This window comes from Barbus barbus (genome assembly GCF_936440315.1).
Source record: "Barbus barbus genome assembly, chromosome: 16".
Classification (NCBI taxonomy): Eukaryota; Metazoa; Chordata; class Actinopteri; order Cypriniformes; family Cyprinidae; genus Barbus; species Barbus barbus.
In genome coordinates this window covers 6,934,082-7,066,473 of record NC_136744.1, presented here as the reverse complement: position 1 = coordinate 7,066,473, position 132,392 = coordinate 6,934,082, and the positions used below count along the sequence as shown (strand labels likewise).

At 37.1% G+C, this 132,392-nt stretch overlaps 1 protein-coding gene across 5 annotated transcripts; it reads right to left on the bottom strand.

Moving 5' to 3' along the window:
• Positions 1 to 12,403: 12,403 nt before the first annotated feature.
• LOC306882824 (E3 ubiquitin-protein ligase parkin-like) lies at positions 12,404 to 131,775 on the bottom strand. Of its 5 annotated transcripts, XM_079437748.1 has the most exons (13): positions 131,671 to 131,775; positions 121,774 to 121,843; positions 97,673 to 97,836; positions 87,006 to 87,225; positions 82,077 to 82,195; positions 71,405 to 71,488; positions 70,629 to 70,744; positions 67,515 to 67,651; positions 30,791 to 30,852; positions 28,494 to 28,643; positions 18,150 to 18,236; positions 17,702 to 17,819; positions 12,412 to 12,732 (listed from the first exon to the last, which is right to left on the bottom strand). In XM_079437748.1, the coding sequence occupies exons 3-13, from the start codon at positions 97,757 to 97,759 to the stop codon at positions 12,623 to 12,625; spliced, it is 1,290 nt and encodes a 429-aa protein (XP_079293874.1). In that variant the 5' UTR covers positions 97,760 to 97,836; positions 121,774 to 121,843; positions 131,671 to 131,775; the 3' UTR covers positions 12,412 to 12,622. The 5 variants fall into 5 exon arrangements, 4 of the variants coding, with proteins under 4 accessions (XP_079293873.1, XP_079293874.1, XP_079293872.1 ...); XM_079437747.1 differs by lacking the exon at positions 121,774 to 121,843 and having other exon boundaries at positions 12,404 to 12,732; positions 131,671 to 131,772; XR_013785298.1 differs by lacking the exon at positions 121,774 to 121,843 and having other exon boundaries at positions 17,702 to 17,806; positions 131,671 to 131,772.
• Positions 131,776 to 132,392: the final 617 nt, after the last annotated feature.

Genomic DNA, 132,392 nt, shown 5'->3' with positions numbered 1-132,392 from the left:
TTGAAACTGTGATACTTTTTTTCAGAATCCTTCAATTAATAGAAAGTAAAAAAAACAGCATTTATTTTAAATAAAATAATTTTGTCCTTTGTTTTTAATCATTATAGCACATCCTTGCTGAATAAAGGTATTCATTTCTTTTAAATAATAAATTGTAAATCAAACTTTTTAATGGTAGTGTACATTAGTAAATTGTTCCTTTAAATCGAAGTTTGCAATGTTGTGATTCATGTTAGAGCAGGAAGAAGTAGCCAAATTGTTGTTGGCTCTGCTTAATGAGTGAAATGATATCCCTGCATATATTGAAATACTGTAGCATCATCCAGAAGTGACTGAGCAGAGGGTGTGCAAACCCCCGCGTCCTTATGTTTCTATGATTACCGTAACACTGACCATATGTTCCCATGGTTACCTAGCCCACAAAGAAGAGGCCACCTGTGGAGTCTCAGTGAAACCTGAGATATAGAAGAAGTGTTATTTGGGCCACTGGCCAGGTGGCAGCATTCGGCTGCAGGCGCTCTGTGTGTCACAGCAGTCAGACCTAAAAGGCGTTGACATTATATCTGAGTATCTATGGTAACTGCCACTGACCAGGTGTTCCTAGAGCCAAGCTTCCGACATTTTACCAAAAGTCATAAGCTTTATGACCTCTATTAAAAAACTGGTTATTTTACACACACATCCACAATTTTCAAGCAAAACGTATAATTCTAGAACAGGTGATCAGAATTTATGATTTTTGAAAATGAAATCTCAAGCATACACATACACCTGCTTTCGTGGACGTTATTATGAACATTTCAAATTGCATGCATTCATCTTAATTATCAGTTTTTCTTTTTGTAAGGTTACTTACAAAAAGATGCATTACCTAAAGGCTCGGACATGCTTCATCAGCCTTAACCACAGGAAAATAATGGACACTGCAAAGAGGCGAAGACTGTTCTGTCGAAGTGAGTCAGACACTAGGAATATATCTGCCAAGTGGATGCCCAGAACTGCCAGCAGCAGCGAATAGACCAGCCAATCAAAGATATTCCTGCAGCAGACATATCAGCATGGTTAGTCATACAGATACAAACTCATTATACACACTCTTTCACATTCTACTGTATATTAGCTTGTTATGAATATATTACCAGGGGTCTTGAGAGTAGGTTCCTTTCAGGTTTCGAATATACTTTATTTGGCCTTCCAAGTAATTGCGTTCCTGTTTTATTAAAATAAATAAATTGTGAGTTGTGTCCTTACAACTGTGTATTTTATTCCTGTTTATTTACACTACAGGTCAAAAGTTTAGAATAATAACAATTTGTTAATGTTTTTGAAAAAGTCTCTTATGCTCACCAATTTCCATTTATTTAATCAAGAATACAGTAATATTGTGAAGTTTAAAATAACATTTTCTATTTGAATCTTTAATGTAATTTATTTCTGTGATGCAAAGCTGAAATTTTAGCATCATTATTTCAGTCTTCAGTGTCACATTATGATTTTGACTCATCGCTCAGTTTGTAAAAGCAAATATAAAATATGCATTAAATTATGCATTTAAAAATCAATAGATTGTAAGTGCAGTCTATAAGCCTACTATCCTCCATCTTTCCTTTCATGAATAAGACCTAGTGTAAGTGAGTGTGAACGGGTTTGGTGTGTTACCTCAGGCCACATAGGGTGAGAGCAGATCAAGTCCTCATTGATTTTCTGCACAGTCCAGCTCTGCCAGCGCTTCAGTTTCCTCCTAGATCGCACAATCTCCATCACTTCCCTGTACACCTCGGTCACGGTCAGAACTAGAGCCAAAACCACCAACAACACACGCCACCAGTCCTACCAAGAGAAGTGCATGTACTGTAAACATATGTATGTTTATAAGCAAAAAAACAACAATTCTAGATTTGTTTGCATTGTGGATTCTCAATAATGTTAGAAAAAATAAGGGAGAGCCCTTCAATATGTCCAGGATTGTCAACATGGGAAAGAAAACTGGGTCCCACTTTATATCAGGTAGCCTTAACTAGTTACATCAAAAAAATAAGTACAATGCACTTATTGTGGTCATATTGTATTCTAAAACACTTCTGCTGTAATTGAGGTGGGATACAGGTAAGATTAGTGACAGGTTTGGTGGTATGGGTAGGTTTAAGGGTGGGTTAAGGTGTAAGGGATGGGTCAACAGTGTAATTATAAATGTAGGCCTAAATACAGAAATTAATTACTACGGAAGAGGATTAGGGCCAAGCAATACTAAAAAAATAAAACCATCTCAAGATTAAAGTCATTATATTACGAGATTAAACTCACTACATTTCGAGAATAAAGTCGTTATGTTTCGAGATAAAAAGCAAATAGTGTCTGTCACTATTTATGAGTATAGCGCATCACACGCTATACGGTCCTGTGCATTACTCTCAAACCTACGCCACTGGACATCAAATAAAGTGTGAGCATCCATAATACAACATACCTCACACAGCTACGAGGCATGAATAAAGTTCGTTTTTGTAAGAAACATATCCATATTTGAAACGTAATAAACACTTCTCTCTCACTTCATCTAACTGTCATAAGTGGAAGCCGTTCCGGCGGATGACGTAGGATGTCGGCGTAGCGTTATTAGTAACCGTGTTCGTCACTAATCACACAACGCCGACGTCCTACGTCATATTTTTCTTACAAAAATGCATGGATTCAGGAAGCCTTTATTCTCGCCCCGGAGCCGTGTGAGGCACGTTTTATTATGGATGCGCGTACTTTATTTGACGTGTTTTGGACTGTTGAACAGAAACACCCACCCACTGCAATGATAGAGCTTAGGGAAGAGCCAGGACAATTTTTAATATAACTCCGATTGGATTCTCTGAAAGAAGAAAGTCATATACACCTAGGATGCCTCGAAGGTGAGTAAAACACAGGCTAATTTTCATTTTTGGGTAAACTAACCCTTAGGCCACCTAATAAAAAGTGGGACCGAAAACTGTAAGTATCAAAAATTCTTATCTATTAAGACTATAGACTATAGTTAGTCCTACCTGGGGAAGATTGTACCGATCTCCATCTGGACGTACCGACACAGATATGGCTACTGTTGTCCAGGACACGATAAATAGGAAGTTGAGAAGCAGAAGTATCCAGGCGCCCGATCTGTAGGGAAACATTTAATATGATGTTAATCTCTACTGATGATTCTCCATGAATCAGTTTTGGACTTTGATGTTGGTTTACCTGCCATATAAGTGCCATTTGACAGTGATGAGTTTGAGCACTACAGGGTGCATGATGAGATCCAGTTTACCCTGACTGACAATAAACTCCAGCTGTGGACAGAGACAGATCTCATTATCTAATGCAGCAACACTGCACAGAAACGTATGGGAAATATGCTTAAAGATGTGTACCGGTGATGATGGATCAGAACCTTTTGGGTTTGTCCTGTCAGCAAGTTTTGGCTCCATGAGATGAAGGTAGTAGAACTGCTGTCGGGACATTCGGTCTTTCATATGAAACTGATTCATTGCCAGATCAGCCTGTCAACACAAAGATGAGGATAATTAAAAAATCCACTGTATGTACACTAATAACCGATAATTTTGACCCATACAATGTATTGTTGGCTATTGCTACAAATATACCTGTGCAACGTTTGACTGGTTTTATGGTCACAAATCATTCTAATATGCTGATTTTGCTGCTCAGAAACATGTCTTATTATTATCAACGTTGAAAAGAGTTGTGCTGCTTTCATATTTTTGTGGATTTTTTTTATTTTAGGATTCCTTGATGAATAGAAAGCTCTAAAGAACGGTATTTATTTTAAATATTTTGTAACAAAGTAAAAGCCTTTACTATCACTTTTGATCAATTTAAAGCATATTTGCTGAATAAAAGTATTCATTTCTTTATTACAACAAGCTTAACAATATCTGTGGCCTGATGATATCTACCACAGGTGAATTGCCGATATAATAGTTTAGAATTCAAAAGCAAAAAAATAAAGCTTTTTAAGCACTCACATGAGGTATATAAAATAAAATAACACAAATTCAGTTATGTAAATGTCTATCAGTTATAAAAAATAAAATACAAAATATGTGTTTATTTATTTATTCTTACATGATTTACTAATTATTTTTACTAGTCTACGTAATGTAACATAACTGCAAACTCCAGATAAACCATGCAAAGACAGAAAAAAAAAAACTTTTTGCATTTGCAAGTCTAGAATTGCTTTGATATTCCAAAAATTAAGTAGCAATACTTGTATTGTGGTTGTCTTTGATTAATGGGATTTGCTACTAGGCATATTTTAAAGTCATGTTGGAAGCATCTGCTCAATGAATACATGTTTTGCCATAAATGCTGCTGATTAACTTGTACTGAATCTATTACAATCCTTGAATCCTCACCACAGGGGTCATTTTAGTAATCATGGCAGTAATGCAGAGCTGTCCATCAGAGTCCTGGACCCCAGCATCTGCTCCAAACCCCAGCAGCAAACGCGCTGTCTCACTCCGATCTGTACATAAGTCAAAACAGTAGAGATGACTTTGACAGCAGTCAAGTTGTCCACTGTTAGAGCTGGAGGACATGCACAGATCAGGGGCCGGTTGCATAAACTGTTTAGTCTTAAAAAGTTAGTAATAATTATTTTTCTTCAAACCTGGTCATAACTTTTTAAATTTGGTTATGAAAAGGTAGATTGGTCTTATTTGTATGGGAAAAGTAAGACTGACTACCCCTTGGCAACTGCTAGTGGGTCAAACTAGTTCTTAAGACACAGTCTTAACATGCTAGCTAGGTTTATGCACCTGGCCCTAGGTCTGACTTTACAGAGTTATAAAAGCCTTACCGAAGTTAGCAGCCAGCTGTAGAGGCGTTCTCTCTTTATAGTCTCGTACAGCGATGTCCGCCCCATTCTGCAGTAACATCCTCACTGCCCAGACAGCGTCATTCTTAGCAGCAAAGTGCAGCGGGGTCTGCTTGTCTTTATACGTGCGAGCTTCAATGTCAGCTGCCATTACAATAAAATATCAGAGACAAAATATACAAACGGCTGATTTCAGGAAAAAAATAACTACAAAACAAAACAAAACAAAACAAAACAAAATAAAATAAAATAAAATAAAATAAAATAAAATAAAATAAAATAAAATAAAATAAAATAAAATAAAATAAAATAAAATAAAATAAAATAAAATAAAATAAAATAAAATAAAATAAAATAAAAAATAAAACAAATTAAAATAATATAAAAATAAATAAAATAATCTTCCTTTCTGTCTTCCAGGAAACTACACCATTCAACAGTTTGGAACCATTTATATATTTCTTTTAATGTCTTAAAATATATATTTTTGAAGTCTCTTAGAAGTCACATTTACTTTGATCACAAATACAGTAAAAACAGTCATATTGTGAAATATTATTACTATATAACTATATATTATAACTCTTTAGAATTGTAATACATTTTGAAATTAACTAGCATGCTGACTTGCTGCTCAAGAGATATTTTTTGCTATTATCAATGATGAAAAAAGTTGTGCTGCTGAATATTTTTGTGAAAACCCTTATACATTTTTTAGGTTTCTTTGATGAATAGAAAGTTCAAAAGCACAGCATTTATTGAAATTTATTTGACTCATTTGAATGTAAAAGTTTACTGTCACGTTTGATCAGTTGAATGCAGCCTTGCTGAATAAAGATATTCACTTCTTTAAAAAAAAAAAACAGACTTGTGAATGGAATATATTGATTATATTTTTTTCTGTGATATAGTTTGAATTGCAACTCATTGAATTATATTTCCTTTCAACATTCTGTGTGTTATGGCCAATTAAATTCAAAATCACACTCATGAATGTACAGTACTCTCAGAAAAACATACAAAAGCTGTCACTGGGGGTGGTACCTTTTCAAAAGGTATACTTTAGTACCTTATTTAGCCCTATAAGGTACATATTAGTACCTAAAGAGTACATTAGTACCTTTTGAAAAGGTACTGCCTCAGTGACAGCTTTTGTACTCTTTATTTCTGAGATTGTACAGACAGTTCTGAATTTTTCTGAACACTGATAAACACACACAAACGCACCTCCTCTTTCTAACAGGAACTGCAGCATCTCCTCATAATCCAGAGCTGCGGCTACATGAAGAGGCGTCACTCCAAAAGCATCGGCCCTCTGAAAATCTCCCCCTCTTTCCAGGAAAAAACGCATCACGTCCACGTTCCATACCCGAGATATCTACCAATAAACACAAACATCTGTGAATGGTTTACAAAGTCACCTATATTGTCAATATTTGAATGTAAGCATCAGCTGAACGTTTAAATCCCGGAATGGCATTTTATGGCATATGTGTTTTACATAAGTAGTCAAACATTAACCTCATGCAGGGCCGTTTGCCCATATTTATCTGCTGAGTTTGGGTCAGCTCCATTCGTGAGGACATCATTCAGAAACTGCAGGTCCACCTGAAAGTAGAAAAATCAATATCATTGTGTGACACTGACAAATACAACATCATGTTCTCCCAAAGTTGACCAAAGTGGAGCCACATTATGTTACCTCATCTGTGTCTTTATTGCTGGCCGCCAGGGCTCGAAAGTGATCCAGAAGCCTTTTATTGAGCTGGATCTTCTTCCTCTTCTGTCCATCTACAGTGTCTTCATCCGTTGCAAGACCCTTGTATTTGCTGCCTACATATTCCTCTACAAAGACAATGGTTTAGAGTTAGGATTGATATTACACTCACAACAAGTATAGTACATAATAACTTCAGTTCAGTCAGGACCACTCTGTTCGAGTCAGAATATTGTAGAGGTCCTGAACAGTACATTTGGCGGCAGGCTTCACTCTGAAGGGTTCAGTTCTGAGCTATCCACAAGCAAACCTCACTGACAGACTAAGGCAAGTGTGAGTACGGATGAACTTATGCAGTGCCCTCCATAAGTATTGGAACAATAAAGACAAAATTGCTCTGTTGGCTGTGGAGTCAAGACATTTACAAATATGATTAAAAGATGAATATGAGACAAAACTACAGAATGTCACATTTTATTATTAGCCGTTTCAACACAAACATGTTTTACCAAATAAAAAGTACAGCACTTTTAGAGTTCATCCCACTCATTGATGTGAACATAAGTATTGGGACAGTTGAAGATAAGGCAGATATAAAAGATTAAAAGCTATTATTTAGTTGCAGATCCCTTGCACACAATCACAGCAGTGAGTCTGTGACACATAGACATCACCAGACTCTTGGTCTCATCCTTGAAATGCTTTTCCCAGCCTTTAATGCAGCCAATTCCAATTGTTGCTTGTTTTGGGGAGTTTCTGCCTTTACTCTCCTCTCCAGCTGGTGAAATTCATGTTCAATCAGATTTAAATCTGGAGATTGACTTGGGCAATCCAAAAAAAATTCCATTTCTTTGCCCTTATAAATTCCTTGACTGAACTGGCAGGGTGTTTTGGGTCATTGTCCTGATGCAATATGAAGCACTTCCCAATGAATCTGGTGGGATTTTCTTGAATATTGGTAGGCAAGATGGTTTTGTACCCTTCCAAATTCATTCTGCTACTGTCATCATACATTAAGTCATCAGTAAAGTTGAGAGGGCCTGTTCCAGAGACAGCCATGCATGCCCATGCCATGACACCACCTCCACCATGCTTTACAGATGAGGCTGTCTGCTTGGGATCATTGCAGTTCCCTTTTTTTCTCCACATTTTTGTTTCCCCATCACTTAGATAAAGGTTCATAGAGGTCCATAAACACAGTTCCAAAACTCTTCTGGCTCACCTTTGTGCTTTTTTGCAAACTCTAATCTTGCCTTTCTGTTTTTGGTGCTGGTCAGAGGTTTGCATCTTGCTGTGTAGCATCTGTAATTCTGTGTCAAAGTCTCCTGAGGACAGTAGATTGTCAGAGCATCACCCCAGCTTTCTGGAAGTTGTTGGTGATTTTACAGACATGTCTTTTAGGATTCATTTTCACAGCTTTTATGATTTGTCTGTCATCAACTACTGTTGTTTTCTCAGCCGATCAGGTCGTTGTTGGTTGCTGGTGTCGCTGGTGGTTTCCAAACTCTTGCTTTCTCCATGCCCTTTGTTTTTGCTATAGCTCTAATTGACTTCCTCTTTTCTTTTAGCATCCAAATTGCTTGCTTTTCTCTCAAAGTCAGCTCCCTCATCTTCATCCTGGTTTGTGTGTGTCATCATCGAATGCAAGATTCAGAATACAGAAGTAATGGATATAACATACAACACATTCCCTGCATTTACTATCTGAAGAATTAATGCAACAGGACACAGCTGATCACTTAGAAAGACCTGTGAGGCAACTGCTCCAATACTTATGCTCACATCAGATAGAGAGATGAAACTCTAAAAATGCTGAACTTCTTAGCTGGTAAAACATCTATGTGTTGAATTACCCAATAATAAAATGTGACATTCTGTAGTTTTGTCTCATATTCATCTTTTAAACATATTTGTAAATGTCTTGACTCCACAGCCAACAGAGCAAGTTTGTCTTTATTGTTCCAATACTTTTGAAGGGCACTGTATATCTTATGAATTGTAGTGGGTGGAGTTACAATCAGCTGAGCATCAGCTGATGCAGCAGCCACGCCGTGGTCTCCCTGAACTACGCTTGAGCTCCATCCGTTGCTCAAACTAGATTTATTGTACCATCTATCTATCTTGTGATAAATCAATGATGAAACTCTCAATGCTGCAGACTGATAGGCCATCTACACGCAAATCTGCTAGCAATCACATTATTTACTAGATGGCACAAGCTGATTGTCCTCTGCTAATTCTGCAGCCACTGGGATTGCTTGCTCGCATTTAAATAGTCTGGTGGAGTAAATACTACCCACCTTATTTTTAACGTAAGAACATGCACGGCCATTAATTGTAACTAGAATGTGTGCGGTGTCATTCACTTCAGTTTATTTTAGCTGTACAAAAAACTCTGTTATGTTGCTTAATAATGCAAACTGGTGTTTGTTATCATGTTATTTTAATTTATTATTGTACTCATGAACACGCCGGTTAGTAGTGCAAATAGTTTTACCATTTACCGTGCTTTGTTATTCTTATAATTATTTACCTATCGTGGCAAATTAATGAGTTTTGCACATGCACAGGGAAATACCTTGCATCTGTGTTGCAAAATACCTCTGAAAATTCCTCTGAAACCCTCCACCTCCAACAGCTCCACCTGGTCTAGATCTGCGACTGTTATGTATGCCTATTCAAACAGCAGCAGTGTGTTTTTTTCTCTTCTTTTTTTCTTAATGCACTACTTTCTGTGTATGTATGTAAATAATCGGAGAAATGACAATAAAGTGAACCTGTGAATTGTATCAGCGTGTCTGTGTATTGGAATATATATTGGATATTGGAAGTAGAAAGTCCATACTTTCTCTGGTACATGACTTTCAGTAAATGGTATATTATTTCAAATTAGGCTTACTGAAGTATTGCCCTCTGATACCATCAGTGTTCTGGTATCGCTACAATAACTTTTTCTAACGTAACCACTCAAAATACTCAATCATTTTTAAAGAGTAGGCTATTTTATCAAAACCATCTTCAAAATCATATTTTACAAAGCAGGTAAAGAGTTTGTAGCCATGGCATTTTGAAGGGCACATAACATACATTTATTTTAAATACCTGTGGGTTTCTGCCTGACATTCTTGCGGGCAGCATGTTTCCAGCGGCCTCTTGCATAAGAAGCCAGGTAGGCGACTGACCGCCCCACATCTTTAACTGATGCCACAGACACTGGAGAAGCAAAGACTGGCTGCACTGACTACAGCCATGCATACAAAAGAGTAAAAACATCACCAAATGACACAATAGTTTAAAATGTCAGTTATGTAAAAGAAAAAAAACATTTCTGTAATTTTTAAGGCAAAAGACTGTTTTTTTTTTAAAAAAAAAAAAAGGTAATTGATTAACAGTAAGTGGTTAATAGTTTTTGCAAGTAAAAAAAAAATCTCATCTTGTAAGTTAGTTAAAAACCATTAACTGACATTTCCAGAATTCCCTGTGTGCCAGCTCACATTGATGTTTTTTTTGTTGTTGTTGTTGATGCAATAATTGTTTAATATTTATTTATTGGTATCAGTAACTTTAGGGTTTTATATTACATCTTAATTTGTTAAATTAATGTTCATTATTTTTGTGTCAGTTACCAATATATCAGTATTTACGTTAGCTTTGATTCCACATGTGGCTCTCTCCTCCTTACCACCAGTGTTATTTTATTTTTATTATTAAAGTGTTATTTTTATATTTATTAACTTTATTACAATAATTATTGTTATATGAACATTATATAAATTAATGAAATATATGAACAATCAATAAAGAACTGTCAGGCACAGTTGTTGTTGGTGTTTTACCATAAAGTTTACAGATTTGTTTTTTCCAACACCGAACAGCTCAGGAAAAAAATATAGCAGACTCACGCAAAGACAGAAAGCTGTTTCCTCACCTGACTAGAGACTCCATCAGTCAGTTCAAGCTCAAGGTTATCGGGCCTGTCAGGTCCAACTCCACCGAATCTCTTCATTCTTCTGCTGTATTCAGCTGAGAGCACTTGAAGATCTCCTCTTCCTTCTTTAAGATGCTAGAAGAGTGAACTTACAGCCCAAAACATAAACTAAGCAGAAGTGCAATGGAGCCAGTAGAGCAGAAAATCAGCAGCTTCTCATCAGTATAGCTTGCATATCGACTCTTGACGTCTTCTTGTTTGTCTTCAGATGATTTGTTTCTGAGTTACTGTGAGTCACTAAGCACATGTGTGTTAGACATCCAGTTACACCCTCCCTGTAATAAATCATAATGAACTAACATTTATCTCATAATGTTTAACTAGAGGTCACAGGGCAACAGCAGAGGATAATGTTTAGGGTCCGTTTATGGCACCAGTGCTGAGTGTCCTGTTTTAACAGATAATGACCATCAAGGGCCATCTAATCATCACATAAACCAGAAAAGTCACAGACAGGCTTGTCCTCAAAGGCAGCATCATAACGAGAATCACCAGGGACAGATTTATAATGCTCTACATTACCTACATGTTGCTAAGCTAACAACACAAACTCTGATAAGCATAAAAACACAGATGAATATTGGGTAAACAGTCTATTTAAGTAGTTTAAACTAGTTATTATCGATTCTTTTAGCCTTGGACTGGATTTGAGGGCCTTGGTGCTCATTTTCTTGGGACATTGGTCCGGTTCATAATCGTGCCCTGGTGATACTGATGAGCAGACAACAGTGAGAGACTGCAGCAGTAAATGATTGACATGAGAGGAATGCAATGGCGTCATGCATTGACAGATGTCAAATTACATCAGCTATGGAAAACACCACAATCAGACAACCTGACATTTATGGAAAATAAAATCATAACAAACATAGACCGAGAACAGGTGGATGCCTTATGTTCATTTTTTTTTCTACATACAGTTCTTAAGCCTGAGAATGTAAAATATCCCATTAAGTGAAAGTGACATATGGCCAAGTATGGTGACCCATACTCGGAACTCATGCTCTGCATTTAACCCATCCAACGTGCACACACACACAGCAGTGAACACACACACACCGTGAACATACACCCGGAGCAGTGGGCAGCCAATGCTGCGGCGCCCGGGGAGCAGTTGGGGGTTCGGTGCCTTGCTCAAGGGCACCTCAGTCGTGGTACTGAGGGTGGAGAGAGCGCTGGACATTCACTCCCCCCACCTACAATTCCTGCCGGCCCGAGACTCGAACTCACAACCTTTGGATTACGAGTCCAACTATTTAACCATTAGGCCACGACTTCCCCTTAATTCAAAATAATTGGCCGTAGAGAAATTTTTAAAATTTTGATTACAAATCATAATGTAACTGAGTCTTTGTCAGAGCTCATTTTTACATGCTGTTAAATTAGTGATCCTGTAGCATCTTGGAGAACATAAATGCGAGTTACACTACTGATGAAAACCCATTTTAAACGATTTCCATTTCAAATAAATGCTGTTAATTTTGGACTTTCTATCTCAGTTTCCACAAAAATAGAGATGGTTCTCACTGCAGAACACAAGATCCAGGAGGCGAGGTTGGATCCAGATCCAACTCCTCCTACCTTGCATGTACCTAAACCTACCCCATCTCACCCCCCTGATCCCTAAACCCACCCATCTCTACCCCCTAGATGTGGATCCAAAAATTCAGCTTTACCATCACAGAAATAAATGACATTTTCAAAATAAAATAGCTAGATTAGTGTGAGAAAAACCTAAAACACTTTCATTTTGATTATTAAGTGCAGTCAGTAATACTCCCATTAGCAAATAGATATGTTGGAATTCGATGACTTAAAGGAGAACATGACTCAGTATTTCATTAAAATATTTTAATATCACTAGAGTTTTATTCCATCACACCTAAATATTTGTGGTTACCACAGATACTTTTGAATGTCAACATCATTTCATGATTTGTACCTCACAACAGTGCTAATGATTCGACTTGCTCATGATTGGCTAGCGTCCTGCGAGGTTTCCATTTGGCTTCATTTCCTGAGTTTAGCTCATAGTGAGAGCGTATCTGGCTCATCCGAACCAGTGGTTGCCCATGCATTCTCTGTTCCACTCCACACGACAGAGCCAGCACCATTCAAACTTACACTGCGGACGTGGACACACCATGTGCATACAGCCACCTGAGCAAGACAACAGAGACAAGACAAGACACGGGATCTTTAAAGTGCACTTTTCAAGGTAAAAGATAAAAATAAAGATAACTTATCAATGACTGAGCGGTCTGTGAGATATTGTAAATATTCACACATTCAGTGTACACACACAGTATAATATCAACATTTTTAAAATAGTATACTCTTAAAAATAAAAAGATACAAAAGCGGTTTTCACAGTGATGCCCTGAAAACCTTTTTGGGTTCCCAAAACACTCTTAAAAATAAAGGTTCTTAATTGGAATTGATGGTTCCATTTAACATCTATGCAACCTTTTTATTGTATAAAAGGTTCTTTATTGTGGCAAAGATTTTTTTATTTTTTATTTTTTTTTTTTTAAGATTAGTATTTCCTTCACATTAATATATATATTTTAGATATAGATACACATAATTACATATATTAATATATATGTGTGTCCCTGGACCACAAAACCAGTCTTAAATTACTGGGGTATATTTGTATGGGTCAAAATGATTGATTTTTCTTTTATGCCAAAAATCATTAGGATATTAACTAAAGATCATGTTCCATGAAGATATTTTGTGTATTTCCTACTGTAAATATATCAAAACTTAATTTTTGATTAGTAATATGCATTGCTAAGAACATCATTTGGACAACTTTACAGGCGACTTTCTCAATATTTAGATTTTTTTTGCACCCTCAGATTCCAGATTTTCTAATAGTTGTATCTCGGCCAAATATTGTCCTATATCCTAACAAACCATACATCAATGGAAAGATTATTCTTTTTTTAATTCAGCTTTCAGGTGATGTATACATCTCAATTTTGAAAAATTGACACTTATGACTGGTTTTGTGGTCCAAGGTCACATATGTATGTATTATTATTATTTTATTTTTTTAAGAACTGTTAACTGAAAGAGTTTTTTGGAAACCAAAAATGGTTCTTCTATGACATTGTTGAGAAAAACAACTTTTTTGGAATCTTTATTTTAAAGACCGAATAACCTTTTCTCATTATGCATGATTATGAAAATGACAAATGAAAGATATTTTGAAGACAGCCATTGACGGTAGCCATTGACTTCCATAGCATGGTGGGAAAAAAATAAATAATATAGAAGTCAATGAATACAGTCAACTGTTTGGTTGATATCTTCTTTTGTGTTTAACTGTCACTTTAAATCACCAAAATCTAAGATTAAAAAAAAAAATTTTTTTTAAATCAATATAGAACAGATGAAATATTTTCTGCATGTCATGTGACCATTAACTGACCATGAACATGCAAATGCTTTTTTAAATTCCATAAATCAGGAAGACTTTTCAAACACATACAGTCACGGCCAAAAATATCGGCACCCTTGGAAAATATGATCAAAGAAAGCTGTGAAAATTAATCTGCATTGTTAATCCTTTTGATCTTTTATTAAAAAAATACACAAAAATCTAACCTTTCATTGGATAATAAGAATTTAAAATGGGGGGAAATATCATTATGAAAGAAATGTTTTTCTCTAATACACATTGGCCACAATTAACGGCACCCTTTATTCAACACTTTTTGAAACCTCCATTTGCCAGTTTAACAGCTCTAAATTTTCTCCTATAATGCCTGATGAGGTTTGAGGACACCTGACAAGAGATCAGAGACCATTCCTTCATCCAGAATCTCTCCAGATCCTTCAGATTCCCAGCTCCATGTTGGTGCTTCTTCTCTTCAGTTCACCTCACTCATTTTCTACAGGGTTCAGGTCAGAGGACTGGAATGGCCATAGCAGAAGCTTGGTTTTGTGCTCAGTGACCTATATTTGTGTTGTTTTTGAGGTTTGTGTTTGGATTATTGTACGGTTGGAAGATCCAAACATGGCCCATTATAAGATTTCTAACAGAGTCAGTTTTATCTGTTGGTATTTGATAGAATCCATGATGTCATGTGTCTGAACAAGATGTCCAGGACCTCCAGCAGAAATATAGGCCCACAACATTTTTTTATTTCATCTGACCATAGAAGCCAGTCCCATTTGAAGTTCCAGTCGTGTCTGATAATTTAATATCCTGGAGTTTGTTTTTGGATGAGCTAGGATCATTTTTCTTGAAACCCTCCCAAACAACATGTGGTGATGTAGGTGCTGTTTGACAATATTTTTAAAAGGTTTTCGGACCCCGAGACTCAACTATTTTTTTGCAATTCTCCAGCTGTGGTCCTTGGAGAGTCTTTAGCCACTCAAACTCTCCTTCTCACCGTGCATTAGGACGATATAGATACATGTCCTCTTCCAGGCAGTTTCGTAACATTTTCTGTTAATTAGAAATTCTTAATTATTGCCCTGATGGTGGAAATGGGAATTTTCACTGCTCTAGCTCTTTTCTTAAAGCCACTTCACTAATTTGTGAAGCTCAATTATCTTTTGCTGCACATCAGAAATATATTCTTTGTTTTTTCTCATTGTGATGGATGATTAAGGGAATTTGGGCTTTGTTTTCCCTCCTGTTTATATTTCTGTGAAACAGGAAGCCATGGCTGGATAATTGCATGTTCATAATCACCCTGGAGTGCTCAAAATTGTAAATATGAATGGGAATATATTTAAGACATATTTTACGCATAAGAATTTCTAGGGGTGCCAATAATTGTGTCCAACGTGTATTTGAAAAAAAAATTTTATTTCATAATGATATTTCCCCCCCATTTTAAATTCATATTATCCAATGAAAGGTTAGATTTTTGTACATTTTTTTAAATAAAATTTTAATTAACAATGCAGATTAATTTTCACAGCCTTCTTTGCAGGGCTCACAAAATTTCAAAATCCCTGGTAGCCCTTCGGGCAGGTACTCTTCAGATTTTGGTAGCCCGGAAATTATTTAACTAGCCCAAATAAAATAAAGACCATAAATGTCAATCAAAAACATTTTCAATACACAAATATCAACGAATATCAAGGAAAGAGTTTTATTTTACTATTTACAAGGTATCTGCAGAATTCTTACAAATCTATTTAAGGCAATTTGAAAAATTATTTCTTATACCATTTAACATATTTAAAACAGTCTAAGGCCTTAAAAACTCTTCAGTTTAGTTGTATCCAATTTAAGGACCCGTGGGAGCAATGTTCCCTCTAATGTTTTTTCTTGCTGAGCAAAACTTTTCTCTATTGGGCGGACATTTCGGGCACCTGAGCAAAAGCATTCTTTATTACATTTACATTTACATTTATTCATTTAGCTGACGCTTTTATCCAAAGCGACTTACAATTGCTATATATGTCAGAGGTCGCACGCCTCTGGAGCAACTAGGGGGTTAAGTGTCTTGCTCAGGGACACATTGGTGTCTCACAGTGGATTCGAACCCGGGTCTCTCACACCAAAGGCATGTGTCTTATCCACTGCGCCGTCACCACCCCAACGTTATACCAGACCTGTACAGCATGCACACAAATAAAGTGTGTAACTTTTAACTTTAATGTGATATTTATATTTGATTTGACCCTTGATGTAACTAAAGGATGTACATTTGAGGTTACCTGAGAAAACATTTTTACTGCAGTTCAAAAGTGCTCATCAAGGCTGTACCTATTTGATAAGAAATACAGAATAGTATTTCACAAAATAATGTTGTGAAATATTATTGCAATTTAAAATAAATGTTTTCTATTTTAATATACTTTAAAATGTAATTAATTCCTGTGAAGCAAAGCAGTATTTTCAGAGTCACATGGTCCTTTAGAAATCATTCTAATATGCTGATTTTTAATCAATGTTGGAAACAGTTGTACTGATTTTTTATTTTATTTTTTATACTGTCGTGATATCCGCTCTATAGCGGTTTGACCGAGCATTGCTATTATTTCCCTTTTACTGCGGCATTAAATCAAATGGCTTCCCAACTCATTTTTGTGCACGCGAGGCACGTTATTTCTTCTGCGCAGCCGTGGTGGAAGAAGAGCGCGGTCGCGCTCAGTTTAGAGGGTACACTGCGTGGGAGCCCTGTATTTAAGGTAGCCCGTCGGGCAGGGCAGTGATACATTTTGGTAGCCCGACTGGAAAACACAATAGCCCCGGGACGTCGGGCTAGCGATTTTGCGAGCCCTGCTTTGATCATATTTACCAAGGGTGCCAATACATCCACAACATGCTGCTGTGAGCATGTAAGAAATACTGCTACTGCACATATAACATACATTAAATAACCCCCATATAGCATACATGATCACCCCGTAGCAGATCTATACAGTTGGAGATGGGGAAGGTGCACGGTTTCTGAAGAACACTGTAAACTGCTACATCAAGCACTAGTCATATATTTGAATGTTGAGCAGCGAACTCATTGGCTACCGATTCAGGAGAGAACCAATCAGCTGTGCCATGTAATAATAATGTCATTATAGAATTTCATGCCAGAACTCTGTATTTATGAGTAATTTACTGCCATTGTGAAGTGAAGTGAAGTGACATACGGCCAAGTATGGTGACCCATACTCGGAATTCGTGCTCTGCATTTAACCCATCCATCGTGCACACACACAGCAGTGAACACACACACACCGTGAACACACACACACCGTGAACACACACCCGGAGCAGTGGGCAGCCATTTATGCTGCGGCACCCGGGGAGCAGTTGGGGGTTCGGTGCCTTGCTCAAGGGCACCTCAGTCGTGGTATTGAGGGTGGAGAGAGCGCTGGACATTCACTCCCCCCACCTACAATCCCTGCCGGCCCGAGACTCGAACCCGCAACCTTTGGATTACGCGTCCGACTCTCTAACCATTAGGCCACGACGTCCCCTGTGTCAATATTATGCAATCTTCTAATAAAAAAAGTGACTATTTTAAAATATAATATAATCTAATTACAAGCCCTTTCGAAATCCGATTATGTAATCCAGATTACATGTAATCAGTTACTAATAGTACTAATAGTCCTTGACAAACTAGATAAAGGTAAAAAAAAAAACTATTCATACCATTTTTTTCCACAGGAACTTGGCATTTGGGGCAGGGGTGAGTGGTTTCGTCTATAGTCTCCTGTGAGGCCTGTTCCCAGCGAGCACGAAGAGCTGCCTCTTCATCTACAATATAACCCTGAAACACACACACGCACACACGCACACACACACACACACACGCACGCACACACACACACAGCAGGGATCAAAGGCAGCACAGTGAGAAAGACAGATTTGATCTTAAAGAGCTTTAAATTCCTCTCTTATATGATTCTTTTATGAATCAGGTGATTTGTGAATGGCTTGTAGGCATTGTCCTGCACTGACACAATTACGACTAGAATCTTTGGGCCGCTCGAGAATATTTAAGCAGATTTTCACCTTGTGGGATGACTGATGATATCTAGCCAACATAAATTGAACTGTGTCCATGCATATGTGATGAACTAATATTAAAAGTCCTCACCTGTAGGGCACTTCCTGTTGTTGTGTGTGTCCTCTGTCTGCAGGGGCCCTCGTGATACTCTGCCTTACAGTCCCTGCAAAACACAAACTGACACAAACAGAAAACCACTTACTACTGGCCGCTACGAGCCACAGCTTGTTAATAGTAAAGTGTATGTTATTTAGCATTTTATAATTATGGTAACACTTAAACGTGAAAACGTGCGTTTTCATGCATTACAAAGGTGTAATACTGAATATATAAGTATTATAATTAGTGCTGTCAAACGATTAATCGCATCCAAAATAAAGGTTTTTGTTTACATAATATATGTGTGTGCACTGTGTATATTTATTATGTATGTATAAATACACACACATGCATGTTTATATTTAAGATAAATATGTTATATTTGTATATTAACTATATTTATATATAATATAAATTATCTAAATATATATATATATATGCATGTAAATACATGTAAATATTTTCAAAGTATATACTGTATGTGTGTGTATTTATATATGCATAATAAATATACACAGTACACACATATATATTATGTAAACCTTTATTTTGGATGCGATTAATCGCGATTTGACAGCACTAATTATAATGTATAATAACTAAGCTCATGCTAATACAACATATAATTAATGCATTCAAATTCTTTTATCTTGTTTCATATATATATAGGCTTTAAGTCAAGTGTTATCTTAATGGCTACTTTTCATTAATTCTGTGCATTTTTACCTTTAGCAGTCTGGTCAAATATTAAAAGATTGATGCTAGAGAGATGCAATATGTGACCCTGGACCACAAAACCAGTCTTAAGTGTCAGTTTTTCTAAATTGAGATTTCTACATCATCTGAAAGCTGAATAAATAAGCTTTCCATTGATTTATGGTTTGTTAAGATAGAACAATATTTGGCTGAGATACAACTATTTGAAAATCTGGAATCTGAGGGTGCAAAAAAATCTAAATATTGATAAAATCGCCTTTAAAGTTGTCTAAATGAAGTTCTTAGCAATGCATATTACTAATCAAAAATTACGTTTTGATATATTTACAGTAAGACATTTTACAAAATATCAGCATGGAACATGATCTTTACTTAATATACTAATGATTTTTGGCATAAAAGAAAAATCAATAATTTTGACCTATACAATGTATTTTTGCCTATTGCTACAAATATACTCCAGCGACTTAAAACTGCTTTTGTGGGTCACATTATACTGTATATATATATTTATATACATACACACACATACACGCTCAATATTGTGTTTTACTGAAATATGTAATTTTATGGATGGAAAATATGTTGCTATGGGATGTCATTGTGTTGCTATGTGATTTTAAAAATGTGATGTCATTTTATTTTGCCTTTACAGGTGAAAAAAACAAAAACAAACGGAGGACATTTACAATAAAATACTCTCACTATTCCAGCTTAATGTGCAGATACAACTAGAAGTGTTATTTTAGTATTATTCAAACTATTATAGTATTTGTTAGTGCTTTTGAAAAACGTTTTTTTTTTTATTTATATTAAAAGTTTTAGTAATTTTATTATGTGCTTTTGTCATTTTTCTTCTTTTTTTTATATTTCTATATATCTTCATTTTCATTTTAGTACTTAAACTTGTATTTATAATTTTCATTGAAGTTTGTCATCTAATATTAATATTAATATATATATTTTTTAATGGTTTAATAGTTGTAGTTTTAGTTAACACTGACTATAAGTATGTCATTTATCACAGGTTGAATTTACTAAAAAAAACACACTTCACACTTTGGCTCTGTGGTGTTTTCTAAACGGGTGGTCTGACACTGCTTGATCTGTTTGAATTATCATACATTTTATGATGCAAGTAGCACAAATGCATATTCTTGCAGCACCCAAAACACACACAAGGAGGCAGCCTGTCTCCATTCCTGTCAGCGAGCGTTTTGAATGAGGAAGTATTACTCAGGGATTTAGCATACTCTTCCTCTACAGCTCTTTTGAAGCTCCACTGATTTAGTATTTCTTCAGAGATCCAGACTGTGAAGTAGGGAAGCATCACATCATCTTTTTGCTTTATTATTTCTGCTGCTCATGACAGATCCTCCTCTCAAGGTCTAGAGACAGATGCTTCTTTGTGTTCCCCTTCCTCAGTAATGATGAGAAAACAGAGTTCTTTTGACAGCCACTTCTTTCTTTTTTTTCAGCCCTGTTCTCATTTGTTCTCTCTCAGATGTGCCACCATTCATGCTTATTACCCACATGGTTGGTGTCCTTCTCCAGTGCAGTCATTTTCTGCGGCGTGAGAGACAGGAAGGATGTGTTTGATGCAGAGCGTGGAACAGTGTGAAACCCTTCTTAGTGTGAAATTAATGCCCCTTTGCAGTCCTGAACAAAGTGTTGCGCTGTCTTTACTTTTTGAGCAATGTGATATTTGAATTGTTAAGTCAGGTCTCATCTCTAATATGCATTTCAACATGGGAATATGTGAATGCAGAACTGCACAGAGCGCATGCCATTCAGAAAGCTCAGCGTCAATCACTCCTCCAGCATGTGTTTGCTTCATGGGCTAAATAAATGTAGGACCCTAAACCTTTTGTCTTATGAATTTCCATAACTTTTTCAACCATTCGTCATTAACTGAATAGGGATTTAAAACAAACAAACAAATAAACAAAAGTGATTTTTAGGTGATTAAATATTTAGGGAAATGCACTATTTAATTTTAGACATTTTTAAGAACTTTAACATATTTTCTTAGGATTTATTATTTTTATTAATTTATTATTAATTAATTAAATAAAGCTAGATTACCAGCGGAAAACACTGACATCTGCACATTTGCACTGATAGTGTTGTTCATTTTAGTTGTATTTAATTTAGTTGAGTTTACATCAGAAGTAATTGCTACACATTATTAGTATATTGTGAAATATTATTATATTTTATTTTAAAATAACTGTTTTCTATTTTAATGCTTTAAAATATAATTTACTCCTTTGATGTCAAAGCTAAATTTTCAGCATCATTACTCCAGAGTCACGTGATATAAAATGCTGATTTGTTGCATTAAAGAAATATATATGTATTTTTTTTTATTAATGTTGAATTGCTTTTTGAATTGCTTTTTTTGTGGAATAAATGAAATATATATTTTAATACATTTTAAAATATATTATACTAGAATATAATTATTGTAAATTGCAATAATATTTCATAATTTTACTGTATTTATCAACAACTGGATTATTTTATTTTAATAATATTTTTATTTTCCTTAAAATCAGCAGATTTAATTTTATTTTGTCATTTTTCATTATTCTCATTTTATTTTTATTGTGTGTGTCGTTGTTGTCTCTGTGAACTGGAAGCTTATGACACTCTTTCAGCTCTTTCTGATTCTGATTCTATTTTCCTTAAAATCAGCAGAAAGTGCTAGAATTCGGAGCATGCAGCTGACTATCGTTATCTGACATATTTGTTTTATTTATACACTGAACTGCAGTTGATTAGTGTACAGAAATACCTAGTGCAAAAGTTGTAATTACAACATAACTCATTTATAGAGAACATTTTGTGATAGATGTTGTCACTTTTACATTCTGCACAGGAACAAAGCATTGTGGGGACTGTGCTATAGGATGCTTTGATCTCTATGCTACAGCATTTATAAATGCAGTCAACTCTGTTGGCGGGTGCGCGCGTGTGTGTAGACTTATAAAGGATCTGACAGAGGCAGTCTGATGCGTGTTAAATAAGAACGTCAGAGTGAAACGCTGAAAGAGCTCTTAGAGAGAGAGACTTCTCTGATCATCTGCCAGACTGAGCTCTCTCTCACAAACACACGCTCACAGCCCTGACCCAAATGTACGGCTTCAAGGCAATAATAGCATCTTTCTGACACCTGGCTCACTGTCCCCAGCGCTCAGAGCAGCTCTAAACACAGCGCGAGAGAAAGAACAGAGCCAGAGACACAATGAGAGAGCAGACAGATTGTACAGAACAGCTTCTCACTCCGTAACCACCCCAAAACATGCCATTTTTAAAAACATGCTTCATCTAGTTACCTAACATTTCCCACAATTAGGGCACAAAACAGGAACTTTGAAACATGAAGTCAAGGTTTTCTTATTTTTCGAAGAAAAAAAAAAGTTGAAAGGAAGATGCTTAACCTCCAGATGATATTGTCCATCTTAGATTTTGGTCAAATTAAATTAAATTAATTATTTTTTATTAAAAAAATTTGTCTACTACAACACATGGTGTGTAGTAAAATAAATAAATTAAATTAAATATAAAAGAAAATGTTTCAAACAAAATATCAGCAAAAGTTAGTGTTACTACAGCATTTTTTTCAGTGTATTTCAGGAAAATGGGGTTGCAAATATTCAGAAGAGGATTAGCAAATTACCAAAAAGACATAATTACTATTGCAAAGAGTACGAATTTAGCAGACACCTATTCACATCGTTTTATAACAGGTTTAGAGGGACCTAAGCCAGACAATAACACAATCCATAACAAAAATTAACCATTGTTTAACTAAAAATAAAACCAAAAACCATGGTAACCACAAATTAACAATGGTTTTGCTGCACTATATAGTTTCACCATGGTGTGATGATGATGGCCATACAAAAAATATTGTTGTCCGCGGTTTCAAAATTTGTTGTGGGTGTATGGGATGGCCTAGATGAGTGTGAGATTTCCCGGCCTGTAATTTTGTCCCAGTCCGCCCCTGCTCAGAACAAATGCGTTTACTCGCAGGTCTAGATCAGACGACCATTAAACAGCGCTGTGAGAAGCGCTCGAGTTTGGAGCAGAGCTCTCCGATACAAACCACAGATACCGTGGTGATACTAGTTTAAAGGTACATGAAACAGTGCTGCGCTTGATTTCCACTTTTCCGATGTGATGAGAAAAGGAAGAAAAGTGAGTTTGGCAAAAGACGGATTTGATCCATGGTCGATTGCATCACATGCTACACCCATGTTCATTACCATAGACTGTAAAAAAAGATGGACGACATGTCTCCACTTCCTTCCACTATAGAAAAGTGAAGCCAAAGGATCTCAGTATAGCCGCCGCCATCGTGAGTAAATAATGTCATTTGGAGCCCGAGTCTGCGGAGTAGTGTCATGAGGTGGAGCCGCGGAATCAAACTCGGACAAATTCCCACAGACCCAATCAACCAACGACACGCCCCGTTGTTATAGCATCAAATTACTAGATAAAATCAAACTTATCACAAAACTGAAAAATTTCACATATATCAGCATGATAAATGTTACATTTTTAAAATCTTAAATGACCAAAACCATATTTCGGAAAATTGTATTGGAAGGAAGTGTAATTAATTTTTCTATTTTGACTCAAGTCCCATTCGTTTACATGGAGAGGGCGGGGTTTATGACCTGTACTGCAGCCAGCCACCAGGGGGCGATCAAAGAGCCCACAGCTTCACTTTTCAGGACATGTGAGGCACACCCATTCATTACTCTCCAGCCTACACCGCTACAGACGCGGTTTGACACTCTTCTTTTATTCGTTTATTCTCCGCATTTTTATCCGACTTTTTCTTTTTTTTATTTGAGTTTTTTTTAGTTTATTGTCAACATTTTATTTAAACTTTTCTCTCTAAATTTTATGACTTTTTCCTTGAAATTGAACGACTTTTCTCGTAATTTAACAAGTTTATTCTCAACATTTTATTTTGATATTTTTCTCGAAATGTAACTACTTTTTTTCTAATTTAATGAGTTTATTCTCATTTCTCTAAATTTAACAACTTTAATCTCGAGATGGTTTTATTTGTATTTTTTATTATTGCTTGGCCCTACTATTCTTCTGTACAAATAACAGGGTTGATTTAGCCTGAATTAAGGTATAAAGATGAATGGGTAATCAAAATGAGTAATTAACCTTTGGAACTAATGTTACGCTTCAAATATTATGTTACATTATGCCATTAAGTGGCGACCAGAGATTGTTCAAATGTATTTGATGTCTGAATCATTCATTCAAGAGGTTCATTGCAAAACTTTGTACGAAACAAGTCTTAATTCGTTTATTTCAAATAATTTTTTACATAATGATTTCATTTAAATTAATATTTTTTAAATAGACTCATTTATAACATTAGGTAAGTAAATTAGCCTACATATTTTGTTTGGTTATACAATGTTTTGCTTTCAGAATTGAACCCCCCCCCCCCCCCCCCTTTTTGGGTTCGTTCTGCAATCCATGTAAAGACGCGATATAAAGAAACATATTTATCATGTTATCATTTGTACAGCATAAAAAGGAAAAAAAAAAACATTTTAAATGCATTTTTAATAATGCAGTGAATTATTCTATTGTAGAATTTACTTTGAAATAATTTTTACTCAAACAAAAACACACACAAAAGACAAAGAAAAAGCAAGTAACACACTGAATTAAATGTGAAATTTTAAAGTAGAAAAACTGAAATTGTATTTTAATGTAAAACATACTCCCATCGGTTTTATTTCCATGTTTTTTTTTTGTTGTTTAGCTCAATTAGTACAGCATGGCACTTCCATCGCCAAGGTTGCCAGATTTTTCTCTATCACTAGAGACCGGTGAGCTAATCTTGCTTCTCATGATGCTGAAAGCAGATAGTTCACACTTATTGTACACACAAACCACAGCAAAAAACCCTCCTGAAGTCATACACACTAAAACCAGAAATTGCTCTATTGCCAGCGGCTTACAGCGAGATCAACTCTAGTATTCAACACACAGTGCTGATACAGGGCCCCTAAACCCCCAAACAAAAGAGACGAAGGCTGTATAAAATGGCAGAGGAGATATAGAGAGGGTATATATTGATTTTTCTGTAAGCGAAGTAGGACAGGTAGGTTGTGAGGTGTCCCTCAGGGCCAGAGCGTGTAAAAACTGCCCTCTTTTTGTGTCTGTGTTTTTATGTGCCAGCGTTGGTATATATATGTGTGTGTGCTGGTGCCAACGGTTCATTAACGCCAACTCCAATAAAGCCTTTATCTGCGGCTCACAGACGCGGTGCTGACCACGCCGTTACTGTCAGAAACCGGACACACACTTTCCCTCTCACACTGATACTGTAAAAGCAGGTATGGTTAGAAGATAAGGGACGAGCTCTCCAAATTCCCAACTTATGAACAAACACAAACATACACTCCAATCCACCAACAAGAGTAAAGGATTACGAAATCAAAGCTGAAAGTACACCAGTGCATAACCATTCGGCAATGGGATCTAATTATCAAAAATGCATTAGAAGAAATTATATTATATACACTACTGCGCAAAAGTCTTAGGCCATTAGTATTTTCACCAGCAAAAAATGTCAGTCTTTTGCTGTAGTGTGTCAGTAGGAAGAATCAGTATACATTTCCAAACATTCATTTTGCCATTATTTGTAATAATCCAGTGAAATTTTAGTTTGCACAAGGAGTCTGACAACAGCCAGTGCTCCACACAGAGATCTGCTCTGATCATGATCCAGTCTGTCTGGAATCACATGAATAAACAGAACAAACTGAGACAGACTAAATCCAGAAGAACTGTGGCGACATCTCCAAGATGCTTCAAGAAACCTGCAAAGCTACCTGACACTACAGCAAAAGATAGAAATAACTGGCTTAAAACTGGCTGGCTTTTGTTGGTGTAAAATAATAATGACCTAAGTCTTTTGCACAGTAGTGTAGCTTGTGAGTGAGTGAGTGAGTGAAGTGACATTCAGCCAAGTATGGTGACCCATACTCGGAATTCGTGCTCTGCATTTAACCCATCCAACGTGCACACACAGCAGTGAACACACACACACACACCGTGAACATACACCCGGAGCAGTGTGCCACCATGTTGTCCACCATAGATATGTATAGGTAGATCCCACATTCACAGACTGGATTTGACCGATCCAATATGGTCAATGGCTATGTATAGCAGAACATAGAAACAGCCGCTAATGAGGCATCTATGTATATATATCTATGAATGACACCACATGTTTGGTGCTGAGATCCTGTTATCAAATGTATCAAAGTCCTTGTTTAACCGGGAAAACAGGAGTTAGTCCGTTTTATTGGGTAGAGAGCGGAGATTCGCCAGATGGATGCTAGGCAACGGCATTCGAAATCCACGCTGTCTGAGCTTCATGAGCGCGCCGGCTCTCTTCCCCCGTCTGCACGTCCTAAAGCGTCTAAAGAGCGTTGCAGCTCCGCCGAATACCATGTTCAGCAAAACATCCAAATAATCAAAAACCGGTTGGAGATTTTGTGGTGTTCTGCCGAATGTTCAGCAGTTCTTCCCTGATGAAACTGATCATGTTGGACAAACAAAAAACAGGAAAAACTAACAAAAACACACAAACAATTGGAGAGGAAAAAAAGGAAAATATTTTTTGGCCACACACTTTGTTTTGGAATCCTGTAACCAAATTTATTTTATTTTGACAAGTCTCAAAAAGTATTTTGCAAAATGTATCAGAACAAAACAAAACAACAAAAAAGAAACAAAGAAAATACAGTTTGGCCACCATGTTTTGCTTTGAGATCCAGTTACCTAATTTATTTTATTTTGAAAAATGTATCAAACAAAATTACTAAATTCTGTTTGCCCACCTCATTTTTGTTACCAAATGCATTTTATTTTGAAAATAATAATAATAAAAACTCTTTAAAATGTTTTTGCAAAACCATGTTAGGAAAAAAAAAACAGCAGCAGCAACAACAAAACAGTTTGCCCACTACAATATGATTTGTTTTGTTTTGCTATCCGGTTACCAAAACGGTTTTTCATTTTTATTTCTTTAGATCAATACCTACAATAGCAACAAAATTAACTGAATTAATGCTCAGGCAAATACACCTGGTAACACTTTAGAATAGGGAACACTTTAACCTAATTTGCTGCTTATTAATAGTTAGTAAGGTAATTGTTAAGTTTAGGCGTTGGGTAGGATTAGGGATATAGAATAAGGAATTAATAATGTGCTTCATTGCTACTAATAAATGGCTAATATTCTAGTAATATGCATGCTAATAAGCAACAAGTTAAGAGACCCTAAAATAAAGTGTTACTATATTCCTTTGTCTAATGATCATCTACAGCTCAAAAGGTCACACTTTATTTTAAGGTCCAATTCTCACTATTAACAAACCATTAACTTTAACATTTGCCTCAATAAACAACTAATTTCTGCTTATTAATAGTTAGTAAGGTAGTTGTTAAGTTTAGATATTGAGTAGGATTAGGGATGTAGAATAAGGTCATGCAGAATATGTGCTTTATAAGTACTAGTAAACAGCCAGTGTGTTAATTATAGGCATGCTAATAAGCACATAGTTAATAGTGAGAATTGGTCCCTATACTAATACAATATGGTCCCTATACTATGTTACTGCTTAAAACTATACCGATGTGGTTACATGAGCTCTCATTAGCATTCATAGGTATTTGCACATAAAGTGTAGTTTTGTTCATTTTTATATTTTATTTTGAAAGTCTTAAAAGTCTGCAAATGCAGTTCAATTTTTCTGCTTTGCAAAATCGTATGAGTGTGAAGGTGCTTTTGTTTTGTTTTGTTTGAAATACAGTTTCCAAAATTGTGTCCCAAAACCCTGCTTTGTGTGAAACACACAAAAACCAGTGTAATTAATGAAATACATATAGGTCTAATGCCCGTCTACAGCTCAAAACCACTGTCCATGACAACAAAAGGCTTTCAGGCAGCACTCTGTGATGCAGGCTGCACCTTTGACAGAGACAGACAGAAGCACAGATATGGGGTTTCGTCCCACTGGAATGATGATGTTTGTGTTTGCAAACATGCAATCAGTCAGCGCTAATGGCAGCTGAACTGCACCCTAATCTTTAATCGACTGGCTAATTAGAAAACATCATGCAAATTGTGTGGTAATTACATCTTAATCGTGCCGTGATTGGATGAGTGGAGTATGAAAGTGATAGAGGGCAGGGAAGAAAAAAACATAGTCCTCTCACACATGAATGCTATCCCAAACTGGGATATACTCGGTCAAAGGTTTGTAAAAATGCAGAATGTTACAAAACTCTCTATACAAAACTCAATCCAACACATCTTAAAGGTGAAGTGTGTCATTTCTGCACCACTAGTGTCATAGAATGGAACAATAAGAGAAATAATGACTTGGGGCTGGTACACAAACAAACAGAGTTTTCAGTTTCAGTGTTTTAATAGTGCCACAGAGCATAACAGTGTTTATGCTGTTTGGGGAAATTTATCTACGAATGGCTTACTGATAGCAGTCTCAGCTATCATTACAGTGAAAGCTGTTGTGAGGTGAGTGGAGAAGGTCTTACCCCACAGCCGAGTCCATTCCCCAACTCACAGCAGACTCTCCTGCCATCATCCACAGGAAGCAGCCCGGCACCACATCCTGGAGCAGGACACAGAACTCCTCCCATCTGAAGAACACACTCCTCCGCTGCGTATCGCTGGTAGCGCTCATACTGGAAAACAGAGATGGACTGAGTCTAAAAACAGCCTGGTAATATTAAAACAGGATAGCTGACCCAACAATCGCTCACCTTCATGTCGTTCCAAGCCTGTATGACTTTCTTTCTATTGTGGAAATATAGAAATATACTAGAATGAATGAAGAAAACCAAACAACTTCCACTGCATGGATAAAAAAACAAAAAAAAACACTGGAGACATTTGTCAAAATATCTTCTTTTACGATCCACAGAAGAAAGAAAGTCATACCATTTTGGAATGCATGAGGATGAGCAAATTAATTTTCGGTGTAACTATCCATTTAAGTGTGTTAAAGATTCTCACAAAAAAGTCAAACCCAAGTTCAAACACTGGATAACGATAGACTTTTAAATAAAGTAAGTAGGGATGCACCAATGCATCGGCCAATGAATTTAGGACTGTCCAGGTTAAAGCAATAATAGCGTATGGACTCACCACCGTTAATACGGGTTCAAAAGGTATGTTGAAAAATACAGAACATCTTACTGAAATATATCACGTCTCACGTAATCTTTAAAACCAAAAGGAAAACATCAAATAAAACAACTTGAGAACAATGTCACTGACAAAACTGACATTCTTGCATAGTATAGAAAGCAGTCTGTCAACAAAAAGGTAGAAACTAATTGCATACAACAAATAAGGAATTGCTAATAACAAAATTTAATTTTCATTAAACACAAAATGAAATAAATTTGCATAAATACTTCCAAGGTGAAAAAAATTAAAATAACATCCAAACATTTTAACCAGTGTGGCTCACGATGACAAAAACACTCTTTATTTTGGTGGCATTGGCCAAGTCACTGACACAATTACTAGGTTTTGAAGCATGAATTGGTGAGTTACTACATTTTGCAGACATGCGATTGAGTTGTGATGTTTCAGAAAACAGTTTTGACAATTGCACTTACAGTTTAGAGAATATTAAGGCTGATTCGAAAAATGTGCCAAAGCAATTGAGGAACACTGTAAATGTAACAGCTTAGAGCACAAAAAAAAAAAGTGTTTAGTTGAGTATTATATTTGAAACATCAGCCTTTTAGGACTCATATAGCAGAGCTCATACTTTGAGGTGGAAAAACACCTCAGTTTATTCAGAGGCCCAAAATATGCAATTTGGTGTGGTTGCCGATATTTACATGGCCAAAAAGTAAGATGAAATTCTGAATGTACTGTAAACCAGTGAGATCTTTGTAACTGTATAACAGACTACTTACAGTAAATATCAGCTGTCACTCTATAACTTCCAATAATATGTCCTTGTAAAATGATATTTAAGTGCTTTTATAATCGATATGTATAATCAAATCTCTGTAGCTTTTACTGTGGGGCAAACATATAATGCAATGCAATACAATAATGATGATTGAGAGATGAACAAATAAACGTTGCTCAAAAACCCGATCATATTTGATATTCACAATTTAACACGATTTTTCTAAAAAATTATTTTATGAATAATCAAGTAATGTAACTGCAGTCCCCTAAGTGTTCATCTTGAAATATTACTAACGATATAAAAGGTATTTTAAGTTTACTTTATTAAAATTACTAAAGATTTCTCACACACACACACACAAAAAAATCTAAGTATAACCCAGTATGCACCCAACGTAAATTTAGTTTTGACATCTGGCCCTCAAGCCCACTATGCCAACAGGACAGGAGATAGTGAGATGAACAAGATGCACACAGATGTCAGGAGAGGCCACTTGACATAACAACGTGTTTGGAAGCATATCGGCAGAAACATCCCTAATGGTGCTTTCTAAAGATGTCTCATAACAGCTTCAATTGGTGTGAAAAGTTCAAAGACAAAAACCTGGTGAAGATGGTAGGAAGGATGTAGAAACATGCCGAAAGGAACCCGTTCCTCACTGCAAGGATGGCTGCTGTGATGGTACAGAGCTGAGGTTGTGTTGCGAGTGGAGGGTTTAGTTAATGGCAAGGGGGAACAGCAGATAGGCCAATTAAGAGCCTCTCGCATGTGACAATCTGACAATCGGGATGAACTTGGATTTCTCATGAGCCGTGATCAGGACAGGGAAGGTTGCTTAGAAGGTGTGTGTGTACATATGTGTAAGTGAGACCTGCGGATCTCAGAGTCCAAACCTACCTGCTCATCTCCCAGGACTCGGAAATGATGAACCTCTTTAATGAGCGAATCAGGACAGCCGGCTGGAGACAGAGAAAGAACAAATAATAAGTACAGTCAGAAGTACAGAGTTAGCATGGGAAAAGACTTTCTTTCTTCCATGGAACATAAAAGAAAATATTCGGAAGAATTGTGGGGTTCACGTAGGACCCCATTGACTTTCGTTGCATGGACAAAGAGTTGAGTGCGAAACAAAGTCATGCAGGTTTGGAGCAGCATTCAAATCACTTTGATGTTCATGTTGGAGTTCAAAGAAAATCTGGTAACACTTTATTTCAGGGTCTCTTAACTTGTTGCTTATTAGCATGCATATTAATAGAATATTAGCCATTTATTAGTACTAATTAAGCACATATTAATGTCTTATTCTACATGACCTTATTCTACATCCCTAATCCTACCCAATACCTAAACCTAACAACTACCTTACTGACTATTAATAAGCAGCAAATTGGGAATTTATTGAGGGAAAAGTCATAGTTAATAGTGAATAGGTGTTCCCTATCCCAATGCAACATATCATTTAAAAATCAACATGAAATCAAAATGAAACAGAATGCTGGTCATAAAGCTCAAATCTCATATCATATGGCTTGTAAGGTTATTTTTGTCACCTGATGATGTAAAATCCAGAAAAACTAGATTATGTTCCCGATTAAATATATATATATATATATATATATATATATATATATATATATATATATATATATGTGAATGCAATGTTTGCATTTAGAATCATGTTTGCAAGGAATCTTTACTTTTGGTGTGAAACCAATGTGAAATCTCATCCTGCTCAATGTTAAATTGTAAATTAGTGTTGGTTTTGTCTAACTAGTGAAAACAACCAGAGCCGATCCGCCTATACGCAGATTATGCAAGCTGCGTAGGGCCCCCGAAACACCAAAAGACCCCTTGCTCTCAAAGATGTTTTAATTTTAGTTTAGTTTTTGAGTTTGGCAAGCGGTTATGAACACATGAAAGATCATTTATTTTAATGCGGTGCGCTGTCACCCTTTCTATGTAAAAACTGTCAAATCATGTAACGTGAATGTCGTACAGTCTCTTGACAAAGGCTCGAGAGTCGAGACAATTTATTTATTTTTTAATTTTAACTAAAAACCAAGTTGAAAGCGCACCGAGCTGCGGAAGAGACGCTGTTTCTCGAACGCCTTCTGCGAGCGCGATTCGAGACGGAGTGAAACACGGACAAATGCCACCTACTAATATGTGAGCATTACATTAGTAATGCAATCCCCTCCCCCCCCATAGGGCCCCCAGAGGTCTAGGATCGGCACTGAATCCAACGAATACAGCTTTGTTATTCAGGTCAATGACATGACACTCGTCTTTTTTTTTGGTCTAAATCTATAAAGTTCTTCAAAATACATCAAAATTGACAACTGACAATGACATAAACACACATTGAAATTCATTTATTAATTGTTGTGGGCATGAAGTCAAAAATGTCATTTTTGTAAATGGGTTATGTAAATGTCATTATATCATAATGGAGAATAAATCCTCTTAAGCCATTAACATTCCCAAAATAAAATCTTATTAGGTAGTTTGGCATAATCTTTTATTATTATTATTAACTAGAAAAAAAAGTCAAATGTGCAACCAAAGTCAGAAACATGCGGGGACGAAAATAAAAAGGAAATGATACCCGCATGACTATGTATCTAGGTCTATTAGTTTGATAGTGATATTTTTTATCACAAAGTGGGTTATTTCAGGTTGCAAATTATAGTCATATAGTTTCAAATTATTATTTATGAATGACTAATTATCGTTTTTTTAACCCTACTAAAAATAATAATTTAGATGTGTACACTCACATGCATTCAAGGTGCAAATATGTTATTACATTTTATTTGTTGGTTAAACCACATGATATTTGTATAATCATTAAATTGAAATTGTTCCTTTTTGCTGACCCAGAGTACCACAGCAAAACATAGCTGGTGAAATTGGCTGACCTGACCTTTCTAGTCTCGCTAGCGGACCAAAGGAAATATTGGTCATCTTATTTCGATGGAGGGGAAAACCATGGAAAAATTGTGATTTGGCTAGTTTTGAATCGCAATTGGGCTGGATTTGTTTTGCAGACCTGGCAACCCTGCGCCAGCATCCAAACAACATAACATACGCTGGTCAGCTGGGCGTTCCTCATCAAAATGCTACAGGAAACGACAAGTGAATATATTATCATACATTACGCCCCATGTCCCATTCTCGGGCGTACACAAACGCTAATGAGCGCTGCTCTTACGGGGAGGCCCACCACTTACGATGCCGATACACAGCCAACAGCCACCTCAAGGTCACACTCTGAGAAGAGAGGCCTTTCATTTGAGCCACCTAATCTCCAGGAGGAGAGGAGAAGCACCTTAATGGGGAACAGAGCCAAAGAGGTCCCTCGTATTCCCACTCCACAGAAACAACTCGCTGTTAAATCCACACAGGATAATTATGGACGGCAAATGAGTGAAGATAAATGTGTGTGAGCTTAGGCAGGGGCCCGACCCCGAAGTGGCAGACCAATCCTTTCCTCTAACAAGCGTGGTGTAATGATGTGGTCCCTTTTGTGGGGAAACGTTTTGCTTTGGACCAAAGATTCCTGCAACACACCAATTATCCCTTAGGAGACTAATGACTCCTTAAATCTGCATGTGAAGGCACGCACACACACAAACACATCCTTGGAAGTCTTCGTACACCTAAATCACAAAGTGAAATGGAGTGATCTCTAAAGATGATTGTAGATATAAAGGCTGATAGCGGCTGAGTGCATGCAGTACAAAACAATCTTATCAAATCGGAGAGAAGAAATTTCACATCACAGACGTTCTGCTCCCTGCCGATTTGCTTTTGTGCGAATAGATAGAGGGAATATGCCAGCTGTTGGGGTTCATTTGAGACCATTAAGTAACATCTTTACAGCCACAAAAGACAGTAAATTTAACCCTGAACATCCATTATAATCTTAATATCAGTTTATCTTATAATATAACCATTTCTATTCTATATATGTTAATTATATTACTATATGTAAAAGCTTTAAACCCTAAAGGGCCAGTTTACTTCAAATTTTTTTTTCACAGTTAAGTCATTCCAAACTAATCTTCCATAAAGGTCCAAATATTTTCAAAAAATGCATAATGACATTGTAAATGTAATCCATATGAATGAAGTGATTTATCCCAAGTCTCCAGAAGAGACACAATCACTTTGGACAGATTTAATTTAGGCTAATTTTCACGTATAAAAAATGTATCAATGCACATAAATCGAGCACATCAAATACGGTAATTGGAAGCACAAACATGCTTACTTGATGTGCAAGAATTAAAGGAATAGTTGTAAAATGAACATTTGCAGAAAATGTACTCATCCTCAGGTCATTCAAGATGTAGATTGTTTTTTCATTAGAACAGACTTGGAGAAATTTTGCATTACATTGCTTGCTTTCTAATGGATCCTCTGCAGTGAATGGGTGCCATCAGAACAGCTCATAAAAACATCACAGTCCACAAATAATCCACATGACTCCAATTCATCTTGTCTTGTGAAGTGAAAAACTGCATGCTTGTAAGAAACAAATCCATCATTAAGACAATTTAGCTTGATGGAGTCCTCTAATATCACTTTAAAAAGTACTCTTGTCTGAATGAGGAGAAAAATATGCACAGATCAAACTCCGTACAGTTCTAAACAAATAAGTTGGTGGATAGTGATATGAGAGGACAACAGGAGATGGACTTTTTCTTTGGAGGAAGCGATTTTACGAATCATGGACACTGGATTTGTTTATTGTTATGTTATTCTGATGGCACCCATTCACTGCAAAGGATCCATTGGTGAGCAAGTGATGTAATGCTAAATTTCTCCAGATGAAGAAACAAACTCATCTACAGTATATCTTGGATGGTGTGAGAGTGAATGTGTTAGACTGAAAATATTTCAACATTGAAAAACTGCACAGAAGGTTGTAAAGGTCACACAGTAGCAACCTGTAGCAGCTGAAGTCTCCAGCACACACACCGTCCTGCAGACTGCTAATGTTGCTAATCCTCCTCCAGGGCTGCTAGCGCAAACGCCGCCTCACTTTTCTTATGCAAATGGCGGCGAATGCACTAATCGCAACTGGACCTGCCTGGGGACTCGCAGGCTGCCAGCAAATATTAGAATTATAGAGGCTCACATTTGTCTAAAAATAATTAAAGATAAAGACTACAGAGGGATGACATGTTGTTACTATGGCAATGAAGGAGTGTAGCATGCTGAGCGGTGAACGTTTCAGGACACACACACACACACAGACGTATGGAAAGAGACTAGTTATAGCTCCTGTGGAGTTACCGGGTCAGAGCTGTGGCATAGCTGTTAGCATGCTGGAGATACACTGATCACACAGGTGATACAAGCTTCAGTTCAGCCTACAATGTGTACTATTTCCATCCCATACCCACTTTATCTATACAAAAAATTGCAATTTTGCAACTTTTTTACCATAAGGATGCATTAAAATGTTCAAAAGTGACTTTTATAATGTTACTATAAATTTCACATACATTTTTCTTTTGAATTTTCTATTCTGCCTAGAATCCTTAAAAAAGGATCACAAAAATACTGAGCAGCATAACCGTTCTCAACATTGATAAGAAATATTTCTCGACCTGCAAATTAGAAATTATCATCACAGAATGATTTCTGAAGTATCATTTGACATTGGAGTAGTGATACTGAATTTTTTTTTATTTATTTTTTTATCAGCACTTGAATATATATTAGAATACTGAAAGAACACTTATTTTAAATAGTCATATTTCATAATATTACTGTTATTACTGTATGTAATACATACTTGTACACTTTTTTGCCATTACAGGATGGATGGATAGATAAATAAACAAACGAATGAATATATATATATATATATATATATATATATATATATATATATATATATATATATATATATATATATATATATATATATATATATATTCATTCATTTGTATATATATTACACATTTTTCCCATTAAACAAATAAATAAATGAATGAGTGAGTGAATATATATACATGTACACACACACACACACACACACAAATAAATGCGTCCTTGGTGAGCATAAAACACTCCTTTCTAAAGCAAACACACCAAATCTTAATTACCCCAAATTTGCATGATAATCACTAGACTTAAAGTTTAGTAGCAATTTTGCTTGGTTTATTAAAAAAGAGAGGGGCCTATAAAGGGAAAAAAATAAATAACAACAGCAACAGTAATAAATACATGCATACATCCATGCATAAATAATCACTAATTGGAAACCAAGAAATTAATACCTACCCCTCAAGGTTAAAAAGCATTATCATATTTTTCTAACATTGTTTGCAAAACATCCACAAATATTTAATTCTATCGACAAATAATATACCAAAAAAAAACAAGCAAAATAAACATACAGCGTTAATAGCAAGTCAATATTTTTCAGGTAATCTTTTTCATACGTCTTTATAAATTAAAATGAGCTGGATTTAAATTTTAATGGGAGGGTTCCTTGCAAGAGGATTATTATATTTGAGGATTCACGGCATCAAAAAATCTGCCAGTCAGCCAGAACTGCCACTGCATACAAAGGTCTCTGATAGTCCTGCAAGAAAAGTTAGCGTATAGGAAAAAGAGATGCTCTGGGATGTAGCGAAGTACTGATGCAATGCTGCAAGCACCTGGCAAAAGCAGTTATGTTAATGTTATACAGTACATTCATTTGACACGGTCAGATATACCGTAATGAGGGGAAAAGTCACACAGGGAGACAAATAAACTTATTTTGTCATGCTGGAGGATCCACCATCTGCCAGGAACAACTATGATAAACCATCTGTCAGAAAAAAAAGCCTGTACATCTCATGCTTGGCTGGTCAATATCTGTTAAGCCTCCTGTGCAATTAAATTGATCAGTTGTGCTGTGTTGTACAATTCAATTTTACTTACAAAAGCAAATGTATTACAACATAATGAAATCAATACAGGCACCCGCTAATGACTGCCTTTGCCTCAAAAAAGACATCTTTTGTTCGGCGTGTAAACATGTGGTGTCATGACAATTGACGAAGTCGAAGTATAGAGCACTTCAAATCCTCAGAGCTCAAAGAGTTTCTCCGGTGTTGGGGAGGGATCAAAAGATGCAAGGAAGAAGAGGACGATCAAAGTTTAACTCCCACCTTTCTTTTTGATCTGTACCAAAAGACCTCTGCGTGCCAACAGCTCGCTCACACAGAGTTACAAAGACGCCATCATATGCCTAGCACGATTGTTAAAGCCTCATTTAGCTACTTCCATAGCTTAATTACTATTCGCAGTTTGCCGGCAGGGAGGCGGCTTAATGTATAGTGCCTCCTGCTGACTGACGCAGCTGTTTGAGTCACGCTCGAGAAATGTTTTAGGAAATGAAACCAGCGGGTCCAAGGCAACTCTAAATTTAATCCAACCGCAGGGGTTAGTTAGCTACTTAATGTGGATCTTATGGTTCCAGCACACTGCAATCCAGATAAAAAAGCTTGTGTTACAAATACAATAGCAGTTCCCTCCACAGGAGATAATGAGCAAATGAATGTTTCAAACTTGACCATGGGTGAGGCCAAAAAATGAAGGGTTGCAAGAAGTTTTGACCTGCTTGTGACTCCTAGTTGAGGGTTCCAAGTTTCCTAAAGCAAACTGTTTATTCAATATACAATTAGAAATTATGGAAAACTATTTACAACAGTCATTAAAAAAAAAAAATATGACATAAATATATGCTCAATTTCCTTATACTGGTATGAGTGATTAGGGAACACTGTAATAATTCATATGAATTTGTCATTTAGTCATTTAAAATAACAGTTTATCCGATATTTCTTAACATTCCTTAAAAATCAAATGATGGATGGAACAAGTCTACCACAAAAAGCTATCATATGGATTCAGAAGAATTGTAATGTAGCACACAAGCAGCTTTTTTTTGGAGCACTTGGTCAATGCATGCTTTCATTGTATGTAAAAGAGCAGCATGAATATTCCTCAAAACATTTCCTTTTGTGTTAAAAGAGAGAAAGTCATTAGGGATGGAAACGACATATAGGTGAATTCAATTATTATGTGAGATTTTATGAATGCATGATAATTTGTCTTGACTCTAAAGAGGTTGTGGCAACATCATAATGTGCCATGTGTGAGACGGACTGAAGACCCTGAAGAAGTCTTGACCCATATGTCTGGATCTGCAATGATCCACCTCTTAATCGTGACCCTCGAGTCGGTCTAGGAGTGAAATTTTCTAGAGCTGAGCATAAATGACCAGAGCTCACAGGCACACAGATATTTTCATTTCAGGGACGTAGAGAGATGGACAAATTCTGGGTTGTATTATTCCCCCGTGTGATCTTGATCTTAAATGCAATCTACTGTTTCTCTTTAAGCTGTAAGAAGATTTTCTTGGTTGTGCTTGCCTTGGGGAATTCAGTCAAAAATAATATTACCTTAGATGATGAAACTGGCTTTGTTCTATTTGTTTTGACTGTTCAAATAACAGCTGTGGGGTTTTTTTACAGAGCCATAAGAAGTGTTTTTCATGTCTGGTTTGCGAAAATACACATTTACAGATATGCTAGCAAACAGATGTGAATGTACAGTGGAGATCAAAATTAGAGAACTATTTATGAGCTCTTGAGTTTTTCCCAGAAATAATGTAATATTCATCATTCAAAATGTGAAGGAATTTAATTGTGGCTATACCACAAAGTGATCAAAATTAGAGAACAGCAATGACTGTAGCACAAAGAAAGATTACAACGTTACTTACAGCAGTCAGAAATTGGTAGGAAGTGTAGAGGCCCTTGCTTTGAATGGCTTCAGCACATCTGCAGCCGCAGGACATCACTAGTTTCTCACACTGCGCTGGTGTGATCTTGGTCCACTCTTCTTCCAGTCTCTTCCACAGTTCGATGACTGTAGTGGGTTTCTTAGTCATAACTTTGTCACCAAGGATTTTCCAGAGATTTTCAATTGGGTTTAGATCAGGACTCTGGCTCAGCCATTTTATTAGCTTCAAGGATCTGCTTTACCTGTCTTGCTGTGTGACAGGAGTATTGTCCTGCATGGAAATTGCAAGCTGATTGGGAGATGCTTGCAGAGAAGGAACAGCATTTTGCTGAAGGAGGTTCTGATAAACATTTGCATTCACCCTGCCATGTAGCTGTATAAGAGGCCCAACTCCTGCTGCAGAAAACATTCATCAAACCATGACACGTCCTCTTCCACCTTTCACTGACTTCTTTACACACTCGGGGTTCAGTCTTTCCTCAGTTTGACGCCGAATAAAATGTTTTCCATCTGATCCAAATAAATTAAACTTGCTCTCATCACTAAAGTGAATTTTGGACCACAAAACATGCTTCTCCACAAAAGCGAGCAATTTAACATTAGAACATTAAGACATTATCTGGATCATTTTTGCATAAATATATGCTTAATTTACTTAAACTGGCATGAGTGATTAGTGAAGGTTGTAATTATTGTTAAGGGAATAATAATTACTATTTGGTAGCAAAAATTATAATTAAAGGAAGGTTTCTTTACTATTTAATAATTCCACAAATAAAATTGCATTTAAAAAGAAAATCGATATTATTTAAATTTATAAGAAAAATAATATTTTTTAGTACCACAACCATATCACCCTGCAGCCCAAGACCAGTTGCCCACTGAAGCAAATCGGGGTTGAGCCTGGTCAGTACCTGGATGGGAGACCTCCGGTGAAAACTAGGTTGCTGTTGGATGAGGTGTTAGTGAGGCCAGCAGGGGGTGCTCACCCTGTGGTCTGTGTGGGTCCTAACGCCCCGGTATAGTGACGGGGACACTATGCTGTCAAAAAAAGCGCCGTCTTTCGGATGAGACGTTAAACCGAGGTCCTGATTATCTGTGGTCATAGAAAATACCATGGCACTTCTCGTAAAGAGTAGGGGTGTAACCCCGGTGTCCTGGCCAAATTCCCTCTACTGGCCCTTGTCAATCATGGCCTCCTAATAATATACCTGATTGGCTCTATGACTCTCTCCTCTCCACATGTGTGTGGTGAGCACACTGGCGCCGTTGTACTATGGCTGCCGTCGCATCATCCAGGTGGATGAGGAGAGACCCCCCCACATGGTTGAGGAGAGACCCCCCCCCCACACACATGATTGTAAAGTGCTTTGGGTGTACAGCAATACACAATAAAGCGCTATATAAATGCATCATTCATTCAATATTTTTTTGTATTCTACATTAATGAACCTTTAAGAGTACAAATTATATCAAATGTTTTTTGCACATTCTACAAAAATCCAATGACAAATGCAGGACAAGTAAATATATACTATAGCGAATTATAATACTTTTAACGGCAGTAAACAGAAACACATATTTGAATACCTCCCCAGGTATTTGCAACCCTTCTCTTCACCTATCAAAATGTGGGCTGTTGAGCTCTTTCTCAGATTTTACACTCAGGAGAGAAAGCTGGGACCCCTGACAAAGGCTCATGAAATAGTCTCTATCATCTCTGGCCTAAAGCCTCATAACCTTTGATAGCCTGGCACAGGGGCCAAGGTCATTGATGTAGCATGGTCCGTATCTGACACCTCACATCTGACAGGCCTTTGTTGCATTACCCTCCTTTCTCTCTCTAATTTTTGGAAACTGGCTGAAATGCAAGAGGTCACCCCTGCAATTCTGCCATACTCCGTTAACATCAACTTTATCCCAACAAATCAAGCTCCAATTGTGCCGTGCTCTGAGACAAGCGGTCAGAATTAGCATTTGAAAGCCCAATCAAAGGCCAAGTACTTAACTAATGCTTAATTATGTAGATAATCAATACCCCCCAAACCTCCCCCACCACCATGTGAACCCATGACATTTACAATAAAGAGCATGCATAAGAAATGACAGACATACCATCCTACTTCTCCTGCTCTCCAATCAAACTGCCACACAGTCACCGCTTATTGATGGCCAAAAAATTTTTAAAAATCAGGCAGACATTGCTAACAAATTCAGTGTGCAGGTACCCAGGGCTATCGGCTCATCTGAAAATACTCAGTCCATGTAAACACTGCAGCTAAACATACGGTCACTCCAAAAAATAAAGAAATTATTAATAAATAAAAATATTAAAATACAGATATTTTAGTCTTTTAGATATATTTGATAGATATTTAAATGTTTTTGAAAGAAGTCTTTAATGCTCACAAAGGCTGCATTTATTTGATCAAAAATGCAGCAAAAACTAATATTGTGAAATATTATTAAAAGTTTTTCTATTTGAATATATTTGAAAATATAATTTATTCTTGTGATGCAAAATCGAATTTTCAGCATCGTTACTCCAGTCTTCAGTGTCACATGATCCTTCAGAAATCATTCTAATACGCTGATTTGCTGCTCAAGAAACATTTTTTATTATTATCAGTGTTGAAAACAGTTGTGCTGCCTCTTGTGGGAGCTGTGATATTTTTCTGCAGGATTCTTTGATGAATAGAAAGTTCAAAAGAACAGCACTTATTTAAAATAGAAATAGTCTTTACTGTCACATTTGATCAATTTAATGCATCCTTTCTGAATAAAAGCATTTATGTTATAGTGTGCATATAGTGCATAGTGTAGACAAATACCGAAATAAGTTTTTCTTTATACTCTTTGGTTGATTTATCATATTCGTAAGATTAGATTGAAAGTCTAGGCCTGCATGGGACCAGGGTGAAATAATCAATTCTATCCAAAGAATATTTTTTCAATCTGAGTTTAAAGATGTGACTAAATCAATCAGAGATATAAAGCTTCTATGAGGTGATGTTACCCTTCAAATGACTCTTTAAGGTTTCTTTAGGCATAAGACGTCTGTTTAGCTGTCGATACCCACACTTGATGTGTATCTGATCACTGGGACGCTGCCCTGCATGCTGTTCTTTTGTGATAGCAAAGAAAGACACCACAGAGAACTTTAAGAGGAAGGGTATAGTCGCCTCAAGCTAACAGTGTCTCTCACACTCAGGTAAACCTGATGATACAGCTGCAGTACTGCAGAGCTCTGCCGGTGGCTTAAAAAGAATTATGAAAAGGGAACATGAGCGAGATAAAGAGAAAGCATGAGATTACAGGAAGAGAGCGATGTTCCAGCGGATCAGTAATGACCCAACAGACCCGTTAATACGCATTCAGGCAGAGAAGACTCGTGTAAACCGGACTGCATGAGCTGAAACAAAGAGACAAGACTAATCAGTTCCCACAGATAACACATGGCTCATTCATGTTCTGCAGAACCGCTTGAACTTGGTAAATGTTTTAAAATAAATATACTTCTGTGTGTTTTAAGGCAGGTTTTCTATAAAAAGGCTACAGCCGACTTTCAGAGTTATGCTCTGGTCAAGCTTGGGTAATTTTAACAACTTGATAATTTATACAAAATAAGCAAATGGACAAGATGTAAATAAAAAAATATAATGTGAACTCTTTACTTGTTTTGATATTGTCAGAAAGTAGGAAATAATGTAAACTGAAATGCAAATAAAAATAAATAAATGAAATGTTAAAATATAGGCAAATAGAAAACAGTTATTTTAAACTGCAATAACATTTCACAATATTACGGTTTATTTTATTGACTGTATTTTTAAGCAAATAAAGGATTGGGGAATATATAAAAAAAAAAAATCTGACGGCCACAAACTTTTGAACGATAGTGTATATTTCATGATTTATCCGGCACATTAGAACTTTTTTGACAAGGACATGAAAAGTACTATATACTGTATGTACTGTATATAAGACAATGGACTGAAATCTATATACTCATACATAAAGACACACAAAAGACTCTAGAGACTAGAGGATGTTTAGTCTCAAGGACATTTCCACCTGGAGGAACCTGAGTTTAAGTGTCTTGCTCAAGGGCACAACTGTGATCACTATCAATTGAAAGATTGTCCCATGTGTCCCATTTATGGACCCCATAAAAATCAATACGTTTTGTGGCTTTCAGTCCATGTCTACTAGCTTTGACCCCATCTATTCTAGTGTATTACTACTAAAAGTTGACCATAACCACTCATCTATCACCAATAAAATGCTATCTAAAATGAAAATGTCCCCACCCACTAAATTATAAGTTTGACATAGTAAATCATGGGTGTGATGTGCCTCTTTTTGGCCACTAAAATATGCTATTTAAAAACAGTAAACCCTTCAATATATCTGCTCCAACTTCCCGCTTCAATAGGGAATGCAATTTTACTGGTAAAACTATTTCATATGGTCTTTAACATCTAAGCTGTACCAGTTTTGAGTTTTTTTCAGGAGTTCGAAATGGCTAGTCAAATCAAACTTTCTCAAAAGTATTTTCTCCGGCTGGTAAACAGTAAAACTACCATTGATCCATGGTGATTATGTAATAGGTAGGTGTGCTCTGAAACTATGTCTTCTTTGAGGTGGAAATCTCTGGTTCATTTCTTCTGTTCAGTCCATTAAAGACAAATGAGAGTAAAAACATGAACTGTCGAGATGCTTCACAGTAGAATCTGAAGTTGTAATTCCAATCAAAAGTAACACTGACACTGTCTAAAGCTGCTTGCTTTACATTTATACTACTTTTACATTTAGTCATTTAGCAGACACTTTTATCCAAAGCTTTTTATAAAATTTGACATTTTAAACGTTAGATCAGTCTATTGTATAAATAAACTTGAGTTGATGTTACTCGACTGGAGTGCCAAATTGCAGAGCTGGTGCAAACATATCCACATTGCTATGATCAGATGCTTTCTTAACTGCTGTTTTCTCACTGTTTATTTTGTTAATGAAAGCGAAGAACAAAAAAGAACTTGCTGTGAGTATACCGGAGCCTTTATGGGAAGCATCTAACTTCAATAATTCAGAAGGAGCTTTGTATGTTCTGAAAGTTGCATTATAGGAACTCTATGTGAGAGGTTGATATAAAAAACTCTGGCCTGGTAAACATCAATTCCACCTTTTCTATATATAAAAACCAACATTATGTTTTGTTCAACAGACAGCGGCCAGTTTAGACAAGGTCAAGACTTTGACAAACAACCTCAATTACACCCACATCTCCCTCCTGACTCAAACTAAGACCAGCGAAGCTTCAGAAAGCCCATCCACGGCCATCAGTTAATCTCTAACACACACAAACAGCGGCGAACAGAAACACTGACAGGACGAGATCACACACGCTCACACTAGTTCCCCAGATCCCATTGTTGTCTACACCGGCTTTGAAGCAGCGACCGAGTCAGTGGAGGTAAACAAGTGAGCACGGAGAATGTTTCTTCGGTGGTTTTATCAAATCAAACCCTTCTGCTGCCGAAAGACAGCGAAGAGTGGGAGGCTCCTGGGATGAGAGAGTAGAGACTGCCAAACACCAGCCAGCTATAAAATGATATTATTTCTGGAGTAAATAGGTGCAGAACAAACGCAAGCACTTTGGCGCACGTGCCTGGCTGAGTGGAAAATCTACTTATTAGACCAGAGATACACAGAAAAAAAAAGTCAGAAGTACCTTTGAGAGGGAATAATATGATGTTATGAGTTGATTTGAGCTTGTTGGAAAACATCCTCAGATTTTTGAGGGATGTATTTATGACAAAAAACAAACAGCAATGAAACAGAGATGGATGGCTTTCAGTCTTCCATGAAACACAAAGACTTGTACGACAGGTAAGGAGACTCGCACACCTCTCAAACCTACAGGACGGACCCCGACTGGCTTCCAAAGATGCTCTCATATTACAGGGGGCTCTTTGTGGATGGCAGAGTCAAATCGTTTCCATGGCAATACATGCAGCAAGAACCAATTGCCTCCACTTCAAAGGCTGAACCACTTAAAAGCGCTGCAGCCCGAGAGAGAGAGCGAGAAAGAGAGAGAACACCTTATCTCCTCTCCTGATGGCAAAACCCTTTACCAAGCATTACTTTCACGGCCGCTTCCTGTGCAGAAAACGCCCAGCTCATCAGGCCAAACACAAAGCCAGCGCAGACTTTACCTTGTGCTGACAGGATACACTCTCTCTCCTTCATACCTTTGTAGGTGAGTTAAACTCTGCTCATCATGATACTATCCACAACTATAACAAGAACCGTGTCTTACGAAAACTCTGTTAAGGCTTGAGGTAACATAAGGCCAGAAAAACAAACAAATGCTCGGTCAGCACATTGTAAGCACACAGTCCTGTTGTACATACTTGTTCGCTTGTGGAGGTTTGGGGCAAAAATGCCACCAAAATGAATACAAATGCCCCCTAAATTCAAGATATGGGGGCAAAAAATGCTAATTTTTGTTCACTGCGAGTCTGAACTGACTGAATTCTGCATTCAATCTGAAATTGTCTAAGCATGAATAACAAAGTGCAGATATGATGCAAGTAAGAGATTCATTTGGTGGTGTTGACAGCTGCAGTGTTTCTAACATTGCAGAATTTGGTGAACTTGACAGCTCCAGTCTGTCATTGACAGTTTCAGTGATGGGGAATGTTCTTTGCTTGCTTTTGTATATATAATTTATTCCCAGTTTGAATAGCTATTTTCTTCTTTTACTAAAATACACAAAGTAAAATATTGGTTTTCTGATGCATAATAAGCAATAAACCATTATAATTACAATCAACAGCAATAATCAACATCAATTATTTGTCATTAAATTGCAGTTCTGCCCTGTATTGAACTGCTGGTTTGTTAATGCTGCTACAATTTCATTGGTATCAGTATGTAGTATTCTGACTGATTGATTGAATTAACTGGTTAAATGTAATATTTGTCCCTGCATGGAAATCAGCTGTCTCAACGGGAGATTGTTGGATTTTGAGTGTGTGTGCGACTCATGGAAAAGTTACTATTTTAGTGTTGATTATTGAAAATAATACCATGGTCTGTCTCGATTCTGATTGGCTGGCATGTGTGCATTAAAATGTTTGCACAAGTAGTCTCAAGTCAGTTTAATCACTGTTCTATATTAATGCACTGCTTTCTCTGCTCTGTGTCGGGTGGTTCTTTGCCTCCATGTCATGCATTAAAATCATTTAATGCACAGCTAGCCACGAATTATGCCTTACTTATATTTAGGTCATGACTGACTATGATTTGTGAACTAAATGTAAAAGTGCAAGCTGTTTAAGTCCAATTGAATTGCTTGAAAGTGGATATGCCCACAACGGAGTAAGCTACAAAAACCTACCTGCAAAGCTACAGTACTGTTAAAAGTTTTAGGCACTTGTGTAAAAATGCTGTAAAATGAGGATGCTGTCAAAAATAATGTCATAAATAGATTTTCTTATCAATTAACTTCTATTATCTAAATTAAATCAACATTTGGTGTGACCATCCTTTGCGTTTAAAGCAGCTTTTGCCCTCGGTGCACTTGCGCTTTGCAGGTAGGTCTCTTCAAGCATCTTGGAGACGTTACCATAGTCTCAGTTTGTTCTGTTTCTTCATGTCATTCCAGACAGACTGGATCACGATGAGGCCATTTTTTTAGTTGGTGAAAATACTAGTGTTCTAATAATTTTGGACACCACTGTATAGAGTAATGCATTTGTTAGGGTATTTTACCTGTATATTGTCTATCAAATTTAAAATGTGAATTGAGATGTTAAAATGGCCTATTAATTAAAACGCAAGCATTACTTAACCACATGACATGTGCAGAATAACTGTGAATAAAGACATGCAAAGGAATGGATGAGATGAGACGGAGAGAAAGAGAGACAGAAATGAGGAAAAAAGTGCAAAATGGGCCCAAACATGCTACAAAAATCCATCAGAATTATGACTCAATTTCTTCTTTAATAACTCGCTGAAACAGATAACAAAAAAGCGGCTTTTTCATAAAGAGAGGGGCCAGTGAATCAATACCCATATAAAAGCATGGTTAGTGTCTCCTCAGCAGATAGACGCGCTATATTTCACCGGGCCTCCTCGCTGGCCATGCCTCCGGCGTGCCGTCCAGCAGTGATAAAGGGCCCTCCAAATCTCATTTTTAATGTCCTTCTCCAGCATGAAGGGCAACTGACCAGACAAAAAGGCCGAGTGGTTGCATTCAGCATGAGAATAATGAGAAATGGAAATGTCGTCCGATACGAGAGAGTGCGTGGCTTTAAAGAACATAAAAGTCTGAATTAAAATTCAAGCCTTACACTCTCCATTAGAGATAACAACTATCTAATGTGAGCTACTCCTTCTTCAAATGGACTAAATTATGATTTAATATACTAAATTTTGCACTAATGGACTAAATTATGATTCAATAGACTGCATTTATGAATCCTCCTCCACTGTTACTGACAATTATATCTCGCTGTCGCTACACTTGTGATAGTTAGCATGAGTTCAGTTTAGTATAACCAGATTTTGATCAATTTGCTTTTTCTAGTCGAGAACTACCCACTTAGAGAAAAGCAACATGTTTGACTGACATGTAAAGTGACCAATCACAGTTGAAGTTACTTTAACACATTGTGTATGATCTTTTCTTTTTCCGCATCCATTCATTGTGATGAGAGACGGGTTGTTTTCCCAGTCGTGTGGAGGTGAACACACACATATACCTCCACACCTTCCTAATTCCCCTGACGTGTGGAGACTGACTCCCAGACAGATTGTGCCTCAATCTGGCCTCTGATGAAGGAAGTAAAACTGTTGTCTTTTTTCTATTCCTTGCCCAAATTTCCAACCCACTAATTATCTTCTAATTATCTCTTTGATTAAGGAGAGAGAGAGAGAGAGTGTGTAAATGTGACAGTCACTGTGATGAGGATTAATGGAGCTGTTGTTCCACTGACTGATGTAACAATGATGCCACTGTGAATTACATTTGTACACATTCAGATTTAAGATGATTAAAAGCATACAATTACAAAATCAAACTAATTTATCTTTGCAAATATGGGAAACATATAATCTTGCTTGTATCTTTTTGCTTATATCTTACCAAATTAATTATATTATAGCACTATTTTGAATAATGCATTTGGCCAAGTAAAGGCCGATTCACACCGCACAGACAAACGCCAAGAAACACCAACAAACAAATTGGCTCCAGTTGGCTGTTGGATTTAGAATTTAATTAAAAATAACTGTCATGTTCACACTGCCCCAACAAACTTCAAGTCACAGAGTCAAGTAACACCGTGTCTACACCGGACGCGACAGTTGTCGCATCGTGCCGCATCCAGTGTAGACAGCGTCAATGATTAAATAGAACCTCTAGTGTCGCTCACGTCTGGTGTAGATGGTGTAAGTCTGATTGGGGATGAAACTGATGATCCTGTAACCACAATCAAAATTGTACTGTTATTAATGTCTTTGCGTGTCATTCTTCGCCTGAAAAGATGGCGAATAAAACGAAAGAGGCCGTGGGTGAAGCACGCTTTAAGTGAAATATGCGCATCGTCATGGAAACGGTTTGTGGCCACATCAGAGTTTGTTGGAAAACCGGTCACACTGCTCAGACATTCCACGACCCAACAAACGCTGATTAAGCATGTTCAGTCTGGCGAAACACTCCAACCAACGCCAACAAACACCAACAGGGGTAACACACTGATCCAACAAACACCAACAGGGGTAACACACTGATCCAACAAACTCCAACAGACTAGTTTGTTGGTATTTGTTGAGTTTATCTGTGCAGTGTGAATTGGCCTTAAGATAAATTTTAAGATCTTGTATTACTGTTGTAATATAATTTGTGATTTAAACGTCAGTAACAACTGATCATGTGACACTGAAGACTGGAATAATGGCTGCCCAAAAAGGAACAAATTACATTTTAAAATATATAAAAAAATAATAATAATAAAAAAAAAAGAGTTATTTTAAATTGTAATATAGTGAGTAAATTCAAATAATTTCAGTGAGTCAGCTCAAACTATCAATTTCAGTTTAATTTGTTAGTATCTTCAATCAAAAATTATCATGAAAGTATCTAGTCATGTTCTTAATGAATTAATACTATTACTCAGCAAGGATGCAATAAACTTATCAAGCTACAGTAAAGACATTGAACGATTTTTATTTAATGCAAGATTTTTATTTCAAATAAATGCTGTTCTTTTGAGCATTCTATTCATCAAAAAAAATATATATAACAGTTTCCACAAAAATGTTGTTTTCTACACTGATACTAATAATAAGAAATGCTTCTTGAGCAGCAACTCAGTATATTAGAATGATTTCTGAAGGATCATGTGACACTAAATACTGGAGTAATAATGCTGAAAATTCAGCTTTGCCATCACAGGAATAAATTACATTTTTAAATTGTAGTAATATTTCACAAAATTACTGTTTTTACTGTATTTGTGCTCAAATAAATGCAGACTTGGTGAGCTTAAGAGACTTAAAACATTAAAAACCCTAATCTTTTAAATTGTAGTCTATGTTTAAGTAAATATGGCATTTTTGTATCTTAGATTGTTATATTGGTCCATATACAGTTGGGCAAAAAAGTATTTAGTCAGCCACCGCTATGGCCAAGACCAAAAAGCTGTCGAAGGACACCAGAAACAAAATTGTAGACCTGCACCAGGCTGGGAAGACTGAATCTGCAATAGGCAAGCAGCTTGGTGTGAAGAAATCAACTGTGGGAGCAATTATTAGAAAATGGAAGACAAATAAGACCACTGATAATCTCCCTCGATCTGGGGCTCCACGCAAGATCTCACCCTGTGGGGTCAAAATCATCACAAGAACAGTGAGCAAAAATCCCAGAACCACACGGGGGGACCTAGTGAATGACCTGCAGAGAGCTGGGACCAAAGTAACAAAGGCTACCATCAGTAACACACTACGCCGCCAGGGACTCAAATCCTGCAATGCCAGACATGTCCCCCTGCTTAAGCCAGTACATGTCCAGGCCCGTCTGAAGTTTGCTAGAGAGCATTTGGATGATCCAGAAGAGGATTGGGAGAATGTCATATGGTCAGATGAAACCAAAATAGAACTTTTTGGTAAAAACTCAACTCGTCGTGTTTGGAGGAGAAAGATTGCTGAGTTGCATCCAAAGAACAACATACCTCTGTGAAGCATGGGGCTGGAAACATCATGCTTTGGGGCTGTTTTTCTGCAAAGGGACCAGGACGACTGATCCGTGTAAAGGAAAGAATGAATGGGGCCATGTATCGTGAGATTTTGAGTGAAAACCTCCTTCCATCAGCAAGGGCATTGAAGATGAAACGTGGTCTTTCAGCATGACAATGATCCCAAACACACCGCCCGGGCAACGAAGGAGTGGCTTCGTAAGAAGCATTCCAAGGTCCTGGAGTGGCCTAGCCAGTCTCCAGATCTCAACCCCATAGAAAATCTTTGGAGGGAGTTGAAAGTCCGTGTTGCCCAGCGACAGCCCCAAAACATCACTGCTCTAGAGGAGATCTGCATGGAGGAATGGGCCAAAATACCAGCAACCGTGTGTGAAAACCTTGTGAAGACTTCCAGAAAACGTTTGACCTCTGTCATTGCCAACAAAGGGTATATAACAAAGTATTGAGATTAACTTTTGTTATTGACCAAATACTTATTTTCCACCATAATTTGCAAATAAATTCTTTAAAAATCAGACAATATGTTTTCCTGGATTCTTTCCCCCCGTTCTGTCTCTCATAGTTGAAGTGTACCTATGATGAAAATTACAGGCCTCTCTCATCTTTTGAAGTGGGAGAACTTGCACAATTGGTGGCTGACTAAATACTGTTTTGCCCAACTGTAAGTGAACATCAATCATATTTTATTGTCTTCATTTAGTGAAAAACAACATGAAAACAAGTATTATAAATAGATTTGTGCTGTGTATTGCTTCCTGCAAAAAACATTTTGAATAAACAATGGTTGCTTGGTTGAAATGATGTTCCTCTGACTGAAACAAATACACAATTAAAAAATGATATTAAATAAACCATTTCAGACCCAATACATAAGATATACACTGACTAGTATCAAAAGGTTGAAAACCGATTATTGCCCAGGATACAAATAATCAAAGCTCCTGGACATATTCCAAAGGTATCAGAGTTTATAAAAAAAAAAAGGCTTTGTTTCAGTTCAGTCCTGCCTTTTAACAAAACTATTCAACATTATTCTTGAAATTAGGCTTTCAAAATCCCTCGTGTCACAAGAAGCACATTAGCAGCAGCGTTTCTGCATAATGCGGTGGGTTTCAGCAAGTGCTACACATTAGAGTATCATGTTTTCAGTGTCAGCCGCAAGCTCCACGTCAACAGTTCTAGTATTAGCTGGCCCATAATGCCCTGCTGTCAGTGAGTCAGCTTCGTTTTTGTCAGTAATTGGGCCCTGAGTTGGTGTTTAAGAGACTGTACTGAAAACCCTATTGTCACTTCGCTCATATTAATGTTGAAACAGTTTCCATTGTGTAATAAGGTGCTTCGAAGTTCAGCAATCTCAACATCTCCTCTATAGAGAAAGAGTAACAGAACTGATTGGGATGAATCCATTTCCAAACGAATTGTCTTTCTGATGTCTCTATTTTAACCTTACCAGCCTTGCATAACTGAAATGTCATACTGTACTGTTAGGAGCCCGACGTACACTTTAACATTAATGTCATGTTCCTCGGAAGCCTGCTGTCAGGATGCTGGTGGAAAGGTTCTGGACTGGTTCCTTCCCTGAAATGTTTGTGTGTGTGTGTGTGTGTCAGTGCAGAGTGGCCCCAAAATACATCCAAAAATGAAAATTTTCTGAAAATTTACTCATCCTCAGGCCATCCAAGATACAGTTTGCTTCTTCACTGTAACAGATTTGGAGAAATTTAGCATTGCATCACTTGCTCACAAATGGATCCTCTGCAGTGAATGGGTGCCGTCAGAATGAGAGTCCAAACAGCAGATAAAAACATCACAATAATCCACAAGTAATCCACACCACTCCAGTCTATCAATTAATGTTTTGTGAAGTGAAAAGCTGCGTGTTTGTAAGAAACTAATTAATTAAGATGTTTTTAACTTCAAAACGAGTCCTGTATATAGCTTTCTCCAGTGAAAAAGCTGTCACTCCTAAATCAGGTGAGAAATATTCACAGATCAAGCACCACCATTTACAAGCGAAAACAGTCCAAAACAGTTCTAAACAAATGAGTTGGTGGATTTTGACACTGGAGGAAGAGAAACAATGGTTGATAGATTTGTTTCTGACAAGCTTTTTGATTTGCAAGACATTAACTGATGGACTGGAGTGGTGTGAATTATTGTAATGTTTTTATCAGCTGTTTGGACTCTCAGTCTGACGGCAGCCATTCACTGTAAAGGATCCACTGGTGAGCAAGTGATGTGATGCAAAATTTTCGATTCGAAAAATTTTGCATCACATCACATCAAAATTTCTATGCCATTTTGTAGCTAGTTGTGAACGTCTTTCAACATCCCTCCATGTGGAGACGAGATGGGTTACAATGGGACCAAACCAAGATTTACACTGCCTAAGCAGAACTCCCGAAAAAACAAGATGCTTCAATTTATACGGATAAACGATAGATTCCTCAATTGCTCTCCAAGACACAGAAGCCTCAGGATCAAACCAAACACATGCATCTAGTTTATTCCAGTAGCCAACCGGTGGAGCGAGAGGAATCATGGAAGAAAAGAAATTGATACGTGGGAGAACATTAATTTTAATCAACGATATACGGGCCTGAAAAGAAGTAGGAAGACGAGACCAATTTTCCAAATCTGAGGATACTTTGGCTAGAATACCATTATAGTTTTTTAAGACGATTTCCTGTAGGGAAGGAAAAACATCTATCCCCAAGTACTTAAAGTTTTGAACCAATGGAATAGATATAGAAAGAGACATGGAATCAATTTTAGAATTGAGGACAAACTATTATTTGAATTAATAATATGATATAACCTGCATAAGGTATCCGAAGCGGAGCAAGATTTAATGAATCCTGTTTGGTCATGATAAACTAGCCTATTCATAAATTTCTCTAGATGACGAGATAGTACTTTAGCATATAATTTAACATCAGTCCCTATCAAAGAAAGTGGCCGGTAACCAGAACAGGAAGTCGGATCTTTATCTTTTTTTAACAAGAGAGACATATCAGCTATATTAATAGATGGGTGAAATGAGTCTTGAGTAACTGAAAAATGTTTCATATCTAGCATGAGGGGGCCTAAATCAGACCAAAAAGTAGTATACAATTCGATTGGAATGCCATCTATGCCTGGGGATTTCCCCTTGTTCATAGATCGAATTGCTGACTCCAGCTCCTGAAGAGTGATCGGTTCAGCCAGGTATTCCGAATCTGAATCTGACAAAGGTAAATCAAGGATGGACAGAAAAGATGCAAAACAGTCAGGGTCACCATCAGCAGAAGAAGTATAGAGGTTAGAGTAAAAAGAGTGAAAGGCTATATTAATGTCTTTTGGGTCTGTCATAATGAGCTCAGCTTGGGATTTCACTGCTGAAATATTAGCAAACTTTCACTGTTGTGTAATCTTAGGGCTAGAAGGTGGCTTAGTCTACTCCCTTGAAAACAATAATTCTGCCTGGATCTTTGGATCAGGAATTCTGTCCTGGATCTCAGTAATGAATCGAGTTCGGACCAAACCACCATGATTTTACTGAGTGTATTGTCTGAGAAACAACGCTGATTATCTCTAGTCAGATTCTGGAGCTGTGATTCCAGTTCAACTCTCTTTTTGTGTTGGTTTTTCTGAAGGAAAAAGGCATATGAAATTGAGTTATTCCTTACAAATCCTTTAACTGCATTCCAAAGTGTGAGGATCATCCACTGAGCCTTGGTTAATTTCAATAAACTCACCAAATTTATTTCTGAATTGACTGCAAAAGTTTTCATCCTGTAACAATTTAGGGTTAAATCGCCATCTAGTGGCACGAGATGGCAGAGGGATCAGAGATAATCTGCACAAATTTCCATCATGATCTGACAAAGATAAGGAACAGATATCGACATCACGAACAGCTGAAGATAAAGAAGTAGAAATGAAAATATAGTCAATTCGCGAATAGGATTTATGAGTATCAGAAAAGAAAGTGAAAGACTTTGCAGAAGGGTTTAATAAACGCCAACTGTCCACCAACGAGGATGAGGATACACATTGCTGAAGTTTGTCAGAACATAAAGCTTGAGAGTGTGATTCCTTTGGTCCAGATCTATCTAGGATATGCGACATTACAGAATTCATATCTGCACCCGATACAATTTCAAAATCTGAAAACCTCAAAGTGTGTAACAGTGTTCGCCATCTTGTCCATCATATCGCTTGAGTTCGGTGACTTGGATTTCTTCTTAATCTGAGAAGCCGACGGAGACAACTCCTGATGTTTACGACTGCATCCCATCAGGTAAAGCACCACCAATGAATAAAACAAAACAAAATGAAAAAATCAGCAAAAAGAGGCCAAACGTACGGAGCTCTACTCAAGTGCGACTAGGTTCATGAGCACGTCACGTGACTCCCCAAACTCATGTACATCTTGAATGGCCTGAGGGTGAGTACATTTTAAGCAAATTTGAATTTTTGGGTGAACTATTTCCTCAAGCCACACTTTCAAATCTCCTACTGTCATTGCATCTGAAAACAAATGAAGCTAGTTTGTCTCAAAACTCACTTCAAGGTGTTAAGGTGGTGTTGATTTTATAAATATGTTATGCTAATGCTGGAATGTTGAAATTTATTACGTCTGTTTTATGAAAAAGCAAGTAAACGCAAATTGAAGTCAGATGTCTAGCTGTGGAAGTGGAACCTCTAAACTCCATGATGCGGATGTATGACGCCAAGCAAACATGTGTGCACCCAGGGAGATCTAGATAGATAACGATAATTAAGAAGCAAATAAAAACCATCAAATCACTCAAAGTTGCAACTTTAGATTGACAATAACCCTATTTAGACCTAGAAGACATTTGAAGCTGTAGGCATGTGTAAAAAGATAAATTATTATCTCTGTTGATAAACATACACCTGAAGACCAAATGATAGCTTCGCATAGCATCATTTTCCGCAATTTGTTTGGAGTTTGTTGACACCTGGAAAGCTAACAGTGATTTAGTCTAATTATAAGACCCCTACTATGAGGCAGTCAATGGAATATTGTTATAGTTGGAAATTGAAAAGATCAAGCAGGAATAGCCTGAATTCATCTTTGGTGTATTTAACAACCAGTTGATGTTTTGTAATTAAAAATGAATGTCTACATACCTAAATGTATTTAGTTGCTGCCCTGTGATTGGCTCATTAGATATTTGTGTTAACAAGCAGTTAAACAGGTGGTCAGTGAGTATATGAGGATGCCTTGCTGCCTTTGACCTGTCATCAAAGCAAGTGTGAATTCAGTGATATGCCAATCATATCAAACTCTAGTTGCAGTTATTGCTGCTACAGTAAATGTTGTCCAATCAGGTATAAAGGGCATTTACTTATTTACAGGTGCGATACAGGTCTATGTTGGATATTATCATTGTCACTCTTTGCACAATTACATTACATTCTGTTCAAAAATCTGCAACCATTTTTACTTCTTTAAATAGGCCATATTGGAGAATATCATGATAATATCACAGCCCTGTATGAGCAAGTGTTTCACTTATGTTAGTGTGTCACATTGTCGCCTCGATCTCTGTGTAAACCCAGCATGAGCTGGATGACTGGCTGCTAGACAGTGAGCCAAGGTATCATATAAAAGAGCTGCTTTTCGTTCATTCATCTTTCGCTGGCATGGATTTCGGGGAAGTCTAAGAATTTTTTGTATTCTATTATTCAGCGGTTGGGTTTGCCCCTCAAAACCCTGCTCGCTTTATCACATTATACATAAAATACAAAGAACATGCACCCACTGCCACAGAGGCCAGGCTTTGAGCTTCACAAGTTCAAAGCCAGTCGACCTACAGAGCCATGTGGGTGTGTGTATAACTGAGAGAAAGACAGCTGAAAAGCCTCGCCGGAGCACCGTTACTCATTCGTCTGAAGGGAGAAAGTTTTATTCAATGCTGAACTGTAACCTTTTGCCTTCAGCCAACAGGGGCGTACCTGAACACTGCTGCAATGGTTTGTTTATATCAAAGCCCATACTGTGCACTGCAGAAACATACATATACAGTGAATGTTCAAATCAAGAAGATCGTTCTTTTGACAGCTAGCCCTACTGAGAAACAGAGTGAGAGCAAGAGAATCATTGTAGAAGAAAGATATGACTAATTTAAGTCAGCAATTTTCCACTCCATCTACTCTCATAATATTTCCAGGATGAAATCAGTTCTTTGCTGTCTTGTGCTACTCAGCTGTCTGAATACTAAACTGTACACAAAACTGGAACATAAAAGTGTTGAAAGTTACTGAAATTATTCAGTCCTTACTTTGTTTTGTCAAGTATTTTATGCTATTGCACACATAAATGATAACAATTTTGGTGGATCAAATAATATTATATAAAAAAGGAATCAAACCCATGACCTTGGTGTCAGTGTTCGGATTTTGGGCCCTCTTGTTAACTTAAAGTAAGAATGATTGACTGACTAACTGACTGATATTATTATTATTATTACTTTAATACTTATTTATGCATATCCATAGAAAATATCAACTTTATATTACTATCCATTAGCATTCCCATTCATCTAATCACTAATCACTCTGGAACTGCAGGGAAATGGTACCATGATGTGGATTCGCTGAAGGCACCACAATAATACAAAGTTCCAATTCAACTGACAAATACAACAAAAAACAAAACGAAAATATCTGGCACTGGTAAAACATCTACAAAACAAACCAATAACAAAACACAACTAAACTAAACCTGGCACAGCTAAAACAAAAAACAGTCACAAACTCTTCACTAATGACATCAAATACAGCAGACGGGAAAACAAAACAAGCAAAGCAAAACAAGAATTCATAAAACAAAACTACACTGAACCTGGCACTGCTAAAACAAAAGACAAAACAATAACAGTCCTACACTCTTCACTAGTGACATCAAATACAGCAGACAGGGGAAAACAAAACAAAACAAATCAAAGCAAAGCAAATCAAAAGTAAAGTAAAAATAAAGCCAAGCAAAGCAAAAAAAACAAAAAACAATACAGTCCCAAACTTTTCACTAGTGACATCAAATACAGCAAACAAACAGGCACCACTAAAACATGTACTAATAAAATATTTATATGTGATCTAAACACTGTATATTCTTCACAAAAAAGACACTGCTAAAACTACTATAAAGAAATATTTGTGAAATAATAAATTTCCTCGTATAAAGAATACACAGACTCTTGTGAATGCTCGTCAAATGCCCTGAAAAGAGCCAAGCAGCCCACGCTAACCAGCCGAACCTTGACCCCCTTGAGTTTCTTCCTTGCCTTATCCTCCCGATTCTCTTCTAATGCCACCCTCCTTCATCTAAGAAGGGACGCTTTTATTGTTTATTTTACTTTCACGACATTATTCCCTTTATAAGAAGGGAAATGAATCTTCGCAGAAAATCTTCCAGAACACCTGGAGCAGCACAGGCCTTTACAGAGACATACAGACTTACAGATAGAGCAAAGAGCTGATAAAAATCCCAACAGGCCTATAAATTTACACCAGATCATGCCATCCGTACAGGAATACTGATGTACCGTGCACAAAGTTCTAGGATTATTCATCTAAAGCGGATAGCAGTCTACCATGGATTATTTATTATTACTACTATTATTTAGTCATTTAGCAGACACTTTTATCCAAAGCGACTTACAAATGAGGACAACAGAGGCAATCAATTGTAGTATTAAAACAACTAAAACAGATCCAAAACTAAAAGCTAAAACTTTATAAATACTGCCTATACACATTTTTTAAATAAAGAAATTAAATAAAAATACAACAAAATTTAAAACTTAACATTTAAATGACAAAAATAAATAAAGCTACAAACAATTCTAAATATTAAAGAACAAAAGGTATAAGAGTATAATAATGATTCTAACATAACACTAAGCCAAACACCAAAAAAACAACAACTATATATATGTGTATGTACAACCACACACATATGTGGGGCCGTACAAGCCATAATTCATTCTGGTGCTCTCACACACTTACATTCTCCTTTCACATACATACATTTCTATTCTCACACACACTTATATTCTCTTTTCACATACATATATTTCTACTTTCACACACTTACAGTACATTCTCCTTTCACATTCATACATTTTTGCTCTCATAGTCACATATTTTAATGCTCACATTCATATATTTACCTCTTCTATTCATATATTTTACGCAGACATTTTGGAAACGGAAGGAGTATGATGGAAACGGAAGGTGTATGATGAAAACGGAAGGCGTATGATGGAAACGGAAGGCGTATGATGGAAACGGAAGGTGTATGACGGAAACGGAAGGTGTATGACGAAAACGGAAGGCGTATGATGGAAACGGAAGGTGTATGATGGAAACGGAAGGCGTATGATGGAAACGGAAGGAGTATGATGGAAACGGAAGGAGTATGATGGAAACGGAAGGAGTATAGTGGAAACGGAAGGAGTATGATGGCAACGGAAGGAGTATAGTGGAAACGGAAGGCGTATGATGGAAACGGAAGGCGTATGATGGAAACGGAAGGCGTATGATGGAAACGGAAGGAGTATAGTGGAAACTGAAGGAGTTTGATGGAAACGGAAGGAGTATGATGGAAACGGAAGGAGTATAGTGGAAACGGAAGGAGTTTGATGGAAACGGAAGGAGTATGATGGAAACGGAAGGAGTATGATGGAAACGGAAGGCGTATGATGGAAACGGAAGGAGTATAGTGGAAACGGAAGGAGTATGATGGAAACGGAAGGCGTATGATGGAAACGGAAGGAGTATGATGGAAACGGAAGGCGTATGATGGAAACGGAAGGAGTATGATGGAAACGGAAGGAGTATAGTGGAAACGGAAGGAGTTTGATGGAAACGGAAGGAGTATAGTGGAAACGGAAGGCGTATGATGGAAACGGAAGGAGTATAGTGGAAACGGAAGGAGTATGATGGAAACGGAAGGAGTATGATGGAAACGGAAGGCGTATGATGGAAACGGAAGGAGTATAGTGGAAACGGAAGGAGTATAGTGGAAACGGAAGGAGTATAGTGGAAACGGAAGGAGTATGATGGAAACGGAAGGCGTATGATGGAAACGGAAGGAGTTTGATGGAAACGGAAGGAGTATGATGGAAACGGAAGGAGTATGATGGAAACGGAAGGCGTGTGATGGAAACGGAAGGCGTATGATGGAAACGGAAGGCGTATGATGGAAACGGAAGGCGTATGATGGAAACGGAAGGAGTAAGATGGAAACGGAAGGAGTAAGATGGAAACGGAAGGCGTGTGATGGAAACGGAAGGCGTATGATGGAAACGGAAGGAGTAAGATGAAACGGAAGGCAGGTAGGCGCAGCCTCAACCGAGTTGCCAGAGACACTTACTATAAGCGTCTATGGATTTTTTCCACTATATGACAATTTAGGAAGTGAATAAAGTGGGAGGAGGCAGAATCAGGTTAGGGTCAGCGATATTTTTATATTATTATATATAATACCCTCCATGAGTATTGGAACAGTAAAGACAAAATTGCTCTGTTGGCTGTGGAGTCAAGACATTTGAAAATATGATTAAAAGATGAATACGAGACAAAACTACAGAATGTCACATTTTATTATTTGCCGTTTCAACACACATATGTTTTACCAAATAAAAAGAACAGCACTTTTAGAGTTCATCCCACTCATTGATGTGAGCATAAGTATTGGGAAAGTTGAACATAAGGCAGATATAAAAGATTAAAAGCTATTATTTAGTTGCAGATCCCTTGCGCACAATCACAGCAGTGAGTCTGTGACCCATAGACATCACCAGACTCTTGCTCTCATCCTTTGAAATGCTTTCCCAGCCTTTAATGCAGCCAATTCCAATTGTTGCTTGTTTTGTGGAGTTTCTGCCTTTACTCTCCTCTTCAGCTGGTGAAATTCATGTTCAATCGGATTTAAATCTGGAGATTGACTTGGGCAATCAAAGACTTTCCATTTCTTTGCCCTTATAAATTCCTTGACTGAACTGGCAGGGTGTTTTGGGTCATTGTCCTGATGCAATATGAAGCACTTCCCAATGAATCTGGTGGCATTTTCTTGAATATTGGTAGCCAAGATGGTTTTGTACCCTTCCAAATTCATTCTGCTACTGTCATCATACATTAAGTCATCAGTAAAATAGAGAGGGCCTGTTCCAGAGGCAGCCATGCATGCCCATGCCATGACACCACCTCCACCATGCTTTACAGATGAGGCTGTCTGCTTGGGATCATTGCATTTCCCTTTTTTCTCCACATTTTTGCTTTCCCATCACTTAGATAAAGGTTCATCTTTGTCTCATCGGTCCATAAACACAGTTCCAAAACTCTTCTGGCTCACCTTTGTGCTTTTTTGCAAACTCTAATCTTGCCTTTCTATTTTTGGTGCTGGTCAGAGGTTTGCATCTTGCTGTGTAGCATCTGTAATTCTGTGGCAAAGTCTCCTGAGGACAGTAGATTGTCAGAGCATCACCCCAGCTTTCTGGAAGTTGTTGGTGATTTTACAGACATGTCTTTTAGGATTCATTTTCACAGCTTTTATGATTTGTCTGTCATCAACTACTGTTGTTTTCTCAGCTGATCAGGTCGTTGTTGGTTGCTGGTGTCACTGGTGGCTTCCAAACTCTTGATTTATCCGTGCCCTTTATTTTTGCTAGAGCTCTAATGGACTTCCTCTTTTCTTTTAGCATCCAAATTGCTTGCTTTTCTCTCAAAGTCAGCTCCCTCATCTTCATCCTGGTTTGTGTGTGTCATCATCGAATGCAAGATTCAGAATACAGAAGTAATGGATATACCTGATACGACACATTCCCTGCTTTTAATATCTGAAGAATGAATGCAACAGGACACAGCTGATCACTTAGAAAGATCTGTGAGGCAACTGCTCCAATACTTATGCTCACATCAGATAGAGGGATGAAACTCTAAAAGTGCTGAACGTCTTAGCTGGTAAAACATCTATGTGTTGAATCATCCAATAATAAAATGTGACATTCTGTAGTTTTGTCTCATATTCATCTTTTAATCATATTTGTAAATGTCTTGACTCCACAGCCAACAGAGCAATTGTGTCTTTACTGTTCCAATACTTTTGGAGGGCACTGTATATATATATAATTTCATTTCCATTTAGTTTGTTGAAGTATTAAAATAACTCAAATTAAATAAAACTAAAACTTAATAAAAGACCTATACAGACATAATAAATTCAGACATTATTTAACTAAAATTAAAATAGATAGCAAATACAAATCACGACAGTATAGTTTATACCGTAATCCTAAGAAATAACACTACCAAACACACATGCTAAAAACAACAACTTACATAGTAAGAAATGGTTTTAAAAACTGAAACAGAAGTGAAACAAGTAGTAAAAAAGAGGAGAAATAAAAATATATCCTTTACATCCTTTGCCAGTGTCCCTGCCCGGTGGAGTCGCACGGTACACTCTTCGGTCATCACATGAGGAGGCCTTAACACGGTAAACTAAGCTTTTTTTATACCATCTAACAAAATACTAATTGAATTTAGCGGGACACACTTCCTTATTTTTCCACAACAAATGGCCAAGCAACCGCAGACACTGACAAGATACACGAGACAGAATGAGACCAAACGCGTTAATCAGTTACACAACATATAATATATATATATATATATATATATGCCTAAAGGACCATCAGTCGTCCCCAGATCCGCACTAGCATGAGCTAAAGTGATCCAAGCGAAGCAGCAAAGAAGTTTCAGTTGGATTTTTTCCCCAAGTTGACTCTCTGACTGGTGTTAGGAGTGGCTGCAGGCAGTCTGTGGTATTTAAGGATATTTTTCTGAGCTGATAAAATGTCAAGGTTGCCTCCAACAGGTGTTGCAGCAATTCCACCTTATCTGGCGTCGCACCAGCCATCGGCGGCTGAGCCCAGTATCACTGTCTGATAAGTGTGCCCACACAGAAACATGCATATGTATGTGTGTGTGTGTGTGTGTGTGTGTGTGAGTGTGTGAGTGTGTGAGAGTGTGAGAGAGAGAGAGAGAGAGAGAGAGAGAGAGAGAGAGAGAGAGAGAGAGAGATTCTTTAGAAGTGGGATGATCTGATTTTTTTAACTCTCAAATCTGTACCCGCAGGTGGTAGAGGGCATCCCAGTGAATTTTTTCATACCTGAAATAATGACAGGAATAATAATGTATGTAGATGTGAAATATATATAAAAAAACTGTAATTTCATCTAAAATGAGAGAAACTTTCATACAGTGTAGCGGGCACATATCTTCAGTTTAAAGTTGTGACGGAATTAGCTAAATGTAAGTATACATCGATGAATAACTTTCAGAAAATAGACACATTTTAAATTGCCAAGAACAGTTCATCCAAAAGTTAATATCATGTTGTTCCAAAGGCATTTGGCATTTTTCCTTTCCATACAATACAGTGGAAGTGAACTTGAGAACTGGATCCATCTGATTTGTGAACGAATCATTAGGAAGATGCATCTCATGTAAATGAATTGTTCACAAATAGAAACTTATTGGAACTTATATTTCAGCCTTTTCCTCACACAAAATGATTGTATGACTTCAGAAGACTTAAAATAAGTACTATGAACTACTTTTATAATTATTTGATACTTTTTTACTTTATACTATTTTATACAGATCTTTTGGTTTTGTAATTTTTGAGTTTGAGGGCCAATTTGTGGACTACTTTTATGATACTTTTTTTTTTTTATAGCTTTTTTTTGGCAATTTCTCAGTTTAAAAGCCAATTTGTTAACTACTTTTATAATACTATTTTGTCATTTTATACAGATGTTTTTTTTGTTGTTGTTGTCATTTTTAAGCTTAAGAGCCAATTTGTGGATTACTTTTATACTACTACTTTGTCATTTTATAGCATTTTTTGTCATGTTTGAGTTTGAAAGCCAATTTGTAGGCTACATTTATGATTTTTGAGATTGAGAGCCAAGTGTGCAACATAAATACATACATTTGTACAAACAAAACCAATTTTAAGGGTTACATCTCATATATGATAATTCATGCTTTTGATGTAAACAGGTTCAAAACCCACACACATATATATATAACTTTTAATTAACAGAGCAAAATAGCAGTGGATGTATATCAGAAATGGGGGCGTTTGGTTGCAATTTATTTAGTGTTTTCGCTGGAATGGAGAACGGGCGACAGAGTGAGGTGGAAGCCTTGTTTATACACTTTCAATCAACCTGTAATGGCCAAGAAAAAGCTTATCTTCTTCAATGTCATCCTGTTGAGAGTCAACTGATTCTGAAAATGGGAGCTAGAATGCCACTGACAATTTATTAATTTAAGTCAGTGAGTATAATTAGCCAAATAAGCAACTTTACTAAAAAATTATGACAGAATAAAGCTGACAGACTGTTTCTAAAACCTAAATCTGATAGCACACGAAAGTGAAAAATGTGGTTCTATTATTTTATATTAATTGATTATTTATTTTAATTTTTTTACAGTGGTACTGAAAATACATCAGTTTTTAATGTATTTAAACTCTTTGCAAAACCTGTATGACATTGTGACAGGTTTATAAAACAATCTGCGGAAATGATCCACTTAAATAGTTAAGATCAGGCTGAAATGACTGGGGGACCTTTTGAAAACTAAAACTGAGAAAGTTTGAACATTTTTGCTTTTCTTTTTTTTTTGGACTGTGGAGGAGGTTATGAGTTCTGTATATTTCAGTAGAGCATGTTTACATAGTACAACTAACTCTTGTTTCAAAAGATCACAGAAAATTAGTTGTCATGCTACAGTGTGACCCGTTCAAAATAATGGCATGATTCAGTGTAGCAGCAAGCGCAGGTACATTACTGCCCAAATTACTGCTGTAATTTTCAGCACATTTGCATCAGTAAAATTCAACTTGTTCTTAATGCTAATGATTCACACAGACCAACAGAAAAGGATGAGATCTCGCACCCTGCACAGGATGCCGTGCGCTCTCCTCCATCGAAGGTGTGTGACTAAATGTTAAGTGGAGATTGTGTGCCTTTGAGGTCAGCTTGTAATATGGTGTTATGTTAAAGCTCATTTCAAAAGAAGGTTAAGGGTGCGCTGGCTTCCGCTGGATTTTCAGAGAAAAAGCTTCTTGAGCTCACACAATTGTGTTTATCGGAGGCAGACGATCATTCCTTCACATTTCGTGGATGTGACTGGCCTCTTTCATCTGTGCCTTTTTGACAAGTGTGTTTTGGCTGAACTGTTGAAAGTTGTTTAAAAGTGGAAATGGCATTTGAGGCTGATGTCTGACCTTTCTACACAATCTCCAGTCTGCAGCCACACACGCAGTGATAGATGGCCACAAAAACATGCCATCACAACAATAACACAAATACACACACACACACACACTCAAACACTCACTAAAGACAAACACTCACATCTATCTATCTATCTATCTATCTATCTATCTATCTATCTATCTATCTATCTATCTATCTATCTATCTATCTATCTATCTATCTATCTATCTATCTGTCTGTCTGTCTATCTATCTATCTGTCTATATATCTATCTGTCTATATATCTATCTGTCTGTCTGTCTGTCTATTGTATCTAGGCTGCATTTATTTGATACAGTAAAAAAAAATTAAATACTAATTGAAATATTATTACAATTTAACATATTTCTACTTTAATACATTTCAAAATGTAATTTATTCCTGTAATGCAAAACTGCAGCATTATTACTCCAGTCTTCAGTGTCAAATTATCCTTAATTGTGCGGTCTTCGGTCATTTCGGACTGGAGAATTTTACATTTTGAATTTTTAAAACTCGTAGCTTCACCAGAATGGTACGAAACTCTGTGACTTGTATGGCACTTGGTATGTGAACACACAAAAAAATTGAGGGCTTGATTCGAAAAAAGCTAAGTGGTCAAAAAAAATAATAATAAATAAATAAAAAAAAAATTCACACTCATGGCCTTCGGTCAAAAATTACCGACCACAGGAAATGAATGAGAAAGGGGAATATTTTTTTTTTTAAATACAGACAACTTGTGTGTACAATCTACAAATCTCCAACAATGCAGAAAAAATGAAGGGGTGAAACTCTAAAACATCTAGAGTGCAAAATCAACACATCCACTTACACACTTACACACACACACACACACACACCTATGAACTGGTGTGCCTGTAACACAGCAACTATGTACAATAAAATCAATAATTCAACTACAATGCAGCAAAAAAGTGGACAGCAAGGAATGGGTTAAACTCTAAAACATCAAGAGTGTAAAACAGATACATCTGCTCACACAGACTCACACACACTCATAGACACACACACAATTCTACACACTCAAATGAATTGATATGGCTATAACCATATAGTCAAAATGAGTTAGAAGACTTAAATAAGAGGTTGAAATCAGATCAGACCCAGAAGGATTAGGCTCTGATAAAGCATTACAGTTCATTTTTGTTACATTTTTAGAGTTTTAATGTTTTGTGAAACAAAATGCTTTCTGTGTTCAGAGTTGAGTGTAGTAATAATAATGCAAACACCAGACCTATATAATAATAATGCAATAAAAATAGAAACCATGACAAAAAGTAGTCTTTGAGAATGCCTAAATATACATTTAAATCCACAACCTAATAAAAGTAAACAATGTCTAAAAACAACTAGGGACTTCACAAGCCTCTCTATAGAGTCCTATACAGGCAACTAGTGGTTACACCATGAAATTACAGGTTTTCTTTCTTTGCTCACACCAGTAGGTGCTAATCTGCATTCAAAAATTGGATTTTAAAGGCCTAGTGTCTATTTTCATCTGAAATACTGCATAAATTGAAACAATTAGAGAAAAAAAATTGTTGTACTATTTTCAATGGGACAAATTGATCATAATTATTGCATAAATATGAATTAGTACCATACAATTATCTCAAAATACAAAAGAAAAAATATTATTGAACAAAAATATTTTAGATTGATTTTACTGAAGAAAAAAAGTTACATTCCAGGTGTCCAGAAGACCATGAGTGTGACTCCCAAATGAGGAGCGCACAAGAAATCATTCTAATATGCTGATTTGATGCTCAAGAAACATTATCAATATTATTATTATTGTTGTTGTTGTTATTATTATCATCATCATCATCATCAATACAGTTCTGCTGCTTATGTATTTATTTGAGAATTTATCTATTCATTATTTCTTCCATTAGTCATTTAACCAACGGATATTTGTTTATTTATTTATTTCTGAATGAATGGATGATTAAGCAACTATTCCCTGATCAGTTAATTAATCATTTGGTTAAATTACCAATAAATAAAAAGGAACTTCTGCCATTATTCTTTCAATATATTACAAAAACATTTTCTCATAAAAATACTTGATTTACAAATAAAAACATTCCAACATAAAATAAAGTGCCAAGAATGAAAAGGTAATAAAAATATCAGTAATAACATGTTCATGATGGCTGCATTCATAGTCACTGTTTGGGGAACGTTCAAAGATGAATGTAGTTGCTTGAATACAAATCTCTATGAATAAAGAGCTGAGGTCACAACCTTATTCTAATTCACGTAATCATACTGATCCCGATAAGCTCAAAGATGGCGGCGTCCATAACACCGGGAAGTTTGATCACAGTTGCCAGCATTGAATGAATTCAACCGAGGCATAAGTTCATCCATCAGATATTTTAAATAACCTACAATGGCATTAAATGCTTAGTAATCCAAAGCATAGAGTATGTTTGAGCTCCAGTAGATCTTTGTATGAATGCAACTCATTTCTCCATTTCCAAAACTTAAAAAATAAAAAGCACTAAAATATGTTACCAAAAGTACGTGTAGTATTTTAGTATAATACCAGAATTATAATACCGGAATTAATTATTCTAAAAAAATAAAAAAATAAAAATAAAACACAAGTAACTGGAATTATTAGGTGGATTTGGAATCAGAATTATTAAATTCTCTATGACTCCCATTTCTACCCAGAGTGAGCTGAGCACATTCGGTTTTGTATGACTGTCTTTACCGGCTGCAGCCAAGGCAAAACTGTATTGAGAGCACAAAATGAGACAAAAAATATGAGTGAAACAGAAAATTAAAGGAGGAGAATGGCAGCAAAATAAATGAAGGAGTGCAAGGGCAAGACAGCGGTAGATACAGAGAGATACAGCGCGTGAGAGATTGGTGGGGTGTTCTGGCTGATAGGGGGTCAATGCTTCTCCCCGGAGCCCCATTACCGGGTGGCATTAACGGATGTGGTGGGCCAACGGGGGCACAGTGAGGGCCCGGAGAGAGTATGTGTGTGAGAGCGACTGTGTATGTAAGAGACTGAAGGAGAACAATTTGATAGTATCTCCTCTTCACTGCAGCCACCAACACACCACCATCAATCACTGCCAAACACAGCAGCAGCACAAACACACCAAATACAGAAGCACACACACACACACACTAATAGCCATTCACATCGGTGAACACTTAAGGTATGTTTACCTGCGCAGGGCAGAGAGTAGCCCACCAGCGGCTCCTGGATAAACTGTCGCTCATTGAGTCTGGTCACACAGTACAGGTGGAAGCACTCCAGGCAGATCACATGACGCTCGGCACACTGAAACACCAGCACTGGAGTCCTGGAAGACATGGTGAGGCCATGTGAGTCACACTTACAGTCTACAGTTACACAACTCCTCATCGTATTATAAAAGTGTTTACAGGAAAAGTACTACTAGTTTCCAGTAATAATTTCTGTCCACACTGAAAGCAACAATCCTGTGATGTTATACAATCACAGCCACTTAAAATAACATATCTGTTGAGCACAAAATTAAATATCAAAGGCAACACTTGTTATATTGAAATATATCACATAGAAAATTTGTCAAGAAATTTGTCAGAAAATTTTTTTCAGTTCACATTTTATCACAAAATCAAATGAAAAAAAAAAAAAAAAAAAAAAGAGAGAATATGGGCACATGACATGGAATACTCGTACTAAAAAAAAACTTTAATCACACCACAAGACCATTTAAAATGACCTGGTGATAGCAAAAAAGCAAAAATGGTGAATACACTTCTTAAACATTCATAACATCTTAACTAAAAATCTACCAATAAAAAAAGTGAACTACAAAAAAAAAAAAAAACTACCACAATTCACAATGTAATTATTTAACCATTTATTTATTGATTTCTTAATTTTATTTTATTTTTTTGCCTTACGGCAATGCTAATTTTTGAAGGGAACATGCTAAACAGTGATGAAAATGTAATGGTCCAAAATAAGAGTTTTATATTCTTTCTGATTTTGGGGTGAAATATGATCTGGAGAGTTATCATGACATTGATAAGGAGAGGGCTTCAGGGAAAACGAAGGCAGATAGAGAGCTTGTTTAGATATGTCGCTTGTTCAATACCTTCAGAAAACTTCAAATGATCTCAAAGACCCTTGATACTTTAGTGTAGTAAGCAAAGAAACAGCCGTCTGAAAACTCATGACAATTTTCTTTCTATTTCTCCAGAAGTCCCCCTTCACTCTCAAACGCAGACTCACTTGACTGGAAGTCAACTTGCTAACACAGTGTTCCACCTCTCTGACCCCTCTCTCCTGCTTGCACTGCAAGAGACTGGCCGTGTCCTTGTCAGTGCCCTTTTAAACAAATGGAGGAGATCTCTGAGGAGGAAGAAGAGTGGAGTGGAGGACGGTGGAAAAACAAAGCTCTACTCAGGAAGGTAATTGCAGCGCTACTTCAATCAGTCCTTGATTTGAATGGTGGTTGTTGGTGATTGGGCTCCATTGTCTGGTTTCTCCAGGCGCTTGACGGCCGCCCGCCCGACCCTTCGTGCGAGAGCAGCAGGTAGGAGCGTTTCTGCAGGACCGCCCCGCTAATAGCTGACCTTCATTGGCAGGACACACTTAGTGCCCGCTTTTTCAGCAAAAATGGCCACTGTTGATTGAAGGGCCACACAGCAGGAGGCGTATGTAGGTTCAGGAGTACGAGCAGCCTGTCTTTCAGAATGTTTGTCTCAATCTTCAGTTTACTTGTGCAATGTGTTGCAGGTGTTTCATTTTTCTTTCTGATGGATCAATCAGAAGGTCTACAAACTGCTCTGTCAAACTTGTTTTAAACTTGTTTAGAAAGTTATTTTTCCCATGTAGTCGTTGTCTGCTATGTTTCCATCCAAAGATGCAAATTTAATTTATGCGCAAAACTGGAATATCGTCTAAAACATTCGCAAATAAAGCACCGTTTCCATCCAACTAGTCAAAAAGAACAAAATCGTCACTTCCTGATAAGCTGGCACTAAACATCACTAAGAAAAGGAGAAGTCAATGAATATAATACTTTTAATATATGATGAATCACTTGCGCCTCAGAGCGAGCAGACGAAACACAATAAATGCTGTCATTGCATTCGGAGGTGGATGCCTGCTGTTTGGGAACGCAGTCGTGTAAGACAATTATACAGAAATACTTGGTGACAGACTTTGCTCAGGCATTTCAGAACAATCAAAACAACATTTCAGATGCTGTGCAACGAGATAGGTCCACTGGTTAGTCGAGTAAGTTATCCAGTCCCATTGTCACATGAATTTTTTGATGCGCATGGTAGAATTTATTCAGTAAATGTGTTTCCATTGTAGTTTATGCAAAAGGTTTATCCTCAAGTTTTTTTATGCACATTTTTAGAATTTATGCACACCTTGGTGTTTCCATCCAGATTTTTTCATGCGATATTCCAAAATGCACATAAAAATGATTGCTTTTAAAGTTAATATATGTCAAATGTACTGAATTGCAACTGAATTGCAATCCCATTGAGTCATAGTAAAAGTGTTATTAAAAATATACTTAAATACATCATATGCAAGTTTTAGTATTAATGACATTAAAGTATACTTTGCTTTACCATACACTTAAACTATAGATCAAAAATAATAGAAGTACTTATGAAATGACCTACTGTATAAAAATGTACTTAAGTCAGTCAAAATGGCACTTTAAAATTCAGCTAATATAAATTTTAAATATAATGCATTTCATTTAATTGGAATTAACATTGAAGTTTCCAAAAACATCACATTCAGTTTGCAAATAAGTATATTATTTTTGATCCCAATAAATAAATGATTATTGAAATAATTTTAAAATGTAATATATAGATATATATTTTAAATATTAAAAAATATGTTACTTGTCGTTTATTTGTAATTGTTTGTTAAATTCACAATGTAGAAAGACTGAAATACTATTTTCTTGTATTCTAATAATCTTTAATTTATTTTAATTTTTTTCTCCAGTGTTCAAATTTTTTCCAGTGCTCGTTAATTTGAGGATTTAATGTTTGTAGCTGTGGGTTTTTATTTATAGGTTTTAATCAATTCACAGCCCTAATAGAAACCAAGCAACCAATAGCATTGTTTGTAATCCTGGCTGGTTAGGACAAAAGCTTTTATCTTTTGTTGATTTATAGCATCAGGCTTGTTTAGGACGTGGTGAGATTAATGTTGTAATGAACTGTCTGATTTGTTCTTTGCTGTGTAGACTCATTCCGACCTCTATAATGGGTTTAGCTATAGACACATGGGAAAAACCAAGAGCCACTCACATGATGTCAGTGCAGGCGATGCAGGGCACTCTGCGTGTGTTGGGCATTATCAAGTCCAGTGCTGCTGAAGTGTCATTATCACAGGTGGGGTGGGCAGCACATTTCAGGTAGAACTCCTGCAAAAAGCACAAATGAGATGTAATCATGCACTGCAAACCCCCACGAACAGCCTCAAACAACCCAGCTGCAGTGGTTTTTTATGGATTTGCAGCATGAGGGTAGTAATATTGGACCCAGCTGGGATAAAGCTACCAATTTAGTCCAACCAGTGGACGGTCCTTTTTGTCTGCCCAGCAATACAGCGCAAGATGGACAAAAAGGCACAATAAAAATGGTGTCTGAACTGAAAATGTGGCTTTGTAAAATGAATAAATTCTGGCTGAATGTAGTATGTTGACAGCTTTGGTAAAATGTAAGTGACTTTGTAATGATAAAAAGTGTGACCTCAAAATTGAGGTTTGAACCCAGTGTCATGTTGCAGGTCTATTTCCAATGTCTTTTACCACAGTTTCCTGTCCTCTTCTGATATCTATCGTTAAAAACAGCTTCTCCCAGCCAGCCAACCTGATGTTCAGCTGGGTTAGCTGTTCAGTCAGCTCGTCTCCCAGCCTGACCAACTTATAAGTGCCCAAATGTCCTTTAAAACCTCCAAAACAATCCAGCCTAACAAGCTTGTCCAGTGTCAACTAACCATCTTTTGTTGGTTTAAGGTGCTTTTTCATTTAGGAAAGTGGCACAATAATAATTAACATACGATAAAATTGTTGCAGACTCACCGCCACTGTGCCATCACAGTCTTGTGACTGACATACTCCATGAATCCTGTTAGGGAGAAGGACATCATCCCAGCAGCACGGCCCCTACAGATAGCACACAGAACATCACAGAGATGATGGACGTCAGTCACAGGGAGATGAAGAGAATTATGGTAACTGGACGACAAGTAAAGAGCAGGAATGTGATGAGAGAAGGGTCAAAAGAAATTTAACTCGAAAGTTTAAAGCGAAATAGATCAAAACCCCACAGCACTAGTAAAAAATGCCTTTAAATCCAAATGAAAAACGTACCTATACATACAATTCACTGCTGTTTCCAGCAGAATTCAAAATTAGTGGAAGTTAAACACCAACAACTTTTATTCCCTATTTGTATTACTTATTTTTGCATGGTTCCTTGCACAATATTATGTTATGACCTCAAAACACTTTTTACTTTAGTGCACAATTTGTTAAAGGGGTCATATGATGCGATTTCAAATTTTCCTTTCTCTTTGGAGTGTTACGATCTGTTTGTGCATAGATAAGATCCCTGAAGTTGCAAAGACTAAAGTCTCAAATCCAAAGAGATATTCTTTATGAAAGTTAAGACTCGACCACGCCCACCTAAAATGGCTCATTTAAACATGCCCCCACATGTCTACGTCACGATGTGGGGAGATTTTCATAACACCACCCAAATGTATACGCAATGAAAGAAGGCGGAACTATTATTCTCGCTGTAGTATTGTTGCTGCCGCCATGTCGTGGAGACGCTGTGTTTCATTGTAAAAGCGAAAGTACTTTGTTTGGGCTTCCTAATGAGGACACAACTAGAAATCAGTGGCCACGCCGTTCCAGAACAGTTCAACCCAAATATTAGAGTGTGTGCAGCGCATTTTACGGAGGACTGTTTCCTGAACCTGGGAGTTCGTTAGCCTGCCAGCTATGCACAAAAGCTGTTTCTATAAAGTGGGGCATTCCAACTTTGCAAGGACAGTCTGGCGCTTCTGACTCGCAGCCTGTTTTCTTACTTAAAGAATTTGTCACTGACTATTCAAACGCGAGTTTTCAGCAGTGTAGAGTAGTGCGTGTTTTTTGTCGTTTCTCCGATCACAAATGCAGACATGGTAATGTATACGCGGCATGATGCGTAAAAAGACAGTATAAGTCATTATAATTAGTAATTATGTCCCCACTGGATGCAAAAATGCCTCGTTTATAATGGGTTTTATTGTTTTGGTCTCGTCGCACCGAGACACAGCATCACAATACGGTAAGGGCGTAACATTTCCGTTACACGCTTGAGGTATTCGGCCAATCACAACGCACTGGATCGCTTCTCAGAACGATGAGCTTTGTAAAAACCGACGAGTTTCAGGAAGGCGGAGCACAGAGGAGCAACAATAATGTAGCTTAATGTACCATAAACCACATAAACACATTGTATTACACCAAATACACAAAATTGTTAGCAAACACCTTTAAACTAATACATTTTGATGGCTGTATCACATAACCCACTCCATATGCATGGCTATTCTAAAATGGTAAACTTGCTCAGCAGCTCACCTGGTGCAGCACTGCACTTGCAATTTTGAAGTGCCAGGTACAATACAGTGAAATAGAAAACTTGATAAAAGAGCTCAAAACTAGCCAGATAAAATGGCATGGGTGCTTTGGAAAATGCATTTTCATTCTTATGTTTGCTTTTATTCACACTTTCGGTTAGGTTTAATGTTACGCTATTTTCGATTGCAATTGAGCATTAACATTTTAGACCCGCTCACTGTCTATTTAATTTCCAAACTGCAGCAATACATGCAACAATCAAACAACTAGATTCCTGTTCCTCTGTTTCAAATAAAACAGAACATTTTTGGTTTTAGCGCCACATTCAAAAATGTCGCCACAGGAGTGATACAAATAAAATAAACAGTGATTTTCAGGGTTTTTTTTAGGTAGGTCTATAGCATTCGTTTTTAAGTACAGAAATTTAATAAAGTAATCAAATGTAAAACAGCATTGCATATTTGACTGTATAAATTAAAGATTAATCTTTATTAAAGTTACAAAAGCGATTCAATCAAGAGCAGTGAGTGATTTCTTTGTTGTTGCTGTTTGATTAATATTAAGAGAAGTTTCGGATAAGCGCACGCACAAATCTTCTCACTGCGCGCGCGAGCTCGCATCCTCTGGCTCTTAAATGTTTAAACTGGCAAAGCTTGCATGAGTTTAGTTTAAACAGATATCAACGTGTGCTGTTCAGGTCTCACCAGTGCGTGCGCTATGAGCACCCAGGTGATGACAGAATAAATGCTCATATTCCAGCATACGGCACTCGCATTGAACTCGCAGTGAATGGTTTGTCCACTCTTTTTTTTTTTTTTTTTTAAATCGCTGATGTTGTAATGTACTGGGAAGCCAGAATGCGCATCCTAGTGCGTGCCGAACCGTGTGTGGAGAACCGTACGGTTCGATTTTTTCCCGCAAACCGTTCCACCCCTAGTCTTAAAGGAGTAGTTCACCAAAAGAAGAAAATAAAATAAAACATTTATTATTTACTTACTCTCATGTCTCTCAAAACGACCTTCTGGAGAATATTAGTCATAATGTGCAAAGAGTTGTGTAAAGAGTTTTCTTTTCATAAAAATCTTCTGAAAAACATAAATGCAGGTTTGAAACGAAATGAAAGAGTAAATAATTATAGTTTTTCATTTCAGAGTGGACTATCGCTTTAAAAATCACCAGCATCACACAGTCCTCTTTCTCTACCTGCCACCTCCGTCACACACTCTTCCTTGTCCTTCTGCCAGATTAAGACACTCTCTCCATCCATAATTGTTTTGGGACAATGTCCCCCCACCCCCCGCCTGACTCCGACCGTGCCTGATTAGCATAAGCATTTCAACATTCTGACAGGGCCCTTAATAAGCAAGAGAAAAGGTTAAGAAAATCATTACTCGCCCACAGGGGGAGCAGGAGGGGGGTTGAAGGGAAGGGAGGGCGGAGGGATGAAACCGCCATGCTGTGGTGGAGGAGCCCAGAGATTACACGAAGACACCTGCTTAGAGACAGGAAGGAAAGGTCACATAGACCCCCGGCGCGTCAGCTCAAAACAAACACACGCTAGCACATGCACGCGCTGCTGCAAGTGTAAATGATTAATGAGAAAAGCGGCGATGAATTATTCAACAACACTCCTCCCGCATTGTTCACATCAGTCTCACCTCCCCACCCTCTCAGGACGTTTCTTTTTTCTCCATGGAGGAGAATCAACATCGCAGTCCCACAAAGCCTTAATTACATTACTGTTAAACAAACAGGGCTGTGTCTGTGAGCCAGATGTGAGGATTCTACTTCCTGTATCCAGCAGAGACCCATCTGATACACACCGACCCAACTCAAAGCACCTGATTGGTCGAGTGCGCTCGCGTTCACCGCACTCAATTATAGACGTTTGAAGTCAATGAAAACAAACATGGCGCACATCCAGAGAAAACAGGGCTGAAGCACACACAGCAAATACTCTGTGTTTGAACACATGGAGGGAACAGAGTAGTAATCACAGTGACATCAATCTCTGCTTAGATAAGAAACCATCTTTGGTGAAAATATAAACTGCAGTTACACTATAGGCACAATTAATTCAATACACTTTCAAAGCATTTATATCCTATGGGAAACATCCCACATTTTTGTTGCAAGATAAGTCTGATTAACTATATTAGTAATATATATGTGACCCTGGACCACAAAACCAGTCATAAAGTATAATTGTTGCAACAGCCATTGTATGGGTCAAAATTATCTATTTTTCTTTTATGCCAAAAATCATTAGGATTTTAAGTAAAGATCATGTTCCATTAAGATATTTAGTAAATGTCCTACTGTAAATATATCAAAACTTAATTTTCGATTCGTAATATGCACTGCTAACAACTTCATTTGAACAACTTTAAAGGCGATTTTCTCGATTTTAAATTTTTTTGCACCCTCAGATTCCAGATTTTCAAATAGTTGTATTTCGGCCAAATATTGTCCTATATCCTAACAAACCATACATCAATGGAAAGATTATTTATTCAGCTTTAAGAATTTTTAAATTAATTATTTATTTTTTTTTTTTTTTTTTTTTTTATTGACCCTTATGCCTGGTTTTGTGGTCCAGGATCAAATATTAATAATATGCATTTATAATGTTACAAAAAAGTTATATTTCAAATAAATTATGAAACTTTCTATTCATCAAAAAATCCTGAAAAATAAATAAATAATAAATAAATAAATTACTTCCACACGTTTTCACATTTCAGTAATACTAATACAAATAATTATAATAATAATATGGACCATGTGACACTGAATATTGGAGTAACGATGATGTAAATTAAGCTTTGCCATATTTTTATTTTATTTTATTATTATTTTTATATATATATTAACATGCAAAATAGTTATTTTGAATCTAAGTAATATTTGACAGTATTGCCGTTTTTACTGTATTTTTGATGCAGATGAATGCAGCCTTACTAACCATAAAACACTTCTTTCAAAAACATTCCCAAACATTTAAATTTATAGTGCAAGTTTATCAATAACTACAATAACTTATTTACTTGTGTATTTTATACATTGATTTGCCTATTTAATTTGCTATAAAACTGCAAAAATCACACTGTTTAGACATGACCCAAACCCCATAGAAAATGTTATTGCTTCTCAAAGTACAAAACACTACTAACAAGTAATAAATAGCCATTAATCCCAACTCTAAAGGCCTTTTACTGTGATTTGTGTCATTCTTTCGCAGTGTATTGAACTGTGTGGAGCGAAGCGTGAAGCCACAGCATTACCCCTGGCACCGTGTTGCAAGCAGGTGAAGCGTTGTAATGCGATGCTCAAAGCTAACCCTGTTTGCCGCTGACCTTTCGAAGCGCAGCCAATGATTTCCAGATAATTCACATAAGGTATCATTATGTGGGCTGTGCCACTGAAAAAAATCTAAACAAAATGGAAGAGAGACACAGTTTCATATTCTGACATTCAGAGAGGAGAAAAAAATCTTTCCATAAATTCTATTTGTCTTCTGCCATTTATAGAGGCTTTATTTGATTTTTAATGTACTTAAGTCTTACGAGTAAAAAGTACGATCGATTAACGTTTGTTTTGTAATATATACAGTTGAAGTCAAAACTTTACACCTTTCAGAATCTGCAAAATGTTAATTATTTTAACAAAATAAGAGGGATCATACAAAATGCATGTTATTGTTTATTTAGTACTCACCTGAATAAGATATTTCACATAAAAGATGTTTACATGTAGTCCACAAGAGAAAATAATGGTTGAATCTATAAAATTGACCCCCGTTCAAAAGTTTACATACACTTGATTCTTAATACTGTGTTGTTACCTGAACGATCCAAAGCTGTGTTTTTTTTTTTGTTTAGTGATAGTTGTTCATGAGTCCCTTGTTTGTCCTGAACAGTTAAACTGCCTGCTGTTCTTCAGAACAATCTTTCAGGTCCCACAAATTCTTTGGTTTTCCAGCATTTTTGTGTATTTGAACCCTTTCCAACAATGACTGTATGATTTTGAGATCCATCTTTCCACACTGAGGACAACTGAGGGACTCGTATGCAACTAATACAGAAGGTTCAAACGCTCATTGATGCTCCAGAAGGAAAAGCCATGCATTAAGAGCCAAAAAGATCAGCTCGTTCGTGAAATGGACACCGCCATCACATCTTGGAGAGGATGATGATGAATGACATGTTTTTAAGAAATAGGACCCTATTTAACGATCTAAGCGACCTAGTTGATGCATGGTCTAAAAGGGTTGTTCCTATTCTCTTAATGAGTAATAGGTGTGTTTTGGGCATAACCTGCAATTAGAGGTGTGCAATATGACGATTTTTGATCGTGGACGATAAAAATGTCTCCACGATCTGCTTTTGAAGAAATATCGTAGTATCGTACAACAGCGCACATTATGTCAAATACAGTTCTGGCGACGCCGTATCAATATACTGTACAACACGACATACAGCAGTAGAGTTACTCTGACAGGACACTGCACTTATTCGCGATCGCAAAAGTACATTATTTGCATACAAGCCTTGCTGGTTAAATGTTTAATTTGCGCGCTGGTCTGACGTGCGCACAACTAAGTTATCTTTGCGCTAATACTGTAAAAACACACAAGGTTTACATACAGACTCAGTTGGTTATCTCGAAAATGAAAGTAAATAGTTAAGAGAGAAACGGATGCGTGCCTGTATATTAGATGCGTGCAGCTCTTAAAGGGACAGTACTAAACATGCTGTTGACTGTCATTAAAGGGATAGTTCACCCTAAAATTTAATTTCTGTCATTATTTACTCACATGTTGTCCCAAACCACTATTAATTTCTTGTGCTGAACCCAAAATAAGATATTTTGAAGAATGAGGGTAACCAATCAGTTGCTGGTCTACATTGACTTTGATAGGAAAGAAAAATCCTATGGAAGTCACTGAGGACCAGCAACTGTTTGGTTTTCCACCTTCTTCAAAATAGCATTTATGTTCAGCAGAAGAAAGAAACTCGTTCAGGTTTAACACAACTTTTGAGTAAATGATGGTATAAAAATACAACATTATGACAGAATTGACAGACAGATGACAGAATATTTATTTTTGGGGGAACTATTCATTTAACGTTAACAAAACGCAAAGAGAAAAATCACTCCCTATTTTTGACTGAAAAACTTTAATACAGTTGCTTTAGGAATCAGTCTATCTAGTGTTTTATTTTTATATTTGTTCATTCATTCAATTTCATTGAATGCTCTGCTAAATACACCTATTGTACCTGAAAATAAAGCACTGTTTGTTTTATTTGTATATTATGTGTATTTTTAATGTGTATATTTGTTCTTATTTTTTAATAAGAAAGATAAAATAATGACACAGATTTTTATCTTCGCTCCCTTTGACCTAAATATCTGCCATGTCTTTTTTTTTTGTTACCTTGAAAGGCTTTGTCTTTCTAGTTTGGCTGTAATGCTCAGACAACTTGTAAAACCAAAATAGTAAAACCAACATGACAAAGAATCGTGATAAAATTGTGAATATTTCTAAAAAAAATCGTGATATGATATTTTTTCCATATCGCCCACCCCTACCTGCAATAAACCAATCAGAGTCTCATCTCCCATTTCCTTTAAGAGCCAGTTGTGCTCGTGCCATGGCGAATTCGCTATTTACAAGACAAGCGCAAAAGACTGAACGCGTCTCTAGAGAGGAAACGGAGCTGCTTGTGCGCGCACAAATAGATAGCCTAATTCTGATACATGCAATGATTATCCACTGTGACATGTAGGCATTTTTATATTTATGTAGCCTACAGAATAATAATATTTTACATTGTAATCCTTTAATTTTTAATATTTGGCATGTTTGTGTGCTGCTGCGTGTCCCTGTGTGTGTGATAAACAGAGTGTATGCGCATTGTGGACCCGCCTAAAGGCACATTTTACTAACGCTCTCTCTAAACAACAAAAAATATTGCGCCACTGACTTTAGACCAGGTTTTAGTTGGTCAATGGCGCAGTCTATTTCAGATGCCTCAAAATAGAAACATGCCAACAATGCGCCTGAACACACCTCGTTTTCAGACTAGCACGCCCATGAGCGCATAAATGAGCACAAAGGCACAGGACAAAAAAACCTTGTTACTGTCTACCCTTGGCTCCACGTATTCTTTTGACTTCACTATTGCTTTAGACTTTGAATAACACGCCTTTTCCTTTGTTTTTGTGCTTCTCAGTGAATAACGCAATACATTTTTATTAGGACTGTCAGTCGATTAAAAATTTGAATCTAATTAATTACATGATGTGATGATACTTTGAGAAACATCTCCGTTTTGTTTTTTTGTTTTTTTTCGTTCATGCAATGGAAGTCATTGGTAACCAAAACAGCTGTCTTCAAAATACCTTCTTTTATCTTCCACAAAAGAAAGTAAGTCATTCAGGTTTAAGTAGCCTAAATGATGACATAATTAATTTTTTTGGGGTGAACTATCCCTTTAAAGTTTTTTAAAAAGTTTTTCCCCTTTATTTTTAAATAATTCTCTAAATAAGAAACTAAAATGGCTCACTTTATGAATGGGCTTCTGAATCACTGATTCACCCGATTCGTTCAAAACGTGGATATATCAAGAAACTAAACACAGTGTTGCTCGGAGACGCACAACAATTCTGCTATGGCTTTATAGGTCCTTTTTGTGTTGGCAAAACTGAGCAAAAACAGACAATGTGTTTAAAATATAACAATATTAACTTCTTATCTACTGAACTGTTGTATAAAATCACATTTGCACTTGTTATATTTGGGACAAAATCAGCAATCATGTGATATTGCTCTCGCTGGTCGTGTGATATAAATATGAGACAAAAACTCATACAGGACCATTTCTTGCCCCAATATCTTGAATTTTAGGGCATAACTGCATTTATGGAGTTGCTGTCCTGTATCATATTTGTCAACAGTCAACTGTATGAAATGTAAGATGATGTACAGGTTTGGGGACAGGGCCGGTGCGTTAACTGCATTAAAATATTTGAATCACGTCATTTTTTCATAACTAATTAATTAAGTTAAAGTGTTAAAATGACAGCCCTAATTTTTATATTTCAACCTGCTCATCACACGTGTGTCACAAGTCATATGGATACTTTTACAGCCTTTCTGGTTTTGATAGTCCTTGTCGGATCTTGCCAACAGATATCATTTAAAAGAAGGACAGTGCACTTTCTTCAAAAAGTCTTCTTTTGTGTGCACAGAAAAAAATGCAACGAAGAATTATAACAATATGAGGTGAATAAACAGTTAAATCATTTCCATTTTTAGGCGAACTTTAGGGAAAAAAACAACTGAATAGCTCAACTTGATACACAATGTACGACAAATATTAAATCTGAAATGCTAAGCCTGTAATGTAATATCTATGGGGCTGGGGGTTTCATTACAATGGAACATCCCCCGAACATTATAATTAAAACTTCTAATTAAAGCCTTAGGGCACATTGAGATATTTATAATGCCAGCATTGTAGTCAAAACTGTATTTCTCATAATTGTGTTCTGGAGAAATGTAAGACAAGGTTATTTTCTACTAATGTTCAAAGCACAATGAAACTCATAACAGCAATAATAAGCAGATTTTCCCCCTAAAGGCCTAATTCAGTGATGTAGGTTTTGAAGATCCTGGTGTAAAAGTGTCTATATCATGCACACAAATCTGTTAGAAGCCAAAGCTGGATGTTCAAGCTAGGAGTTGCTGATGGAGTTGAATGTATTTGATTGAAAGTGCTGCCAAGTCCAATATCTCCAAAGGTCTCCAAATGAAGTGCTCTGACAGCGAGTGCGTAAACTTTGCCGTCTTCTTCTCCTCAGCATATTTGGAGAAAGTTCTCTGGAGAGAGTTAGATGAGAAGAACTGGAACCCATTTCAAGCCCGAGGATGTTAAGAGCCAGATGCATCACAAGATTGGCAAAGGAATGGGGCGGCACTGGCACCGAGACAGTGGACAAACAGATTCTCAGCGCCGAACACCACCGCGAGCGGAAAGAAAAGGCAGGTGCAGCTTAGCGACGTGTCAGTCAGCCTTCCCAAACAGTGGCAGAATGCGGAGAGGTGGGAATGCTGCCCACGCGCTGGGACAGAAAGTCCATACGGACCGAAAGATAAAACAGGCCATGGGCGGAACTACGGAGGGATGGGGCTTATGACAGCCGTGTGGGGGCAGCGAGACGTGGGTTTGTGCTGTTCTGTATTCATACTTCAGGCTAAGAAGTGTCACTGTTTGTTAGTTATGAGACTTGGGGCAACAGAGCAAATGTTTCTGGTTAGGGTTTTTATTTTGTCTCAAAGTGCTTATGAGTATGGACTAAAGAACAGCAATAATAAGCAGGCTTTTCCCCAACAGTCATCATTCAGTGATGCGGTTTCTGTGGCTGGAGCATGAGGCTGCATTAGAAAAACCCACCACAGCTAAAATGAGTGATTTGACCAGAGTTGCAAGGATTGTATTCTGGAACAATTATCCATAATAAAGAAAGGGGAAATGAGAGTGTCACAAGGGAGTGTCACATTATCCCAAATTCTTCAATATGAAAATACTTTACTGTTGATTACCTTCAAGGGATAGGCTAACTGTCGTACGCATGTTCACAAGACAGCAGGGCTCCTAGGATGGCTTGAGGGTGAGTAAATCATTGGGTAATTATCATTTTTGGGTGAACTATCCCTTTAAGGCCAGTTCTATATACACAAGTTCACAAGTTCCCCAAAAGAACATTATTTTCTCACTGTAAGGACCGTTTTAATAATCTAAATAACCTTTTTCCTCAAAATAACTTTTTTTGTGAAATAAAAAAAAGGTTAAATGGGTGTTAAAGGTTCTTCATGGAACCACATAAGCCAAAAAAGAAACTGTATTTTTAAGAGTTTAAATAAAGGTGAAAATAAAAGTGATATCAACTTCTGTATATTAATTGTATCTAAATGTGTTCTGTATGCCAAACAAAAAAGACACTACTAAATTGGCATCTTTGAATTAAGAAGTAAGTTTCTATGCAAAGTAGATAGTTAGGACTAGGTGTTAGAGCAATAACAGAAGCATATACTGTGTGTACATATACGTACCCTGCTGAGAGTAAGAGTGCCTTGTTTACAGTCTCTGCAGCGAACACGTAGTTTTCCAGGCTGAATGGCCTTGCAGACCGTCTTACAGAACACATAGAAACTGCTGTGGGCTTTAGCTTCTGTAAAAACAACCATAAACATCATAAAAACCATGCATTAACACCAAGTGTGATTTTTTTTTTTCAGTGTTCAAACGCTGTCCCATCACAGTTACTCCTATCCCAGTACACAGTAAGTCATTTGTTGGTTGGTGTCATTGAGCATATAAAAACTGGTCAGCAAGTTTATTAAGATCTGCAATATAGCACATGGTTTACATGACTTACCCATGAAATAGAGTGAGCAATGTGAGATATTTAAATCAAATACTGTCTACTGACGTGAACTAATGTCTAAATGTTCTATTTTTTACTGCAGTGGTAAGTGTGGTAACTTATGTGAAATATTCCTCACATTAAGCTACCAAAAATGAAAATATAAGGGGTCAAAATCCCTATGTACTTTCATATTTTGTAACAGGTGGCATTTTATGGAGAAATGGAGACTGTCTCATCTGTGAGTGACACACGACCTGCACTATCTGTCACTAATATGCTAGAGAATATGCACAGGGACAAAAATATACATTTTAATAAAAATAATGCATAACACAGTTTCTTGCTAAGACGTATTTATGGCTGATACATTTTCTTAACTGACCCGCCATTGGAAAATTGATGGTGAAAAAAGATTGCGAGATTACCTGTTTGTCCAAACAATGGTAGACAATAGGATTGTTTGGGAAACCAGTTTAGACAAAAACACCTTTTTTATTTCTGTTTGGTGGCAGAAATGACACTTCAATATATCCAGTGCATTCCTTTATTTAAGAATGCATGAAAGGGACCAACTGAGCAACTGAAATTCAGCTGGCGTTTATTTGTTTTCTTTTGTTTCATTTCCCTTGCTTCTTGTCCTCTTTTAGTTTACAGCTGTGGAGTGTTTTGAATGGGACGCAAGTGGGTTGGTTAGAGCGCTGAGTAGAGGATAAGAACAAGGTGCAGCCGTGCTTCAGCAAGCCACCACGGTCCCAGGACAAAGAGCCCACGATCCAATTAGCCAGAAAAGACGATCCAGACATCTTCCTGGCATATGATTTAGTTTAGAGAGGACTTGTCCTATCAGTCTGTCCCATCCTAGTTTAAATCACTCATGCACACACATGCACACACCCGGGAGCAGCATTCTCATTAGAGCTAAAAGCATGGGGCACCGAGGAGGTACACGATACCTTGACACAACTGACAATAAATCGAGCGGAGTGGGTTTTATAAGACAGGCACCCTATTATTTATGATTTCTGTAAGATTCCTCCATTATGCTAATGCTTTTACAGGAAGAAGGGCCGGATAAAAGAGGTGGCGTGATTGGACTAAGAAGCCGAATGGGCCGCTACCCAGAGTGAGGCTGAAAAGGGAAGGGCGGGCAGAGGACAGCTTGTAAAAGAGCTGCCATTGTGGCAAATGACAGCATCCACTTCACCAACCTGTGCGCTTACAAAAACATTCAAACACTCTCTCTGAGAGCTACATATTACTGCTGAAAAGGAGGTCACCAAAGCCTTAGCTGTGCACAAACTAATGTAAATGAAAGGATATGCAATACAAAGGAATTATAGTTTGGTGGGACTGAAAGCATCATATAGGAAGAGAGTCTGTGGCAATTGCTTTAAGACAGCACAAGAAGCATCCATATATATATATAAATACACACAAATATGTGTGTGTGTATACCGCTGAGTGTGTTAATATGGAGATATTTTTAAAAGTTTCATGCAACAAAAATGGTGTTTGAATTGTTAGGTTTTAATATCCGTGAACTGTCCTTTAAATCAAATCAATTCAAAACTCTGACTTAACAGTGCGTAATATTATTACATTGTTGTATATAAATGAAAAAGATTTTTACAAATTATTAATTTAGTAAAACATTTATCAATAAACACATATATAAATAATTCAACTGTTTTAATAATGTTGTAAAAAACTGGACATTGGGTTATTTTAACTAGATTTTTACTGTGTTTTATTTGTGAATAAAACTGCAACAATAATTGTACTCAAACTCAAACAAAAGACAGCATTTGAATTTGAGCAAATAGGCTCATTAGAAAAAAAACATGCCTGTTGATTCTTGCATGCTGTGCCACATTTTCAGGAGTCATACCCGAGCGCTCTGCATCGCAAGTTCAATGCAGTACCAGGTGTGCTACCAAGCTTACCATCTGAGAAAAGCCATACATGTAAAGATGATTATGTGACGCAAATGTAAAAAATGCATTGGATTATCAATCTTGCACTATGGTAAAAATGTTTCGAAGTCATAACTTAGGGCCAGAATCACTAGCAGCTTGCGCCAGCACAACCCGTCTTTTGGCGTTAAAATAGTACAGTCAGGGGATCACGTGACGCTTTCATGAGCCAAGTCGCACATTAGCTGAGCTATATATTACCGTCTTTTACTGTTGTTTGTCTTCTTTTTTTTACATTTGGGGTAGTTTTTTCGTTTGTCGTTGGTCTGGAGATGTCACACAGTCGGAAACTCCCTTATCTTTCACCATCATCCTCGTCAATTAAGAAGAAAACTAAATCAGCCACCGCAGCAGGCCGAGCCGACATTGAAGACAACATGGCGGTCACTATAAAGCGATTTGAGGACATTTTGAAGGCTAATTAGCAGCAATGCGCACTGAATTCGCCTCTCGCATGACTACAATCCAGAATATATGCTCTAAAATTGACTTTTTAATCAAGAAACAGAGAGAGCAGAAAAAGGGGATCAACGAACACACTGTGCGTCTGGATGCCCTCGAGCGACAAGTGACTGATTTACAAGACCACAGCAGACGCAGTAATCTCCGCCTGCTGGGACTAGCTGAAGGGGCCGAGAAGGATGACCCTTTCGGCTTTCTGAAACGATCACTGCCGATCTGGATCCCATCACTTGCGGGCAGAAATATTGAGATTGAACGGATCTCTCCAAACCGCAAGTGTTTCTCTTCAAACTGTTATGCTACAACGACAGGAATTTGATTCTGAATGAAGCAAGACGCCGCGGTTCTGTGAAAGCGGGTGGCGGTGCGATGTTGAGCTTTTTCTCTGGATTTGAAAGGAATTGAAAGAGGCAGGTCTGCAGACCTTTCTTCAGTATCCAGCTACTCTGAAGATCGTCATGAAACACGGCGAGACCAAACTAATGCACTCACCAGACGAAGCGCGTCAGTTCCTGAGCTCCATTCCCGGTCCTCATTCTCCTGGGATGGACGTGGCATAAGGGTTTGATAATACCGAGTGACTCGACTTCTGATTTACTCCTGATTTACTCATCATGTGTCAATCGGCTACTGGCAGTTCTTCATGTAAGCTAGGAAACTTGGTATCACTAATGTACAGTTTTCAATGTACATGATGCAATTATTTATGTTTGTTTCCTCATTATGGAAAATATACATACTCTTTATTTATTTAATTATTTTTTTATAATAGGGCTAATGGCGGTGTTATAAAGAATGGTACTGGCTGTCATGTTACTGTCACTGATTAAGACAGGGCAGGGTGGCAGCCTGGGGGTTTTTACCCCAGTCTATAAAAGTTTTATGTGGTGTTTTTTTTTTTTTTTTTTATGTTAATGGGTTTTTTAAAGGCAGACTTGAGTTTGCAATGGTATAACTTTCTCTCATTCGTTCAGTTCACTTATTTGTATGATAGTAATCACTGAAATTAATATAATAAGTAGTAATGTCAATGGTTTAAATTGCACCCATAAACGTACAAGTTTTTTTTTTTTTACAACTACTGCGACGAAAAAAGGTTGACATTGCTTTGATCCAGAAAGTTAATTTGCGGAAGGATGACGTTCATAGATGCAATAATAAATATTACGAGGTGGTCTCTTTCGCTGCGACTAACAATAAAACTAAAGGTGTTTTGATAACTGTTTGAAGAACCCAGAAGAGCGCAGATCATCGGATGATCCATTTGAAATTGCTACATGGACTTTATGGAGCGCTTCTGTTTGCATGCATCGGCTTTCCCAGTTTGCCTTTAAATAAAATAAAAAATTGTTCACAATAAAAAAATAGAACAGTCAGGATTTACCAAATATGTGCAGTGAAGAATTAGTGCTGAAAAGGCGTGGACACAGTTATTTTTGCACCTGACCTTATTGAATATGGATTTCTAGGAGTTTCCGTTTCAGACGCAAAATTTATGGGAATTCATTAAAATGAATCGTGCAACGCAATTTACTACTGTTTGCGCTTGTCAAATTACTGGTATTTGCGCCATTATTTAACGCCATTATTTGGCTGCATTTCTTGTTGCTAGGAGAACAGAGAGTGTGTGGTGGAAGGGAGAGGATTTTTTCCGCATTAATTTAAATATCCTTATGCTAATTTTCACTGCACTTGGTAGATTGCATTGGTCATTAATGGAAATGAGATGTCGTGTCTGTTCTTTAATTTGCACGTTGTCAGTAAATCACCCGCAGAAATTTCCACGCCCATCTGTGCTGTTTTGGAATTGCACTCTCACGCTAACTTGCGCTGTTTAGTAAAACTGGCCCTTAGTCTTCTGCAAGGAACCATGCAAAAATAAGTCTTTATTAACTGATAACCTTTCTATTGTTCTGTTGGAAACTGCAGAGTTGTATGTATAGATTTTTTGTACAGTAGATAGAAGCACATTGTTTTCAACGAGCCTGTTGATTACTTAATCTTTAGAAGCATTTAGACACCAAATGATAAACAAAAATGCTAATCATTCTTCCATTAAGATGCAACATTGGTGCTTCTTTACTATGATAAAGCATCAGCTGCCACTGGATAAAATACATTTTCTCTACACTGACTGAAACATAAACAACAACACAAAGACCTACGCGCTGCTGTACCTGTGTGTCCAATGGAGTTCCCCTGTCTGGACGCATCTGTCTCCAGAATGACAGCCAGGCCTTCAGACACACTGGTCAGACGGGAGCCACTGAGGTCGAGTCGGGTCAAGCTCTCCATCCCGCCGCCCGGCCTGTGATGCTGGACCAGCTCAGAGTGTTGGCTCGAGGTGGATGGGGGCAGAACCACATGAACTGTGCTCTGCTCAGGGAGATCGCAGCCCTGTCACAGAAGAGGACAAGCAGATAGTACTCCAACACTCTTCACAACAGCCTCATCCATGTTTAATACCACTATACCTCAGGGATTCTCAATCGCTTTTGGTTTGTGACCCCGTTATGCACCACTATATCTGCTATACACTTCTCATGTTCTTTAGAAACATCTACACTTTGATATTTGGGTTCCATTCTGAGTAGATTAATTATAATTTAGACGAAGAGGTGGTCGATGTCCTCCTGTTAATTAGGTTTTATGATGATCAAGTTTGTAATAGTTCTGACTAGTTCACTTATAATAACCAATTAATAATTGATGGTGATTATTAATGGAAAAACTAAATGAAGAACCCCGTATCAGAATAAGAAGTGCTCAAAACCTGTTTTTCTGAGACCAGCCACAGCGACAGTGATATGAATAGCAATTCTATGGTGCTGTAGTCTCAAAAGCGCATTATGAGAGGATCTTTTCATCCTGTTGTCTTTCATTTCTGCCTCAAGCATGAGGAAAGAAAGGATCAAACTTTGTGGTCTAAGTACCTTCACAAATTCAAGTAATCAAGCTGGCACATACACCGCAGGATTGAAGCGCAGAAAAAAAAACAGGTAGAGAGAATAAACATGCCAATCACTGTAAGACACCGACAAAGAGCTTGTATCTCACAGAGAATGAAAGAAAGATAAAAGGTAAAAACAGCATTGTTTGAAGACGGCAGAAATATTAGAGAGATATCAGAATATGAGACATACGTTAATACTATATAATTCCCTTAGGTATTCGCTTGGTTTCAGAAACATAGTTCCTTCATTTCTCTCCTGGATATGACTAAAAATTTAGTCTCTTTGCGTAGAGATGTGGAAATGTTCATAACTTGATCATTTTTGCTACATCTTTTAAGTGGATATTTAGAGAAACAGTTCAATCAAATGAAAAATCTTATGCAGCCGATACACATTTTTTTTCTTGGTGTGTTTTTAATACAATGGCAGTTTATAGAGATCACATCTGCCAAGGTTAAAAAGAAAAAAGATTAAATAAAATTAGTGCTGTCAAACGATTAATCGCGATTAATCGCATCCAAAATAAACGTTTGTGTTTACATAATATGTGTGTATACTGTGTATATTTATTATGTATGTATATATATAAATAAACGCACACAAATGCATGTATATATTTATGAAATATATGTTTATATATTTAAAATATTTATATATAATATCAATTATATGAATATAAATATACAATGCATGGAACTATTTTCTAAATATATGCTGTATGTGTGCATATTTATATATACATTTATTTTTAATGTGATTAATTACGATTAATCATTTGACAGCACTAAATAAAATTAAATGTAAAAAAAATAAAAATTGCCCATATGACTTGTATGCTATATTCCATGCTCCTTTATCAAGAAACATACTCCACTTATTTTATTATTATTTTACTTTTTACAATCCTTTTTTTTTAATTCATAACATTATATTCATTATTTAGATCATGCTAATTCACAATCCAATCATTAAAATTGCAATGCTTTTTCATCTTTTAGTGGTATTTAAAGTAATAGTTCACCCAAAAATGAAAAACCTTCTGCAATATACCATTTTTTATAAAATGACAGTTCATAGTGACCCCATCTGCCAAGATGCAAATAATAATATTTATTTTTAAAAACATACAGAGACATATTCTGCTTTTTTACCCTTTAGTTTGCAATACTGTTTAATTCATACAATTTTATCCAATTTTCTTAAAATCATGTTGATTCACACACCAATTGTTAAACTGTAATGCTCTAACCATCTGGCTTTTTCCCCATTTGTTGAGAGACCCATTTCTAGACGGAAAACAGCAGAACGTTTGATGCAAATCAGACAAAAACATTCCTTTAAGAGAAAACCTTTTTGACAGGGAAAATGGTTCTTTTGTCCGAAACCGTCCTCAATCAAGTATTTATTTCTTGGTGTTAGCTAAAACAACATAGACAAAATGAAAGATGTGAACCTCATCTTGTCCATTTTCCCCAGCAGTCACTGAGGGTTGATTTTTCAATGGCACAGCATTAATTAAAGAAAGACCCTCTCGCTCCAGGTGAGCAAACCACCAGCTAAGCCTTATCACACTTTCCTGCCATAAATGAGACTTCTAATACAGGCTGTAAAAAAGATGGGCCGCATGCTGGGAAACGAAGCGGCCATAGCAACACAATGCTAGATCCTTATTGAGAAATGCAGGAATGGGAATTAGCATTGATCATTAGTTACATGATGAATGCTTTAAAGACTGCTGTGACATCAAATATGCTGGTCAATATCAATTTAGTTACACGGCAGTGTGTTTTTGACTTTGCATTTGTATGACAAAAATATTAAACGACAGCGCAACAGCGAGATGACCCTTCTGATTCGAACAGTACATCTACAGTCTATACACGCGATAACCTCTAATTCACATTAATGGAGCCGGCAGTTTTCCTGATAACTCCTGTTCTCAGAGGAAAGGGTAAAGCTTTGGGCAAAAATAACGCTGCAAATGCACTCTGAGATAAAAAGCAATTTCCAGGACGTGAACTTATGACATTTAGAAAAAGCATTGATCCAAACAAAACACACACACGCACACAATATGAAAACTGAGCACAAAACTAAGAGACGGGAAAATCAGCCATAACCTAAGAACAAAATCTCCTCGGCAAGTGCATTTGATGTTGTCAGCCTCCTTGATGCCGACATTTATTTATGCATTTTTTTTATTTATTTTTTTCAATTTCAAATCCAGTTACTTTAGGGACAGAGCGGGGCTTGTATTCCTGATGAACAGAAAGTGCCTTGATTTTTATACACGTGTGACCTTTTTCAATTGAGACATTCTAAAGACAGGGACACTGTGCATTAGCAATGACTTGGCTCTTTAAAGATACGCAGCGGCTGAATGTCAATGCTGAAAGCACGGAGACAATCAATTTGTCTTTCATCCGTAATAATAAGCAGCCCCAGAGAGTCTGGACACTTTCTCAAGGTCATTTATGGCCATATAGCTGGCATCGGGACACAACATATTCATCTATATTTCATCTTAAAGTGACACCGGATTAGCTTTGACTGTGAACTGAATACCAATTCTACATGATTAGCAGACAGTTTGTCTTAGAATTAAAACTGAAAGTTGAAAAAACGGATGTGGCACAAAACTTGGTCATATTGTAGAAATGACAATTTCAGTGTTATTTTCAAGAGTTATTTTTATTTGTAAGCATATTTTATACAAATAGAGAAATTCTAAAGAACGTGCAAGCTGAAAAAAGGACACAAACGCACCATAATTGTGGTCTTCACACCCAGTCCACTATAGCCTTTTGACAGCTTTGTGTGAGGAAAATACACAGGGTTAACAGGGTAATTGTTTACTGAAAAATCTGGTCTTGGAGCTTTCAAATCCCATTTGTACTCTGCATGTCCAAACTTGGTGTGCCACTTAAGAACCTACAGTAGTACTCGAGTCCATCTCGAGTCTGAGACCATATCTTCATGGTCTTGTCATGGACTCTGGAGCATTTGGACTTGATCTTCTAAAAGCTTTAAGCAAATCCATTAAGTTAACCATTGTTTATTGAAAAACCTGGTCTTTGTAGCTCTCAAATCCCATTTGCATTCTTGTAGCATTTGAGTCCATCTGGAGTCAGAGTCTTGTCATGGACTCTGGAGCATTCTGACTCAGTCTAGACATGGCATTGACATTCTAAAGGTCTCCGTTTTGATTCTGACTCAAACCATTAAAGGGGTCAAAAAACATCATAATTTAGAAGTAATAGGCTATTTTCTGTCCTGTTTTTAACTCCCCTCATCAGAACGCTCTGTTTAAATAGGCATGGAGGATTGTAGACTCGGAAGTAAACGCCCACTGCTATGATTGGCTAATAGTTGTGTGTTTGACAGTCTACGCCCTTCATAGATGGACGCTGCTGTGATTTCGGTTAAAAATGCATAATTAGTCATATCAAACAACTAACTTGTAAGAAGATTCAAAGCAATAGTGGCCACATAATGAAAACAGTTACTCACACTTGTGTGGTGCGACATTACTGTTCGATCCAATATAACCGGCACAGCATCGTCTTTTAGTTTCAATCTTTTTGAAAATCCCACGTCGCATTGTGCCTTGTTCGTAAACGAATCCGCGGTAAAATGAAGTGAACAAAGGACCAAGTTCTTACTGACGCGGTCTGGATCTTCATTAAAAATAAAAGTTCATTCACTCTTTCCTAACGTTGGGATCAGACGAAAGGTAACGCAAAGACTCATCCACAACTTGGCACTGCAGAGCATCTAGTTGTCTTCAGGGCCATCTTTATTGTTTGGTTTCTGTGTAGACCTGCACGTTTGTCTCTCTCGTAAACACTACATGCGCAAATCAGTGGACGGGGCTAAACAGGAGCAGACATTGATCTTCTTCTGCGGAGGCAGTGCTTATCCACACTATTACATCATAGAGTAGAACATTTCAAAAGCTGTCGTTTTGGCAGAAGGCTGAATCCTGACTGACAAGAGGAGGAGTCGAGGTGGGTAATTAGCTATTGAGCAACGCGAAGCTGGTGATAATACTGAAGGACCTTATATATGAGTGCCGTGATAGGTGTCGCATCCCTATCAATGCACGCTTGACTAACGTGACCTGAACTAACGCTGACGCTAGATAATTAGCATTTTATAAAATCCCCTATTAAAGCACCACTAGGGAGCCAGTTAAAATCCACTCCGTTAGTTCTATCAGAGATGACTAAGCATCTTTGTAGAACACTGACAATGTGAATCGGCTCTGCTGAGACACTTCCCTATGTAGACAGACGGTGTGGAGAGCTGGGCTTGAAGACACAGGGCCTGAGAGGACACTGTGACTAATATGAGCCGGGAGTTTCAACTACCTCAGCACTTCATTTTACAAAAGTGGGGAGGATCGACAGCAGACAGAATTTCCAGGCTAGTTATTACTGGTTTTCAGTGGTGTAATTTGTAAATCAAGGGCGTCCTGCTGGTTAAGCTACTTAAGAAGTCTAGGATGACATCAGCATAGCAACATCACATGCCGGAAACCAACATCCTCTTTGAAACCACCACAGAACCACATTAAGTATTTACAAGGGGACTCCGTCCTTGCGATGCATTGACCAAGCATTCACGTTTGCATACATGCGTTGAGTATATTTTTGGCCCGAGCAAACACGTGGCGCAAAGCTGAAATAAGATGGTGATTGGCACCTTGGTGAGGCAGGAGGCAAGGGCGAAGATGACTCTCAGACAGGAAGAGTCCTTGAAGCTGAATGCATGTTGTCACCTTCAGAGCACTGGCGTTTATCAGTATTGCTCCTTCAGAGAGTGTGAAAGGAGGGGAACGAGACAGAGAGAGAAATGGGGGAGATGAACACTATGAAAAATTGAGGTAATAACAGTGAACAAGCCAATGGGTCAGAGAGGAATATAAAAGAGTGAGAGAAAAAGACAGAAAAGACATACAAAAACAACAGAATAAAGCAATGCATATAGGAAGCAAAAGAAAGAAAGAATAACAATCAACTATCAGACAAGGAAAGAGCACAGACAAAACACTGACAGCAACATGAACTCTCGAGGGAATTCACGAAGAATGAACTGCAGACATTGATAGTGTTGTTTATTTGCACATGCTGTTTACATTGTTCGATTCATCAAAAGAATTATGCAAATAAGGGGACACCACAAACAAGCCAATAAAATCTGTGCCGAATACAATGTACATAAGTTTAGCAGAGTGCTTAAGTGTGGCAGATGCAGCAGACTAACACAATTTGACATACTTTACTGTGACCGTGTTATTTTGATAGAATTTATGAATAATTTTAATAAGCTTTTTATATTTACCCTTTTCTTTTTCCAAATATTTCTATTTATTTTTAGTAATTTTAGTAGGCCTACTTCTGCTTCAACTAAAACTTAATTAAAAAAATATTTAAGTTTAAGTTTTTTTTTTTAAATCTGATATACTGTACTGTGACTGTTATTTATATAATGTTATATTATTTATTAATATTATTTACTAATATGTTTTTTTTTTATATTTACAGTTTATTTTCATTTTAGTTGAAGTTTTAGTAATGTTCTTTTTCTTTTTTTGTTACTTATTAATTTAAATTTGTAGATTTAATAATTTTAGTACTTCAACTAAAACTTATTTCATTTAAAATAGCATCATCACAAGACAGCATGAGGTGACCACAAGCTCCCAAATTAACACAAGTAAATGAGAGTAAAAACTGGACTTGGAAAGTAGTGTATGGTTGAAATGTGTGTATGTTTCATTTTTATGTGAGGAAATTAGAAAGAACCATTCCTCGAGTCATTTTACTCGAGCTAAGCTCAGTGAGTAGTGTTGTTTTACTCAGTATTAAAACCTAATGTCAAAATAAACTGTTAAGGCTAAAAATGTTCTTTCACGAAGAACACTATCAGCAATTTAAAACGAGCAAATAACTTGAGTAAAATAAAACAGTAATATTTAATTGTGCAAAGCAGTCTTTTTATATGTGTAAAACATATAACTGGCACAGAGCAGGTGAAATTAAAGATGAGTTGATTACAGCATCACGGACTGTGACTGTGAGAAACATATATAACGTGAGACCCAGGAGCTATGAGCTGTGCAAATAACCTATTACCCGGTTACATTCTCCAGAAACACTCTACAATACACACACACACACGGCCAACTCTTTTTAATTAGTGCGAGTTTTATCTGTGCTCCAGTAAATTCACTGCACAATGAAGCAGTTGGAAATATGGATGAGAGACATGTAAATTAATATTGAGAGAGCTTATTAAAAACACATTGAGTAAATATACAGCATATTGATTCCACAGAGCAAGGTGACAACCTGCTGCTGGTGTCAACACTTAAGAGCCACTCGAGAATAGAGCAGCGGGCAAACACAAGGACTCTCACGCAATTTACCGACTCACAAAGTTGTTTGGGCTTGTTTTCTGCATATTTCAATTTTGTGAAAATAAATGGCCACCAACAACCTTATAAGGCCAGATTTACTAACAACTTGCACCAATGCAAACTCTCTTTTGTCCAGATTTACTAAAGATGTCTTTCACCATCGCTTTTACCAACATGAAAGCAGAGAACAACAATGGAGAAGTGTAATGCCTTCAAGTCACATCAAACTGATCGTATTTATGAGATGAGAGCCACAATGGCACAATGGCGTCTTTTTGTGCACAAACCTTGTAAGTTGGGGGCATTTTGAGAATAGTCTTCAATTAAAGAATCACAAAAGAAGCAAATTGGTATTGATCATAATTACACTTTCTTTGTGAATGCTGACAATTACGGTTTTTTGCAAACTTATGCCACTTTATAAGGCAGCTGGCTGGGTACATTTAACAAAAACTATCCTTCTCAGTGGCAGCACAAGCACAGATAAGGCATCAAATGCACACTTATGAATTGAGTGCTGTTTGTTTTGTTGCAGGTACATACGTAGGAAGTGAAAGAGGGAGAAAGAAACATGAAAATGTTCATTTTATTCTAAATTACTAGAATGGTCATCACACTGTAATTAGACTTCAAACTCATAAGAACTTCCTGGCAATCACATAAAGCAGGATAACATCTGTTGAGACAACCATAGCTCTAAATGTCAGTTCTGTCAATCAAAACTTCAAGAAAGACTAGAAACAGTCAGGAAAATGTGCAAACTATCCAAGTGTGTACTTTTCCGTGTTTCTCCGCTGATTTATGAGCCCTAGCATGATTGAAATATTACTGTAAATACCACAAATGATGAGCGGATGATTTTCAGTGGAGTTATGAGGTGGGAAGCTGAGCTCCACATAGCATTTGCTACAGCTCTCACAGACACAGGAGTTTCATCAGTGAAAATGAGGTACCGTGAATCACAAGAATGCACTGTGCTTTGTTCAGACTCTAGAGGCAAAAACGAGACAAACCTTGACTTTGACAGATACACAGAAGAGCACAAGACCGACTGTCAGAAATCTTCTTCCATATTTACTGCAGGGAGATTCAAAATGTAAATATTTCCCAGCCAAACTTGTTAGTAGACATTTCAAAGTCTGAACTGCTTATGCAGCTTATATGTATGTGAATATACTGCTGTATTCACAAACATACACACACTAGTAGGGGTGTAAGAAAATATCGATACATGCGAGTATCGCGATATTTTGTTTGGCGATACTGTATCGATTCTCCAAAATGAAATATCGATATTAAAAAAAAAATTTAAATCATACAAGATTCATGGCAGTTGTTTCGTTTTGAGTTCATATGCCGACCGCTAGTCTTCATCTCTGAACTTAAACAGTGACAGGAAATACTAGCATCAGGGCACTCCACTAATGTTAGCGTTAATATAGTTCGCTGCCAGTAATGGAGGATGAAAGCATTGTTCCAGTTCTTGTTTCGATGTACAAAGCTGAAGTGTGGCACCATTTGGGCTTTTGTGGTAATGTCCGCCCCGGGACCGTGGCGCGAGCGCAACCTCGGTTCTGCCGCTTGTCGCGTCCCATGTTGAAGAGCCCTTGCGCGGGGGGCGGCGGGCGGTAGAGTCGCCGTGCAGCTGAAGCTTCTCTCGTAATTCGGGGGCATTTTATGCAGTTGGGGCGGTGCTCGCACCGCGGTCTCGGCGATTCCATGCGGAACATAAATACAAACTGAAAAATCTGTTAAATCCAAGTTGAAAAGTTCTGAGAATGTTTAACATCTGTATTTATTTGATTGTTTTACAATTGTTTTGTTTTCTTTAGGAATCCTGCAAGCACTTTATTTTTCATTGATGTTAAGCAGATGTCATTTTTTGTTCAGATCAAATGTTATGACATTGTATGTCACAATTATAAACTTAAACTGTTAACCTTTAAAGTAGAGTCTATAAGTATATATTTTTATTTTTATAAAATACATTTTATACATACATTTAACTAAAGAATCATGCAAACACTTGAATATTTCCCCTTTTACACGTTCTGCACAAAAAGTGGTTGAATAATGTTGAATGTTATAGGGACTGATTATTGCAAATGCAGATCCCAGTGTGTTCTCCAGTGTGTTCTGGTTAAACTATTTTTATTTTTTTATTTTTTTCTAAGGTATGCATATGGTGGTGTGTTCTTAATGACAGCTTTCCTAAAAAATATATGTCCTATTCCTAAAATAAGAAATATCCTAATATATCGCCTTGCTTACAGTATCTCAACCTCGGTATCGTGGTACGTATCGTATCTCCAGATTCTTGCCAATACACAGCCCTGCACACTATCATTCAAACATTTGGGGTTGGAGGAATGTGTGTCAGCCAAGCAACTGCCATTGAGATGCATGGTAATGCTAAAGGATCTCTTTCTCCAGGTATTGTAGTCCTCTTTAGCATGAATGTGTGTGGACAACAAAAAGTGCCTCTAAACGCTGCAGCTTGTGTGTCTGGTTTAAGGCATAATTAAGAAGGTCAGGGTTAATGAAGCACTTGCGGACTAAAGTTCAGGAGACCCTTTGGCACTGTTTACTCTGACAGAGCCCCCACAGAGACCTCCTCATTCACAACGCTGAGAAAGAATGAGGGAGAAATAGAGACAGACTAAGCGAAAGCATGAGAAATAGAGGAAACTGAGAATTGGAAAGCTTTATAATAAGTCGCCTGCTCTGTCTAATACAGGGTTTGACCCGCATACTTTACAAGATGTTCTCTTACTAGCAAAGAGCAAAATAATTATCCAAACACAATTTCAAAGAGAGAGAGAAAGTCAAACCAAACCCTTGTGAAAAAGAAGCAAGCTTAATCATATTGAATATGCACTTGTAGTTTACTTCAGTGCTTAAAATTTGTACTTTCAGATAATATAATAATGAAATACAAGGTCACTTAAGTGTAAGTGACTATATTTTTTTAAACACTTAAATACACTAAAGTGCACCTTGTTATAATGTCAAAATAGATTTTATAAGTACATTTTGAATCATCGATCATCATTTAATAAGCTTTTGTTGGGTAGCCTATACTTTGATGTGTTGACTTACATACTAAAGCACATGATTATAATTTGAACTGTAGTCTAGCGTTATTCAATAATATTATATTTAAAGGTAATAGAAAATAAAATTGAAATGACACTGACGTATATTTTAGTTTACCATAAATACTTGACATTACATTTGGCAGTAAACTCTAACCATGTTTCAAATGTGATAGCAGTAATTTACATGAAGATGTACTGAAGACCTACTTGTGTGTAAAAAAGCACTCATATGTTCAAGTCATTGCATTTAATATAAATTTAAACAATAACACTTTTAAATTGAATTACAACTATCATGCAAGTGTATGAAAACATTTATTTCAAATGTATACTCTTTTAAAATATAATGTTTCCATAAGTACTCTTTTCACCTGAAGTGTGGATTCATTGCAGAGTTCTTGTCCAGCAAAGATGACCCGCAGTCGATCAGGCTGTACTCCCTGTAAACGTCCCACCATCTCTTTCAGCTCAGCTACACTTGCACCCTGTTCCAGTTCCACCGGGAATCCATGGCTGGAGTTAAACCGCACATATACTAAGAGAACAGGAGAGACCATCGGAGAGATCTTGTCAAATCCTTATCATTTTCAAAGACCGACAACAGGTTTATTCCCACGGCAGTCAATAGGCTATATATAAACAGTATATAGAGTAAAGAAAAGTTTTGGAGTCAAAAGCAGACCACTTTTAAAGTTTGTCTTCATGAAACCAGCCTTGAGGTCAAATAGATTAATATCTTGCCTTTGATATCGACTGGCTCAATTTCTGCCGCTCTTTTTTTGCATGTGGATTAAAATTAAGGTGTGTATACTCTGATGCAAGTGGTCCTTATCAGTACATAATAATGTGGAGTATACCCACACATACACATACATACTGTGACATGTCTATATCTTCCCGTGAACTAGTTTTTCCCGTTCTGTTTAATTAGTCATTGTGTTCACCTGTCGAGCCCTCATTAGCTTCCCTATATTAGTTCCTGCCCTTTGAGTTTGACGGTTATTATTTAATGTCTACGTGTTTGTGCAGATTGACTCCTGAGACTTCATGTACCTTCTTCTTGAATTGTATATTAAAAGACTGATTTGTTCCTATTCTCCTTTGTCGTGTGCCTTACTCAGCACCGCACGTAACACATACTGTATATATATATATATATATATATATATATATATATATATACATATATACATACACACACAGTGGTGTGAAAAAGTGTTGGCCTCCTTCCTGATTTTTTATTTTTTTGCATGTTTGTCACACATTAATGTTTCAGATCATCAAACTAATTTAAATATTAATCAGAGATAACACAAGTAAACACAACATGCAGTTTTTGAATGAAGTTTTTTATTATGAAGGGAAAACAAAATCCAAACCCACATGGCCCTGTGTGAAAAAATGCTTGCCCCCTAAACCTAATAACTGGTTGGGCCACCCTTAGCAGCAACAACTGCAATCAAGCGTTTGCGATAACTTGCAATGAGTCTGTTACAGCGCTGTGGAGGAATTTTGGCCCATTCATCTTGGCAGAACTGTTGTAATTCAGCCACATTGGAGGGTTTTTGAGCATGAACCGCCTTTTTAGGGTCATGCCACAGCATCTCAAGAGGATTCAGGTCAGGACTTTGACTAGGCCACTCCAAAGTCTTCATTTTGTTTTTCTTCAGCCATTCAGAGGTGGATTTGCTGGTGTGTTTTGGATCATTGTCCTGCTGCTGAACCCAAGTTTGCTTCAGCTTGAGGTCATGAACAGATAACCGGCCATTGTCCTTCAGGATTTTTTGGTAGACAGCTGAATTCATGGTTCCGTTTATGACAGCAATCTTCCAGGTCCTGAAGCAGCAAAACAGCCCCAGACCATCACACTACCACCACCATATTTTACTGTTGGTATGATGTTCTTTTTCTGAAATGCTGTGTTACCTTTACGCCAGATGTAATGGGACACACACCTTCCAAAAAGTTCAACTTTTGTCTCGTCAGTCCACAGAGTATTTCCCAAAAGTCTTGGGGATCATCAAGATGTTTTCTGGCAAAACTGAGACGAGTCTTTATGTTCTTTTTGCTCAGCAGCGGTTTTCGTCTTGGAACTCTGCCATGCAGGCCATTTTTGCCCAGTCTCTTTCTTATGGTGGAGTCATGAACACTGACCTTAACTGAGGCAAGTGAGGCCTGCAGTTCTTTAGATGTTGTTGTGGGGTCTTTTGTGACCTCTTGGATGAGTCATCGCTGCACTCTTGGGGCAATTTTGGTCGGCCGGCCACTCCTGGGAAGGTTCACCACTGTTCCATGTTTTCTCCATTTGTGGATAATGGCTCTCACTGTGGTTCGCTGGAGTCCCAAAGCTTTAGAAATGGCTTTATAACCTTTTCCAGACTGATAGATCTCAATTACTTTCTTTCTCATTTGTTCCTGAATTTCTTTGGATCTCAACATGATGTGTAGCTTTTGAGGATCTTTTGGTCTACTTCACTTTGTCAGGCAGGTCCTATTTAAGTGATTTCTTGATTGCGAACAGGTGTGGCAGTAATCAGGCCTGGGTGTGGCTAGAGAAACTGAACTCAGGTGTGATTTACACAGTTATGTTTTAACAGAGGGGGGAAAACAATTTTTCACACAGGGCCATGTGGGTTTGGATTTTGTTTTCCCTTCATAAAAACAAACTTTCATTTAAAAACTGCATGTTGTGTTTACTCGTGCTATCTTTGATTCATATTTAAATTACTTAAAAAATAATACTTAAATTATTTAAAACACTGTGTGTGTGTGTGTGTGTGTATATATATGTTTGTTTTACATTTAATTTTCTTTTAATGCCATGTACCACTTGGGGGACCTCTGTGTACCACCAATGGTACATGTACCACAGTTTGAGAACCACTGGGGTAAAGAATAGGTATAGGTTATACAACATTTTTTATAAAGATAAATGGTATAGAAAATGCTATACACAATATTTTTTTTTTACCTGGATATAGTATGAGGTGTAGTATGATCCAAGTTGTCCTAAACATGAGACATACTTTAGATTGTGTTTAAAACTCATAGATATTTGTGCCGTTTAATGCATTTGAGACCTGTCACTTATTCCTTATCTGTAAATTTTAGAAGGTCACTTGCATTTCAATTTTGCATAAAATCGGCCCTGAGCAAGTCTCAATTAAGCTTCACAGACTTCAGTGAACGGGCCAAACAGACTAATAGGATACAAGGTAGTGAAAGGCACTATATGATATATAAAATAGTACAAAAAATAGGCTATACAATACAGGCACAGAACAGGCTATACAAACCCAGACAGAAAGCAAAACGATTGAGATAAAACAGTTAAACAACACAAAAACACAGTAGACAGAATAAAGGCAATGCGTTAAAGTAACGGACAAAGACTAAAGACAGGAGTCAAATAGGACAAAACAGGTGACCGACAGCGACACAAAAGAGACCCATGTTAACATTCAGTCTGTGCCTCCCTCCCCTAAAAAACACAACCCCCTTCATTAAGATAACTGCGATTTGGTGCAGAAGGACTTTTTCTTGTTATCATATAGGCTTATTATTTTAATTGAAATGAGTCAACCTTTTCAGAGGCCCCAGAGGCGTAGAGATAAATTCGAAAATGGAAAAATGACTGATATTAAAGAAAAAAAATCCACACTAAAATTGCATATTACAGAAAAAAAATGGAAAGGGTGAGAAGAAGGGCATGGAGGAGTTTGTTCTCCACACTCATATGTAATTAGCTCCAATTAAATATTTGTTCTAATTGGATTTGAGTATTCTGGAACATGCTGATGCACATCATCACAAATCAAGGAATTAAAAGTCAGTTTGGTTATAGAATCCTGTTTATATCTGAACTGTGTGTGAACAGAAACATATTTAGCTTTATAACAGGACTGACAACCATATTATGCTTCTGTATAAACATCCATTTTGTTTTTTTCCCAGAAACAAACAAACATACTCAAAAAAGAAAGTGTGAGAGAGAGGGATTTTGGTCATGCAGACTCAATATCACTCAGCCATAGCTCTTCCTGGAAATTGCATCTGGTGATATTGTTGACTTAAGCACAGAGGGGGCAACGCTTGCACTGATTGCTCCTAAACGACAAAAGCTGAGGGTCTTGCAACACTCTTTAAGAAGGGTTTGAGTGATTGCTTGTTGTTAAAGTGTGACATTCTCTAATAAAGGCCTTCTGTTGACCACATTTGAAGACAAATGACACTTGAGCCAACAGCACGCTAAAAATACAACAAATCATATCAGAGAGACCGGACAAGGACAGAGAATAAAATCTGCGCTCGGATGGTTTGGAGGACCAAATACAAGCAGTTTTGGATTTGGACAGTATGGTAAGTTCACCCAAAAATAAAAAAAGTTGTCATTAACTCACCCTCGTGTCATGCCAAACCTGGGACGCATGTCCCATTCAGCTATATAGTCTCAACCGTTTCCTGAAAACGTAGTAGCGACATCCATCATTTGAACTACGCAGATTACACAATATGGAACCAATTTTAATGCGTAGAACAGGTAGCAATAACTTCTGCTAATTAATCAGTTCAAGATTGAATTAACAAAACCATGTTACTTGGTGGTTATGGTTTCTATGAATTATGGTTTTGTAAAGCATAAATTGCAGCTATATTTCATTGGAATCCAATGCTGTTTAGGACCCATTATCTAGTTTTATTTCTAAAGAGGTAGTCATACATGCTTGGAACGACACAAAGGTGAAAAGATTACATAATTTACATTTTTGGGTGAACTATCCCTTTAATGTCACAATACATTTCATTGTCTTTGTAAAATATTCCTCTTCCTTCTTTATTACACACATCACTGCTATATTTCTTTACGCTGTATCACCAAGCAGGCTTCAATGTCAGGGCAACTGGTCTATTTCCATTCAGACTATTTCTACTGATTAAGCTAAGATTAGCAATGACTGTGCTGACAGTTGAGACAAAGATAAGCCCATACTGAGCGCCACAGTCAGGGCAGGTCGGGGTGACGTGTGCTGTCGTGCTGATTTCCATAATGTCTCTCATTGATTTGTCTGCCTTCCAGGAGGATAACAAATGAGTAAATTCCCCCTTTGTCATGTTTCATCACAGCAGGAGTCAGTTTTGTGTGTGCATCTCGACGTGCCTGGACTGTCAGAGGTTTTCGTCAGTCAGCGAGAGTGACAGAAAGCAATCATTACCACGCTCTGGGTCCGACTGCAGAGCAATGAGGCCAAACTATAGAATACTACATTCAAACCCTAGTAAGTTTAACTTTACTACTATGACATTTTTTTAAACTACTGTGGTTACAGTGTTATGAAACAGGAGTGTTATGTACCACTGTTTCTAGGTCAAACACAAACAGTGTTAATATATACTCACAATATGTTGTAATACTACCAATAAATCATGATCCTAACCTTTATCTCCATAGCGAAATCTCAGCGATTCATTTTTTTATGAATCGTTAAAATATTGGTGTCTGGGTTGCTGTGCACCTGAAAACTGTAGTGTAGTGTTTTTTTTTTGTTTTTTTTAATAACTTATCTTAAATGTGCCCTATAAATAAACACCGTTCATAAACAGCAATTGAGAGTATTCTCAATTGAAACCAGCTTGAAGTCGGACCCGGGGTCATAAAGCATTTTACAGATATACGAAGTATGCACAGCATGGTCCAATAGTGTGAGACCCCCATGAAAATGCTTCTGCATTGCATTTACCAAAATGAATGTTCCCCCCGATACAAATTAGGATAATAACAAGATTGATCATTCGAATTAAATAGTTGAAGTGAATTCCATTACGTCTTAGTGTTTTTGCATTAAAGGTGAACTGAATTGGAAATGGTAACAGTTTTTTCATTGTGTCATACACCCAAGTTTAACGATTTTTCGAAAGAAAAAAAAAATGCATAGAATATTTGTCTAAAATCTGGTGGTCATGTTCTCCAGCATGATTTGAGATGATCAAAAGAGTGTCTTAAAGTCCTCGTGAAATCAAAATTTACACTATTTACTTTGTTACAGGGTTACCCTCATTTCAGCACTCGAATTTTTGAAGCATCTGACAGGTTAAACATGAGGTGTTTCTCCGTCTTGAAACAGGCTGTTACAGGCTGACACCTAGCTATGGCTTAGAGCTGCCTCCACTTGAGCTGATTGATACTAATATCACTATACATTAAACGGTATGCTTTACTTGTAGGTCGAACAGTTTTCAAATCTACTTCATGTCAGAATAATAGCTTAGTGATATGTGAGACAAATGTTAAGGTCGAGAATGAGGAGCATTTTTGCAAAGGGTAGTGAACTAATGTATCGATAACATAACTTGGACTCTTCATAGCTATCGCAACAACAGCATCACGTGGTAATCACCAATTCAACTGGAACACCATAATTTACAGCAGATACAAATGCATTCCGTCCGAAATATGGACAGTTGCCTATAAAAGTTAGGCTTCAGGAGTGAGACTGGTTGGATGAGCGAAAGAACATTAAGGTAAGCCAATCAGAGGCAGAGTAGGGCGGGTCCATTCCTTTAACAACATGGGGAAAAAACGCTACAGGTGACGTGACACAGGTGACTCGCAGAAAACGAGGACGACGAATCAAAATCTGAACATTTACTTGTGCTCTGGAATAGCATTCCTTCTCTGATGATATCAGTTTGACTGCTTGTACAGAGTATCCTTAATCACGCCCCTCCAACTGCTAGTTTGCTATGAGCAAGAGATGGAGAGGAGGCGCACTAAATTAAAACGCCCTGTATTCAATATTCCATTTCTGTTGAAAATATGTCACAATACTTAAGTAGAGTCAGTCGCAACTTCTGCAAGAACAACTGACCATCTGTAAAAAGTGTCACATGATCAATGTCAAAAAAACTATGCTTTTTTGGATTAGTGCCTAATCGTTATTTTATCTTCATTTTAGGTCATAAAGTTCTTTATTTTACATTTTTCAAAATACTATTTTTGCAATCCCAGATTTTTAATGTGGACCCTCACTTTTGGCCTCCAGGGGACAATGTAAATTTAAGTTAAGAAATTCTGATTTCTTTATTCAAATAAAATGATGCAAGCACTTTTCATTCAAAGAAACAAAAAAATTCAGACGACGTGCACTCAAATGAATCAGCTAGGCCAATGCAATCAGCATAGTAGCTGCTGAGGCGAGTTTTAAACAGGCATCCAGGTGATCATCAGTTCAGGTTGAGCGGAATTTGGATTCGGTTATCTTCATTTGGGAAAATGCTGTCTCACAGAAGTATGTTAAGCCAAACAAGGCTGTCAAGGTTCAGTGCACATCTTCTGATGCTGGGATATTTTCTCTCATCGAAGTTCCAAAAATGTCCAGCTGAAGCTCTGCCTTCATCTGAATGTCAGACTGCAGCAATAAAATTTCATCCTCCAGGGCAGATGCGTTCATTTGGAAAGCTGACGCAATGTTTGATGCCTGTGTACAATTGCTGGGAAATGTGGAGTTCTGGTCATGAAACTGAATCTGATTTAAACTAAGTCACAAAAAAGACAAAGGCAGCCTGCTTGAACATGCATTTTATAGCTATGTTTGCATGGGTATAGTGACAAATCTGCTCAAATAACTCACATCTACTGAGCACAGCGTCCAAATATTCACACTGTGAGATGGAAAAACTGGTTAGAGCTGGCTGGAAATCAAACTCATGCCATGACCTTGGTGCTGTTGGTCCCAACAAGCTAAATGCAACTAACAAGAACATTAACCCCCAGTTCTGCAGCTCCCATTACGTCTGCTATCTGAGACCTCATGTCTAGGTTTCATTGGACCATGACAGTGGAAATTGCCTGAACCATCTAAAATAAATTTGTGTTAAGAGTAAACTGAGCACAGGGTGAAGTGAAAAAAATAAAAATAAATAACTGAAGAGATTGAGAGAGATGCATATAGAATGTGTCTACCTGAACGAAATGTGCAGGTGATGGAGAGTCTTATTGAATCTTACAGAATGTGTTCCTTTGGTTTTAAAAGGATCTCACTGGAAATTGAATCTTTAAGACGTTTGGCTTCAGTTTCTTGAGTGGACTGATCAAACACATGACATTTTACTGTGAAATGTCATCCTTTCATATTAAAAAAAGGACCGATGTGACGTGCTCAAATGAGACAAACGACTCAAAGATGTAGATGCAGAAGATGAAAGGTGACAGTAGTGAATGCTAGTCATTAATCTTGGTGTGAAATGGCCTTTAGAGCAGCAGTTCTCAACCTTTTTGATTTGCTCATTTTTAAATTTCACAACAAACAGTTTTCAAACTTGCATTTAGTCTCACCAAGATTTTCAACTTAACATAATGTATCTTTGTTCATGGCCTTTCCAATAATCTTTTTCTGACTGCTCGCTCCCTTTGTCAAAAAGGGTTGAGGGCCACTTGACTAAATGGAAGACACTTTAAAAATACCATCTGTCCAAACAGGAAAAAAGGAAATAAACATTGTAGGACAGCAGGTCCCGTGTTGAAGATCTCTGGTTTAGACCTCACGAAGCCTTTCGAGATCAAACGTGACTAGAGAAGAAAAACGCATGGAGCACAACCAACATTGTCATCTGGCTCTCCTGGAGCACGTTCTGTTGTACAGTGTTGTGTTGTCAAAAGACCCGGTACTGAGATCACGTGACGCTTTCATGACTTGAGACGCACATTAGCTGAGCTCCGCGTATGTAGCACGTTTTTTACTGTTGTTCGACTTTTTTTACATTTGGGGTAGTTTTTTCGTGTGCAGTTGGTCTGTAGATGTCACACAGACGGAAACTCGCTTATCTTTCACCATAATCCTCGCCAATTAAGAAGAAAACTAAATCAGCCGCCGCAGCAGGCCGAGCGGACATGGAAGACAATATGGCGATCACTATAAAGCGATTTGAGGACATTTTGAAGGCTGAATTAGCAGCAATGCGCACCGAATTCGCCTCTCACATGACTACAATCCAGAATATATGCTCTAAAGTAGGGGTCGACCGATATGTGTTTTTCAGGGCCGATGCCGATACCGATTATTACAGACCAAGTAGACCGATAACCGATATATTGAACCGATATATATGTCTGGTGTAAAAATGAAAATGAATGTCAAAATTAAGAATAAAAGTGCGGTGGTGATGGCGCAGTGGATAAGACACATGCCTTTGGTGTGAGAGACCCGGGTTCGAATCCACTGTGAGACACCAATGTGTCCCTGAGCAAGACACTTAACCCCTAAGTTGCTCCAGAGGCGTGCGACCTCTGACATATATAGCAATTGTAAGTCGCTTTGGATAAAAGCGTCAGCTAAATGAATAAATGTAAATAACAAGGGCTCTGACAAAAACGGCCTTCCCTAGTGTTGGTTGCACTTCTTACTCTTGTCTTCCCCCATGCATCCATCTACAATAAGGGTAATATATAAAGAGAGAGTTAAAAGTGGGGCCACTGTATGCTTCATGATTAAGCCTATGAATACTAAATACTAAAACTAAACAGCTTGGGGAAATGTAAGTATTTGGCTTCAATAATTTACATGTTAGAAATGTATGTGTAATAGCATAACCTCTCATAATTCTTCATTAATTATTTTCGGTTGACTAAATCATAACCTACAAGAGGTGACTATTCAATTCATCATCTAATGCACATCAGTTGATTAATTTAAAAAGCGCAATGTATATAATAAGTGTAAATAATTTAATTGTCTTCATAGCTCCATTGTAGAAGTTGCGAAGAAGACCGCAACTATTTTAATGAAACTATAACACTAATAGCCTGTTATAGGCTCACTTGGTTCAATAGCCTATTGAAATGTCCCAATTTCCGTCATCATAATCTTGGCCTATGTGACAGTAACTTAATCTTGGCCTATGTGACAGTATCTTAGTCTTGGCCTATGTGACAGTAATTTCCATTAGTTTTCATTTACAGAGCAGTGCAAATGAAGGCATAAAACATTAATTTAATTTATCTTTTAATCAAATGAGAGTTTAACTATTTTTTGGCAAACAAATGGGTTTACTATTAAAATTAAAACATGTAAGAAATAGCGTATTGTGTGATTGTTCTTTTAAACAAAAGTTGTAATAATTATAGTAGCATTAGTAAATAAACCTAACTTTTATTTTGACGGGTTGCCATGAGGACCTCTTAAGTTTCTGTAGCCTATTTATGATATGACGATCGTTTTACTCAAACGAAACAGTCAAATGCTCATGAAGTAACTCTCAGAGCAGTTCTGGGGATGATGTTCATGTATTTATGTCCTCATTTAGTGACATGGCAGATGCGGAAAACATCGCGAGCGTCGCGCACTTCAGTGTGTGTGTGTGTGTGTGTCAAAACCGCGCGTCTGTGCCTTTCACATATACAGAGACACGCCGAACATGCAGAATTCATATTTAAATAGTCTTTTAGCAGCTTAATGTTTACAGATAGTCCATGTCATGAGTCGATTTAAGTCTACTGACCTACTTTTGATTAATTCATCCAAACTTTGACTAATTCCGTGACTCCGCGTTATACAGTAAATTCCATATGACTGGATTCCGCGATTCCCCCTGCGTTTCCCCCATCTCGGAAATCATAAATAGATAATATTGAGGTTTTTACAACTTCAGTGTAGTGGATTGTAATTTATTGCAACTTGTGCAAGGTCTGCTGCTGCCTTTGAGAGAGAACTGATGCATGATGAAGCAGCACCAGTTAGCAAGCGCTTTCGGTGTGAGAGCGCCTTTAGTCTTCCACGTTGATTGGTCGGACTCCTGACTCTCAACAAATCAGATGCGCGGTGGGCGGAGACTGCTCTAGGCCACAGAGTGGTGAGTTCCGACAGGCTGCATCAGAGCCAAATAGCGCGTTTCAAAATTAAATAATTTTATCGGCACATCGGTTTTGAAAATGACCGATGCCGATTATCATAAAAATGCTTAATATCGGTGCCAATAATCGGCCAGGTCGATAATCGGTCGACCCCTACTCTAAAGTTGACTTTTTAATCGGGGAACAGAGAGAGCAGAAAAAGGGGATCAACGAACACACTGTGCGTCTGGATGCCCTCGAGCGACAAGTGACTGATTTACAAGACCACAGCAGACGCAGTAATCTCCGCCTGCTGGGACTACCTGAAGGGGCCGAGAAGGATGACCCTTTCGGCTTTCTGAAACGATCACTGCCGATCTGGATCCCATCACTTTGGGGCAAAGATATCGAGATCGAACGCGCGCATTGAGTTTACTCCAGAGCTTCAACGGATCACTCCAAACCGCGAGTGTTTCTCTTCAAACTGTTACGCTACAACAACAGGAATTTCATTCTAAATGAAGCAAGATGCCGCTGTCCTGTGAAAGCGGGTGACAGTGCGATGTTGAGCTTTTTCCCCAACTTCTCTCCCACGACGGCAAAGAAGCGGAGCTCCTTCGATACAATACAGAAGGAATTGAAAGAAGCAAGTCTGCAGACCTTTCTTCAGTATCCAGCTACTCTGAAGATCGTCATGAAACACGGCGAGACCAAACTAATGCACTCACTGGACGAAGCGCATCAGTTCCTGAGCTCCATTCCCGCTCCTCATTCTCCTGGGATGGACGTGGCATAATCAGAAGAGTGACTCGACTTCTGATTTACTAATCTAGAACTCCATGTGTCAATCGGCTACTGGCAGTTCCTCGTGTGGGCTAGGAAGCTTTGTGTCACTGATGTGCAGTTTTTGGTGCACATGATGCAATTATTTGTGTTTTTTTCCTCGTTATAGAAAGTATACATACCCCATGTTTTTTTTTTTACCCCACTTTATCACTTGTGTGAATTTGAACTTATTCTGTTCTTTTACAATAGGGCTAATGGCGGTGTTCTAGAGAATTACTTTGGCTGTCATGTTAATGTCACTGACTAAGACAGGGGAGGGTGGCAGGCAGGGATTTATTTTCACCCCCATCTGTAAAAGTTCTAAGGGGTGGGTTTTCTTTATGTTAATGAGTTTTTCGGTAAGGGAGGGATGGGTTAAAGGCAGACTTGAGATAATTCATTTGCAGCGGTATTATTTTCTCTCATTTGTTCAGTTCACTTACTTGTATGATATTAATGTTCTAAGTTGTAATGTCAATGGTTTAAATGGCCTCCATAAACGTACAAGTTTTTTAGAACTATCGCAACGAAAAAAGGTTGACATTGCTTTAATCCAGGAAGCTCATTTGCGGAAGGAGGGAACAAAGATGTAATAATAAATATTACAAGGTGGTCTCTTTTGCTGCGACAATAAAACTAAAGGTGTTTTGATAATTGTTAGAAGAAATTTAAATATTTCCATTTTAGACAGAAATGGTGATAATGCTGGCAGAATAGCTTGTATGAAGACTATGGTTGGGAATGGGAAGATAGCATTTCTATCAGTTTACGCACCATGCAGCCCAGATCCAACTTTTTTTTCGGAATTATCTACTTATCTCACTAATCTAACAGACTTTGATAGTAATGGGTACAGATATGAACGCTGTAATGTCCAATGAACTTGACAGATCTGGTGACAATTTTTAATCAATGCATAGCCTGTTTTTCATTAGTAGATGCAAGGCGATTATTCAACCCCTCCCAAAAAACATACACATTTTTCTCAGCTAGACACAAATCATATTAACAGATTGACTACATTTTTGCTTCCTCTTCCTTGACCTCAATGCTACTCGAAGTCGACATCTTTCCCCTCTCTCTTTCAGACCATAGTAGTAATTTTTTGAAGCTTTCAATTACCCAGCGACCTTTGCGAGCCCCCAGATGGCGCTTTAATTTTTCAATATCATTTGCTTCTTTTCTCCAGAAAATTCACTGTAAGAAAATCTCTGACCTGGAATCCAATCTCCGATCATTAGAACAGGCAAACCAACACAATTTTTCTGACCGGACAGCAGCTAAAATGTAAACTGTGTTAGGATGCTAGGAAAGAACGTACTTTGTTATATAGAGAGAGAGACAAATTTCTTATTCAAAGATCCAGACAAAATTATTATTTTAAAGGTAGCAGACCTAGCCATTTACTGGCTCTCAGACTGCATAATGGTGAAAAATTTGCTAATATTACAGCTGTGAAATCTCAAACCAGTGAGGTTCTTCTGACTGACCAGAAGAGCATAAATGACACTTTCCGTTCCTTCTATTGTGATAGCTCCAACTCTAAATGTGAACCCACATCTTACACTTCTTTTTATCTAATCTTAATCTTCCACATCTGTCAGAATCAGACTCTGAGTCTTTAGACAGGCCTTTATCACTTTATTAGAATCATCGATTAAAGTTATGAGCAAGGGGAAATTCCCAGGCCTAGATGGCATACCAGTTGAGTTCTACTTGACCTTCTGGTCCGATTTGGGGCCACTTATGTTAGATATGATGCAATATTCGATTGATCAAGGATCCTTTCCACAAAATATGAACATGGCCATTATATCTCTCCTATTAAAAAAAGATAAAGACTCTACTTTATGTTCTAGTTACCGCCCACTTTCTCTAATTGGTAGAGATGTTCAAATTTATGTAAAAAAGTTTTAGCCTGCCGCCTAGAATGCTTTATGACTAAACTTGTTAATCATGATCAAACAGGGTTTATTAAATCTCGTTCTGCTTCAGATAATCTACGAAGACTACTTCACATAATCTCCTCATCTGAACAATTGATTTCTCCCGCTGCTATACTTTCTTTAGATGCAATGAAAGCATTCGACCATTTGGGGTGGAACTATCTGGGGGCAGTGCTAGATCACCTAGGTGTTAGCTCTAACTTTATAAATATGATTAAAATCCTCTATGCTAATCCCTCAGCCAACTGGAAGAGGCACCCCCCAGGGTTGTCCTCTTTCACCTTTACTATTTGCTTTATCTCTAGAACCTCTTGCTCAAGCTGTACGCCAGTCAGAACTTATACTTCGTGTATCCATTAAAAACACTTCACATCACATATCTTTATTTGCAGAGGACATATTGCTATTTTTAGACAATCCAGTTCTATCAGTCCCCCATGTTTTAAATGTATTCAATCAGTTTAGTAATCTATCAGGGTACAAAATTAATTGGACAAAGTCATATCTGCTCCCTCTCAATTTTTGTGTTGGGTCTGCAACATTTTCTGTTTTTATTCCAGTGGTGCATTCTTTCACATACTTAGGTATAGATATTGATCCGTCCTTGCAGGATATTGTCTCAAAAAATTTGAACAAAAACTTGGCTAAAGTCACCTCAGATCTGGCAAATTGGATGCATCTTCCTACTTCTTTCCATGCAAGAATATCTGTTGTTAAAATGAACATCTTTCCTCGTGTTAATTTCTATTCCTCTATGATTCCTTTACCCCCACTTGCTGGCTATTGGAAAAAACTCGATTCAGTAATCTCTCAATATATTTGGAATGGTAAACGCCCTCTAATTAAATGATCTATTTTACAGCGTAACAGATCAGATGGTTGCTGGTCCTTTCCAAATTTTAAATTATACGCTGACTCTTTTACTCTTCGTGGACTGTCAGCCTGATTTAAACCAAATGTGTCAACTTCATGGTGGGCCACTGAAGAGTCTCTTGTTTCTCCACACAATATAGAGCACTTGGTTTTTGCTGGTGTCTCACTTAGACAATGTAAACTTGTTTTGGCCCTATCATAACACATTTTATTTCTACTTGGAGAATGGTGACCAGGAAGATAGAGCCAAACTTGAGGTGGCATCGTCATTCACCTTTGTTCCATAATAATCATTTTTGATCAGGTAAAAACCCATTTTACTGTCCACAATGGATTAAATGTAAAGTAAATTCCTTTGGTGACATTTATGATGATAAAGGCCTGAAATCATTTCAAGATATTAAGTCTCTCTTTAATCTACCAGGAATCTCCTTTTTCACATCGGACGCAGCCCGATCAAAAGTTGTAAATATCAATCATCTTCAGAAAACAAATTAAGATATTCTTGATGAAATCCGAGAGCTTTCTCACCCTGCACAGACAGCAACAGAACCACCACTTTCAAGGTCCAGAAACGTACCAAGGACATCCTTAAAATAGTCCAAGTAAAATCAGTGGTTAATTTCATGAAGTTACGAGAATTTTTTTTTTTTTCCACAAAAAGTAAAGAAAAAAATAAATAAATTAAATCCCCGCAAAGGTTGGATTTAAAATCTGCATGACAGTAGGGCTGTGTATTGGCAAGAATCTGGCGATAACATATCACGATAACAGGGGTTGCGATACAATATATTGCGATACTGTAAGCAAGGCGATATATTGGGATATTTCTTATTTTAGGAATAGGATATATATTTTTTAGGTAAACTGTCATTAAGAACACATGACCATATGCAAACCTTAGCAAAAAATAAATAAATAAAAATAGTTTAACCAGAACACACTACACTGCACTGGGATCTGCATTTGCAATAATCAGTCCCTATAACATTCAACATTATTCAACCACTTTTTGTGCAGAACGTGTAAAGGGGGGAATTCAAGTGTTTGCATGATTCTTTAGTTAAATGTATGTATAAAATGTGTTTTATAAAAATAAAAATATATACTTATAGACTCTACTTTAAAGGTTAACAGTTTAAGTTTATAATTGTGACATACAATGTCATAACATTTGATCTGTACAAAAAATTACATCTGCTTAACATCAATGAAAAATAAAGTGCTTGCAGAGAAAAAAACAAAACAATTGTAAAACAATCAAATAAATACAGATGTTAAACATTCTCAGAACCTTTCAACTTGGATTTCACAGGTTTTTCAGTTTGTATTTATGTTCCGCATGGAATCGCCGAGACCGCGGCGCGAGCACCGCCCCAACTGCATAAAATGCCCCCGAATTACGAGAGAAGCTGCAGCTGCACGGCGACTCTACCGCCCGCCGCCCCCCGCGCAAGGGCTCTTCAACAGGGGACGCGGCAAGCGGCAGAACCGAGGATGCGCTCGAGCCGTGGTCCCGGGGCGGACATTACCACAAAAGCCCAAATGGTGCCACACTTCAGCTTCAACGAGAACTGGAACAATTATTTCATCCTCCATTACTGGCAGCGAACTATATTAACGCTAACATTAGTGGAGTGCCCTGATGCTAGTATTTCCTGTCACTGTTTAAGTTCAGAGATGAAGACTAGTGGTCGGCATATGAACTCAAAACGAAACAACTGCCATGAATCTTCTATGATTTTTTTTTTTTTTTTTTTTATATCGATATTTCATTTTGGAGAATCGATACAGTATCGCCAAACAAAATATCGCGATACTCATGTAAATCGATATTTTCTTCCACCCCTACAAGACAGTGACCCTCCAGGAACAGGTTTGGACACTCCTGGATTAGGGCATATTCTGGGTGTTAAAGGGTTAGTACATCCAAAAATGAAAATTAGCCCATGTTTTACTCTCCCTCAAGGCATCCTAGATGTATATGACTTTCATCTTTCAGACGAATCCAATCAGAGTTATATTAAAAATTGTCCTTGCTCTTCCAAGCTTTATAATGGCAGTGGGCGGGCGTTTTTGTTCAACAGTCCAAAAGTAGTCAAATAAAGCACATCCATCCATATTAAATTGTGCCTCACACGGCTCTGGGGGGTGAAAAAAGGCCTCCTGTAGCAAATCAATGTGTTTTTGAAAAAAATAATATCCATATTTAAAATGATATAAACAGTTTTGTGTAATTTCCGCTAAATGTCGTACGCACGTTCACGAGAGACTGCCTTTCTGACGGATGACGTAGGCGTAGCGCATGCGCGTGTGAGTCTCCTGAAAACCAAAGTTTGTTTACAGTAGCAAAATATGCAAAGTTTCCTTACTTTACCAAAGGAAAACCAGTCTCCTCTTGGCTTCTATCGAAATCCTCCGACATTTTTCTTTACAAATCCTCGTTTTGTACTTTCTAATCCGTAACCAGCATTTCGTTTTTTTCTCTCTCCGCTGCATCTCTACGTTCATCACTAATCACCGGTGCTTACGCTACACGCATGCATCCTAAGTAGTGATCGACCGATATTGGTTTTTGTTTTATAAATGATACCAATTATTTGCATGTTAATGTGCCCGATAACCGATATGCGTAACCGATATTTATTTACTGTTATAAAGTAAATAAATGACAGCGTGAAGTCCATACATCACTTTGGTTTTTCCACCTTTCCGTCATCTTAAATTTTTTTTTTTGAGAATTACCAGTCTTTCATGTTAAATTTAATTTTCATATTACAACAATAAAAAAAAAACATTTTATTCATAAAAAGCATCAGCAGCAACACTAATATTAGCAGTAAGCAAAATAAATGTAGAAAGTCTAATGTTTTCAAATGGAGAAAATAAAGAACAGGAGTCATATGAACTTCATTTTTAACTACAGTTTTAGTAGGTTTATAAGCTGTTTAATAGGCTAAAGAGTGAAGAATAATTCACTGGATAATGTTAATTCACGGAATAATATTCTCTGGAATATTGGAATATAACAAACATTGTATTTTATTGCATTTCTCAACTGGCATGTTATATTTTTTGCCATTCTAATTTATGCTGCTGACAGTGCGGTTTATCTATGCATTTACACAGAACTATATTCAAACGATCAATCGCAGAGATAATAAATTAATTAATTTCCATAGAGTTGTATTCATTTACATTAGATGTTTATAAGCAAAATAATGGTTATATAGTAAGTGTTAATACAATTTAGGGTGCTTCCAAAAAGTGAATCTTGTTAAAAGTTGCATGCGGTGTCCGAGCTGGAGCATTTCTTGAGTATCAACACGCTGAGTGAACAGCAATACGAAAGCAGCTTCACGAGACTAATGATGAGCATATAGACAACAGACAGAGAATTAAATTCAGCTCTTTTATTTCCAACATGCAATCATTCATGGCTGTATTATTTAATTCAGGCAAAGTTACATCTTTATTGGGACAGGGCTTGACAGATTATCTTTTCTTATCTTATGTAGAGCCAAGTTGCATAAACTACATATCAGGCATTTATGTAATACATCTATTTTGTGCATTAATGGCTGTTATGTTAAATAAAGTTTACTAACTACAGCAAATCAAGTACCTGTGCACACCGTTGTTTTTGTCTCGTCTACCCTCAGACACGCTGCAATGGTGATCCTGTGCGCAATTCTCAAAATACCCACAAAATGGCGCCGTTAATCGGTGAATACCATATTACAAAACCGATATCCGATTATGGTAAAATGCTTAAATATCGGAAAATCGATATATCAGTCGATCTCTAATCCTAAATCATCCGTCGGAACGGCTTCCGTCTATGACAGTTAGCAGAAGTGAAAGAAAGGTGTTTATAATGTTTTAAATATGGATATTTTTCTTACAAAACACATTCATTTGCCAGAGGAGTCCTTTATTTACCGGAGACATGTAAGGCATGTTTTAATATGGATGGATGCGATTATTTGACTACTTTTGGACTGTTGAACAAAAAAACCACCCACTGCCATTATAAAGCTTGGAGTAGGTCTTCACGATATATAGCATGCGATTGTTGACAAGCTACGCAATTCGCGCTCATAATCGCAGATGAATCGCCTGTGATAATGAACGTGATATTGCGTAGCTTGTCAGTGAACTACGGCTCTGTGTATTAAATGCCACCCCATCTGAAGGCACGTGATGGAAATTTATTACTAATCACGTAACCGGCTTTACTGATGAGATGCGCATGACAAACGCATGCGATATATCATGCAGCCCTAGCTTGGAGGAGCAAGGAAAATATTTAATATAACTCCGATTAGATTCGTCTGAAAAAAGAAAGTCATATACACCTAGGATGCCTTGAGGGCAAGTAAAACATGGACTAACTTTCATTTTTGGGAGAACTAATCCTTTAAACCCGGGACACACCAAGCTGATGCTCGGCCATTGGCCAATGTCGGGCTGTCGGTGAGCGTCTGTCGGGCTAGTTTGTTCGGTGTGTTCAACTCATCAACTCTTGTCGACGGCAGTTTGCGAATCAGGATCTGGGTCCATCTGGGAGAGTGAGAACTCTGTTTGGGTGTTCAGTTTAGCGAATGAGTCAGTGCCCAAGAATTAAATGAAAACTAGTAAGTAAATAAAGGCGGCACAGACAGAAGGCTGTTCTAATGTTCTGTGATTTTTCCCAAGCATTCCCATATGCAAATATTTTCATAACAAGGAAGAAAGTTATCAACAAAACTGATATTCAAAATGGTAAGCAAGCTTGTTTACGTTTCGTATATCTGCGTATATCCTTGTTTCGGTTTCTCATTTTAAATGACGAATATATGCTATTGATAGCTGCTTATATCGACAGCTAATTACGCTCACGCAGGCACATTACGCATGTGTTAGTTTGCAGTCGGCTGTAGTCTGTGTGGTGTGTTCACCGCCGGCTTTTGTCGTCGCTAGTTCTTTGAAGTTGGCTTGGCCTTTAACTCAAAGACTCCCGTAGACAGGTTCGGATGGGTTTTGTATTATCATGTCTCTGGACAAGTGCACACTCTGTGGCTTGTGTGGCACTGATGCAAAACCAGGCTAAATCGTTCAGACCCTCTTTAGGTCTCTGTCTTGATTCAGACTTGAACTTTTTCTAATCTCACACCGTGCCGCGCCACAACAGGTAAAGTCTGTCTACACTGGACACGACAAAGCGACCATTAAAAATGTTTCCATATTATTGTGCCAGTACGTCATAAATAGAACGACGCATCGGTTTACTCTCGGGCATTTGTCGTGTTGCGCCGCATCCAGTGAAGACAGCGCACTGATTATAATGGCTTCTATATTATTTTGTCGCGCTGCGCTACTTGTGTGTAATGTAGACATGGTGTCAGGCTTGACTTTGAGTGAGCCTACTCAAGTCTTGGCCTGGTCTTGGATTTGAATGAGCTGGTCTTGACTATAGCACTGGTTATAGGCTTCAACAACATAGACTACTAAACCAGGAACATGTACTCAGCACTACATCACTTGGCCAAATTTCTTTTTATTCTAGCATGCCATGCCAACCTACTGTCACATTTGCATGAAACTGCGTCTTTTCTTTAGAGCATGTCTGATTATCTGTGTATGTGGTCACAACATATAAGAGCAAATCTACAACCAACGGCGAATGCATTCCCTGAATGACTAAAGAAAACGACTCTACTAAGCAGATCAGGAAGAAGAAAATGTACCTGCCAGCCATCTTATAATGAAATGTGTGTTATTTACAGATAACATGCCGAGACAGTAATTCCGAGAAAGCAGAGAGAATAAAAGAGTGCAAGATAGATGAGGCAGAGCGCTGTCCATCAAAAGAGGGGTGACCAGGGTTTCATGACCAGCCAATGATTTGTGTCCGCCTGGAGTGGCAGGCGGCCAGATCAATCTAGGCCGCACACAGGCAGTAATATGAAGACAGATTGGCTTAATTCTGTACTGCAGCTTCTGAGAGAAATAGAGTCTGGGGACTCTTTAGCGCTGGAGCCAGACAGAGCGAAGGAGGAGAAGGAGGAAGGAGGAAGGAGACAGAAAGGAGGCAGGGTCAGAAGAGTGTTTTACAAAGGGAAAGATGTAGCCAAGAAACCAAAGACGATTAAGACTTGAAAGTTCGGAGTCAACACAGTTGGCTTTTTATGTTGCAAGGATTGTTCAGGAAGGTCAACTAGTTGATTAGTCATCCAACATCTGATTGGTTTATTAGATCTACAATCTTAAAGGGATAGTTAGCCCAAAAATGTACTCACTCTTATTGTACTTTTGTTTATCTTCGAAACACAAATGAAGATATTTTTAATGAAAGTTTGAGAAATTTGACAAAATTATGTCATGACAAAGCTTATTGGCTGAAGGCACCAAAAACAGCATTTTTTGTTTGCAATTTACCTTCTAATACTTCAGCAGCAGTGTACTAAAGAGGATAAATTAAGAAGCACAACGTGGACATGGTTTTAGCACGATGACGGCATGCTGAACGTTCAGTTTGTGAACAGTCTCCCAGTGCTGTCAGAACTGTAAAACTCTCTTAGAAACTCTCTTGCATCTTTAAATTCATCCACTTTAAAGCACAGCTGCTACAGATGAAAGTATCCGTTTTGTAACCGATCCACTACCTTCAACAATAAATGTCAAGACATTAACTGTTAGACTTTAAAACGCCTGCTATTAGCAATGTTCCTGTTATTATGCATCATTTGAAGGTCTTCAAATTTTTAGAATGATTGTGCATTAAAAATGAAATATTTAGCCTATATATTTGACACTGCAGTCATTATTGTTCAGATCTATTAATATATTCAGAAATAAATTACAAATGCAACACATATGTCTTTTTATACCAAGGTCTTGACTTTCCAAAATTTAAATATTTGTTATGAATTAATATTTCATGAGAATTGTAAATATCATGCAAATATCATATATACTGTATATATCATTACTATACCTTATGTATCTTAAAAATTATATTTAAAACTGTTCTGAAAATAGTTACTAATATATTCATGTAGCTTTTCATGCTCCATTCAGCTTTTCTTTAATACAATAATGTTTCCTGTGTCTATACCCTCTAAGAAACCGATCTGATTGGGGTCTGATGGACCCAAATTAAACAAGATTTCCTTAAAACCAACCAATTGACTACTCGATCGACTAGTCGATTTTGAAAATGTGTGATTTTGCACATCCCTATTACACTCATGGAAATAAGAAGGTGATTACGGTAAGAAAACCTTTGGAACAGCGGCTGACATTGCAGGCCACTTTCCCTGGGCTCAGGTCAGTCTACTTGCCATTGATTAGCAATAAAGCACCGCTACAGCGCTGACAAAAGCACCATAAAATACTGCCAACTCCATTGCCTTTAATTTCCCCTACCATAACAATAAAGATGATTGATTCTTCCATTCCAGAACTCCGTTTGAGCAATTAAGAGAACAAATACTACTGTAAGGCTTTTTCATTCGCCGCCTCTAGCTTTTAGTGATTTGACTGGAAGGACAAAAATAGACAGCGTTGTTTGGGCCACAACTCAGAGGTCATGATCCAGAACTACCTATAGTGCTATCTATTCATCCAAACAGAAGAAAGGAGGGGGTGGAGGAGAGTGGAGGGGAAATAAGGAAAAGGAGAGAGTACAGGAGCAAAACACGAGAGGCCCGCGGCTGTCTAGAGGAGAGTTATCCGCAGACCAATGACCAAATTGATTCCGTCAAGCACCGTTCATCAGGCACCCACTAACACTAGGAAATATTCCCTCCTCCATCCGTCCTCTCCCATTAACACCATGGAGGAGGATTTCTTTTTTTCTCTGGAAAGAGCAAATGGAAACATGCAGTAAATAATCTAGAAATCTACAGCTTAAAAACAGCTGATTTTACATATTACCACAGCTATAACATTAATGACACAGAAGAAAAAGAGCACTGGAATCACTTGATGAATTATTTTTTCTCACCTGATGAACGATAAAAACACTTAAATAATAAAATAAAATTTATAAAATAATTTAAATAAAAAATTATAATTGTATTCATAATACAATTAATAAAAAAGCATAAAAGAGCTCAAACATTTTTAAAGCAACAGATATGAGCTTATAATATAACTATGTTTTCATCCATTGGTATGGATGTTAATATAGACATCGTTCTTCATCACACCCATTTTGCACCTGTGCTGTTAGTAGATCACCTGCCCGTGATTATAATCACACTGCTTGTTTGTGACCCTAAGATGATTTGCGCTGTTCTTGGTAGAGTGCATTTGTCATTATGGAAATAATCTGGCTGTGTCTGTGTTTTTAATTTGCACATTGTCAGTAGATCACCCCGAAGAACTTTTCAATCCCATCAGTGCTTTAATGGGATTGCACTGTCATGCTGATTTGCCCGGTTTAGAATATCTTGCCCTATAATTCCAACCAGTCTTTAGATAGCACCATTAAACAGTAATAATGTAGTCATTTCAAATTTGGTGAATTTTAACTCATTTTAGGAGTGCACAAATCTGACATTGCGATATGAAAAAAAATGACAAGACTTTTCACCTTGACTTGAACAGCTTTATTGGAAAGAATAAATCATTTTAGAGTTAGGGGGTGATTTTGTACATAGAACCATCTACATAGAGCATAAAATAATGTAATAATAATAATAATACATTTAAATTTAATTGTGGTGCATGCCAAAACTTTTACTAGCCCTGCCAAAATAAGTAAATGAACAAAAATGTCAGGGTTATGGACCTGTTTTGTTTTTGTCTTTGTTCCATGTGCTCCTTGACCTAGTTTTCCCTTGTGTATGTTTATGCCCTTATTTGGACTTCCTGTTCTCATTTAGTTCCATTTGTTCCACCTGTATTTGATTAATTATCTTGTTTAGTATGAGTATTTAAGCTCTGTATTTTCCTGTGTCCAGCGTCTGGTGTCTATCGTCATCCTTGTGTGCTATGTGTGTGTTCATGCCTGCCTGTATTACCCCTGTGGATTATTAAAGACTGTCTATTTGTACTTCCTCCTACGTGATCTTCATTCATCGCTCCCTCACAGTAGCGCAAACCGTGACAGAACACCAGACCTTAAAAGTAAACTTAACTCCCCGTTTTATTTCTGTTTTTCATAAGTCCCTCGTTATGGAAACCGCCGTGAAATTCGCTGCCCTAGCCTGCCAAAATCTTCATTTTGTGGAATATGCCAGGGAATTCTGTGGGCTTGGCATTTTGACAACTTTGGACGATGCCACACTGAATTCTTTGTTCTGGATCGGGGCCAATTACCATCGCCCCGTCGACCTCCCAGACACCACTGGACTAAACTGGAGGGAAGGGATCCTCTGGTGTCTAGAGAGCATCCGACCCTGATCCAGGACCACCCCACATTTACTTAAGAGATAACCAAACAAGAATACTTGCCAAGACAGGTATTTTGACAATTTTGAGTGTATTTGCCTGTTCAAGTGCAAGCAGACACGAAAGAGATTTCAGTGTTTGCACGCTGTCAGAGACACTGCTCTCTGTGTGCGAGCTTTGAGTGTGTGCAAACAGAAAACACTGTGCAATTAAATATTAAAATTAATTGAATGTTTAAATTGACAGGATTTAAAAAAAATGTACAAGTGATAAACACTTGTGACACTGCAGCATCAGCTCAGTCAGCTGTCCTGAACGTGTTTCAAGCTAGCTGTTGCCATATTGTTGAGTCTTGCCATGATTTCAGAGCCTCGGAACAGCTTGATTCACAATAAATGAGTCGAGCCGTTCTTAGATGCACTGATACAGAATCACCGTATCGTTCATGAACTACATGTGTGTAAATGCCATGTTCCAGTCTTAAATGAAATATTTATTTTGCTAAACTGCAGCCTGCACAATGTGACAATCCCACTAAGCCACATTGTGATATTGATTTTATTTTAATACATCATGAAGTCCTAACTTATTTTGACATTTTTATACTAGTTTTTCCACATACCCCCTTATAGCATCCTCTGCGGGTCCACAGATCCAAGTTGGTTCTAACTTAGAAGTACCAGGGGAGAGACCTTTGCGGAGAAACAAGGGTTAAATCAAACATTGGTTTGGACCAAGCCATAGGAGCAAGTGTGAAAAAGTCCAAAATGATGTCACAGGCCATTCGGCTGAGATCTGTGTCCCTGGCTGGTCCCTCAAATCAGATTATGAACATCACTGATTCGCCTTGACATCCACTGACATCATCTCTGTGAAGATAAATTCATATACTGCTCTTGGAGGCAATAAACTGACAGCCGGACCAAATGGTGTTGATGATTTTGGACACAAGAGCGTGACTGTCTGTCTGTCATGGCCCATCACAGAGGCACAGGTTGAGCAGAAAGGCACATCATTAACAATGGTAATTAAGTAGTGAGACTCGGCCTGTGCCTGTGGCACCGGGGCCAGGCGCACCTGAGGGGCTACCGAGAGACATTTGCACACAAAACGACTTCAGCCCACCAGCCACTTAGAAACAAGCTGATAGATGCAAAACGATGAAGCACTTAAAACAGAAAGAATGAGACAACATTAAAAAAAGGAAAAGCTAGGATGAAATTTGGAAAATGCTAGATTTAGTTCAAGAGCTCTACATGAAAAATGTATTGTTTATTTAGCATTAAGCTGCAGTCTCTTTACAGTAAGTGTTCTGTTTGCCTGAATCCAAGAGGTAAAAGCACTGCACAAGTGCTCGTCTACACAACCAGCCTAACTCTCCCAATAAAACAGTCAATAAAAACATAAAAAAAAAGTCAAATGAAATCTAAGGCTGTTTCTTCAGGCAATTTCTTACATCCATCTATCTACCCACAGTATCTATATATTTATATGGGGGTTCGATCTCGATTCAATATCAACTCGTGTATATATACTGTAAAGATAAGGGGATAAAAATCTTTTGTTCAATGCCTTTTTAGCACCATTTTTAACGGTTTAAATTCAGAAGTCTATTTGCTAGCATTCATTGTGTGTAATTATGTGGGTATTATTAAAAAAGGTTGTAGGCCTAAGTTATAAACTTTAAAAAAAAAAATCTAGTGTTTAATCGTGTCTAAATATTTATTAAAATGAAGAACTTAATAAAATTAAGCAAGTATGACTTGCAATATTCTAGATATATTTAGTAAAGAGCCATACAGGTACCTAGTGGGTAAACCGGCATTACAAATTAAATTTTATTAAAAAAAATTCTGACCACAAAATGACTCTAATTTGCCTCTTTTCATTGGAATTTAAAACCCTTTTCTCTATTTTAACCTTAAATACCACACTAATTGTAATATAAGTAATAGAAATGTTAGAAGGAAAAAAATTAAGTCATTAATGGACCATAATTAATTGCACAAATAGTATGTAGAACCAAAAGATCTCCTCAAAATATGAAATATTTTTAATATTTTATAGCTCTATGAATCACGTGATCGCATGGCAGCGACGCCGGCGAGATCAAAGCTTGTTTTTCAATAGCTCTGGCTTTAACTGAAGTGCTACAATTTACGATTTACACCACATTAAGTGTATTTGTTGTTAGAATTAAGTATTAAAATGTAAAAAAAATTGAAAGCTGAGACTTTGTTTCATATCGCAAGCAGGGTTGCCAATTTGGCGTGAGATTTACATGGGCAAAGTGATATATATATACACATGTATTTCTCCCCTCATCTTTTCAACGCACTCTAGTTTTTCCTATTTTTGTGATTTTTTCCAGTGAGAAATTTTTCACCTGCGTCCTTCACGTTAGGCCTGGGGCTGCTGCTGCCGCCTCACATTTGCATGAGAGCCTGTGTAACCAATTCCAATTTCAGGCAGAATTTGTTTTCCAGACCCCATCCTCAAGTTTTAATTATAAAGTGAGGCGTTCAGAGAAGGAGCCCGGCGTGTTTCAGGTGGCTATTCACTCACCGGCACAACTGAACCATGAAATTATTCGTAGGTCTAATCATTGACTAAACAATAAAACATTAATTCAGGGAAAATGGATCAAAGAGAGGTGTTCAAGAATGGGATTGGGGTCCTAAAAGTGAGAGGGGGAAAAAAACGCATTAGACCTGCTACAAGACTATATACACACACATTAGGTATTTTAGAGACACTGCTGAAGAATGAGGGGTTTATGCTTGGTGGAAAAACATAGATTGCATATTTTGCATGGTTAATTACTTTTTCAAATTTTATGGTGGAAAGAAAAATAACACACAAAAATATGTATTTTGACGCATCAATGTTAGGATAGTCACCTGATCATCATTTTACTCACTATCATGTCATTCCAAACCTGTTTGACTTTCTTTCTTCTGTGGAACATAAACTTTGATATTTTACAGAATATCCTGGTTGCTCTTTTCCATGCAATTACATATTTAAATTAATGGAGACTTACTCTTTCATGCTTTCCATATTATAATTCTCCTCATTCACATTCATTTCAGGATCGTTCTTAAAACCTTTCATTTTGGGTTTCACAAAAATAAAAAAGTTCAACATGATGCTATTTATTTATTCATTTCTAATATAGAATTTATTTTAAATATATAAACGTATATTATATATATATGACACAATTAATAAAGACACCTCTTCTCTGCTTTTATGATTCTATGAACATGTTTTTAATTTCAGAGTTAAAATTCATTTTAAAAAATTTTGGGTGCATGAAGTCAGAGAGGTCAGGGTGATACTATTCTGATATTATGAGGAAGATTAATTTCTGGAAAACAATATTGTTCAAGCTTAAGAGTTTAAGCTGTCGGGTTTATGGTGTTATTTGCTGCAGACATTCAGTCATGACACACATATTCCATTATCTGAAAAACGGCTGCATATTGCACAGAATGACAGCATTCGGGACATAAACGACCTTGTAGACCCTTAAAAGTGGCCTAATGATAGACTTGAAGCTCGGGCGACAAACATTTCTGTGCAAATCCACTGACCCGCCGCTAGTATTGATTGACAGCAGTACAGTCATTATCCTGTTCAATTTCACCAAAGGCTCTGGATCGTGCGGGGGTAATTAGATAGCAGCACTTACACTCTGCTGTTGGGGTATCTAACCCTTTACTCACTTTCTCCAACCTATGCTATTTATTGCCACTCTTTGCTTTCAGCGTCTCCATCCATTTCTCTGATTCTCATGACAGCTCGCTTGGAGATATGAAAACCTGTGATTGACACACCAATTTCCTTTCTGCCAGCACACGCCAAAGCTACGATTTCTCAAAGTCTCTTCTTTTTCTGAGCCTCGGGTGGAACCAATAAGCGGAAATATGACTGAAAAGACATATCAGGCTTCAGATAAAGCGCTAAAATAGCTACTGAATGTTAATATGTGATTAAAATACGCTATTTGAATTCCCTCTTGGCAGCCTGAAAAGCAGTAAATAGTCTGGCCTTAAATCTCAAATTTGTTCTCTTTAAAGGTCACCGGGTTATAAAAAGCTCTGAAACGTTGAAAGATGTAAATGGAAAATTAGTCATTTCCATGTTCGGCGGGAAATAAACCGACTTTCTATGAAAGGAATATTAAGAGTTCAGCTCCAGAGAGAAATAGCTCACGTTTGAAAATGAAGATTGTCTATCATACTTGGATTTTAACCTTTAATCCAAAACCTCGCATGACAATTACACTCTCTCATGCACATACTATCAGTTCTACACAGTGTCCATGATATCAATGGGTTTTCAAAGCACACACGCTGGCTAATCATGGCTAATACTGCCAACAGCGCCAAGGAGCTTGTGACGACTTTTTCAGCTGCTGCCACAGTAGTTTTTAAAAATGAATAGTAAATTAATTTTATGGTCATGGATTAAGCTAGATGCTAAATGCAAATTGAAACAGAATGTGGCTAGGAGGTATGTGGCATTGATATAAATGATTAGATTCTGCATTAGCAACTGTTGCTAATTAGCGCAGTGTTCATTTTGTGTAAAGTCCAGCCTGATTACTTGAGGCTTCTAATTAAAACAGTGGGACTAGTGATTATAAACGCAACAGGCCGAAGCTGCGTGATCTAAAAACATTCAGAATATATTACTATCTGACTAAACTTAAAAATAACATCATAATTACCTCAGATAACAGCCTTAAAATAAAAACTCTCTACTTCAGCTAACCTTATAGACAAATTATGCTTTATGACAAGTGGAACTTTGTATTCATTTAACTTGGGTCATGCAGATGCACGGAAACTAACAGAAATGTCCAGTCAAATAACATAATTAAAAATTACTGAGCCACAATTTCACCAGATTCCTTAATTCGACAACTGATTAGCGCACACTGTCTCCCTGTCAGCCAATAAGATACTTAATGTCAAGTAACGTCATTAATATTCGAGAGCAAAGCAGACACTTTAGCAGGAATTGTAAATTCCAGCATACAGATATATTTGAAAAAATATGTGAGGTAGTTTATGTTCACCTCATAGAACATAAAAAAAATATGCTTAATAGAATACATTCAATTAGATATGAAGATCACAAATATTATGATATATACTTGAATGTGAATGCTCAAACAAATTCGTGTTTTTATAAAATAGTTTATTAATATTATACAGTATTTTCGTATAAAGGAAGTTTATATTTTATCCTTTAGACCTGCAAATATTCAACTTGAGAAAATGTTTATCAGGAAAAGTGTCAATATTGTATATTTCTGTATTTTCTTTTTTTATGAAAGAAGTCTCCAATGCTCAACAAGCCTGCATTTACTTGATCAAAATACAGTAAAATCAATCAAATAACTATTATATTTATAAATATTTTAAAAAGTAATTTATTCCTGTGACGCAAAGCTGGATTTTCAGCATGATTTCTCCAGTCTTCAGTGTCACATGATCCTTCAGAAATCATTCGATATGCTGATTTGCTGCTCAAGAAACATTTCTGATTATAATCAAGTTTTTTTTACAGCATTCTTTTAACAGCATGCATTTGAAATAGACTGAAACAGATTTTTTTGGTAACATTATAAATGTTTTAATGTCAATTTTGAGCAATTGAATATGTGCATTTTGAATGCTGAATATGTACAAGTATTAATTTCTTATCGACCCCAAATTCCTCTGTGCCCCTAATTTTTTGAGTCATGAACGTAGGCTAAATGTTACTGTGGAGTCATATATTTGTTTATTAACATAACAATGCCACTCATAAACATGGCAGAATATGTGCAATTTGCACAATGATGATCTGATATTTGACTATTCAAATATACAGCATGTGCTGCATAACTAAAACTATAACTGTATCACCACTCTATTACTGGCACAGTAATATCTTCCTACATGTTCCAATGCATGTACTTTCAACTCACCATTGAAAGTTTGCATAACATAAAAGCATGCAAATAGAGACGCATGCAGCTGGAGTCCTCTGCTGTTCTGTGGCCCTCACTTCCTAAAATAGCATTCCTAATATAAGCCTACTTTAACATTAAAAATTCAAATTCAGTAATGAGCACCAGCCTCAACAGATCTGAGTGTAATGTAATGTATATGATTTCACGCCTGCAGCATTCGTCCATTGGACTCCATTCCCATGTTCTGCATTCAGGATCGTTTAAAACCACTTTTCATCCTCCACACACACACACACACACAGTGCTGACAGCGAGAATATGTCAAAAACGCTGCGTCAAAGACACTTTCCGCTTTGGACATAGAGAAAAAGAGGTAAGACGAATGTGGATACATATTAAAGCAAATTATTCTTTGCCCACAGTCAGTCTGGAGGCAGGAAAGACACTTAACTGCAAAAATCAATAGCAATTTATTCTCTCCTTGGACTCCAAACACAGCGAGTAAATAATCCTGTCCCCTTGCACTGCCGTCTTGAGAGAGGGCCAACACGGCACTCTCGCTCTCTCTCTCTTTTTCTCCATCCTCTCCCCCTTGACACTAAATTTCTCTCTCTCTCTCTGACTGAGTTTATAAGCAGACCTTCCTGACCCCCTGATCACTTCCACTTTGGGCAGATATCCACTGTCAATCTGGCTCTATCCGTCTCCACCAGAGGACAGCACAGGAAAAACATTAGCACAGAGCCCAATATAAATGCCCCTTGTTTTGGATCTGATGGAACACCCTGATCCGACATTTACTTTACTTATTTTTCTGCTCAGGGTGGGGTTGATTTTCCCCTGATAAAATCAGTCCAACAGTCCAATCAGCTGCACAGCAACAACTCATGATAGCTCCAGCTTTGTGGCAGTGAGTTCTGAATGGTCAAGCAACACTCACATTCCTTGTTAAAACCTAGTTTTCCATTTTATATTTTCCTTTTTTTGTCAGAGTGACAAACAAACATGAAAGATTTCAGATATGAAAGCTGTTCTTTCATCTATGTGGAGAGAAATAGCAATACAACGTTCTACCACAGCATAGGATGCTATGACAAATCAGGCCAGGAAGTGTCGCTTCCAACAGTGATGTCATGTGGACAACAGAAAGACAAGATAGGATGACTATACATCTGTAGAAGGAAGTGTTATACATGTGCATGCTTTAAAGATGATAGCTAGTGGGGAGATGTTTCAAATATGGGTGAATTTTGAATAAGACCACAGGCAATGTGACTCCTTTAACTTCTTGTAACACCGGTTCTGTTCTCAGGGACAGCAGAAGAGGACCTGACAGAAGACTCTGCTCTGACACAAGTCACTGTTTCGCTTCAGGGACTTCATTTCTGTATCCAGAGCAAGCACAAAGTATTCTTACACAAAGCTCAGGACTAAGACAGCCACTTTATTTTCACATATGGGTTAAGAATGAATTTTGTAGGGAAAAACAGGTCATGAAAATTCTAGTGTAATTCCAATTCTATTATTATATCTTGTTTTTGTTTGATTTTTGTTTTCCGTAAACAAAATACAGTTATACAAAATCATTCTGTTTCGGAAAATCTACTCCATTTGAAAAGCCAAAAATGCTACTCCATCAGAATCGTCATAGTACTTTTCTTTTACTTTATGCTGTGAACCACAAAATAAGATGTGGTTATTTTGTGCTGCCAAGAACCAATAAGGACACATAAACACATTTGTACAGCCAAGGCACCACAAAAGGCACTGCAAAATGCCATCAGTTTTCATGTGTCACATGATCTATTGTAAAACAAAGCACGTTTGAATGTAAATAAGATTAAAATAATAAATAAGATTTGAGAACTATGGTGGAAGAGGTGAAATATTAAAATTGTTAACTAAAACCATTAAGAATAATTGTCATTATTGTAAACAAAGCTGAAATTAAATATAAATAGTAAATGAAAACCTGAAATGTTGCTTTGGCAACTAAATTAAATCAAATAAGTTGAAGTTTACTTTATTAAAATTACTAACACTACAAGTTAAATGAAAAATACAAATTAAAGCTAGCCTAATTAAAAATAGAAATGAATAAATAAATGACAGAAAATAAAAACGACATTACGCATAACAAAATTACGGAAGCGTATTGCATTCACTTGAGGAAAAAAAATGTACTCTGTTTTTCTGAATTAACGAGTTAATTATCTCAGAATTACGAGATAATTAACTCGTTAATTCAGAAAAACAGAGCAAAAACTTTTTTTCATGAAAAATTCTCTCGTAATTCTGAGATAATTAACTCGTTAATTCAGAAAAACTGAGCAAAAACTTTTTTTCATGAAAAATTCTCTCGTAATTCTGAGATAATTAACTCGTTAATTCAGAAAAACAGAGCAAAAACTTTTTTTTCATGAAAAATTATCTCGTAATTCTGAGATAATTAACTCGTTAATTCAGAAAAACAGCGTACATTTTTTTTCCTCAAGTGAATGAATACGCTTCCGTACAAAATGACTAAAAATGAAAACTAAAATGATTATTAATAATCATAAAATCTAATTTAGGCCTAATGTATAGGCCTATAACACTATAAACAGCAACCAAATATTCAGGTCTGTTTCCAATACAAAGATACTGAATGATTTCAGAGGACTTGTACAAGTTGCATGGACTAATTGTATGGTGCTTTTGGTCATTTTTGAAGCTTGACAGTATAAAGTTAATGATTACAATATTTTTGGGTGAACTTTAGTAACTTTATGATCAAGAGAAGCCATGAACTAACCACTGTGCTTTTGAGACAGACACCCTACCACTTAAGGAAACGCTTGAGTAAAAAATAATCAGCTAAAACATCAAATTAGCAATTAATAATGTTGCAGATGATCAGAAGAACATATAGACGTTCTTTTCTGTATTTCTGAATTGAAGAAATGGGTATGGAATGCAAGAGTTGAACGTTAATAATGACATCTCACTCAAACGGCATGATATTTATTGCTCAGTGTAAACATTTTGCATCCAATTCAAGCCGTTTTATATCTTTTCAAAATAAAAGAAAACCTATCCAGATTCATGCATGCAAGCGAGACAGATTTTGTGGGGCTGAACATGCTCTAGCCCGGTGAGACAAGAGTCAGTTCTCCTCACAGCTCAGTCAATATAAAAACAAGCTTACGTGACATGACTATTGGCACAGATATTGTTCCAATAGCAGGAGATGCTGTGCCTGAGGGTGGAGGCGTGCTGCTTGATTCATACTCATTCTGCCAGACAAGCGCCAGTCAGTTCACTCAAACCAAATCCCTGTCTCGCGGGGATCAGCAAGCCCCGTACCGACGCGCCGGAGACACTCAAAAAGACACAATCAATAAGTCTTCTTCAGAGCCCAGCAGTCCAAAGGCACACTCAAGCTCTAACGATTTATTTCAGATTCAACATTGATATCATTTTTCACAGGTACTCTAGGCAGGCATGAGGAAGTGGAATATGACAGGTCAGAAAATTATGCCAGACACCTAAAAAAATACAAAAAATAAAGATTTTTGCTTTGGGAAATAAAATATCTGCTGAAAGATGGGAGAAAGTTTTGCCAGAAACTATGGTACAATCCTCCATATAATTATTTATAATGGCTTACAATTTTTTTTTATTAATATGGCATTAAAGAGTATTGATAAAATATGATGTTAACTAAGTTAAATAATAAAGCATGCTGAAAAACATAAAAGCATAAATGAAAAACAATCACATGAATCTGGAACAAGCAAATAATTCGACTAATGGTGTTTTATCTGAAGATGCAGCAAAAATATGATTTCCTCAAAATGTATTCATTAATATAAGCAATTTCATGTCTTTATATCATATCTTAAATCATCATTATGTGACTTCTAAAATATTTTTCAATGTTATTATTATGTTTTATGAATATTTTTATCATTTTTAGTAGCAGTTAAGAAAGTGAAGACAACACAAATATCAGGGGCATTTGTTTTATGTGTTTAAATACATTTATACAATTAATTAATCACAGTATTTCTGAACTAGCCACCATTATTACTATTATTATTACCTTCTAATTTTTTGCTGTTTCATAAATTGTTGTTTGTTTCATAACTCTGTCTTATGGTATGTGTCTCTGTAAATAAAATGACTTTTAAATATAAACCCACCTCAATAAAAGAGTCTGATCCTCATTATTATTATTATTATTAAACCTAAGAGTGAAAAGTCTCAAATGCTAGGCTATTTGTCAACACGCTCTTTACATTTCAATTCGCGTAATTTATCTTAACCTGGAGCTCCGTTTTTGTTGACAGCTGTTCACTGAGATGTATTTTACTGTATGTTTATATGGTTATGCTTCACAATAACGCGATCATTGTAAGACTAGCCGCAGTCAGCTGTGATGTAACGTTAAAGGCACAATGTCAAATGACGCTAAATCACCGGCATGAAATCAGTTCCGACGGGAAATAAAGACACGGATAGTATAGCTTACGAACAGTCTTAGGTAGTCGCTAATAAATAACTGCTTACCGATCATACTGTGATTTCTGCAGGGGCCGGGATTCACTCCAGTGTGACTTTGGTGTTTGTTGACATGTCGCGTGCGCGAACGGAGGCAAACCCGCACGGGATCATGGGAAATAGAGTTCAGTAGTTCATACTCTTCATTAGCGTAAGAAAATAATTAGTGTAGGAGATGACAAATAATAGGCTCTATGAATTCATCTGAATTTAATAATTCAGCTACGACATGAATGGTTCAAAGTTAAGTGAGACATATGTAACAGTGTTAAGACGGGAGGGATGAAAAACTACATTTCCTGGTTGGATAAACGTCAGAGGAAGTTATTGTGGTGAGGGGAATTGCACGTGGATTATTGCAGAAGTGTCAGCGAAATCCTTATGAAGATATTCAGGTTATTCCTGAGGTCACAGTTTGATGTTGATGATCAGATCAGGTGCATATAAAGTCAGGTAAACAATGTTGTTCATTAAATTATAATGTCAGTCACATTTTTTTTTTATGGGGGAAAACATGCAAGAGTTGCAGGCAGAATGACAGATAGAGCTAATAACGAAGCAGCATGGATTTATTATTATTATTATTACTACAACTACTACTGTATTGAATTGAATATAATTTCACCAGATTATTGACTCTGTTGTAGGATTTTAATTTTTGGCTACAGCTAATAAGGAGATTGTGCATGTTCAAAACGAATTAGTTTTTCTGGTCTAGGATTTTTTAAATT

Bases quoted from the DNA above. Each gene is read 5' to 3' on its own strand.
- LOC306882824 (XM_079437746.1), bottom strand. The intron at 82,196-86,993 runs GTAGGTCTTTGT...TTGTTTTTACAG, and splicing joins ACACACAGGTACAGCAGCGC to AAGCTAAAGCCCACAGCAGT. The intron at 28,644-30,790 runs GTAGGTTTGGAC...TCTGTTTTCCAG, and splicing joins GAGTCCTGGGAGATGAGCAG to TATGAGCGCTACCAGCGATA.